The sequence below is a fragment of the Phoenix dactylifera genome, chromosome 6, assembly GCF_051530095.1.
Source record: "Phoenix dactylifera cultivar Ajwa chromosome 6, Ajwa_hap1_PhDact_Kaust_v1.1, whole genome shotgun sequence".
Taxonomy (NCBI): domain Eukaryota; kingdom Viridiplantae; phylum Streptophyta; class Magnoliopsida; order Arecales; family Arecaceae; genus Phoenix; species Phoenix dactylifera.
Window position 1 is genome coordinate 18,694,092 of NC_143195.1, and position 144,179 is coordinate 18,838,270.

General features: G+C 41.8%; 1 protein-coding gene and 1 non-coding gene across 3 annotated transcripts; both read left to right on the forward strand.

Annotated features, from left to right (window-relative positions):
- Nucleotides 1-18,437: 18,437 nt before the first annotated feature.
- Nucleotides 18,438-18,543, forward strand: LOC120109315 (small nucleolar RNA R71). The gene has a single exon (XR_005510250.3). It is a non-coding gene; the product is annotated as a small nucleolar RNA R71 (small nucleolar RNA).
- A 27,969-nt stretch (nucleotides 18,544-46,512) lies between these two features.
- Nucleotides 46,513-108,413, forward strand: LOC103724269 (uncharacterized). 2 transcript variants are annotated; one of them, XR_016395721.1, is made up of 3 exons: nucleotides 46,513-47,016; nucleotides 70,270-70,342; nucleotides 83,753-108,413. XR_016395721.1 is itself a non-coding variant. In XM_089923881.1 (2 exons), the coding sequence occupies exon 1, from the start codon at nucleotides 46,628-46,630 to the stop codon at nucleotides 46,985-46,987; it is 360 nt and encodes a 119-aa protein (XP_089780007.1). In that variant the 5' UTR covers nucleotides 46,516-46,627; the 3' UTR covers nucleotides 46,988-47,016; nucleotides 83,753-108,413. The 2 variants fall into 2 exon arrangements, 1 of the variants encoding a protein (XP_089780007.1); XM_089923881.1 differs by lacking the exon at nucleotides 70,270-70,342 and having other exon boundaries at nucleotides 46,516-47,016.
- The last annotated feature ends 35,766 nt before the right edge of the window (nucleotides 108,414-144,179 follow it).

A 144,179-nucleotide genomic window follows, 5' to 3' on the forward strand; every position in this document is an offset into this window, starting at 1 on the left:
CTTCGATCTGATCGAGGAGGTGAATACCTTTCTAGTGAGTTTTTAAATCATCTTAAAGAAAAGGGCATTCTCTCTGAATGGACACCTCCGTATACGCCACAATTAAATGGTGTAGCTGAATGGAGGAATCGTACTCTATTAGATATGGTAAGAGTGTATCTTATGAAACATAAATTTGAAGCCTTTGATAAGCTTAAAGAGTATCAAAGTATGGTTGAAAAACAAACCGGAAAGTGTATTAAAATCCTTCGATCTGATCGAGGAGGTGAATACCTTTCTAGTGAGTTTTTAAATCATCTTAAAGAAAAGGGCATTCTCTCTGAATGGACACCTCCGTATACGCCACAATTAAATGGTGTAGCTGAATGGAGGAATCGTACTCTATTAGATATGGTAAGATCCATGATGTGCTTTACAGATCTTCCTATTTCCTTCTGGAGTTTTGCCTTAGAAACTGCCACATATGTGCTAAACAGGATACCTTCAAAATCTATATCTAGTACTCCATATGAGATATGGAGAGGTAGGAAGCCCAATCTTAAATATTTTAAAATATGGGGCTACCAAGCATATGTCAAAAGAAATTTTGGACATAAGCTAAGTGCTAGATCAGATAAATATACATTTGTAGGTTATTCCAAAGAAAGTATTGGATATCTCTTCTATCACCCTACTGAACAAAAGGTATTTGTTAGAAAGCATGCCACTTTCTTAGAAAAAGAGTTTATCTTAGAAAAGGGCAATGAAAGAAGAATTGAACTTAATGAAGTTCAAGACCTACAAATAGAAACACAAGAAATTCTTCAACCAGATGTACCCATAAATGAGGTACAACCACAACATACATCTCCTCTTCGAAGGTCAGATAGAGTGCGAAGAGCACCTGAAAGATATGGGTTCATCATTGAGAATGATGAAGCCCACATTGTTCAAAATAATGATCCTCTGACCTATTCGGAAGCTGTCATGAGTAGTGACTCTGACAAATGGCTAGAAGCCATGAAATCCGAAATAGAATCTATGTATACCAACCAAGTATGGACTTTGGTTGATGCACCAGAGGGTGTAAACCCTATAGGTTGCAAATGGGTCTATAAGAAAAAGATTGGAGCAGATTGTTAGATATATGCCCTAGAAGCCAATAAGGCTGACACATTATTAATTCTGGGACATAATTTTGTACTTGATCCTAATTTGTTCTAGGATCTTTTAGAACAAATGTACCTCCCACTATTTTCTCGAATTCCTCACACTCCCCTGGTAGAAAAACGGAAAACCTATACGACTAGAATTTCTAGTAGGTACTGCGGTTCCACCGATTTACATGCCACCTCACCTAACAGCTATTGGTGACACATAAATGGATGAGTGTACAACTCTTGTACAATGCTTCTCAAGCATGTTGCAGTGCTACTTGGTCTCTAAGTCATGAAGACCTCACCTAACAGTTATTAGTCCCATTCCTTAGTTAAGTCAGACCCACCATATAACCGTAGAAATAAAGTCGTCATTGGGTCCTTACCTAACAGTTATTGGTGCCCAACCCCACCTTTACCCCTACAACATCTCATGTCTATAGAGAGGTCCAGCCCTCCGATGCAATTTGCCCACTGTGTCCAGCCGAGACAAGTCAACATCATAAAGACCTTAGCAGCTCTACTACGGTGGAAGACCTATGGACTTAATATTGGTTAATCATGTCTTAGTGTTTGCAACTTGAGCTCTTCATAAGAGGTAATCGAACAATTGGCCAGGTAAGCAGGTGGGAGGCTCCCCTTACTCAGAGAGTAAGGTCCTAATTAAGTAACCACCTTTCATATTTTCCTAGACACCAATTATATCAATTAATCTAATATGACTCGCTCATGTTGGTTCACTCTCGACTTGATTGAGGAGGTTTTAGTTTAGGACTCATTTGGATTGGTCTATTAGTTTGCATCATATGTAAATCTATCTACCCCGCATACATTCGCATCACATGCAAACGGCACATCGCAGGCAGTTAAAATCGTAGCAACAAATAAAAGCTGAATTTTAAATAGGTGATGATCATGGATTCTAATTAGGTCATATTACAAGCACATGCACGTCAGTCGATCAGCTGGTCTTCAACTCTTGAATAGGTCCTAAGCCTCCTTGATTCGATCCTTGATCAACTCTTGATCCAATCACCATCAACCGCTCAGATCGCTGTTCATCTCATGTACTATCTTTGACTGATCATTGACGTACATTACATCACAGAAATACAACCAGATATAGAAATAAATTACATCCCTTTTAGGGGGCACGCAGGCCCCTCAAAACATCAAATAAGATGCATGCAAGCATCTGAAAATATTACATGACATTACAGATCACATCGCAGGTCTTTACATTTGATACCAAAAGGGTTTGAATCCTATGATCATCACCACATGCATCTTATGCATGATTTTATCTAATCTGATTTTAATTTTATTATGCAACCATCTGAGATCCAGATCATGCAATACCTTAATTTTAAACATCATAATCACATCATAATTTTAAAACTAACATCGCATGATCAATCTAACAAAATCAGCATGCTGAAAATTTCAGCATCACGAAATTTCAGCACGCAGAATTTTTTAGCATGCATAATAATTAAAAAATCAGAACTAATTCATAATCAATTAACTATTATCTTAATTGGATCCCCAAAATCTTGGCTCTGATATCACTGTTAGAACTCGCCCATACCGCAGAAAATTTTCAAAAAAATTCAGATGCAGCGGAAGAGGCATGCGTGGGATCAATCGTTCATCGCATGAACGTTGTTCAAAAACCGTTCGTAGTAAGATAAGGATTAAAAACTTTTTAAAACATTAGGAAGATCAGATCTTCACCTTTGTGCGGGTAGATGATCACCGCAAACTGATGATCGTGGTTTTGGAAGAAGGTTCGCTTGAAGCCGTTCAAGTGTCCGGCCTCTATGGGTATCCACACGAAGCAATAGGTCGATCCAAACGCTTCAATCTCCCCGGGGTGCTAGCTCCCTTGCAGAGAATGGTTTTGATGGCTGATCTCCTCCCTTTCTTTCAACTTTTGAATGTGCTTGGGAGGAGGAAGATGAAGGAGGACTCAAGGAAGAAGATCACCAAGCCTTGCAGCCTCTTTCCCTTGCATGCGTTGGAATGAGGAAGGGAGGAAGAGGATGCCGCCAACACCTTTTCTTTGCTTTTCCTTCCTTACGGCTGAAACAAGAGGAGGAGAAGGGAGGCCACGAGTTGGAGAGGAAGAGGGCTTCACCTGAATGCCCTAGATGCCGCCCAAGTCCCCTTTTATAGATATCTAGGGCTCCTACAAATTAGGAGCCCTTGACCCTTTTCAAGAGGGGCGCCGACCCCTCTTGTGTTGCCGCACCAATAAAGAAAAGGAGGAGGGGCGTGATCCCCTCCTTCTTGTGTTGCCTTAAGGCCCCTATTTGGTTTAGTCCTAATCCAATTAGGGTTTAACCAAATTATGAATCAATTGGGTTCAATCTATACTAGTCCTAATCCAATTAGAACTTGAATGAACCATGACTCAATTGAACTCTTCAATCCTAACCCAATTAGGAGTCATGGTGATTCATTAGATTAATAATTAATTAAGACTTAAGAAACCCTAATCGAATTAGGACTGATTTAATTTTAGTCCTAATCCAATTAGGACTCTAATTTGAATCCGAAGTCCTAATCCGATTAGGACTCTGGAAATCCTACTCCAAGTAGGAATCCAAATTTAATTCAAAACTCCTAATCTAATTAGGATTGTAGGAATCCTACTCCAAGTAGAAATCCCAGTCCTACTCCAAATAAGATTTTCAGTCCTAATCCAATTAGGACTCTAGAAATCCTACTTGAAGTAGGATTTGTGTTTAAGTCCAATTAATTAATTCCATTGTTCCTTCTTCAACTGATTATCAATCGAATTGATTACTTGTGATTCCTAATCATGATTCAACCATCGGATCGGTCAATGCCTCTAGTGTGTATGACCCCATAGGTTCTATTCTGACTGGTAGTGAGATATATTATGATCTCTATCATAATATCATTGAAAACTCCTTTCAATGGGTCGGAACGGTTCCAACTCTAGTCATTAGGGTTCTAACTAGAATCTTTACCCTCTGAGGATTATAAAGTCAGCTTCTAGACATTTAACTCATATCCTATAGAACAACCGTTTGACCAAACCTAATTATAAAGACTGGCTCAGCAAATTTCAAAATAGTTTTGAATTGTGAGAAATTAGGGTATGTGCTAGACCATGGAATCCCCGTGTTACCAATCTGTCCGATCACTGATCAGCGTAAGACGCATGCTAAGTGGATGAACAATGACAATAAAGTTAGGTGCTGCATAAGGTGCTGCACAATGGCATCCATGTCCAATGAATTACAATGCCAGCATGAGAACATGAGACTGCCAGGGACATATTAAATCACCTACAAGAGTTGTATGGTGATCAGAGTCGCGCAGCATATTTTGAAGTGTCCAAGAGGCTCTTCAAGGCAAAGATGCGTAAGGGACAGTCTGTCCATGATCACTGTTTGACTATGATCAAAGACCTAGAGGAGCTTGAGAAGCTCGGTATGACCATGCATAAGGAATTGCAAATAGATCTGATCCTGCAATCCCTTCTAGATTCATATGAACAGTTTATAGTAGACTACCATATGAACAAGATTGTATGCACCAAAAATAGAATTGTTAAATAAATTGGTAACTACCTTAGGAACCTTGAAGAGTTCAAGGGGCATCATTCTCGCTATCGAGTTGGTTTCTACTTCCAAGAGAGAGTCTATCTGGAAGAAAAAGAAGCCTGCAAAGAAGCAGAAAAAGGACAAGAAGCCAAGTAAGGAAGTTCCAAGAAAAAGATCAATTGTAAGGAAAAGTGTTTCCATTGCATAATGGACGGCCATTGGAAGAGGAACTGTCCTACATACATAGAAAGCATAAAGAACATGAAGGGTGACAGACCTTCAGAAGGTATGTCAAAAATGCTCAGGATACTTGGGTACTGTTACCTATTGCTAGCAGAAATTTGATTTCTGTATCTTGTTTAGCACAGAAAGATTTTTATAAGACTACTGTTCTATTTATTTGAGAAATAAATCGGTTCAACGTGGTTTTACGATTGACAGTCTCTATCACATACATATGGATATATCTGTGAATGTATTTGAACAAACAGTAAATACCATAGGATCTAATAGATCCAGAAATAAGATAAATCTAAAGTATTTGTGGCACCTCAGACTTGGCCACATAGGAGAAGATAGAATAAACAAATCGGAGAAACATGAGCTTTTGGGCTCATTGACTTTCGAGTCATATTCGATTTGTGAATTCTGCCTTCAAAGAAAGATGGCCAAATTATCCTTTGTAGGACACAGGAAGGTCTACTAAAATACTTACCCTAGTACACACTGATGTGTGTGGCCCATTCGATGTGCAGGCTAGGGGTTGTAATTTTTACTTTATTAACCGATGATTACTCATGGTATGGATATGTGTATGATACACAAATCTGCAACTTTTGAAAGCTTCAAAGAGTTAAGATATGAAGTAGAAAAATAAACAGAAAAACTCATTAAGGTTCTTCGATTAAATCGAGGAGGTGAATACCTTAGTGGAGAGTTTCGTGATTATCTCAAGGAGAATGGTATAGTTTCATAATGAACTCCTCCTAGTACACCTCAGATCAACGGAGTGTCAGAGAGGAGGAATCGGACTCTATTGGATATGGTCCGGTCCATGATGAACTTCACTGATGTACCCTTGTTTCTTTAGATAGATGCCCTATTTTCATCTATTTACATATTGAATAGTGTTTCCTCTAAGTCTGTTCCTACCACGCCGTAGGAGATATAGCATGGTAAGAATCCGAGTCTTGGTCATCTCAAGATTTGGGGATGTCTAGCCCACGTCAAGCGACAACAGGCGGACAAGTTAGAGGATAGGATAATTAATGCTTGTTTTATTAGATATCCTAAAAGAGTTATTAGGATACGATTTTTACGTCCCAAAGGATCACAAAGTGTTTGTGAGTCGACATGCTATCTTCATGAAAATAGTTTATCCTTGATAGAGGCAATGGGAGGAAAAATAAGCTCTAAGAGAAAGTCACTGAAAAGCAACGAGCCATTGTGCTTATGGAACCTATTCATATTAAGCCAGTACACGTAGTACCTCCTCCACCTCGTAAATCTAGTAGGATCTTCCGTCCGCCTGAAAGGTACTTAGGTATGCTTACAGAGGATGTAGAGGAAGTGTTCCTCATGGGAGATAGAGATCAAGGTAAGGATCCCAATACCTACAACGAGGCGATGTTAGACATCGATTTCGAGAGATGGCTGGAAGCAATGAAGTCAGAGTTGGACTCCATGCATTCCAACCAAGTCTGAACCTTAGTAGATTCACCAAAAGGTATAGTACCTATTGGGTGTAAATGGATCTACAAGAGAAAATTAAGTTTGGATGGCTAGGTAGAGACCTATAAGGCAAGGCTAATGGCAAAAGGTTATAGTCAGTGCGAAGGCACTGAATATCAGGATACTTTTTCACCTGTAGCCATGCTGAAGTCCATTCGAATATTGCTTGATATTGCAGCATAATATGATTATAAGATATTGTGATGGTGATCACAAGGTCTGCAAACTGCAAATGTCCTTCCATGGACTAAAGCAAGCATCTCGGAGTTGGAATACTCGTTTCAACGATGTAATCAAATCGTTTGATTTCATCAAGAATGAAGAGAAACCATGTGTTTATAAGAAGGGTTAGTGGGAGGGCTATTGTATTCCTCGTGTTGTACATGGATGATATTCTTCCAATTGGAAATGGTGTTCCCAAGCTAACTTAGGTCAAGGTATGGTTGTCTAAGGATTTCTCCATAAAAGACTTTGGAAAATCATCCTATATTTTGGGAATTAAGGTCTATAGAGATAGATCTAAAAGGATGCTTGTCCTGTCACAGAATATTACATAGAGGGAGTGCTGAAGAGGTTCGGCATGGAAACCTCTAAAAGGGGATTATTATCCCTTAGGCATGGGATAAATCTCTCCAAGAAGATATGCCCCAACACATCTGAAGAGATTCAGCGAATGAGCAAGATCTCTTATGCTTCGGCTATAGGGAGCCTCATGTATACCATGCTATGTACGTGATATGATATAGTATATGCTGTGAGTGTCACGAGCATATATCAGTCAAATCCAGGCAAGAAGCACTTGATAGATATGAAGAATAGTCTTAAGTACTTGAGAAGAACTAAAGGACATGTTCTTGGTCTTTGGAAGAATATCAGAGTTGAAGGTAGAAGGATGCACACATATTGATGATAGAAAGTCTACATCAGAATATGTGCAATGATGGTTCAGTAAGTTGGAAGAGTTCTAAACAACCGATCATTGTAGATTCTACCTTAGAAGCTGAATGTTAAGCCGTATCTAAGGGTGCAGAGAAAACCTTCTAGTTTAAGAAGTTCATTGCTGAGTTAGGTGTAATGTCATCAAATGCCATAACACTCAACTGCGATAATAAAGGCACCATAGCACTAGCTAAAGAGTCAAGGTCTCACCAGAAACCAAAACACATAGAGCGGCGGTTTAACCTAATAAGCGATTACCTCGAAAAGAAATAAGTAAAGGATCAGAGAGTAGACTCCACAGGAAATATGGTGGACCCATTGACTAAGCAGCTAAGCCGACAGAAAACTAAAGCGCATCTTGAAAAGATGGGGCTTTAGATTTATGGCTGATTGGCTTTAGTGCAAGTGGGAGATTGCTAGAAGTATGCCCTAGAAGCCAATTTGGCTGATGTATTATTTTATTCTGGGACATAAATTTGTACTTGACCTTATTATGAATTTATTAAGTTGGGCATTCTTCTCATTCATGTTCTTATGTGTCTATGAATCGTCCAAGGAATTAATAAGATGATGACGCATATTCTCAAGAGTTGAAAATTTGAGCCATGTGTCATTAGTGATTAATTTCTAAATGCTCCTGATCAATGGATCATCACGAGGACGGTGATCGATCCGATGAGATCAATGCACATATCGTTTTCCTTATGGATGGACGAGACTCGAGTCTACAGTGTAGGGACACTGAAGTGATAGTGCAGGTGCTTGTTAGAGAACAAGGGTACTGAGCGTGACCAAGATAAGAAGTCACTTGGATGTCTATTCACTCGTCAGTGACTTGCTTGATGTTGCAGTAGTGTGACTGGTCCTTTAACCTGCGGTGCTTCGGCTACTCACAGTGAGGTTATTGTAGTTTGACTGCACATATACATGGTCTCTAGACATATGGGTCCATGCAGTGTAGATTGGCTGCAGTAGGTTCACTGTAGGAGTAGGGTATGCACCTATATGGAATCTATCAACCTTGGTAGATAAGGAGAGATCCTATGTGATTTATAAGACTGAGTTCGTAAGACCTTGGCCGGGGCAGTAAAAATAGTGGAGAAAGAGTTTTTCACTCTCAAACTTAAGTCGAATAAATTTTGACATATGACAGACGATGGGGTTTGACGAGTTGTCCATGACCTCCGTCCTGTAGGGATCCACGATATTAGGACTGTATCATACGATAACTGCACCTAGAGATTCATTATTCTATTCTACTGGGTTGCCACTACATACTGCTAGGTGTCACTTGTGGATGTCGGAACTCACGGGCATTTACCTGATGATCGGTAAACCCTGATGAGTAGAACTGAAAGTGTTTTAGTCCACTGAAAGGTGTTTCAGTGATATTGAGATGGAGATCTCAATATGTCTCATTACCAGTTAGATTAGAACCTACGAGGTCACACACATTAGGGGTTCTGATTATTAGGATTGTCGAATTGTGATTTGGAATCACAATGTCAATGAGATTGATGTTTGAAATAACCCACTAAGAGTTAGTAAGTTAAATGGAAAAATTAAATAATTATAATTAGATTATAATTAAGTCGTTTATTGCTTATTAATTGAGTCAAATTATGTTGGGTCTGATCCAAAGAAATTTGACTCAAATCCTAGTCAAGAGTTGGCTAGATCGAGTCCCTGAAAACCCTGCCTAATTTAGCCTTTTTTTCTTGTATAGAGCCTCCCTCTTGATGCCTTATTTTGAGGAGTCAAAATAAGCAAGAGGGGGCAGCCAAGAGGGCAAGGAGGGGCGTGGCCCCCTCTCCTTCTTTGCTGGGAGCCAGCGCCCCTTGATTCTTTCAAGGGGCCCACCAATAAAGGAATGAAGCCAGGAATCATAGGATTCCTAGCGCCTAGGCTTTTAAAAACCCCTATTAATGAAGCCCCACCACAAGAGCATCCGTGAGACTTCTTCTCCCAGGCGTGGGGCAGCAAGGAAATTTTTTTTTGGTATTTTAAATCAGCAAGGAAAGGAAGAGAGAAAAGAATCAAGTTTCTTCTTCCTTTGAAGGCTGCACTAGGTGGGATCTTTGTGATTTCTTCTTCCTTCTTCTTCAACATCCAAGAGAGACTTTTGTAAGGAGCTAGCACCCCGGTAAAGCTCCATCTCTGATCTTCAGCAACCTCGTGTGGATACTTGTAGAGGCTGGATGTTTGTGCGGCTACAAAGGAACCAAACCACGATCATCGGTTGCGGTGTTCTTCTACCCGCACAAAGGTAAAGATGAGATCTTCATTTGAACTTTTATATTTCTAATTTGCTGGTAGTTTAATAATTCATAATTAATTATTAGATCTTAGTTTAGTCCCCATCTGAATTCAAAAGGGTTCTGAATCGTTCTGATTCAGAAAATTTTTGAAATCCACCCGTTCTTGTTCCGGCGTATGCGATGCACCGGGCCCGGCATGCGGATTCCGCTGCGATCGTTGCGCCGCTGCAGGGCAATCCAACACAGATGGCCAAGTAGAAACCTACAAGGCTAGATTGGTGGCAAAAGATTTCAGGTAAAAGTAAGAAATTGACTATGATGAAACTTTTTCACTAGTAGCTATGCTCAAATCTATTCGGACTTTGCTTGCAATAGCTGCATACTATGATTATGAAATCTGGCAGATGGATGTCAAAACCGTCTTCCTTAATGGTCATCTTGAGGAAGAGGTTTACATGACACAGCCAGAAGGATTTATCTCAAGTAAGAGAGCAAATTAAGTATGCAAGCTTAAGAGAACCATTTATGGATTAAAGCAAGCATTGAGGAGTTGGAACATCCATTTTGATACAACAGTCAAAGAGTTTGGTTTTATCAAAAATATGGATGAACCATGTGTGTACAAGAAGACTAGTGGGAGTGTCATTGTCTTCTTAATATTGTATGTAGATGACATACTGATCATTGGAAATGATATTCCAATGTTATAATCGGTCAAGACTTGGATATCAAAAAGCTTTTCCATGAAAAACTTGGGAGAAGCATCCTATATACTTGGTATAAAGATCTATAGGGATAGATCTAAAAGGATGCTAGGCTTGTTCCAGTCTAGGTACATAGATCATGTGCTGAAAAGATTCAGCATGGAAGGAAGTAAAAGAGGTTACTTGCCTATGAGTCATGGCATACGTCTCTCTAAGAAGATGTCTTCTAAGACATCTGAAGAGAGAAATAGAATGAATTCTATTCCCTATGCTTCGGCAGTAGGATCGATTATGTATGCTATGCTATGTACTAGGCCTGATGTTGCTTATGCCTTAGGCATAAACAAGCAGATTCCAGGCTGATCCAGGAGAGGATCATTGGATAGCTGTGAAAAATATTCTTAAGTACTTGAGAAAGACTAAAGATATTTTTCTAGTTTATGGAGGATCTGAGTTGAAACTAGAAGGATTTTCTGATTCTAGTTTTCAGTCAGACCTAGATGATAGCAAGTCCACTTTAGGATATGTTTTTACCCTAAATGGTGGTGCAGTGAGCTGGAAGAGTTCCAAACAGCAAACTGTAGCTGATTCAACTACTGAGGCGGAATACATTGCTGTAAGTGAAGCCGCTAAGGAAGCTGTCTGGATGAAGAAGTTTATCTCTGAGTTAGGAGTAGTTCCTGAGATTGCTGGACCAGATCCAGTTTATTGTGATAACACTGGAGCTGTCGCTCAAGCGAAGGAACTAAGGTCTCATCACAAATCCAAGCACATTCTAAGATGCTTCCATCTTGTTCGAGAGATTGTCGAGAGACAAGACATAGTCATTGAACAAGTAGATACAAAGAACAACCGAGCAGATCCGTTCACTAAAGCTCTACCACAACAGCAGTTCGATCGCCACTTTGATTGTATGGGGATGAAATATAAGAGCGATTGGTTTTAGTGCAAGTGGGAGATTGAAAGAGTAGATGTCCTACAAGTCAATCGCAATATATATTGCGAAAGGTTTTTCTTTTGATTTGTCCAAATCATGTACATGACATTTAAATATGAATAAAGGCATTGTGTTTTATCATATGCTGTTGATTATATTTGTGATAAACTCCTTAGATTAGGGCAATGGTTTTGAGGCTATGATGAGATCATACTAGTGAGACCTAAAACCCTAAAATCCTAATCTTAAATATTTCCAGTCATTGGTACATTGAGTCGGGGATCAATGATTACCGGAAATACCGGCACGTCTTATGTATGCTCGATGTAGAAGGTGATTGATCTCACAATCATTTGTGTGGAGACACTAATACAAAGATGTGGGTGCTCATTAGAAGAATGAGTTCACTGAATTGACCTACAAAGAGAAATCTTATGAAGTCTTACTTATATGTCAAAAGATGATTCTCTTAGTGAGAGTTGTGCAACTGATCCTATGACCTGAGATCACCATGGTATTTTATGCACATGAACCCATGTTTTGGTTTACACTCATTCATGACAATAAGTTGGGTACGAGGTCTTCTGGATATGGTGAATTGTGTACGAAGATTATGAGTAGGTCAACAAGAAATTAATCACTTCTAGTAAGAGAAGATAGCATCCTATTTATTCTAATTATATGATAATTCAGGAAGCCTTTGATCAAAGCAGAATGAAAATTAGAAAGAGTTTCTAATGTTTCATTATTTGAATTATTATTAAAAGATTGAGAAAAATATGAATATGAAATTGAGTTTAACATATATTCATACTCATATACATATTTGGGATGCAGTTTGATTAAAGGATTGAATTGCACGGTAACTTGCCACTGAAGGATATTTTTGGTATTTCCACCAAATTTCATATTTTTCGGGTACACATGATACATTGCTAGACGTCAATCTTGTCTTATAGGTTTGATCGAATTAATGAGTTTAATTCGATCACCAATTAGAAAAGATTCTAATTGTTAAGTTTGGATTCGCGTAGTTTGGACTTAAATCGATTAGAAGAGTTCTAATCAAGTTGGGTCAACTCGCACTCACACCTATTGCTGGCTAAGTATGGAACCCAATGGGTCACACACAAGGAAACTTATCAAGGGTCTAATTGGATTAGATCATGTTTGCAAGATAAACATCCTAGCAGGTGTTGCAAACCTTAGCTCCTGATTCGAATTGGATTCGAATCTGATTTGAATTAGATTTGAATCTGATTCTTAATTGATCTAATTTGATTAGATCATGTTCTAATATGGGTTAGCCAAAAGTTGGCACCTAATTGGCTTGTTTTGAGTCTAATTGGATTAGATTTGATAAATCATTTATTTTTGACCGTTAGATCTTCATCTACCGTTGGATGAAGACATAATGGTGAGTTGGTTTGAACCCAATTAGATTGGGTTAAGAAAGGCTTTTAATCATGACCATTTGATCTTCATCAGCAATTGGATGAAGACATAATATGATTATGATGAGGCGCCTTGCATTGGGACCATTGGATCATCTTAGAACCGTTGGATGATGACATAACTCCCCTTACTCATGGCGCCTTGCATTCTAGCCCTTGGATCTTCATCAAGAGATGATGGATGATCAAGATTCATGGCGTGATGGATCAGCATTTGATGTTGACTTGGTCAACATCAGATGGCGTGAAGATGGACTTATGATGGCGTGAAAAAGGAGAGTGCCGCATGAGGTGTTTTGGATAAGGATGCCATAACCACCTCTTCACATGATACGCCTCCCTATTTTGTTGGCGCCTCATCCTAGAGATGGCTCTTCATTTGATCACGCCTCCATCCACTTATCATGCCCCTTCATGTAGGGATGTATGATCGGTTCTTTCAATTTCAAATGTAAACCACGCAATAGCACGTATCCTGTAGAATAGTGATTACGGATGTCGGTCCACAGGGATTGGAGATAAGTTATTTTTTTTAGTAATAAATCAAAAAGAAGAGTTTGCTAACTTGAATTAACTAAATTGAACTATAAGTATGAATTAGAATTTATCAGATTAAATGGATCTAGGGTTTGGAATCCACCACGTAGCATTGCATTAGGGACTGTGTTCTAATTTTTTATCTTTTGGAGAGGCGTGCAAATTGGCTACAAGCCTTTTAAAATAAAAACATAAAGAGTTTTAGGAAGATCCATCTTCGGTATAGCATGAAGTGTCTACCTAAGTATGCTAATCTAGGGTGCAGCACACCTCATCTTCCTAGGCATGGATCATCTTAGACTACTTTAGCAAATATGAATAGTAACTGGCATGCTCAAGGTTTAAACAACATAAAAGAAATTTTCATTGAGAATGAGAATTTAAACAAACTCCAAAAAGATTAAAAGAGTAAGAACTACAATGCCCTAATACATTACTAGGGCTTCATCCAGCCCTAGATTGGACGTTTAGCTGCGCATAGCTTCCGGACGTCCTCCCATCTTCATAATAAAAAAAACTCTTCCCACGTTTGGCATCCCAGCGTCCCTTCAAAACTCCTCTATCCTTCCCGGTCCTCCTCCCCTGTTCGCAGAGTAATCTCCTCTTTTATAGCCCCCCCTTCTTCTCACGGTTTCATTCAAAATTTAAATTCAATTTCCGCAGAGCTGATTTGCTCCAGCTGGATGACTGGATCCGGGGGATTTGAAGTTAATTCATATGGGGAAAAGCTGGATCTTGGCTTTGCGGAGGGGAGGAATCCGGAAGCTGAAGTGTTGATCGCGGAGAAGAGTTGGAAGCGAAGGCTGGATCCTTGCGGGCAGTGGGCGTGATCCGATGCTTCTTCAACGCGGAAGATGATCTGGATTTGGTGGAAGGTGAATAACGATCGATCACGCTGAGATGCACAGAGGATGCGGATGAGAAGAAGGCTGCGGACGTGCTGGGATGCGATCTGATCTTGAAACAGGTGATTTTTTTGGACATGATCGGCTGGGAGGAAATCTTGGAAGATGGTGCTTGACTCGCGGACGCTGGGAAGATTGCATCACGGGAGGAAATCAAATCTGGAGCAAGAAATAAGAGCTGAATGATCTTTGCAATAGTTCGGATGTTGAAGACTGATCCGTTGGTGGTTGAAGGTCATTGCGGAGGGGAGGAATCCGAGTTTGATGATCTGAGAAATCCCCTGCTTCGGGTGCTGGATTGGAGCCAGCTGGGAGGGAGATGAACTGGGAGATGAACGAGATGTGAGCTGGGATGATCTCTGCTGATTTGGGAAGATTGCAATGCGGGAGGGACGCGGAGAAGGCTCGGATGCGATTGAATGCGAACGGGAGGAAGAAGAAGGAATGGATACAGCTGAGCTGGGAGATGGGCTCTGTTTTGGAGTTGGGGGAAAACATGTGGTTTTTAAGTCGTGAGCTGGGATTTATTCGAGGAAGGAGATGAAGATGTTGAGATTCAGAATCGGCTAGGAGGAGTTCTTTGAACGCGGAAGCGGGGGAGGATGCGGAGGATCATGCGGCTTGTTCTGAAACAGGGGAAGAGAAAAAAAAATAAAATAATGTGGAAGATGAATACGGGAATGAGGGAGGATATGTGAATTTTTTTATTATTTATATTTCTTCTTCTCTTTTTTTTTTAGAAAAGTGGTTGGCGTCCACTCGGATAGGTTGGAAGGGCTTTGTTCTGAATCTAAAATAAAGGAAGTTTGGATACATGGAGAAAATGGGAGAGGCCTCTATTTTGCTAAGTTGGGACGCTTGGTGCCCACGGGAAATATGACGTGGACAAAGGAATGGGTAGCTTCATGCACATGTGGGAGAAAATAGTCCACACATGGAACAGATTGGGACTAGTTCGTGAATGGGTTGACTCGACCTGCACACACATTAAACTAAATCAATATAGAAAATTAAACCAAACTTGAATTACCTCTAATAATTTATTAAAATGCAATGAAGAGGGGAAATACATTTTTTTATATTTAAATTTAAAATATGTGAATAACAATAATAATTAGTGCTATGTAAAATAGATAAATTTATACATTATTTAGCACTTATCACACCCCCAAACCTACATTTTGCTAGTCCTCGAGCAAAATAGAAAAGAAATTAACTCATTTTCGCAGGAATCGCGATTGCATTTATCGTATGCAATAAGGCTTTAAACCCCTAGATGGCCCTAGTGGACGAGTTTTGTCTCGTGAAGGTTTCCAGCTCAGATACCCACAAACTGCTGTCTCTACCCAAAGATTTTTTTTTTTATATAAAATCTAATTTCAAATGCATAAGTGCCAAGAATTTCAAAAGTACACAAAGTTTTAGTTACTAAGTCAGCCTAAATTCTAGGTAAAAATGCAATTTAAGTTGAGGTTATTAAGTTTCCGTTAGGGAGTTGTAAGACTTATTTATACTGGAGTGCTCGGTGAAATCTGGACCGCACACAAGCTAAGGGTTCAGATCTCCAAAATATTGCTAAGATCAGTAGTTTCCAAGGATTGGTCGAAAGGGACCTACTCACTGATTCAAAATCATCTTATCTGCAGAATTTCGAGAATTATGGATGTTTACTTTAGTACCTCACGGGCTTTATCTGTAATATTCCAGTTTACTCGAATTTTTACAACGACAGCTTTCACACTATTATGTTTTTCAAGGTCAATACAGAATTTTTTTTTTTTAAGAAAAGATGTATAAATTGTGCACTTTTACTCTTGTGGTGATTTCTCCGTGTAACGAGCAATCTGTCGACAGCTCTCACACCAGTTGGCATAAGATGTTGGGCATCAAGACTCCCCTACAGACTTATGCTCGGAGTCCTCATCACAAGCCCACTTGACCTTTGACAATAGGTAGCCCTTTTCGATGTTCCTAACTAAATCCATTTTTATTGATGATTTCCTTTTTTTTTGGATTAGATAAGTAAGATTCATCAAGGTCCAAGGTTGCTACTATATTTATCAACATAATGTTGAGCCTAGACCTTAGAAGGATCGGCCAGTGTGTAGTGAAATTCCAAAATATAAATTAGCATACAACTTCCTAAAAGAAACTTTAAAAAAAAAACTTAAATTTATATTACTTCCGACTAGTCATTGGGCTTTTTAGATTTTATATACCTTGCGTGTTTATCATTCTTGCATTAATGTATAGAAATTAGGTTTTAAAAGCTTTTTTTGTCATAAAAATCCAGATGAAGACCCCTAAACCTAAATCTGACATTGTGAAGTGAAAACGAATGCAAGAGATGCAAACAAAACAAAAATGCTTAAAAATACTTAAAAATATCTCCAAACCTAAATCTAACATTGTCCTCAATGTTAAAGAAATCTAAGAGAATTGGGTTGCCTCCCAATAAGCGCTAAGTTTATTGTCTTCAGCCAGACACAGTGAGGTAGTTTTTGCATCTCTTTCTATGAGTTCATCTATTTTGTCTATCATAAAATACTCAATTTTTCTCGCGGGTTGGTCGTCCGCATTGAACACATTTAATTTTACCTTCATGTTCCCAAATGATATGTTCATTACCCCTGTTCTACAATTGATGCATGCATTGGCTGTTGCTAAAAAGGGGTGCCCAAGGATCATGGAGATTTGTTTCTTAGGATTAGGTTCATGTTCCATATCAAGAACGATGAAATCTACTGAAAAATAAAATTTGTCTACCTTGACAAGAACATCTTCAATTATCCCACATGGTGTTTTTACAGATCGATCAGCCAATTGAAGGGATATCGAGGTTGGTTTTAACTCACCTAAACCAAGTTTCTCATAAACTGAATAAGGTAAAAGGTTGACACTTGCCCCTAGATCTAAGAGTGCTCGATCAATGAAATTATTTCCTAAGACACAGGAGATGGTGGGAGCACCAGGATCTTTGAATTTTGGAGGGGTGTTGTGTTGGAGAATAGAATTCACTTGCTCAGTTAGGAAGACCTTTCTACGCACATGTATCCTAGATTTTCGCTTTTGGGTACAAAGGTCTTTGAGAAATTTAGCATAGGAGGGAACTTGTCTAATAGCATCAAGAAGCGGAAGGTTGATTTTAACTTGTTTGAAAACCTCCATCATCTCCTCTAGTGAAGTTCCCTTTTTGTCAAAGGAAGAGGATGAATTAAGAGCTTCAGGAAATGGGGCCTTTGGAATGTGAGTTTTGGCAGAAGGTTGACTAGCTGAAGAAGAAGAAGAAGGTTTTAGATTTTCATTTGACACATTTCTATCCTCTTCTTCACTTTCCTTATTATTGTCCTCCCCAATCTTATTGTCTACTACACGTCCACTCCTTAGAGTAGTCAAAGCATTGGCTTGTTCATGATGAATTGCATTTAATTGATTTTCTCGAGCCATGTATTGTCTCCTAGGATTACTTAGTGGTTGGCTTGGAAGCTTTCCTTCCTCTCGCTTGTTCAGTGCATTAACTAGTTGCCCCATTTGGGATTCTAGCTTGGCGATGGATTGTGTGTGAGAGTGCACTAATTGTGTAATAGTTTCCAAACCTTGAAGGGCGTTCAACATTTTCTCCTCAAAGGTTGTGTTTCTTTGGGGTGGAGGAGGAGTGTGTTGAAATTGAGTCGAGGGACGGTAGGGATGAATGTTTTGTGGGGTTTGAAAATTCTGAGGATTTTGAAAATTTTGGGAATAAGGTTGGGCTGTATTCGAAGCTTGCTGCTTCCAAGAAAAGTTTGGATGATTCCGCCATCCTGGGTTATATGTATTGGAAAATGGGTCATTGCCCGGTCTAGGCTATGTTTGAGCAGCATTGATGTGTTCTTGCACGAGTTCGGGGAATTGGGGCGCTGAAGGGCACTCATGAATAGGGTGGGATGGGCTAGAACAGATAGTACACACTTGTGCTTGGAAAGAGTTAATGTAATGCCCACCTATCATCAGTTGGTCAATCTTATGGGACAATGCATCTACCTTGTTAGACAGGTCCATAGAATGACTTATTTCACAAATGGTCCCTTTTCTTTGAGAACTCAGGGATGCTTGACGAGAACAGGAAGCATGGTGGAGGGAGTTTTCATTTAGATTTTCAAATAATTGCCATGCTTCATGCTCATTTTGAAGCATGAATGTCCCCCCGCATGCGGCATCAATCATCTGACGGTTTCGTTCAGTCAATCCGTCATAGAAATATTGCACTAGCTGCCATTTAGGTATTTGATGATGTGGGCATTTACGGATTAGGTCCCGAAATCTCTCCCAAGTTTCATAAAATTTTTCTTCCTCAGTTTGGGAGAAGCTTGTGATGGCACGTCTAAACTGGTTCGTTCTTCATATGGAAAAGTATTTTTTTAGGAATTCTTGTTGCATTTGATCCCAAGAACGAATCGAGTTGGCTTCTAAAGAATTCAGCCATTGTTTGGCTCTATCTTTATAGGAGAAGGGGAATAATCTAAGTTTCAAAGCATCATCAGTGAAATTCTGAATCTTGACAATGGTGCAAATCTCAAGAAATTCATCCAAGTGTTTATATGGGTCTTCGTTGGTGAGCCCATAAAAAGATGGGAGCATTTGGATCACACTAGACTTTATTTCATATTGTACAGCTGCTACTTCAGGTAATCGAATGCAAGATGGGGAAGTGTAAATGGTGGGAGTAAATTACTCCCTCAGGAGTTTGGGTTGTTCTTCAGCCATCTCAGGAGGTGGGGATGATTCTATTGTTCTGATCTCAGCTCGAATATTTCTAAGGGTCCGTTCTATTTCAAGGTCAAAAGGTAATAGGTCACATAATCTAGAACGACTCCCTTGCATACACTAGTACTTGATCAATCAAGCATGCAATAAAAGAAAAACACATCAATCCTTGTATTTGTCCTAAAATCACTAGACAGCTCCTAACTGGTTTGAAGAGGGCACTTAAGCCTCCAATCCGATCTATGAACCGAGTTGACCAGGTAAGTTCCCAGGTAAGTGGAGGGGTCACGATGCGTTCGCAAAGGTCCCACTTAAAATCCACTTGCCTCGAACAGATGAACTATCTTCCTTATAGGGACAAAGCTTGCTTAGACATCAACTAAGCCACAGAGCGAAATTGGTGCAACTTTCGGTGATCTTCGTCCTATTGAGCTCGAATGTCCCTAGGAGCCAACGTCTAATTGATTTTAATTAAAGTGACACTATGTGAGATTGAGTTCACCTAAGTTGGGCAAGAATCCGGTGATGAAATCCGGCTCTTATCTTATTGGGGTGATTGCCCTTACTAAGTGCAGATTAATTGGTGTATGTGTATCTGGCATGCATTCACAATTTTGCTGAAATTAAAATTAAACAATCACCACAAAATGTTAAGCTAATAATAAATTTAAACAAGAAAGGTTTAGAGGTTACTAAAGAAAATTTCTCCAGCAATTAAAATTTTTAGGCAAACCTCTACAGCATTTCTTTTCCAGCAGTTCTCTTTTTGATCATCCCATATTTTTTTCTTCGATTCCTGATCGAATAATATAAAAAGAAAAATTAAAAATTAGTGAGAGAGAAAGAGGAGATAAGAAAAGTAACAATAATAGAAAATAATTTTTATTTTATTTTAGATATATATATATATATTTTTGAAAGTTTTTTTCAATTAATTTTTTTTTTAATGATAGGAAAAATAACTATGCTAGCAATTCCCGGCAACAGCGCCAAAAATTGATCGGTTATTTCAATTTCAAAAGTAAACCACGTAATAGCACGTATCCTGTAGGATAGTGATTACGGGTGTCGGTCCACAGGTATTGGAGATAAGTTATCTTTTTTAGTAATAAATCAAAAAGAAGAGTTTGCTAACTTGAATTAACTAAATTGAACTATAAGTACGAATTAAAATTTATCAGATTAAATGGATCTAGGGTTTGAAATCCACCGCGTAGCATTGCATTAGGGACTGTGTTCTAAATTTTTATCTTTTGGAGAGGCATGCAAATTGGCTACAAGCTTTTTAAAATAAAAACATAAAGAGTTTTAGGAAGATCCATCTTCGGTATAGCATGAAGTGTCTACCTAAGTATGCTAATCTAGGGTGCAGCACACCTCATCTTCCTATGCATGGATCATCTTAGACTACTTTAGCAAATATAAATAGCAACTGGCATGCTCAAGGTTTAAACAACATAAAAGAAATTTTCATTGAGAATGAGAATTTAAACAAACTCCAAAAAGATTAAAAGAGTAAGAACTACAATGCCCTGATACATTACTAGGGCTTCATCAAGCCCTAGATTGGACGTTTAGCCGCGTATGGCTTCCGGACGTCCTCCCATCTTCATAATAAAAAAAACTCTTCCCATGTTTGGCATCCCAGCATCCCTTCAAAACTCCTCTATCCTTCCCGGTCCTCCTCCCCTGTTCGCAGAGTAATCTCCTCTTTTATAGCCCCCCCTTCTTCTCACGGTTTCATTCAAAATTTAAATTCAATTCTCCGCAGAGCTAATTTGCTCCAGCTGGATGACTGGATCCGGGGGATTTGAAGATAATTCATATGGGGAAAAGCTGGATCTTGGCTTTGCGGAGGGGAGGAATCCGGAAGCTGAAGTGTTGATCGCGAAGAAGAGTTGGAAGCGAAGGCTGGATCCTTGCGGGCAGTGGGCGTGATCCGATGCTTCTTCTACGCGGAAGATGATCTGGATTTGGTGGAAGGTGAATAACGATCGATCACGCTGAGATGCACAGAGGATGCGGACGAGAAGAAGGCTGCGGATGTGCTTGAATGCGATCTGATCTTGAAACAGGGGATTTTTTTGGACGTGATCGGCTGGGAGGAAATCTTGGAAGATGGTGCTTGACTCGCGGACGCTGGGAAGATTGCATCATGGGAGGAAATCAAATCTGGAGCAAGAAATAAGGGCTAAATGATCTTTGCAATAGTTCGGATGTTGAAGACTGATCCATTGGTGGTTGAAGGTCATTGCGGAGGGGAGGAATCCGGGTTTGATGATCTGAGAAATCCCCTGCTTCGGGCGCCGGATTGGAGCCGGCTGGGAGGGAGATGAACGAGATGTGAGCTGGGACGATCTCTGCTGATTTGGGAAGATTGCATCACGGGAGGGACGCGGAGAAGGCTCGGATGCGATTGAATGCGAACAGGAGGAAGCGGAAGGAATGGATACGGCTGAGCTGGGGGATGGGCTCTGTTTTGGAGCTGGGGGAAAACATGTGGTTTTTAAGTCGTGAGCTGGGATTTATTCGGGGAAGGAGATGAAGATGTTGAGATTCAGAATCGGCTGGGAGGAGTTCTTTGAACGCGGAAGCGGGGGAGGATGCAGAGGATCATGCGGCTTGTTCTGAAACAGGGGAAGAGGAAAAAAAATAAAATAATGTGGAAGATGAATACGGGAATGAGGGAGGATATGTGAATTTTTTTATTATTTATATTTCTTCTTTTTTTTTTTTTTAGAAAAGTGGTTGAGGTCCACTCGGGTAGGTTGGAAGGGCTTTGTTCTGAATCTAAAATAAAGGAAGTTTGGATAGTGATTACGGGTATCGATCCACAGGGATTGGGGTATAATTGTTTTTCTTTAAAAATAAAAATATTTAAAGCGATGAATTTGTGAAGACTATTAAACTAAAAAATTTAATAAAAGAAAATACAATTAAAAGGATATCAGTTGGAGGAACCTAGGGCAAGGAATTCACCACTAACATCGGAACAAGGGTTATTTATATTTTAATTTATTCTTGGATTAACATGCAAATTGGCTACAAGCCTAATAAGCATTTAAATAAAAATTCACAAAAGTAATTTGGGCATAATCCATCTTCAGTTGGCATGAAATGTCTACCCTAATCTAAGGTGGTAGCACATCGCATCTTTCCTAAGCATGGACTATCTTATATTTACCTAGTGATCATGAAGAACAGTTATATGAACATCATACTTAAAATCACAGAAATTAAATATGATTCAAAAGAAGATATCCATTAAAAACAACAAGTTCATACAACTCCAAGAACATAAAATAAAATATAAAACCCATGTCCCTGTGTTAGGGCTGCATCCAGCCCTAGAGAAGAAATCAGCCTTCCATGAAGTTGTGGGCGGCAGCAGCAGCACAGCAGCGGGCTCCCATTTGCATCATGATCAGCTTCTTTTCTTCCTCCCTCAGCACTTCATTCTTATTTTTATATACATGGGAAGTTATTCCCAAAATATCCGAACCTCTCTCCCTCCTCTGTTTTTTTTATTTCTATGGGTCTCGGCTCCGAGAGATGATGATCCGAAGAAGGGAGGCCTCCCCCTTTTATAGCTGCAACCTCCCCCTCTCTCCTCTTCTGTTCCGAGTGCATGATAAGGATGAAAGGCTGGCAGATAACTCTTGATCGTGATCCTTGGACGCGGTGGAGACACGGAATGGAGCTGTGGCTGGATTCAGTTGATGGTGTGTGAGGAGATCTCGGAGGAAGAAAACGAACGTTGAAGGTTGGGAGGAATCCGTGGCGATGGAATGGATCTTGGCTTTGGGATAAGAATGAAGTCGGATTACGGAGGAATCGCTGGGATTCTGTTTCAACACAGGGGAATCCGGAAGAAGATCTTGGATGTTGGGAGGATGCGTTTGGTTATCGGTTGAAGCATAGATAAGCTGGAGCTTTGAACACGGAAGGGATAAGGATGTGAGATCGATCCGGTCGTTGGAACAGGGAGCTGATCGCGTTGAAGGAGTCGGTGCTATTCCTTGGATGCAGAAGATGATGTGGACGCTTGGCTTGATTCGCTGGATCTGCGGTCATGGAGCTCGCAAGGATGAAATGGATGTGGAGTTCGGGAGGATCTTGGTTCTGTTTTGAAACAGAGTTCTGTTTGTTGGACGCGGAAGGAACGGGATGAAGCCGATCTTTGGATTTGTTTGGAATGCTGGGATTTGTTCCGAAGAAGGGATAGGATGCAAGCAGCGGGCGTTTGAGAGGATGGAGCAGCTGGAAGCAAGGGATTTGGATAAATCACAGAGAACCGCTGTGATGGCGAATCCGGAAGGAGGTTAGGATACTCTGTTCTGTGATGCAGGGAATGTGGACACGGCTGGGAGTTTGGTTGGATTGATCTGTGAGCAGGGGATTCGGAAGAGATGAAGACGCGTGAAACAGGGGGGAGACGTTGGGATCTCGAAAAGATGAAGCTGGACGTTGGGAGATTGGGAAGACGTTGGAACTGCTGGGATACGAGTGAATCTGTGAAGAAGAACGGTTGGGATGCTGGGTTTATCCGTGGGAGAATGGGATGAACTCGATTGAAACCGGAGGAAGAGGATGAAGATGCTGTTCACGGTTGGGAACGGCTGTGAAGTGATCGTGATGCTCGGGAGAATTTGTTGAGAGCTGGGAAGAACGCGTGGACTCATTCATTGTTAGGCTGGGAGAGGATCTGGATTCGGCTGGATGGTTGAGGGGTTGACGAGCCGTGGATGTTATGCATTTGGTTGGGATCACGTGTGGAAGTTTGGGATGTTGGGAAGGAAATGGAATGAAGGAAAGAGATCACAGGATGCTTGATTCATGGAGAGGATGAATTTGTTCCGATGGGAAATCGAAGGAGTTTGTTCGTGGGATTCAACACGGAGCAAGGAGAAAATGCATGGATTCGGGACAAGAAAATCGCTGGGAAGGAGTGGTTCCGGAGGGAGGTTGAAGAGGTTGGCTTAAGGAGGATCTCGGTTGATCCTTTTAGATGCTCACGGGATGAAGTTTGGTAACAAAAGTTGGGAGATAGAGAGTCGCGGAATGGCTTGCTTGAGGTTGTGACAGTTGCGGCTCTAATCCGGAACAAGGCAAACTAAAAATGAATTTGGACATGAGGGAGAATGTGTGAATTAGAGGAGATAGGTTGAGCTTTGGGATCCGTGCGATGATAGATGGTATGCTTTGAGATCTGAGAGACAAATAACTGAAGGGATTTGAGGAATTGGATCATGTGGAAAAAGAGTTGGAACGAGTCAGAGGGTCTTGATTTGTGGGGTGCATGCGATTTGGGTTCAGAGATCATCCTAAATCAATTCGACTTGACCTGCATCCATTAGACTCAATCAGTAAATGACTAAGTAAAACTTGAATTACCTTTAATAATTTATTAAAATGCAATGATGAAGGTAACACAATTTTTAGTTAAATTTACAAAATATGTGAATTAAAATAATGATAAGTGCTATGAATAAGATATTAATTTATGCATTATTTAGCACTTATCACACCCCCCAACTTACATTTTGCTAGTCCTCGAGCAAAATAAAATAAATAATAATAAAAAACTAACTCACTTTCGCAGGAATCGCGATTGCATTTACCGTATGCAATAAGGCTTTAAACCCCTAGGTGGCCCTAGTGGACGAGTTTTGTCTCGTGAGGGTTTCCGGCTCAGATACCCACAAACTGCTGTCGAAAGAATTTATTTTATTATTTTATAAAATCTAATTTCAAATGCATTAATGCCAAGAATTTTAAAAGCACACAAAGTTTTAATTACTAAGTCAGCCCAAATCCTAGGTCAAGATGCAACTTAAGTTGAAGTCATTAAGTTTCCGTTAGAGAGTTGTAAGGCTAATTTATATTTGGGTGCTCGGTGATGTCTGGACCATACACAAGCTAAGGCTTTAGATTCTCCAAAATACTGCTAAAACTAGTAGTTTCCAAGAATTGGTCAGATAAGACTTAATCACTGATTCAAAATCATCCTATCTTGCAGGATTTCGAGAGTTGTGGATGTTTACTTTAATACCTCATGGGCTTTATCTGTAATATTCCAGTTTACTCGAATTTTTACAACGACGGCTTTCACACTATCGTCTTTTTCAAGGTCAATATTATATTATTATTTTTTTTCTTTTTCTCTTTTTTTTGTTTTTTTTTGTTTTTTTTTTGTTTTTTTTTTTGAGATTTATAAATTACGCACTTTTACTCTTGTAATGATTCCTCCATGTAGCGAGCACTCAGTCAACACTCCCACACCAGATGGCGTAAGGTGTTGGGCATCAAGACTCCCCTACGGACCTATGCTCGGATTCATCATTGCAAACCCGCTGACCTTTGACAATAGGTAGCCCTTTTCGATGTACCTGACTAAATTCACTTTTTTTTTTTTAATAGTGAATTAGATAGGTATGATTCATCAGGACTCAAGGTTGCTACCAGACTTAACAACATAATGTTGAACCTAACCCTTAGAAGTGCAGGCCATGTGTGTTGTGAAATTCCAAAGTAAAAATTATCTTACAACTCGCTAAAAGAATATTTAATAAAAAGAACTCAAATTGACTTACTCCTTGTTGCCCAAGGTGACAAGCCAAGAGGGGGGGTGAATTGGTTTCTTTTAAATTTTGGTGTTTTAAAAGTTTTCTTAATTAAGTGCGGTGGATGCTTTCTTAAATTATTTGAATGAGTTAAACTAGAACAAAGATGGAAGATAATGCAAGAATAAATGTAAGCACATGCACAACACAAACACAACAATATATAGTGGTTCGGTGCTCTCCTTAGCACCTACGTCCACTCCCCAAGCGACCCCTTGGGAATTCACTATAATCTCGCGGATTACAGTTGGATTGTTTTCCGGGCTCACAATCCAAAAACCTTTGTTGGTTTTACGGGCTCACCAACGAACCTATACACTTTGGTTTTCCGGGTTCACCAAAAACCTTTGTTGGTTTTGCGGGCTCACCAACGAACCTTTACACTTTGGTTTTCCGAGTTCACCAAAAACCTTTGTTGGTTTTGCGGGCTCACCAACGAACCTTTGCACTTTGGTTTTCCGGGTTCACCAAAAACCTTTGTTGGTTTTGCTGGCTTACCAACGAACCTTTACAAAGTGTTTAACAAATGAAAAGAAAAGATTCAAACTCCTAAATGAGCATATGAAACAATATAAACTACAAAGAAGAGTTAGAAAGTATTTATCGCTTTGAAGTGGCTTTGCTCTTCTTTGTCAAGGATGCTTCACTCTTCAAGGGAGGATGGAGCTCTTGATGCCTCTTTGAATCTGCTCAATCCCTTTCTTTGATTCTTGAATGAAGCACTTGGATGAAGCTTGCCTTGCTAGGGTTCTCTCTTGAATGCACTTAATGTATTTTCCCAAAAGCTTGCTTCCTCTAATGAATACTCCCTCTTAAATACTTCTCCAACCTCCAAATAGTCCTTTCTGACCGTTGGATTGAAGAAACTAGCCGTTTATAGCCGTTGGGAGTCCAAAAAGCATTTCTGCACAACTAGCCGTTATGTTCAGCCCGTGTTTGGGTCGGCTCAACCTGTCCTTGGGTCGACCCAACCTTCACTTGGGTCGACTCAAACATTCCTTGGGTCGACCCTCTCAGAAAACACAGAAACTTGAAATTCAACCTTTCTTCCCTTGGGTCGACCCAACCTTTCTTTGGGTCGACTCAACCTTGGGTCAGCTCAAACTTTTCTTGGGTCGACTCAAGCTTGGGTCAGCTCAAACTTTTCTTGGGTCGACCCAACTTTCAGAAAATTCAGAATCTTGAATTTCAGCCTTTCTTCATTTGGGTCGACTCAACCTTTCTTTGGGTCGACTCAAGGCTTACTTGGGTCGACTCAACTTCTTCTTGGGTCGACCCTCTCAGTAAATCCAGAGAACCATTTTCTGAGTTGTTTGAGGATCTTGATGTTTGGGTCGACTCATGTTTTCCTTGGGTCGACCCAACTCACTGTTCATCTGTGCCATTTTTGCAGAAGTGTGCTAAATGATTTCTTGATGTGCCGGGGTCGACCTAATCATCCTTTGGGTCGACTCAATCCACACTTTGCTGCATCTCAAGGTTAGATTCATTCAAATGAACAAAGACATGTCTCTATATCAATTCATACAAATATACTGAGAGTAATGAACTTATAAATGAAGTATCAATTTAACTTATAGCATACTCTAGATAATTGCTTGTTAATCATCAAAATAACACTATCATCCTCAATCTCCCCCTTTTTGATGATTACAAAATAAAGAGTATAAGCCTATTGATACTTGTCTTTAAAATCAGTTTATAAAAGGGATTAAATTGCTGAATTTCAGCTTTTCATATATACTTGTGAAATCTCCCCCTATATCATTCAAAAGTTGCCAATTTGACTTTTTGAATGGCTCCCCCTTTCATTTATAATTCATTAACAATGAAACTTCAAAAATTTGAGATAAAATATGAGTTTCAGGTTATGTATCGGGGTGCGAGAGGTGCGTGCCAAATTCTGAATTTGTATGTGCCAAATTCTGAATTGTGATAGAAATTTTTTGATTTAAACAGTTTCATTGTTACAAATTGCTCCCCCTTAGATGTATAAGCTTTCTTATATGATTTTCAATTTGTTTGCCCATTTATTTCTCTTTTCTTTACATAACTTCTTTATTCACTTTCTTTACATACTCTAAACACTATCTTTACTTCTCCCCTTATTGTTATACGTATCTTTACTTCTCCCAAAATTAATACTCTTTCTTTACTTCTCAAATAAAATACTTTTTCTTTTCTTAAATTGATATACTCTTTCTTTTCTTCTCCCCCTTTTTGTTATCATCAAAAATATATATATGGGAAAAGATGCAATAAAGAACAAACTGCAGACTACATTGATCAAAATAGGAACATTTTCATACATTAATGCCCAAAATAAAGATAAGTACAATGTTCCTCAATCAAGATTTAAAGATGCATGATAACCACCAAATACATATGAGAACTAGATACATATCCTAGTCTCTAAACAAGATCGTGAGACTCTCTCGGATCGCTTGGCTACGGCTCTCTCGGGTCCCATTTCTCCAAGATCTTGAAGTAATCTACTGTTTGGAGATGATTGGAGAAGATTTGAGAGTGGGAAATAGGGTTTTCGGAAGAGGACAAAGGGTAAACAGTGCCCTAGATAGCTCACGGGTCCCCCTTTTAACAGTGGGGTCCCGACGTTGGGTCGACTCAAGAATTTTCTTGGGTCGACTCAACGTTGGGTCGACCCTATTCTGGGTTGGGTCGACCCAAGTGCAGAATTTTTCTTTTCTCTTCCTTTTTGCTTCTAAAAATTTTTCTTGCTTCCAATCCTTATAAATTCTTTCTGGGACAATGATACATGAGTAAGGAATCTATAGATTACAAGTTTGACTCATGTTTCATAGGTTTTTAGAAATGGGAGGAATGTATCATGAGACTGCTTGCTTCCTTTTATATCTCTTCAATAAAACGGATCACATATGCCTAATTTCCTCCTTAGCGTGCAGAATCTATCTTCACTCAAAGGTTTTGTGAATATGTCGGCTAATTGTTTTTCAGTGCATATATGCTCATATGTTTCCATTTTGCACATGATCCCTAATAAAATGATATCTTATTTCTATGTGTTTGGCTTTAGGAATGAGATATTTAGAATGTAAGCCAGAAGTGATCTCTAAATGTAGATTCCAAAGATAGTTTTGAAATCAAGTGTAGATGGAATTTTTTTCAAGTTATTTCAAGGAGTATCAAGAATAATATTCAAAGAAAGCACGAATGAAAATCCAATATCCTCCTTTTTTTTTTTTTAATATATTAAGTATATAGCAACATGAGAGCAATCTAATTAATTTTTAGAGTATAGTATAAGAGCAGATAAAGATCAAAACTTATATACTCAAAAAATATAAGATTATGTTGAATCCTTAATTCTTAATGACTTCAAAGTTCTTTCATGATATAAAAGTATTGGAGCATAGATACCAAGACATGAATTTATGCAATGTAGGATATATAAAATTCAGGGCTTTGAAAGTTCTTTTAAACCTCTCTTAAAGACTTTCTTTTACTCCTTTAAAGATCATAGCATCAAAATCAATTAAAATGAATTGGCTCATGATTGAAACACTAAAGTGCAAGCCAATAAGAGCTCATTAGTAGATTCCAAAGTAAATTTCCAATACTAAGACAAATGGAATCCTTTTCACTTAGTTTTCAAAACAAGTGATTTACGAATTAAGTACAGATAAAAATCCAACTTTCAAAAGATATTCAATGAAGCACAAAGTTTAATACCACTTTACATTTAGTATTCTTTCTCTTATCTTTAGTTGAATTTCAGATTTTAATGATAAACGTGAATAAAACTGAACCTTTATGATATCAAGAATGTAGAGTGATCTAGAATTATTCAAAATTTATAGCAATCACTCTTTTTAATCTTTTAAGAACAAGTTATGCTTCCTCTTAATCTTTGAGAAAATGTACTGAAATATTAATCAGAAAATGATTCATTTGAAGCTCAAATTCTTTCAAAAGCATTTACATTTTCTTTCTTTTAAGAATCATTTGAGTGAGCTGAAATATTTCTAGACTTGAGATCATTCACTCTTTTAATAATATATATACATATATATTTTGATGAAAGTCTTTAACAATGTAGGAGAGAAAAAAAAATATATAGATGATCATTGAAGTATATGTATTTATAGAACTCAATTTCTTAATCAAGGTTTTTCAGCAATGTATATATGAAGCACAATAAATCTTTTCAATATCAAAATAAAATCATATATTAAAAATATTTGTTTGCAATCAAGATCATCAAAAGACACATCATTCAGACCAATATTAGTACACTTTGAAGATAAGAAATGATATGTTTCAGATGCGTATCGGGGCAAGCAATCAAGGCATCAGAATTATTCTATTTTTCTTAAGCTGTAATTTTATCTAGAAATTCATATTGAGTTTAAGCTTTTATATAAAATCAGATTCTGAATTTCATAAAGATTCTCAAGGAGGCTTTCAAAGTTGTAATTTGAGATATGTATCTTCTCATTGTAGCTCATCTTAAATCATTACGATTGAAAATACATATTTCAAGAACATTAGAGCACATCCAGAATCTTTGTAATTCATATTGAATTTTGGTACAAATTGGAGGACATGATGTTCTAATGTTAGGCAAGATAAAAGATAAATCAGAATCAATTCATTTTGCCTAATTTGCAAATTCAAATTATGCTTTTCTTTTATTTTTCAAAATATATTCATTAAAACAGAATGATGTTGTTGTTGGTAATACCATGTTTCAATCAAATTTTATAGGCCTGAAGTATTACAAGTTATATTTAGGAAAGATCTTTGTTATTTGAATATTGAAGACACATAATTCAAAATATCATGTCACATGCAAAACCTAATATGCATTGAGTCATAACATCATGTATTAAAACATTAAGAGCAAGCATGTCAAAGATCAAAATTTATTCTTTTCAAATAAACTCTCCCTATTTATATATAATTCTACACTGATTTTATCCTTAAGGTGTGTTTTCAAGTGATCGAAACTTCATTTGGCTTTTCACAAGCTTTTTATATACTTTCATTTATCTTGTCATTCATTTCCTTATTTTTGAATTTCTTCCTTTAACCATTTAGTGAACATTCTAATCTTCATTTCTTTTGGTATTACTTTTCTATGCTCTATACTCTATTTGCTCCCTATCCGGTGGAGTTGGAAGGGGCACGAGGTACTACCACTATCCTCCCTCTTGTGCCGTCCCTAATATGCCCTACACCGAATAGTTGGGTCAAATAGTGTCGGGTACTACCACTAGCCTCCCCATTGACGCCATCCCTATGATGAGCAATATAGAAGGTTTAAAATATTCACTTCAAACTTTTTTCTGTAATTAATTACGGATTTTATCTCTTCCAAAGGAATGTTCATATTAGTCTCACAATTGTGCCGAATGTATTATGCTTGTTTTGCTTTTTCTTAAGATTGAAGTATTTGTCTTTACTTAGATTTTACTTCTCTTGAATAATATCCATTCTCTTTTCTTTATCTCTCTCTCTTTTTGTTATTCTCAAGTAATTTACATGAAAGAGCAGAATAAAGAAATAATCTTATATGCTGCATATGCATGTATATCATGCAAACAGCATTTTCATTATGCCCAATGATTCATAGCTTATCACAAGTTATTTTGAATTAGAGATTTGAGGCATAAACTTGTGTATTTCATGGTTATGCATTATATAGGAAAAAGTAAACTTCAATTTAATCACACCATGAAACAATCATCACTAGCATGAGAATGAAGCATGATATCAAGATGATCAGCAATTAAAGGTTTAATCATGCTACCATATAATTTCAGACTATTGATTTTGCTCAACTAACTCACAAGAGAAGAGTTTAGATTACCCGTGCATTTAGCATTCTTCAAGCCAAATACCTTTTAGATTCTTTACACCCTTGGCTGAAGAAAATCTTTCTCTTTTTTTTTGTTTTCCAAGAGAATGTTTATTGTATCTTTCATCGAGGTGTCCTTCAAGTTGAAATTTCTTGCTCACAAATCCTGTATCATTAGCAAAATCTTTTTCTTTTCTTGAAGGCAATTCATTAGGTTCTCTAGGATACAAAAACATTCATACAACATATTTCTTAACTAGATGACTCAACATAAGATATGACAATAATTGAATATTAAGTCACTTCACTCAAGAGATTGTCTAAATATAAGCAAGCACAAGTCACTTGAACTAAAGAGATAACTTCATTAAGTAAAATGGTTCAAGGACAAGCATGTGAGGTAATAGAAGGATTCATCAAGGTCAAATCAATTTTTTTTTTATTTTCAGAATTAATTTAGCTTAGATTCTATTTGCTTAAGATAATTATCAATAAGATATACAAGTTGAGTTTTAATCAAATTATCTTAAACAATTGTTTCTATCAAAATTCAGATTGTTACATAGAATCAAAGTGATAAACTATATTCTCAATAAAAGATCTAGTTTTAATAAGAATAATATAAATTGATCTTTCTACAACTAGTATCTTTTCATTGAATATTCTATATGCATTGTTCAAAGAGTAATATCCAAAGAAATACTTGTTTTATCAGATTTGGCATATATTTCATTCTTGAGAACATAATATGTATAACTGAAAAACATGAAGGTATGCAACATTTGATTCTCTGTTTTTCATGAGTTCACATGGGGTTTTCTTTAAAAATAGATTTAATAGAAACCTTATAATATGACAAGCTGTGATGATAGTATTAATCAACTGCTATCACAAAGCATTGTCCTTACACCAAAGGTTCTATATTTTTTTTTTATATATATTTTTATAACCCCTATATGCAATAGTGTTCTTGGTGCAAGCACAATTGTATTCAATACCATTTTATCAACAATTGGTTTTCAAGGCTGTGCCATGAATTTTCACAGTTTGCAAACCTTTTTCATTTGAAACCTTTTGTAAATTTGTGCCAAAGCAGAAAATATTTCAATTTAAGTGCCAAGAATAAAACCAACATTAGCTTTGAGAAATCATCCATAATTACAAAATTAGAGAGCTTATCTCCTAGGTTCACAATCCTAGAGCTCCAAATAAGTTCTTATGAAGAGTTTTCAAAGGCTAAAAGGTGAAAACAATATTTTCAGATTTAGAAATGATTGTAGTTTGTTTTTCTAGATGACATACATAGCAAACTTTGACCTTGCAAAGAATAATCTAAGTGAACCAATGACAAGGTCTTTTGAGATCAAGTCCATACTAGTATGAGTTGATTTTATATGCCAAAACTAGACTCTTTAATCTTGGTATTCTTAATGCATATATTTAAAAAAAAAATTATACCAAGTAGACATTTTTATGTTTGTGATCAATAGAAGATAATGTCATGGATAAGACCTCTCAATCAAGCATATAGAGAATTTAAAGAGTTATTCTAAGAGTATTGATTAAGCAAGTTATCCATCAATAACTGAAGCATAATATAGAAAGATGGAGTGATTTGGATATATTTTCTTTTCATGCCAAAAGTATCACTTATATCACAGAAATGATTAATACCTGCAATTTATGTTTTAATTGGATACTAAGGCAAAGAGAATGATGATATGCAAGGATTACTAATTTCATTATTCTTTTCATTTCAATTACTTTTCTTAAGTATATTTTAAGTTTCATTCTTTAATATATGTCTAGAGCACCCAATGTCTAAATTAACATCTTTTGGTTGGAGCCTTGAGTGCTAGATACACTTACAGAAAATATTCAGATTTTCAACTTAGGAACCCAAGCTCTTTTGGGTCCTTGTAGGTTAGCTATTATTGTTCCTTTTGGAACCCATATTTTCTTAATAGCTATTTTGTCCATAGACTTGCAAATTTTAGGATTACAAGGAGTGAATTTCTGCATCATCTTATTAAATTTAACAAACATAGATTTAACATGAGTAGTAGATAAACTTACAATTTTCTGTTTTTGCCTATTAGGTTCATCAGATAAATTAGAATCTGTTTTAGGACAGATAGTAGAGGATTTAACACACATGTCATTAAGGGATTTTTGTGTGTACCAAGATTGATATCCTAATCTATCCTTTTCAAATTCAGCTCTTTGATTATTTATCATTAAGTTCAGCTTTTCAGAGCTAATAGTAAATTTTTCAACTATAGGCTTAAATTTGTTAACTTCTTTAGTTAACCTTTCATTGTCTTCTGAAAGCAATTTGTTATTTTTCTTAAGTTTATCATAGCTTTCAGTGAGAAGTTGGTTTTTCTGATTTAGTTCTTTATTTTTCTCAATTAAGATTTTAGTTTCATTAGTATGTTTATTAATTAGTGTTTCATAATGATTAGACAGTTTCATTTTTTCATTTACTAGGATTTTTTTTTCATTCTTCAGGTTCTTATTTTTACAAATGAGTTTCTTATGTTCTTTCATTAGATCAAGAAATGCATCATGTAACTCATTAAGTGTAAAATCATCTTCAGTTTTATCATATACTTCATATTCAGAAGAGGAGACACTTTGTGTTTCAACACATACCTCGTTCTTGTGTGCCACAAGGCATAGGTTTTCAATATCTGCTTGCCTCTCATCTTCTTCAAAGCTAATTTTTGATTTGCTAAAAATGTTAGTGCTTTCATATTTAACCTCAAGCATATTCCATATGTCTTTAGCAGTTATGCAAGAAGATATGTAATTAAATTCACTATCATCTAATGCACAAAATAGAATATTCATGGCTTTTGCATTTTGCTGAGCCCTTTCTTTATCATGATTAGTGTTTGTGTGTAGCCCATTGACTATGATACTCCATAAATCGTAGTCATGTGCTTGAATGAAAATGCGCATGCGTGCTTTCCAATATGTGTAGTTTATACCATCAAATAGTGGAGGTCTATCAATTAATTGTCCCTCACTCATAGAACATCCCACTTGGGTTGTCATGATCTTTAACTCTTGATTGTGAGATCAATGAGTACTATTAGAGCACCTTGCTCTGATACCACTTGTTGCCCAAGGTGACAAGCCAAGAGGGGAGGGTGAATTGGTTTCTTTTAAATTTTGGTGTTTTAAAAGTTTTCTTAATTAAGTGCGGTGGATGCTTTCTTAAATTATTTGAATGAGTTAAACTAGAACAAAGATGGAAGATAATGCAAGAATAAATGTAAGCACATGCACAACACAAACACAACAATATATAGTGGTTCGGTGCTCTCCTTAGTACCTACGTCCACTCCCCAAGCGACCCCTTGGGAATTCATTATAATCTCGCGGATTACAGTTGGATTGTTTTCCGGGCTCACAATCCAAAAATCTTTGTTGGTTTTACGGGCTCACCAACGAACCTATACACTTTGGTTTTCCGGGTTCACCAAAAACCTTTGTTGGTTTTGCGGGCTCACCAATGAACCTTTACACTTTGGTTTTCCGGGTTCACAAAAAACCTTTGTTGGTTTTGCGGGCTCACCAACGAACCTTTGCACTTTGGTTTTCCGGGTTCACCAAAAACCTTTGTTGGTTTTGCGGGCTTACCAACGAACCTTTACAAAGTGTTTAACAAATGAAAAGAAAAGATTCAAACTCCTAAATGAGCATATGAAACAATATAAACTACAAAGAAGAGTTAGAAAGTATTTATCGCTTTGAAGTGGCTTTGCTCTTCTTTGTCAAGGATGCTTCACTCTTCAAGGGAGGATGGAGCTCTTGATGCTTCTTTGAATCTGCTCAATCCCTTTCTTTGATTCTTGAATGAAGCACTTGGATGAAGCTTGCCTTGCTAGGGTTCTCTCTTGAATGCACTTAATGTATTTTCCTAAAAGCTTGCTTCCTCTAATGAATACTCCCTCTTAAATACTTCTCCAACCTCCAAATAGTCCTTTCTGACCGTTGGATTGAAGAAACTAGCTGTTTATAGCCGTTGGAAGTCCAAAAAGCATTTCTGCACAACTAGCCGTTATGTTCAGCCCGTGTTTGGGTCGGCTCAACCTGTCCTTGGGTCGACCCAACCTTCACTTGGGTCGACTCAAACATTCCTTGGGTCGACCCTCTCAGAAAACACAGAAACTTGAAATTCAGCCTTCCTTCCCTTGGGTCGACCCAACCTTTCTTTGGGTCGACTCAACCTTGGGTTAGCTCAAACTTTTCTTGGGTCGACTCAACCTTGGGTCAGCTCAAACTTTTCTTGGGTCGACCCAACTTTCAGAAAATTCAGAATCTTGAATTTCAGCCTTTCTTCATTTGGGTCGACTCAACCTTTCTTTGGGTCGACTCAAGGCTTACTTGGGTCGACTCAACTTCTTCTTGGGTCGACCCTCTCAGTAAATCCAGAGAACCATTTTCTGAGTTGTTTGAGGATCTTGATGTTTGGGTCGACTCATGTTTTTCTTGGGTCGACCCAACTCACTGTTCATCTGTGCCATTTTTGCAGAAGTGTGCCAAATGATTTCTTGATGTGCCGGGGTCGACCTAATCATCCTTTGGGTCGACTCAATCCACACTTTGCTGCATCTCAAGGTTAGATTCATTCAAATAAACAAAGACATGTCTCTATATCAATTCATACAAATATACTGAGAGTAATGAACTTATAAATGAAGTATCAATTTAACTTATAGCATACTCTAGATAATTGCTTGTTAATCATCAAAATAACACTATCATCCTCACTCCTGACTAGTTATTGGGCTTTTTAGATTTTATATACTTTGTGTGATTATCATTTCAGCACTAAGGCATAGAAATTAGGTTTTTTTTTTTTTGAAATTCATTTTTTTTTTGAAATTCACTTAAAAATGTGAAAATGCGAAAAAATTTTCAAAAATTCGAATCCTATACCCCCCAACCTAGACCAGACATTGTCCTCAATGTTTTTTTTTTTTGATGAATTTTTTTTTTGAATATTATATTATTATTTTTATTGTTTTATATATTTTTTTTTTATTTTGGACGAAAATATGATGCATATGGAGGATAGAAGCATTTTACCGTAGTTGCATCAGTAATATGAGGGATCCTGTTAAGAAAATAAAAAAATGCGACAAGAAAATATGCAAAAATTAACCTACGAGAATTGGGTTGCCTCCCAACAAGCGCTAAGTTTAACGTCTTCAGCCAGACGCAGTGCATTCTTATCAAATCATACCGGGTTCATGCCGAGTTCTCCAAGGAAGAAAATTTGTGGAAAACTGATTGTCGGGCACAAAGTTAACTGCTTCTATGGCCTTGTCTATATCAAAGTCAGAATGGGCCAAGTATGTTTTCAGAGGGTCATCTGCTAAAATATAAGGAAAGGCTTCTTCTGCAAGATCGTCCATTTTATCTATTAGGAAGCACTCAACTTCCTTTGCGGGTTGATCAGAGGCACGAAATATATTTAACCTGACCTTCATATTCCCAAAGGATATATTCATCACCCCAGTTCTACAATTTATATTCGCATTGGCTGTAGCTAAAAAGGGACGACCTAGAATCATAGGGATCTGTTTCTTAAGATTAGGCACAGGTTCCATATCAAGGACGATAAAATCGACTGGGAAATAGAATTTGTCTACCTTGACTAGGACGTCTTCAATTGTTCCTCGTGGTATTTTTACAGATCGATCAGCCAATTGAAGGGATACCGAGATTGGTTTTAACTCACCTAACCCAAGTTTCTCATAAACTGAGTAAGGTAAAATGTTGACACTTGCCCCTAGATCTAAGAGTGCTCGATCAATAAAATTATTTCCTAAGACACAGGAGATGGTGGGAGCACCAGGATCTTTGAATTTTGGAGGGGTGTTGTGTTGGAGAATAGAACTCACTTGCTCAGTTAGGAAGACCTTTTTAGGCACATATGTCCTAGATTTTCGTTTTTGGGTACAAAGGTCTTTGAGAAATTTGGCATAGGAGGGAACTTGTCTAATAGCATCAAGGAGTGGGAGGTTGATTTTAACTTGTTTGAAAATCTCCATCATCTCCTCTAGTGAAGTTTCCTTTTTGCCAAAGGGAGAGGGTGAATTAAGAGCTTTAGGAAATGGGACTTTTGGAATACGAGTTTGGGCCGAAGCTGGAAGAGCTGAAGAAGAAGAAGGTTTTGGATTTTCATGTGATACATTTTGCTCTTCCTTTTTACCTTCCTTATTGTTATCCTCCCCAATCTCATTGTCTACTACACGTCCACTCCTTAGGGTAGTCAGAGCATTGGCCTGTTCATGATGAATTGTATTCGGTTGATTTTCTTGAGCCATGTATTGTCCCCTAGGATTACTCACTGGTTGGCTTGGAAGCTTTCCTTCCTCTCGCTTGTTTAGTGCATTAGCTAGTTGCCCCATTTGGGATTCTAGCTTGGCGATAGATTGCATGTGAGAGTGCACCAATTGTGTAATGGTTTCCAAACCTTGAAGGGAGGTCAACACTTTCTCCTCAAAGGCTGTGTTTCTTTGGGGTGCTGGAGGAGTGTGTTGAAATTGAGTCGAAGGACGGTAGGGATTAACATTCTGGAATGGTTGAAAGTTTTGGGAATAAGGCTGGGAAGTATTGGAAGTCTGCTGCTTCCAAGAGAAATTTGGATGGTTGCGCCACCCCGGATTATAAGTGTTAGAATATGGATCATTACCCGGTCGGGACTGTGTTTGGGCAGCATTTACTTGTTCTTGCAAAAATTCGGGGAATTGTGCTGCCGAAGGACACTCAAAGACAGTGTGAGATGGACTAGAACAGAGAGTACATACTTGTGCTTGATGAAAGTTTACAAGTTGTTCTCTAGACATTAGCTGGTCCAATTTGTGGAATAATGCACTTTCTCAGATAGACCTATGGACTGGCTAACTTCAAATATGGTTCCTTTTCTTTGAGAACTCGGGGGTGCTTGACGAGCGGAGGAGGCATGGTGAAGGGAATTTTCATTAAGGTTCTCAAACAATTGCCATGCCTCATGTTCACTTTTGAGCATGAAAGTACCCGCACAAGAAGCATCAACCATTTGACGGTTTCGTTCAGACAATCCGTCATAAAAACATTGCACTAATTGCCACTTGGGTATTTGATGATGCGGGCATTTCCGGAGTAAGTCTCTAAATTTTTCCCAGGTTTCATGAAATTCTTCTCCGTCAGATTGGGAGAAGCTCGTGATCGCACGCCTAAATTGGTTCGTTCTTCCTATGGGAAAATATTTCTTCAGAAATTCATGTTGCATTTGAGCCCATGAAAGAATTGAATTGGCTTCTAATGAGTGGAGCCATTGTTTAGCTCTATCCTTAAGGGAAAAAGGAAACAGCCTAAGTTTCAGAGCATCATCAGTGAAGTTCTGAATTTTGACAGTAGTGCAGATCTCAAGGAACTCATCCAAATATTTGTATGGGTCTTCATTATTGAGTCCATAAAAAGAGGGAAGCATTTGGATGACACTAGACTTAATTTCAAATTGCGTAGCAGCAGTGGTATCAGGTAGTCGAATACAAGATGGAGAGGTATAAATGGAAGGAGCGAAGTACTCCTTTAGGAGTTTGGGTTGTTCTTCAGCCATCTCTATAAGTGGTGTAGATCCTATGGTTCTATAGGTCCGGATTTCGGCTCGAAGGGTCCTAATAGAACGCTCTATTTCAGGGTCAAAAGGTGCTAATTCGGGAGCTTTGGAACGACACCCTAGCATACACTGAGACTCCTCTGATTAGTCAAATTCAGTCAAGCATGCACAAAAAAGAAAAACACATCAATTCCTTAAGTTCACCCTAAAATCACTAGACAGCTCCTAACTGGTTCGAAGAGGGCACCTAAGCCTCCAATCCGGTCTAATGACTGAGCTGACCAGGTAAGCTGCCAGGTAAGTGGGGGGGTCACGATGCGTTGCAAAGGTCCCACTTAAAAACCACTTGCCTCGAACAGATGAACTGTCTCCCTTAAAGGGACAAAGCTTGCCTAGACATCAACTAAGCCACAGAGCGAAATTGGTACAACTTTTGGTGATCTTCATCCTATTGAGCTCGAATGTCCCTAGGGGCCAACGTCTAATTGATTTTAATTAATGTGATAGCTATGTGAGAATTGATTCACCTAATTTGGGCAAGAATCTGGTGATGAAATCCAGTTCTTATCTTGTTGGGGTGATTGCCCTTACTATGTGCAGATTAATTGGTGTATGTGTATCAAGCATGCATTCACACTTTTGCTGAATTTAAAATCAAACAATCACCACACAAGAAAATTTAAATAAGAAAGGTTTAGATGTTACCAAAAGAAATTTCCCCAGCAATTTTTTTAAAGCAAACCTCTACAGCCTCTTTTTTTTCCAGCAGTTCTCTTTCTGATTGTTCCAAACTTCCTCTTCGATTCCTGATCAAATGATACCAAGAAAAATCAAAAATTAGTAAGAGAGAAGAAGGGGATAAAGAAAGTAAAAATAGAAACTATTTTTATTTTTTTTATTTTTTTTATTTTTTTTAATAAAAAGAAAAACAACTATGCTACCAATCCCCGGCAACGGCGCCAAAAATTGATAGTCAACTTTAAAGACCACGCAATAGCACGTATCTGGTAGGATAGTGATTACGGGTATCGATCCACAGGGATTGGGGTATAATTGTTTTTCTTTAAAAATAAAAATATTTAAAGCGATGAATTTGTGAAGACTATTAAACTAAAAAATTTAATAAAAGAAAATACAATTAAAAGGATATCAGTTGGAGGAACCTAGGGCAAGGAATTCACCACTAACATCGGAACAAGGGTTATTTATATTTTAATTTATTCTTGGATTAACATGCAAATTGGCTACAAGCCTAATAAGCATTTAAATAAAAATTCACAAAAGTAATTTGGGCATAATCCATCTTCAGTTGGCATGAAATGTCTACCCTAATCTAAGGTGGTAGCACATCGCATCTTTCCTAAGCATGGACTATCTTATATTTACCTAGTGATCATGAAGAACAGTTGTATGAACATCATACTTAAAATCACAGAAATTAAATATGATTCAAAAGAAGATATCCATTAAAAACAACAAGTTCATACAACTCCAAGAACATAAAATAAAATATAAAACCCATGTCCCTGTGTTAGGGCTGCATCCAGCCCTAGAGAAGAAATCAGCCTTCCATGAAGTTGTGGGCGGCAGCAGCAGCACAGCAGCGGGCTCCCATTTGCATCATGATCAGCTTCTTTTCTTCCTCCCTCAGCACTTCATTCTTATTTTTATATACATGGGAAGTTATTCCCAAAATATCCGAACCTCTCTCCCTCCTCTGTTTTTTTTATTTCTATGGGTCTCGGCTCCGAGAGATGATGATCCGAAGAAGGGAGGCCTCCCCCTTTTATAGCTGCAACCTCCCCCTCTCTCCTCTTCTGTTCCGAGTGCATGATAAGGATGAAAGGCTGGCAGATAACTCTTGATCGTGATCCTTGGACGCGGTGGAGACACGGAATGGAGCTGTGGCTGGATTCAGTTGATGGTGTGTGAGGAGATCTCGGAGGAAGAAAACGAACGTTGAAGGTTGGGAGGAATCCGTGGCGATGGAATGGATCTTGGCTTTGGGATAAGAATGAAGTCGGATTACGGAGGAATCGCTGGGATTCTGTTTCAACACAGGGGAATCCGGAAGAAGATCTTGGATGTTGGGAGGATGCGTTTGGTTATCGGTTGAAGCATAGATAAGCTGGAGCTTTGAACACGAAAGGGATAAGGATGTGAGATCGATCCGGTCGTTGGAACAGGGAGCTGATCGCGTTGAAGGAGTCGGTGCTATTCCTTGGATGCAGAAGATGATGTGGACGCTTGGCTTGATTCGCTGGATCCGCGGTCATGGAGCTCGCAAGGATGAAATGGATGTGGAGTTCGGGAGGATCTTGGTTCTGTTTTGAAACAGAGTTCTGTTTGTTGGACGCGGAAGGAACGGGATGAAGCCGATCTTTGGATTTGTTTGGAATGCTGGGATTTGTTCCGAAGAAGGGATAGGATGCAAGCAGCGGGCGTTTGAGAGGATGGAGCAGCTGGAAGCAAGGGATTTGGATAAATCACAGAGAACCGCTGTGATGGCGAATCCGGAAGGAGGTTAGGATACTCTGTTCTGTGATGCAGGGAATGTGGACACGGCTGGGAGTTTGGTTGGATTGATCTGTGAGCAGGGGATTCGGAAGAGATGAAGACGCGTGAAACAGGGGGGAGACGTTGGGATCTCGAAAAGATGAAGCTGGACATTGGGAGATTGGGAAGACGTTGGAACTGCTGGGATACGAGTGAATCTGTGAAGAAGAACGGTTGGGATGCTGGGTTTATCCGTGGGAGAATGGGATGAACTCGATTGAAACCGGAGGAAGAGGATGAAGATGCTGTTCACGGTTGGGAACGGCTGTGAAGTGATCGTGATGCTCGGGAGAATTTGTTGAGAGCTGGGAAGAACGCGTGGACTCATTCATTGTTAGGCTGGGAGAGGATCTGGATTCGGCTGGATGGTTGAGGGGTTGACGAGCCGTGGATGTTATGCATTTGGTTGGGATCACGTGTGGAAGTTTGGGATGTTGGGAAGGAAATGGAATGAAGGAAAGAGATCACAGGATGCTTGATTCATGGAGAGGATGAATCTGTTCCGATGGGAAATCGAAGGAGTTTGTTCGTGGGATTCAACACGGAGCAAGGAGAAAATGCATGGATTCGAGACAAGAAAATCGCTGGGAAGGAGTGGTTCCGGAGGGAGGTTGAAGAGGTTGGCTTAAGGAGGATCTCGGTTGATCCTTTTAGATGCTCACGGGATGAAGTTTGGTAACAAAAGTTGGGAGATAGAGAGTCGCGGAATGGCTTGCTTGAGGTTGTGACAGTTGCGGCTCTAATCCGGAACAAGGCAAACTAAAAATGAATTTGGACATGAGGGAGAATGTGTGAATTAGAGGAGATAGGTTGAGCTTTGGGATCCGTGCGATGATAGATGGTATGCTTTGAGATCTGAGAGACAAATAACTGAAGGGATTTGAGGAATTGGATCATGTGGAAAAAGAGTTGGAACGAGTCAGAGGGTCTTGATTTGTGGGGTGCATGCGATTTGGGTTCAGAGATCATCCTAAATCAATTCGACTTGACCTGCATCCATTAGACTCAATCAGTAAATGACTAAGTAAAACTTGAATTACCTTTAATAATTTATTAAAATGCAATGATGAAGGTAACACAATTTTTAGTTAAATTTACAAAATATGTGAATTAAAATAATGATAAGTGCTATGAATAAGATATTAATTTATGCATTATTTAGCACTTATCAAGTAGTCCACACATGGAACAGATTGGGACTAGTTCGTGAATGGGTTGACTCGACCTGCACACACATTAAACTAAATCAATATAGAAAATTAAACCAAACTTGAATTACCTCTAATAATTTATTAAAATGCAATGAAGAGGAAAAACACATTTTCTTATGTTTAAATTTAAAATATGTGAATAACAATAATAATAAGTGCTATGTAAAATAGATAAATTTATACATTATTTAGCACTTATCAATGTATGGATAGGATGCATCTCTTGGAAAAGCATCCGTACGCCATCTATAAAAGAGAGTTGCTCCCGGTGATTTTTATCATCCCGATTCCAATCCAACTCTCTCTCTCTCTTATCCCTTCTTTCTTACAAGCCTTCTTTCTTTCTAACATCCCTCTTAGGTTGTCCTAATCCAAGATAAGGAGGTCTTCTTTAGGACAAATAGCTTAGAAGGAGATTTAGAAAAAGAAAGAAAATTAGAAAGGAAGGAAAAACAAGCCATTAGAGTTCTTTAGTAGAATTCTGCATTAAGGATCAAAAGTCTTTGGAGCTAAAGTCTAGATCAAGTTTTCGTGTGGATCACCATTGGAGGGCGGACATTTGGACGTCTCGTGAAGATTGTGCACTTTGGATTAGCGTTTGAGGTATTCTACTAATTCTGCATTTATATTATTGTTAGCATCCCTCATATACCATGAAAATTTCGAAATAATTTTCAGATTGCAGCGAAAAAACATATGCGGGATCCGTTCATCGCATGAACGTATTTTAAAAACCTTTCGTTTGTAGATAGATTAGAATTAAATTATTTTAAACCATTTTAAAATCATTAAGAAGATCAGATCTTCACCTTGTGTGGGTAGATGGTCTCCGCAAATCTGATTTATGTGGATTTGTAGAAGGTTCGATGGAAGCCGCACACGCATCCGGCCTCTACGGGTATCCACACGAGGTAGTGAGTTGATCGAAGCCTTTGGATCTCCCCGAGGTGCTAGCTCCCTTGCAGAGATGGCTTTAGATGGCTGATATCCTCCCTTTTGAATCAATCTTTGATTGCCTTGAGAGGAGGAAGAAGAAGGAAAGATCTAGGAAGAAGAAACAAAGACTCTTCGCAGCCTTTTACTTTCCCTTGCGCTGGAACCAAAAGAAGAGAGGGAGGAGGCCACGCCTTGATCTCCTTTTTTCCTTGTTCCTTGCGGCTGAAGAGAGAAAGAAGAGAGGGATATTTGCTGCCATGAACCACCAGAAATTTGCATCAATAGAAGGGCCAAAACCCCTCTCCTTTTAATGCCATAATAGATAAGGATGAGCTCCTACTTTTTAGGAGCTCATCATTATCATATTATTTTCCAAGAGAGGAGGGGCGTAGCCCCTCCTTTTCATCTCACGCAAGCAAGGGAGGGGCGTGGGCCCCTCCCTCTTCTTCCTTCTATTCTCACACCCCACTTAATCACATTAAGTGGGGTGGGTTTAGCCACATTCATAGGGACTCAATCCTTTTCTAAAAAGGATTAGATGAACCCAATTCAATTCCTCCAAATACTAATCCAATTAGGATTTAATTGAACCATGACCCTATTGAACTCTTCAATCCTAATCCAATTAGGAGTCATGAAATTAATTAGATTAAATTTAAAATTAATTAGGACTTAAGAAAATCCTAATCTAATCAGAACTTGTTCAAATTTCAGCCCTAAGACAATTAGAACTTTAGAAATCCTATTCCAAGTAGAACTTTAATTGGATTTGAAATCCTAATCCAATTAGGACTTCATGAATCCCACTCCAAGTAGGATTCATAATCAAGTCCAATTAATTAAATTCAATTAATTAAATTAAATTGCAATCCGATTGCAATTATTTCTTCTTCTAACCACTAACTCTTAGCGGGTTTTCATTTATCAATCTAATTGATTATTTGTGATTCCTAATCACATTCAACCATCGGATCGGTCATTACCACTAATGTGTGTGACCCCATAGGTTCTATTCTGACTGGTAGTGAGAAATATTGCAATCTCTATTACAATATCATTGAAAACTCCTTTCAATGGGTTGAAACAATTCCAACTCAACTCACCAGGGATTATCGACCATCAGTATGATCTCTGTGAGTCTCACCATCCACCAGTGATCCCTAGCAGTATGTAGTGGCCACCCAGCAAAATAGAATGATGAACCTCTAGGTGCAGTTATCGTATGATACAGTCCTTCTATCGTGGATCCCTACAGACCAGAGGTCATGAATAACTCGTCAAACCCCATCGTCTGTCATATGTCTAGATTTATTCGACTTGAGTTCGAGAGTAGAAAACTCTTTTCCACTATATATTCTGCCCTGGCCAAGGTCTTAGAACTCAGTCTAATAAATCACATAGGATCACTCCTCATCTATCAAGGTCGATAGATTCCATGTAAGTGCTCACCCTACTCCTACAGTGAATTTACTGCAGCCAATCTACACAACAAGGACCCATATGACTAGAGACCATGTATATGTGCTGTCAAACTACAATAACCTCACTGTGAATAGCCGAAGCACCGCAGGTCAAAGGACCAGTCACATTACTGCAACATTAAGCAAGTCACTGACGAGTGGATAGACATCCAAGTGACTTCTTGTCTTGGTCACGCTCAGTACCCTTGTTCTCTAACAAGCATCTGCACTCTCACTTCAGTGTCCCTACACTGTGGACTCGAGTCTCGTCTATCCATAAGGAAAACAATCTGTGCACTGATCGGATCGATCACCGTCCTCGTGATGATCCATTGATCAGGAGCATTTAGAAATTAATCACCAATGATACATGGCTCAAATTCTCAACTATTGAGAATATGTATCATCATCTTATTAATTTCTTGGACGATTCATAGACACATAAACAATATGAATGAAAAGAATGCCCATTTATTATTCAATAATAATAAAGTCAAGTACAAATTTATGTCCCAGAATTAATAATGTGTCCGCCAGATTGGCTTCTAGGGCATATATCTAACAATTATATCATTTGATTGTAATCATTAAGGTGATCTAGGCTTAAAAGGGTTTCATGCATAGGAACTTTATTAAGAAATTTTTTTAAAATCCCTAGCTTCCGCTGCCCATTAAGACATGCTAGAACTCTACACTTCGTGCGTCTCTATAACCTCTTTTTCCTTCTCCCTCCCTTGTTTTTCCTCCTTCTCCTCTTTTTCTGCACTTGTGCTACATCAATTGTCCAGCATCTGGTGGATGTATTGCACCAACAATCGGACCCCAACCTAAGAAACACCCTTTAGCCATGCTTTTTGAGTCAAGGTTGTGACACCCATGCAGGTTGGAATGCCAACTCTCCGAGTGGAGCACTACGATGAGCAACAAAAGTGAGATAATTTGAGAGACGAGCTCGATCTCATCTAGGAAGTCTCAGAACAAGTAGAGCAGCTCATTCGTCAGTTCGTTTATATGTTGGATTGGATTTTGAGTGACGACATAGATTATACTTAATAGCTTGAATCATTGATATGGAATTCCTATTTTATATCCATTCAAGAAAAGATGTAACTTCTTAGCATAACTTGATCATTCATATATATATAATCAAGAGCATTTGGTTTCATATTATATGTTTTTTTTAACTAAATGCTGTTTGAGTGAGTGCTCAAAATTTTCAAATTATGTCTAAATTAAAATTGATGAGTTTGCTTATTTCTTGAGTCCTCTTAACCCACGTGCGAGGGGACTAGCTTTTGTAAAGCTTGTGGGTGGGCCGGGTGGGGAAGGTCGGGCTCTCTGTGTGGGTCATGACGCGGAACCCAAGCAACGGCCACCTTCTTCGACTGATATCCAGCTGCACTATATACATACAGAGGCCGCGATCGAAGCGCAGGACGAGAGGAAGTGCGATTCTACGACGATGTCGGATGCGTACAAGAACGTAAAGGCGGGGAGGCTGACCTTCAAGGGCGGCGACCTCGCCCCCGTCAAGGCCATCGACAAGAAGAAACACAAGAAGAAAAATAAGAAGGCAGCGGCGGAGGTGGACGAGAACCCCACAGACGGCGCCCCCGCCAGCGGCGAGGACGCGGCGGCGGCGTCCGGCGGAGGGGTGTACACGATCGACGCGGCGAAGCGGATGAAGTACGAGGAGCTCTTCCCCGTGGAGACAAAGAAGTTCGGCTATGACCCTGCCAACAAGTCCCGCACCGGCGCCCGCTCCGTCGAAGAGGCCCTCGATGACCGCGTCCGCAAGAAGGCTGACCGCTACTGCAAGTGATCCATCCGCCGCTGGATCCTCTATTCCAGGTAGCATTTGGGCTAGGGTTAGGGTTTTCTTGATGAAATTAGGTTAATTTCGTGACGAACTGTTATTATTAGTTTAGTTGCCATGCCTTTGCTTGCTTTTCATTAAGAAATATCTTAAATTAAGTTGGATAGTTACCGATTTATTTAGATTTTTTTAAAAAAGGAATTTGTTCTTTGGGTTCTCTCTGATCTAATGCCTAACTAGCAAGATACTCTAAGCAGAGTGCGCCTATTATTTCGTGAATCTTAACAAGTTAAAATAGATGATAAGACATTGCGATGATGATATGCTTGCACTGAGACTTCAGATTATAGGAGCTCCTTTTCTGAGAATTATGTAACTTTGTTGGCGGAATTGAATAAATCTCTAATTGGATGGAGAGATTGTCAACCTCAGTTTTGTTGGAGTAGACTACTTCCGGAAGGAATGGTGTGAAACTAAGTAGATCACAAACCAGTCAATTATGGAACGATGTCTTTCTTTCCTTTTTTTCCCTTTTTCTGATATTCAAAATTTAAGCTTCACATGTGATTTTTAGCTCGATATTTTGAGATATTGTTTGAGAATACACATGTTGGATTTGAAGGATGTCGATCACTTCCTTTTGAGCTGTCAAATCAAAACTTTTAGCTATATTTAAAATCATTATATGGTATGAGTTAGCTCAAATTGTTGTTTTGCAAAAGTAAGAGACGTTTGTTTTACTAAAAGTGATAATTGATAATTGTTACAATCCTTAGACAAAGTGGAAGATGAATCATCTGTTTTTTTTTTTTTTAATTTCGAATTATGGGTCATAGTAATTTCTTCATTGAACTGGCTGGAAGTGTAGAGGAAATCAGTGCCATATAGAGGACAAAAATGTGAGAGTTTGAGAAAGATGGTGGCTTACACTTCAGCAAAAGGGAACAACACACAATAGGTAATTCATTTGGTTAACTGTGATGAACTTGCGCACATAAATGAGAGGGAGGATCAAATTGATAACTTTGAAAGTCTTGGACACCAACCTCCAGGGTAGAAATATAAAGAATAAACACTTTAAGAACATGCTGGATTTGGCTGCCAAAAGAAAGCAATTGTGGTAAAAAGTATGACATGGATCCATGGAGGGTTTATTTTCATCTGGTAGATGATTTAGGCATGCTACTTATGATTTTAAATCATTGTCCATTTTTGTATCTGGCTCAGAATCATAGAGTTACTGCTTGCAATTAGGATGATGAATAACTGCTCCATAATTAATTTTTGGTTGCAGTTTGTTGGATGTTGGCACATCCGTAATTAAGATTAGATTTGATTGTTATTTTATCTATAAAACTTAAATAGTAGCAAAAAATCTACAAAACTTTCACCGTATTTTCTTGGAGATAAGAGGACTTCAGCTGATGTTATCTTTTGTAAATTTAATAAATGTCTAAGAAGCAACATTATCCATTTAAAATCAAGAATAGAATAATGTATATAAAGAAGAGCCTTCAACTATCCCTGCCAAGACAATAAGGAAGTAGATGCCATGCCCACACACACTTAGAGAGAAAGTATGTTGGGGGGAGGTAATTCTTTTGACATAAATATTTTCTTCTTCATTCCATAAGTGGATGATCAACCTTATGAAATTCCAAGAAAACACAATTTCCAGTATTCTTTCTTCTATAGAAAAGACAGGCCTCATTCTTTCCATCTTTCTCAATGAACACATCTAGGTAGATGCTCCAATTTCTTTTGAGCCATAGGATCTTATAATAAGGTGTTATTTGCAAGAATTGATCGCTCCCCTTTCCATGTTCCCAGCTCACAAATTAGTAAAATCAAACCAGGCATCTTGGTGAAGCTATGGTAGAGTAATAAAATAGGAATTAGATCATCCACCATAAGAGGGAATTCCCTTCTTTTTGATGTTACACTTCTTTGGCAAAGTCGTCTCCAACAAGAATCCTTCCTAAGTTAGCTGTCCTGATAACAGTTTTGACTTTATGTGGTGCATGAGGATTAAAAAGCTGCAAGAAAGCAAAAAGTTCCATGGCGGTCTTGTGGTAATTTGTCAGAAAATTTGTTTGAGTAGATAATAGTTTCAATTGGCTGGATGCTGACATCCATCTATTTGGTTTTGCTTTTCAAGTCTGGTTGGTGTTTCCATTTTGTTTGCTGATTTTTATTTATTCTAGGACCTGTTAATTGCCTGGTTACCATTGCGACTGTTGTTACTGATTTCTGATACTTTTTTTTCCTATTCTAGTTCTGCTTGAATGTGTTATATTTAGTGAATTTTGTTTTTTCTTGAAGTCCTACTCTGTGCTGCTTCATGGTTAGTCATTCCGCTGTCCTTCAGTTTTCCTCTTAGCTGTCGTTCTTTCGATTATCTGTATTCTTGTCATTGCTTTCCATTTTTATTATTTTATATATGTGAATGCAGTAATATCTTTTATAGTGTTTACAATGTGGGAAGAAACCATTAGACTAAATATTTCAAACATTGGTCTCCTTAAGTATGTGGATTTTTCTCCGAAGTTTGCTTACTTGAATGAAAGATGAGAGAAAACACATGACTGTGTATCTGAGTCTGTTGATGCTTTCATGGACCTTGAATTTAGATAAGGCCTCAAATAATTATTCATTTTGGTAGATGTTGTTCAGATTGAGAGACCAGAAGCATACAATTTATGATGAAAATTGGAATGATTTTTCTATTAGCCAAGTGTTGGCACTCTTTTCTTCCTTCTCCTTGGGATGGGGACGGGAAGGAGAGCAGGCCGTGGAGTCTTGTTGGATAGATGCATAGGCATGGCACCTATGTCCAAACCAGAAAGAGGCATAGATGGCAGTAGGTCTTACTTTCTTGACCTTCAAGGATTTTTGCTACTAAGACGCCACTTGCTCGTCGAAGGGAGCACTGACTAAGACATATGAGCTACAAACTATGGGCTAAGGTTAATGATAAAGACAAATTGAAAGATAAATTGACAAAGGTAAATTGGTAATTGATTCAGTGATTGACTGAAGGGCCTCATTCTAGCATTACAATTTTATATTTGTACATGCTTTGTCTAATTGCTGGATAGCTATTTTCTCTCAATGCTACTACTTACTTGACGTAGTCGGAAGGTAAGATGGATGCTCTGATACCAATTGACGCAGTCGGAAGGTGGGATGGATGCTCTGATACCAATTGACACAGAACGAAGGTGGGATGGTTGCTCTGATACCAATTGATGCAGTCGGGGGTGGGGTGGTCATTCTGATACCAATTGATGCAGAACAGAGGTGGGATGGTCGCTCTGATACCAATTGACGCAGTACGGTGGTGGAGTTTATGTGGTAGACTCGGATGGAAGGGCTGATCTTTGCTTTCTTTTTTGTTATTCTCAAGTTGCGGTTAGGGTTTTGATTGATGGAAGGATGAAGGAAGAAGAAAATGATGATGATGAAGAGATTGGGTTCTATGTATGTCGGCCAAGTTAAGGAAGTGGCGAATAATTGGACTAGGGCTAGAGTTAGGGCGTGGTGATGATCGATGCAAGAAAGATGTAAGAAAGATAACTAGGTCTTGATTGAAAGAGTCTTACCTTCGCTCAAGAATCCGGGGTTGGCATGAAGGAGTCTCACCTTTCTAGCTTCTACCAATGAAGAATCTCCAAAGGTTTTCAAGGTGTCTCACCTGGGAAGAAGGAACCTTTGGAGTCTCACCAAAGGAGGAAGAAGAAGCCTCACGTCTCTTAATTTCAAGAGCAATTGAAAGCCAAAATTTATTCTCTAATTTTATTCTTCAATCTCTCCTTTATATAGAGTAAGAGGTTGGAAAAATATGGACTCTTACAATCAGAATTTTAGGACTCCAACTAAACATGGACTCTTTTAAATCAAATCAACTCACGAAATCAGTTACGAAATCGGCTGAGAAAATCGGCCGACGAAATCGGCCGAGGAAATCGGCCGACGAAATCGGCCGACGAAATCGACCAACGAAATCGATCGACCAAATCGACTGATCAAATCGACCGACGAAATCCACTAAACCAACTAAGACTTCCAAATAACTAGGACTCTTTAAAGACACAAGGACTAAGAATCTAAATAAGCTAGGACTCTTTCAAACGACACATGGACTCAATAAATAAGATTTTAAACAATCTAGGACTCTTGGACTCCAAATAAACTAGGACTTCTAGGACAACTCGATTTTGACCAAGTCAATTGCTCTTCTCATGCTTACATGACGTGAACGCTTTGATGCCACTTGGCATTCAATTACATGGACATAATTATCAAACACAAATCAGCAAATTACAACCCAAATTAAGGATCAGTGTAACTAGGTGCTGAAAATATTGGACCCACTGTAATTCGGGTACACCCAAGCGACAATCCAAACACGACGCATATCTAGGATGCTTCGGGTTTTTGCTCCTGCATCAATTCTCTCCGGCTGAGAAGAACTTGACTCTGTCGAGTTGGGGCTGAGAAGCTCATGCAAATCAAGCGATCGAGGTGGACCCCTAGGTAGTCGGTAAGTAAAACAAAGCTGCATGGAAAAGCACCATGTGTGCTGATCTGCTGCGCACCCTGCTGTGGGTGCATGCGCACGGCTGGTGCACGCGAGGCTGATGTGCACAAATTGATCCGGGCTGCCAACTGAAGAGGCATGCTGATATGGGCTAATGCGTGCCGTAATTCGTTGATCGCCTTGATCTGAATTTATGAATTCTAGGAAGAGATCTTAGAAATCAATAAACAAATACCTTTTCAGACTTACATAAAACTCTTCCGATCGAAGAACCTGAAGATCATGCTTGTGCTCCTCTCGGCTTTTGACTAAAAATTAGATTATTCACCTCAAAATCTGTTGGCATCTTTTCTGAAATTTCAGAACCATCGAATGCGAATACAGTTCCATCTTCATGTTTGATCTCCGCTGAATTTTTTGAACTGTTTTCCTTGGGCAATTCTTCTAGAGTTACATCAGAAACAATAACTAAAATAGGCTCAGATTCAGATAGTATCACCTTTGAAATTTGTTTTTCCACGTTGTCTTTCTCCTTGTCCACAACCTCAGCGGGCTTAGGAGAGACTTCAGGAGAAGGGGAAGGGATCTTAGTGGCGGGGACATCATCAGACGATGCTTCTGAATTTTCAAGACTAGCGCTAAGATCTTCTTTGAAATTCTGCTGATCTTTAGTGGGACAAATGTCGGTGAGGTGCCCTCGGCCACCGCACTTAGAGCAATCGGGTTTGCCTCTTCTTTGCGACATGGGACTTATTGTTTTTCTGCATAATTTTGTTGTTCCTCGCTCCAAATATGTACCCATATTTGCAAAAATTTCAGATTTTATGGATAAAAAAATATCTCGAGGAGAAGGGGTACCTTTGTTGCTGCGTTCTGAAGGTCGTCGTCCAACTTGTGGTTTGACATAGCTACGACGTCGTAGTTCTGCCTCCACAACATCCATCTTCTATGCTAGTGCAGCCATTTGATTTTGAACTTCACTCATCATATTATCTTGTTGCCGTTCGATGTTGTAGGGATAGTATTGATTGTTATAGTAGGGATCATCGTAGTAGGGATCATAATAGTAAGAATCATCATAGTAGGAATCATAATAGTAAAGACGACTTCTTCTTGTACTTATGTGGATCGATTTGCTCTAATAGCAATTGACACAGTTGGAAGGTGGGATGGATGCTCTGAAACCAATTGACGTAGTCGGGAGGTGGGATGGATGCTTTGATACCACTTGACGCAGAACAGAGGTAGGATGGTCGCTCTGATCCTAATTGACGCAGTACGGGGATGGGGTTTATGTGGTGGACTCGGACGGAAGGGCTGACTTTGCTTTTTCTTTTGTTTTTCTTAAGTTGCGATTAGGGTTTTTGATTGATGGAAGGATGAAGGAAGAAGAAGATGATGATGATGAAGAGATTGGGTTCTATGTATGGCTGCGAAGTTAAGAAAGTGGCGAATAATTGGACTAGGGCTAGAGTTAGGGCGTGGTAATGATAGATGTAAGGAAGATGTAAGAAAGATAACTAGGTCTTGATTGAATGAGTCTCACCTTCGCTCAAGAATCCGGGGTTGGCATGAAGAAGGAGGAGTCTCATCTTTCCAGCTTTTACCAATGAAGAATCTCGGCGTCTCACTAAGGATTTTCAAGGCGTCTCACCTAGGAAGGAACCTTTGGAGTCTCACCAAAGGATGAAAAAAATGCGTCACGCCTCTTAATTTCAAGAGCAATTGAAAACCAAAATTAATTATTTAATTTTATTCTTCAACCTTCTTTTTATATAGAGTAAGAGGTTGGAAAAATATGGACTCTTACAATCAGAATTTTAGGATTCCAACTAAACATTGACTCTTTTAAATTAAATCAACTAACGAAATCAACTGACGAAATCAGCTAAGAAATCAGCTGACGAAATCGACTGACCAAATCGATTGACGAAATCCACTAAACTAGCTAAGACTCCCAAATAAGTAGGATTCTTTAAAGACACATGGACTAAGAGTTCAAATAAGCTAGGACTCTTTCAAACAACACATGGACTCAATAAATAAGAGTCCAAACAATCTAGGACTCTTGGACTCCAAATAAACTAGGAATCGGCTGACGTCAACTGACGAAATCAACTGACGAGATCAACTAATGAAATCAACTGACGAAATCAGCTGACCAAATCGGCTGACGAAATCCACTAAACCAGCTAAGACTTCCAAATAAGTAGGAACTCTTTAAAGACATATGGACTAAGAGTTCAAATAAGCTAGGACTCTTTCAAATGACACATGGATTCAATAAATAAGACTCCAAACAATCTAGAACTCTTGGACTCCAAATAAACTAGGACTTCTAAGACAACTCGACTTTGACCAAGTCAATTCCTCTTCTCACGCTTACATGACTTGGGCGCTTTGATGCCACTTGGCATTCAATTATATGGACACAATTATCAAACACAAATAAGCAAATTACAAACCTAAATTAAGGATTATAACTAGGTGCTGAAAATATTGAACCCAATGTAATTCGGGCACACCCAAGTGACGATTCAAACACGACACATATCTAGGATGACTCGGGCTCTTGCTCCTGCATCACTACCCAACTGATAACTGCTACTTTTCCTCCTTTTGGTGGTTATAGTAATCAGGTTCGCCCATTTATCCCACTTTCCATGATCAGTCATACCAGGGACCACTCCACGTTCTACTTGCAACCCCTGCCTTGTACTTGGCCGATGGCCTGATGTTGTCAAACTTGATTGATATCTATCCTTCCTATAGGCAATTGGCCTGTACTTGTGACTTCTATTAGTTGGCCTATGCCTTAGATGACCACTCAACCGGATTTATTTAATTATTGTTCTGTGAGACCTGCGTGGTACCTTTTGGTAGTTTGACCTGCCTATTACTGACAGCATGTCGCCATGTTAGCTGAGTACCGACCCTCACTGGGTGACATGGCTGCTCCATAGACTCCTTAGCCTACTTTCCATTGCTGGGGTTTCCTATCATTCTCCGGCCTTTGACTGCGTCAGGTGGCCGTCAATCAGCTGACCTACTACCATCAGTTGGGATGTGTTGTAAACACCAATATTCATCAAACATAAACAATTTTTTGAAGATGGTTGGATTGATTATTGATGTCACACGGACTTCTTGAATTGGGAAATATTTTGTCAATGTTACATGACATTGTATCCACCTTTTATCATAATTGTTCAAGCATGGTTTGAGATTCCTTCATCTCTAGACACATGCATCCACCTTTAGTCGATGCTATCACACCTTATAATGTTTATGCAATTTTTTGACTTCTCCATTGGCTAGCAAATCTACCTGACTTCCAATATGTTGGATAAAAGATGGTCAATCTGGATTTGGTTGTATATCTAATTTGAATTTACATGCAAAGATCAATTAATCTCTCTCCTCCCCCTTCTCTCTATCTCTCTCTCTATAGATATAAGTAATCAGATGAGTTATTTAGGACTTAAAGTGAGAAATTGATGCACTTAAAAATTTAGGGTTATAGTAGAATTTATTTTCAATTTTTCATAGGATTTTATTATCTAATTTTATGCTATTTTTATGTTACTTTGTAAGTTTATTTATAGGCTTTTGGCATCCTATTGTTGGTCAAAGTGCGATTTCCATAAATTGTTGTGATTATTAGGTATCCTTCTCCAATTTAGGAGTCTTGAAAAGTGACATAATTATAGTTAGTTTATGATCCAATTAGGGAGAAGAAAGAATTTTCTTCAACTTGCTTAACTTGAATCTATCAGAAAATAAAGTAATAGAATACTTTCAAAATTGTTATTCTATGCTCTCTACTTTCATTAAAAATAAATAAAGTTATACATAGGTCTTTTATTTATGCAGCCAAATTTCTTTTTTAGTTAACAGAGAAATTGGACGAAAAGCAGGGTAGAGCTCTTTTTATCTTTTTCTAGTCAATGTGTAATACCCCTATTAACTCATTCTTAGACTTGCCCGGCTTAGCTTGACTCACTCGAGTTGACCTAGTGGCAAAACTTGTTAGTTGGTGAGGGATTGAGGGACTCAGTGACTTATTGAGCTATTAGCTTACTTTTTGTTTCTCTTATTCTTTTTACATGCTGACAATTAGAGTGGATCGGACTAAGGGACTAAGGGCAGGAGAATTAAGATCTAGCCGCTGCCCTCTTCTATTTCAAAAAAAATGATATTTGATTGAGTCCATAATAAATATTGGTTTTGTAATTTGAAAAAGTAGTTCGGAACAAATATCCTTTGCCAAGCTTTGATGATCATTTTGATCAGCTTCAAGGTGCCCAATTTTTTTGCAAGATTGATCTTTGGTTTGGTTATCGTCAATTAAAGAGCAAAGCTGAAGATGCCCTTAAAATAGCCTTCCTAACTAGATATGGGCATTATGAATTTTTGGTGACTCTTCAGTTTGACAAATGCCCCAGCAACTTTCTTGACCTAATGAATGAGGTATTCAAATCTAGTGACCACTGAAGCCCGTAAAGCTTCGGGATTCGAGAGAGGATTGAGGTCAGAGATTATGGCTAGCGTACGACCAATAGGGCTGATCACTTAAGGAGAAATAGCCAACAAGACAAAAGTAGTAGAATAGCAAGTGGAAAATATGGAGTAGGAAAGGGGTCATAACCCTAGAAAGAGGCTTAGGCCTGGTAGATAATAGGGATGTCAACCCTCAATTGATTGTCTTAAGTGGTAGGCTCCTTTAAAAAAAACTGTAAAACCCAACAGGAGAAAGGGCCTTGGTGTATTAGGTTCTATGCTGGGAAGAATTGGTGTTGGTTCTTAGAGGCTTACTTCGAGTATGGTTAGTAGGGCCATAAAGCAGTGGATTGCCTTGCTATCAGAATATCAGGTATTGACAACCCTCTTAGAATGCACCGAGACCACCACACACTCAAACGCCTCCAAGTGGATAAACTTTCCGTCAGGGTCAAGCTGCCCTTGATAGGCTGACTTGACTAAGTTAATGCTGAGTCGAGCTAAGCAGGTGAGTCCGAGGACCGTAGGGGCTTAGCAATCTGGTCTTAGGGCCCAAGTTAATCGGGTTAGAGGCACTACTTTGTAAGAAAGCATTTCAATAGATCTTCTGTAATATTCAGCTAGCCGAAGGAAGCCATAGACCTCGGGCACATTGGTCGGTCCGCTCTAATCCACAATTACCTTCAATTTCCCTGGATCCACAAAGATGCCTTCTTTATAGATTATGTATTCTAGAAAATGGATGCTTTCAAGCTAGAATTGACACTTTTTAGCTTGGCATATAGTCTCTACTCTCTTAGTGTTTGCAACATTATTCTCAAATGTTTTTTATACTCCTCATGTCTTTTAGGATAAACCAGAATACCATCTATAAAAAATACCACATATTGATCTAAATAAGGTTTGAATACTTTGTTTATATGAAAGCTAATGGGGCATTTCTTAGTCTGGCACCAAAAATTCATAGTGCCCATATCTAGTCCGGAGGGCTGTTTTAAGTGAAAGAATAGATGCCCTACGAGCCAATCACAATTTGTATTGCGAAGGATTTTCTTTTGATTTTGCAAATCATGTATGTGACATTTGATTATAAATAAAGGCATTGTGTTTCATCATATGCTGTTTCTTATATTTGTGATGAACCCGTTAGATTAGGGCAATTGTTTTAGAGCTATGATGAGATCATACTAGTGAGACCTAAAATCCTAATCTTAAGTATTCCCAATCATTGGTACATTGAGTCGGGGATCAATGCTACCGGCAAGACTGGCACATTTTATGTATGCTCGATGCAGAGGGTGATTGATCTTACAATCACTTGTGTGGAGACATTAATACAAAGATGTGGGTGCTCATTAGAGGAATGAGTTCACTGAATTGACCTGTCAGGAGAATATCTTATGGAGTCTTACTTACATGTCTAAAGATGATTCTCTTAGCGGGACCTGAGATCACCATGGTATCTTGTGCACATGAATCTATGTTTTGGTTTACTCTTATTCATGACAATATGTTGTGCACGGGATCTTTCGGATATGGTGAATTGTGTACGAAGGTTATGAGTAGGTTGACAAGGAATCAATCACTTTTAGTAAGAGAAGACCGTATCTTATTTATTCTAATCATATGATAATTCAGAAAATCTTTGATCAAAGTAGAATGAAAATTAGAAAGAGTTTCTAATATTTCATTATTCGAATTATTATTAAAAGATTGAGAGAAACATGAATATGTAATTGAGTTTGACATAGATCCATACTCATATACATATTCAGGATGCAGTTTGATTAAAGGATTGAATTGCACGGTAACTTGCCACTGAAGGGTATTTTTGGTATTTTTACCAAATTCCATATTTTCTGGGTAGACATGACACGTTGCAAGACGTCAATCTTGTCTTGTAGGTTTGATCGAATTAAAGAGTTTAATTCGATCACCAATTAGAAAGAGTTCTAATTGTTAAGATCGGATTTGCGCTGTTTGGACCTAAATTAATTAGAAGAGTTCTAATCAAATTAGGTCAACTCGAACCCACACCTATTGCTGGCTAAGTATGGAACCCAATGGGTCACACAAGAAAACTGATCAAGGGTCTAATTAGATTAGATCATGTTTGCAAGATGAACATGCTAGCACGTGTTGCAAACCTTAGTTCCTGATTCGAATTGGATTCAAATCTGATTCTTGATTGATCTAATTTGATTAGATCATATCCTTATATGGGTTAGCCAAGAGTTGGCACCTAATTAGCTTGTTTTGAGTCTAATTAGATTAGATTTGATAAATCATTCATTTTTGACTGTTGGATCATCATTAGATGATGAGATGGATAAAGATGATGACGCATGCATTCCTAGCCATTAGATCACATAATCTTGTGATGAAAGATTGCATGGCGTGATCAAGGGGCTTTCATTGGAGGCGTGATGGGCTTCATTGGGGCGTGAGATATGAAGGGAGAGAGAATACGTGAAGATTATAAGTGGATAAGGATGAAACATCCTTTCGATCTTATCCACTTAAATCTCTCTCTCATCCTCACGCCTAAGGGGATTATGGCGCCACTAATTATGGCCTTTGGATCATCATCAAGCATTGATGAATGGATGAGGTTGGCTCCTACTTTTCATGCGTGAGAAGAAAAGAAAATAGGGAGGAGTACGGCACATGAATGAAGAGACATATCATGAAAGCATCTCTTGGTTGGATAAGGATGAAACAATACTAACTCCTTATCACAACCCTTCATTTGATATGTCCCTTGATTCATGATTGGATGGCACCCCTTGATGAGGCGCCTCTTGCCTCATGAAGCGCCAAGCCCTCACATCCGTAGGCCATCTATAAAAGGGAGTTGCTCCCGGTGTTTTCATCCATCTCGATTCCAATCCAACTCTCTCTCTCTCTCTTATCCCTTCTTTCTTACATAGCTTCTTCTCTTTTCTACATTGCTTCTAGTGTGTCCTAAGCCAAGACAAGGTGGTCTTCTTTAGGACAAAAGGATTAGAAGTGATTTTAGAAGGTAGAAGAAAATTAGAAAGGAAGGAAAGCAAGCCATTAGAGTTCTTTGGAAGAATTCTGCATCAAGGATCAAAGTCTTTAAAGCTAAAGTCTCAAATCAATTTTTCCGTGTGGATCAATGTTGGAGGGTGAACATTTGGGCATCTAGTGAAAATTCTGCACATTGGATTAGCGTTAGAGGTATTTTTTAATTTCTGCATTTATATTATATTATTTGATTGTTACCATTAAGGTGATTTTGGCTTAATAGGGTTTCATGTAAAGGGATTTTATTAAGAAAAATTTAAAATTTCTAGCTTCCGCTGCCCCCACATGACATGTTAGAACCGTACATTAAGGGCATCTTCAGTCTTGCTCTTTAATTGAAAATGGCCAAACCAAAAATCAATCTTGGAAAAGACTTGGTCACCTTGAGGTTGATAAAAAAGCATTGATCCTTGGCAGAGGATATTTGTTCCGAACTATCACTTTATTTGGCACCCTATACTCTATTTAATAGTTGTATACTCCCATCATTTTGATAAAATGTATATAAATACACTATGAAGAGACTAGATTTGATAAAGCCTTATCAAGTAGCTACTTGAATCGTTGTTTTAGTTCCTTTAGTTCGGCTGGAGCCATTCAGTAGGGAGCCTTGAAAAATTTTCCAACGCTAGGCACTAGATCTTTGGAGAATTCTGTATTCCTGTTTGGTGACAGTTCCAGTAGATTCTCTAGAAAAATATTACGAAACTCTCTTACTATAGGGATGTTTTCCAACTTTGATTCTTCTTGTTGAGTGTTGATTACAGCAGCCGGATATCTTGTACATCCTTTTCACAGCAGCCAAAAAGCATGCATAAGAAATATCACCCGAATAGGGTTATTTACTCCACTACATATGAAACTGATTTCTGGTTGCCCTGAGATCTGAAAAGTTATCTTCTTCCCAAAACAATCCACTTTCATGTGGTAAGCAGCCAACAAATCTATTTATAAGATGATATCAAGGTTCTTCATATCCAAGAGTCCAAGACCATTAAATTAGCTAATAGCTCATGATCTTAGATGCTCACTGTGCAAGACTTGCATACTATGTCAACTATGATGACACTCTCGTTCAGGGTAGACATGTATAACTTAGAGTTTAGGAGCGCGAGTACAATGCCATCCGTTTTAGTAAAATTGATAGAGATGGAATAGGTAGCTCCAGGGTCAAACATAAGTATATGCAAAAGATACTCTAATCATACCTATGACAAATTAAAATTTTACTATTACTAATAATTTTTACTAAATTAGTAAACATGATTCACAAGAATGCAAAATTATATAGACTTAATTTCATTAAGTACAAGAAAAAATTAGAGTACCAGTTACCACATCGTTGGATGCTTAGGCATCTTGCTGGGTTTGAGCATAAATTCAAGCTTGGTTCATTGGCTTCTGACTCTTTCCTTATTATGCTCGAAGATGCTACCTGACCCTGATAGGAAGCTTGTCTAGCTGGAGGAGTACAAGTGGGTGGCGGTCTTGGTGCATTTTGAGAGGGATATCTATACTTGATATTCTAGCGGCAGGGTAATTCGCTGCTTTATGGCTCTATTGACCCCGCTCAAAGTAAGCTCCTAAGAACCATCCTTCTCAGCATAGAAGCCTCTGCACCTGGTACGCTGAGGCCTTTTCTCTTGTTGGATCCTATAGTTTTTTTTGAAAGGTGCCCGCCTTTTGAGACAATCATTTGAGGTTGACCACCCTGTGGTCCATTTGGCTTGGGACTCTTCCAAGTTACGACCCCCTTGCCTGTGCCATATTTTTCACTTCCTGTTCTACACCTTTGACTTGTTGGCCACTTCTCTATTAGTGGTTAGCCCCATTGGCTTACACCAGCCTTGATCTTTGGCCTCAATCCTCTTTCAAATCTTCGAACTTCGTGAGCTTTAGTTATCACCAAGTCTAGGGAAAAACGGGACAGTTCTATGAACTTAGCTTCATCATGGGTTAGTATCATGTTGCCTTGGATCAACTTGATAAACTTTTCCTCTTGGTATCGAACGTTCTCAGCGTAGTGCATCTAAGAACTCCTGATAAAATATGCTCTAAGTGATAGGCTGTGGGTCATTCTCATGTTGCCTCTTTACAACCTCCCACCACTCCTAGGCTTCACCTTGTTGTTGGTAGGTGGCAAAACAAACCTTTTCCTAGTCTGTGCAATTCATGGCTGTAAAAGCCTTCTTTATCTCTTTCAGCCATTTTAGGATCCCAGGAGAGGGTGGTGCCATTTTCTTAATTTTGACAATCCCTTTTCTGCCCCTAATGGTTGGCCAACCTTGGTTTTTTTGCTGCCCTATCTGCTGCAAAAAGCCAGTCTGCACCAAAATATAATTAGCAATCTAGCCTTGATTCCTCGAAACTCCACCAATGCCTTGAGTGCTAGTGATTTTGGGAGTATCACCTTGATGGTGGGTAGAACTAATATACCGTCTAGTTGTCCCACCTTCTGACAAGCTATCAACTATCCGAGAGGTAGAAGAAGAGTGGAGGTTGTTTCCTACTCGGGAGGTGCCTACTATGTGGCAAGTGCTGGTCGCTCGGGATCCCTCAGCAAGGTTGGCTAGGGTCATGGTTTTGGCCATTTCAACCTATGTCCACAGGAATAAGATTCAATGTTATTAATGATTTAGACAATTTTTAGTAATAATGGATTTTTTTAGGCAAAATTATTTGAAGGCATTCCATCATGTCCTAAATTTCTACCCACTCTCGACTAGCTAGTCTAAACTCTAAGGATCTAAAGCTTAAGCTCTGAGACCATTAAATCTGTCACGTCTTGTCCTACAGGCACGAGCGGGCATGTGATAGATCGCCATATATCCTTCAAGGTTTGACCCTCAAGACATGCAAGGCCTCTCGGAATTATTGTACAAAATCATGGTATGCCGTATTAGCCTGAATCGGGCGGTAAGGAGCGTACCGTACCGTATCAGTTCGATACTGGTAGCCGATACGGGTGGCGTATCGATACTTGGTATGCCGAAAAAAATTCTGTATCATACTGTACAGACACTGTGCTAGTGTTGCACCGGTACGTGGTCTGGTACTAAGACGGCGAATCTTGTAAAAAATATTTCCTTCATAATATCATTCAAGGTCAAAGTAAAGTACTTAGAAAAAGTTTTAAAGTAATAAAAGTTCACATTACAAACATATATGATGGACCTGATAAAAATATCAGTCCCATAATCCCATCTAAGTTAATCATTGACATTTGAAAAGAGCAATAAAAATAAAAAGAGAGCTAATAGCCTAGTAAGTTAGCTTTACTTCTAGTTGGATCAAGCATAATTTGATAAAAATATCAGTCCCATAATCCCATAATCCCACATGTTTCTCATAGGATAATTTGCAATTGTGAATAAAATATTTTGATAAATATATGATAACATTCATAAAGCATATTTAGTAGCATTACTTATAAAATATATGATGCATTAGAGCAAAAAATCAATTTCTAGATCAATATATATAAACCATCTGGTCTCTCTTATCCTTTTAATTGTGGCAATGATCCCACGTTGGTATGGCCTGGAAGAAACTTGCTCATGAGAAACATGCTATTTATCAACATGTGCTACTGATTGCCCCACTAGTGTGGCCCGAAAGGAAAGTAGATCTAGTTCACTCAAAAAACATGCCCACAAAATAGCATGTGCTAGTGATTTCTCCACCGGCTAGGTCCTAAACCCGTATGATCATAATAAGACTTGAGAACAAACATCATATTCGACTAAATAAACATATGCTATGATGCATAATTTATGTCATCTTGATTCAATTTTTTTAATTATTTTCCAAAGCAGACGAGGATATCATTTTAAAGTCTTAGGCATATGAAGGGCCCCCTGCTTTGTAGAAGTCAACCTAGGGCTCCACAACCCACGATCCTTCCATATCAAGGGTTATGACATTAGATCTACCCACTAGCAGCCAAGATTTGGGTGCACGGTAGCCCAAACTAGCCCCCAATGGGAAGCATCTATCCCTTGAACTAAGGCAAAGGGTTCATGATACCTTGGGTGTGGGGTCTGTCCCTAGAGTCAGAGGTGCCTTGAAGATTAGTTATTTCAATCTCTCTTTGATTTGTGAGAATCACAAAATAGGTTAGAGAGAGATAAGAAGAGAGAAATAGCAGGAGAGAGAGAAAGGGAAAGAAGGATAGGGTTCACGGGTGAGGGGGGGAAGACCGGAAGATCTGTGCTTGACTCGGATCCACTAACAGGTGGTGCGGGGTGCTTGTCTGCGGCAGCGGCCTCTTGGATAGGGTGATTCAAGATGGGGAGGCAGTGAAGAGGAGGAGAGAGGATTAGTTTCAGTAATAGGGGAGACAACATCCACTGCAGCAGGGTGGAGGGAAAAAGGTGAAAGAAGAGGGGTTCGAGCCTCTCAAGATAGGGAAAAGAATTGATCAAGAATAGAGGATTCGGTGCTAGTGTGTTCGGGTTAATAGGGGTTCAAATGGCTTGTATTTCCAAGACAAGTGAGATTAATTCCAACTCTGTTGGGCTTGATTTCTTGGTTGGACGCCAAGCCCAGCCACCATGCCGATGATTCGGGTGGTAGCGGGAAGGGGATTGGAGGCTAGAGGAAAAGTGGATCTGAGGGGCTTAGGCCGTAGAGACAGGGGATGCCTTGTCTCAAAATAGTGCTGTCCCTTAATTGAGCTCAATATTGACTGTTGGCGTAGCGGCGAGATTCGGCTAGCAAGTTAGCCCTTTGGGCCTCCGTCAGGAACGAAAAAGGAGCAAAAGAGGAGGGATTTTGGCAATATATGAGGGGATCGATGAAGTCCTTACCTTGGCTTGAAATAGGAGAGAAGAAACCGATCACCGTTTAGTCGATGGAATCGGCGACGAGAGGGCTCTGATGATTGGTTGAAGGCACAGAAAATATGGAAGGTGCTAAGAGATGAAGGCGATGGTAGAGAGGATTTGAGGAGAGATTAGCTAAAAAAAGGGGCGAGGGTTTTAGGCATTATTGCCCACTCTGTCTGGTTGTTTCATGCAAATAACGACTGGCCCAAGATCCTCTCGAAGGTCACACTAGGTTTTTACAAGCAAAAGTGAGGGCTTCGGCCTCTCCAAGAAGTTGAGCGGAGATCTCACTCGGTAGGCCTTCAGTTACCAGCTAGTGAGTTTTGGTGCTTGGTTGACTCGGCCGACTCGATTGAGTCGAGGCCGAGTCAGAATGAGCTGCCTGATTCTAAGGACGAGTTAGGGGCGGTATTACACAATGTGTATAAAAATATGGTACTCGACCTACTAATGAGTTTGCCCTTTTAAAAATTTGGGTCGGATTTCTGTCCTAGTTAGGGCCAAATTTTTTTAAAACAGAAACATATTGCAAAAATTTTCAAATTTAGTTACGAGTTATCTTGACTCCTACATCAATTCGTCATATATCGCATCACCAAATTCCTTTTGGATCAGAAGCTATGGCTTTCCAAAGTTTCGATATGTAGCCGTGTCCTAGATCTGGTAGATCTTGCTTTTATATCCTATCCAGATCTACCTGGAGTGGCAAATTGGTCCATAATAGGTCTGCTGATCCTCCTGGATCATTGCTCCCCTTGTTTTGGGTATTTAGCTCCTACTAAATCACAAGTAAATATTGATCCTGCCCTTTGCCGTAGGATTTATTATTAGTACTAGACATTGGAGATGGCTTCACAATAGGTACTAGGTGTGGGAGCTGAAGGCTTCAGTTGAGTTAGAAGCTTTGTTGGTTGCACAATCTTTTCCTCCAATTAGGTGAGACAAGCCCTCACGCCATCATCTTCTAAGATAGAGACCATCATCTTTGCCTCCGTCCTTCAATGTACTTCGAGTACTGAAAGTTTTCTTGTCTATTTGTATTGTGCATAAGTTTGGATTGTACACTAGGGCTCCCACTAATTAGAGTATCGAAGCTATGCTACCAACTTGATCCAATTAGGGAGAAGGAAGAATTTTCTCCAACCTACTCAGCTCGAATGTCTTAGAAAATAAAGTATTAGGATATTAAGAATTTTGAAAGTATGGTTTTATGCCTTTTACTTCTATTAAAAATGAATAAAATTGTTAAACATGTCACTTATTCATATTATTGAGGCTTGAGCTCCCAAATTCAGGTTAAACTAGCATGTTACCTGTGCAATGCGCTATACACTAAGATTACCTGCGACTTTATACACTTTTGATACATTACTTGAGACTTTATCTCTAAGATTAGGAGCTGCTATTGCAAGGAGCAACAAATCCGTCTTCTTTATTACCATTCTTAAAATGCTTTCGTCTGAGACCTATCTACCTATAATCATGTATTGGTAAATAAACCTGCCTCTTCCAAATCTCTCAGTTAATCGAAACGTGTGTCAATCATTAATTGGCTAATACCTCCCTGTTAAATAAATTTAATTTCTCTTAGTAACTTGCTAAATTAAGTGTAATTTTTTGTGCTTCTATGTTATTAAAATTAATTTGACCTTTAGATTTTCAATATTTGGATTAAACTTATTATGTTTCCTATCCAGAAGATGATGGAGTTCATTGACTCACCGTTAAATGTTTACACCTCTCACCTTAGCCTTCCTTCTTATTTCCTTTTTAGTTCTCATGGTTTGAGCTCCCTTGCTGGAATAGAGAAGAAAAGAGAAAAAAGGGAAAATAAAATATTAGATAAAAAGTAAAAAGAGGATTAGGTCAAGGTACACGTACATTAATGGGTTTTTCCTTCTTCCCCATGTTAATGAGTTTTTGACGGACAATTAAAAATGGCCAGGCCAAGGAATCACTTATATTATCCCTTGGTAGCTTTTATGTAAAGAGGGCAATTTACCGATCCGTAGTATTTGGTTGGTGGGGGATATTAACGTTGGAATAAACACGTGGATGACTTCATGGACACAGAATTTCATGCTTAGGAGTCAGTGTTTTTTTCTCTCTTCCTCTTTGAATAATGTGCGCTCCTCTTGATCTCCGCCATGTCGACTTTTATCACACAGGAGATGGCCCATTTAATGTGGAAAGCATTGAATGGCTCATTAAGGGTGTAAGCTAAGGAATCGTGGTGTGTTGCTGAATGGATAGCTTGTCTTGTAGTTATGACTTTTTTTTTGTTGGGGTGACTTCGCAGCGAAGTAAAAAGTATTTGTAGTAGGCACATGAGAAACAGGTTTTAGCGCTTAGACCAAGATTCGTAAGTTATTGGGACACATGGTGAAATAGTATTAATACAAATGGCATGTTTTGGCGGATGGATAGCTTGCCTTGGGAGTTGACTCTTTATCTTGATGCAGTGTCTTCGCTGCAAAGTAAAAAGTCTCCCATAATAGGCATGTGAGAAGCAGGTTTTACTGCTTAGGCCAAAGTCTGTAAGTTATTTGAACACGTGGTAGAATAGTATTAATACAAATGGCGAACAGAGAGCTCTGCCAATGCAGAGCCTCTGTTTTAATATATATGTATATATATAATGTATATATACTAGCATATAACTTGCTCAATGCGTGGGGTGCAGTTTTTTCTTTTTTCTCTAACTATTCCTAAATGAAATACAAAATAGATATAATAGAGTAGATAATAGATATACCAACACAAATGTTTCAAAGGACATTCATATTTTCGTGCTATCCAAGGTTTGCTGTATTGATCGGTATTGGCATGTACTGACCGCACCATACTATTTTGGTACTGAACTGATACGCAGTATGGATGGTATGGAGGGTTTACCAATACTGGGTACGTAGAACTGGCCTCCATATTGAGCGTACCGACACTGTAATAGGCAAGTACCGGTATAAAGTCCGGTACTAAGACGGTGAATCTTAGTGCTGTCTACTTAATCCTCTCAAACAAGTAGTCTGACTTTGTCTTCCTCCTTTGGAAGTCTACTAAGAATGATGAATGCTTAGGACAGAGGGGCTATTTGGTTAGATTTTCTATAAAACAGCTTTTATGAAAAACAGGAAACCTGTTTATGACGGAACTCATATTTTAGATTTTACGACTTCCAAGATATGATAAAGCAGATTTTATGGCAAACAGCCAAACAACTAAGTTTGTAAAACTCATTCATTTTGAGTCTTTTGCATGTCTGTTTTAGTAGACCTTCCCAACCAAACAGCCCATCAAAGTTTGTTGCTATTTGAAGGTCCTATGATAGGGTGATCTAATCCATGAGCTCCTCTCAAAATGGTTCCATAATCTGCCTAGAAATCAATTTGAATATAGTTTATAGACATGTCATTTTTGGCTTATATACTTTAAACTAAAGGAACTTTGGAAAGTTTGCCTAAATTTTCTCTTTACGTGAGGAGATGAGAAGCTCTCTCTCTCTCTCTCTCTCTCACTCACTCTCGATCTCTCTCTGTGTGTAAATGGGGAATTATATCTCTAAGACGGCGATATGTTGATAGGGTAATGTTCTCAATTTTCCCTCCTGCAGAAAAGTTAAATCACTTGCTTATTGAAAATATATTTTCAAATCTGATTTTGTTTGTACTTTCCAGTGGTAAGAAATGAAACATCGTTATGAAAGCAATACCTTTCTAACCAGCTTTGAGTTGGAGAAGATTTACCAACATTAAAGAAGATTGGAAGATGAGAGTGAAAGATGAATACTATTAGATTTCTTTTTCTTAATCAATGTATAACTATCCCTCTGGTTCCTTTTAAAATCCTTAAAAATGAGACTTGATCTACTCAGTTGATTTAACTGAACAACTCATGATTGCTTATGTATGTAGAAAAATGATATCTATATCTCTAATCTGGTTTTAGACCTACCAGGCCATGATAAATTGGTCAATATGTTTCTATTTGCTGTTCAAAAAAGTTGTGTTTCCTTGTACACCTTGAAATGTGTTTAGTTAGCTACAATGAACTTCTTAATCACAAGTTGTAGGCCTGAATAGTTAGGGCTGTAATTATACTCAAAATGTGGCAAATGTTAAAACTTTTCTAAAAACTTAAATAAAACTTATCTAAAACCTTAGCAAGCCTTTAACAACCACTATTTCTAAAACTTAAATAAAACTCACTTAGAAGTTAACAAACCTCTAAAATAGCTAAAGGCTAAAACTAACTCCCTAGAACTCAATAAAAAATACAATAGAAAAAATAAAGTCAGGACCAGCAGTTGGCTTTCCAACATCCAATTCCACCATCTGCTTACTTCATAAGCTCAATCTTTCACTCATGCTGCATCAACTTTCCCTGGATAAAAAGAATTTGGCTTCAAAAAGACTTGGCCAAACTATTTTTATTACATACTTCTATCTATAGCTGTCTTTCTACTTCCATCTGAGTTTGCTCATGCCTCTAGAATTAGGTATAAATACTCTCTCTTACAGAATCCATGCCTCTGTTTTGGAAAATCCATGGTGAACTAAGATTTGTGTAGTCATCATTAATACATGATACCATGCCAATTGTCTACCAGGTCTCCAACAGTGACCGCAGTTAACATAACAATCATACCATCACACTACTATTGTCGCTTGGCCACAAGATTGAGTATAGCCGTAGAGTCTTGGGTCAATGATTATCTAATTTCTACATAAATTGTGGGAAATGATATTTATGGTGCCTCTCCTTGATGCCAAGTGTTTAACATTCACAACAAATATTCCTAATTCAAAACTTGTCCCACATTGCTAATCTTTATCTGACTGTTATTGTTAAGATTTTGATATCTATGAGAAGGCGTGTCTGCCTGCTGCCCTCTACGAGTGATCTTCAGCACCACATTATCTTTCGTAGGGACATCATCATATACCTCAACCACTTTCTTCCATCCTCTCCAACCATGTAGCCATTCACAGGGTATGACACAATTGTAAGAAGAAAGTAATTTCAAGGTGTTAGAAGCCTCAAAGAACATATATTTTTACATTTTGTTCTGGTGAGGACATTACAAGCCCGAAAAAGGTGCCTTTTGGGTCTCAACAACGTGGCATAGATTCTTTTCTATCCGGCAGGCTTCTTGGTGATGTTGCAAAGGTGAGACCATATCGTCCCATTTTTCGAAGAAAAGACCTGCATGGTATCATCTTAGCCATCACTTCCTCAACGCACACATCCCATCTTTCTATCGCTGGTCATAAAATTCAGCAGACAGTTGTTCTTGCTTCATCAAATCAGCATGTGACTTAACTAGGTTATAGGTGGACTGCCAATTTGATCATTTTAGGGATTTCTAGGGTTTCCTTTCCCAAAAACTATGGAAGAAGATGATAGATTGACCCTTCTACCTTTGACTTGCCTTCCTTCCTATTATGGTCATTCAATATGTCCGTGATTTTATTCTTGATATGGTCAAACTAAGCATCATCTTAAAATTGATGATCTTGCTGCTGCTTTTTAATGGAATACAATCACTCTGCCATTGTTGTTAGATGTTCCAGTACATTCAGGGAAGGAAATTGGCGCGATGATTGGTTGGCTAGTTGAGGAAGCAATATTTGTTCTATTGAGGACTTTGGAGATGAGCTGCCTGTTGAGGGACCTAACCTTCAAAGATGAATGCTTGTGTATATACTCGTACATACTGGTGCTTAGCTCCTCCCTCTTATCTAAATAAAAAACTGAAAGAAGGAAAAAGAACTGCAACCATAAAGCCATTTAACAAAATGCTATCTGATTCATCTTCTTCCATATATGTTGATTAGAAGGACCTTAAAACTTAGATAGAATGATTAAAATGACAACCCATCTATAACTAAGATCAGCAATGACATGATGGAAAATCCAGGATTGGAGGAAACACCCATTCTTACCCTTGATCAAAAATTTAGCAAACCATTGTTCTTGATTCATAAAATCTGCCCAAGGCTGATCTTACTTTTAGGTAGACTGCCAGTTCAATCATTTTGGGAAGTTTTGGCTACTTATTTTTCCAATGTTTATGGAAGAAAATGGATTTGTTAGTATGAATTTTAATGTAGTGTCTAATTGCAATCATGTTGCCTTTATTGTCACAATCAACTTTTGAAGTTGGTTTTCAAGACCGTCGGACTGAGTATATTCTCAGCTTGATGATCTTGTAATTGTTTCTCGACAATATCCAACACTGCTTTATTTTACAATAGATGTTTTCTCTTGCAAATGTGTAGAAGTTGTTTCTTGTACAGTATGGGGCTTTTGCAATAAGTTATTCTTAGTCAGTCAACTCGTAGAAAACCTATGATTTTATAATATTTTGTTTTCAGCATTAAGGAGCACAATCACGTTTGGAGACACTGAAAGGGGTTGAAGAGATCGACCAAAATTAGAGATCAATGAGTAAGAAGAATTCAAATTTCTATGTAGTTGTTTGTATTTCGCTTTTACACCAATTTTTTCTTTTCTTAACTCCGAATTACCTAGACTTAATCTAGCCCACTATTTGAACTAAACCAGGAGTGACCTTGAACCATACTTATGACTACAGAAAAGAAAAAGGAAAAAGAAAAGGATGTCTGTATTTTGAATGCTGCTCTGGTCTTTAAGCCCTTCAAAGGCATGATAACCTGGTCAATACAAGCCTTTTTCTATAACAAGTGATGTCTTACTGTAGCACCTAAAAAATCATGTATGCATTAACTAGAAAAATTTCTCAAGTTATATTTGGGCTAAGTTATACTTGAAATACCAAAATAACTAAGAACTAATATAAACACCTTCATGTGAAGCCTCTAGAGTTATATAAAATTAGAGTAACGAGTACTTAAAACCATAGTTGTCGAATCTCGAGCAGTTGCAAGAGCATGTAGTGTGCTAGTACGATGAAGCAAATATTTTAAGAACATTGAAGGAAACAAGTGCTTAGGAATTGGGTGGGGATTTAGGCTTCTAGAGAGTTTCCAAAGCAAGTATAATACCCTAAGATAGGGCTAGCATTTGGCTTTTAGGTTTCAACTCACTCTCCTTTCATTCCATGGTGATCCTCCTTGTTAGTTGCTCATTTGTCTTATATCTACATGATCTGATGGGGGAGAAGGAAGAATTACCTCAATCCGCTTAACACGAATCTCTCAAATTTTTTTTGGAAAAGATGAAAAAAATGGTGAAATTAGGGTTTAGGTCTCCTTTTCATTCATTGGTTATTGATTAAAAAATTGAAGTGCATAACCTTTATTTATAATAGTAAGGTTCACCCTTGCACCATTCGGGTCGAATTTCTCTCCTAGTGTGAACGGGACTAGTTTGCTATAAATAAACACGAAAAAAAAGCTAAAATCCTACAAGGGGTAGATCTCGACTCCTACATTAACTGTCTTTTATCGCTCTAACTAATACTCTCTGGATTAGGAGATAGGCCCCGATTAAAATCTTTCCGAAAAGAAAATTTTCCGTTTGATCGGCCCGTTTCAAGGACCAAATGATGGAATTTTGGCCCATTTCAAACACCAAAGGGGTTGACGCTACATCGAGGATCTTGGAAGGCTTCCCAATTTTGGAAAAAATAAAAAATCTTAATCGGGTATCATATGACCAAATTATGAGCTTCGAAAATTTGGTGCACGGTTCAGCTTCCTAATGTGGAAAATCTCACTTTTGGATCCTGTCTTGCCTTACTTGCAGTAATCAAAGTGGTTCATATCAAATCCGATGATCCTCCTAGATCTCTATAAGTTTTCTTATTGGTTTTAGAAAATATGATGGGGACATCTAATACATAGTCTCTCGCAACTAGCTGTCCAAATAAGCCCAATGGACCACCATCACCACCACCCTAAAGAAAAGAATCCAACTCTCTCTAAAAGGACTGGCATATGGCAGTAGCAAATTTCTAGGTTGCTTGAGGGAATATAAATATTTGTCATTAGATTTTTTCCCGATAAGATTTGACTGAAGATAAGTACCTTGAACTTATCGGTGGTCATCCTTTTATTTTAGGAAAAAAACTTGGGAAACCAGTATGTTCCTTTGAAAGTGGAAGTCAGCCTCACTAAAACTGTTTATGCATAAATGGCATTTCATCTTGCTATAAATCAAGTACAAATGCCAGATGAAAGCATATTATATGGCCTAGGAACTTTAGTCAGTAATAGTCTAGGAAGATACTATTTTTTTTATTTTACCATGGTTCGACAAAAAACTATTTTATAACCCAGAAGCTTCTTCATTGTCATCCCTATAACAAAGCCTCCAAATGAAAGGAAATGGGATATACTATGCTCTTGGAAGTGGAAAAGCAAGCTATTGGACTGGCCGGCTTCCTGTAATAAAAGTGAAGGTACTTATTGTAGCTTGTTTCCCTCTAGACCTTTGTTACCTTAACAGAGAGCATGGAGGTTGAGTTGTCAGCTTTTAGGAAGCGGTTGCGGAAGCAATATTCCAAAGAGATTCTAAAATGGGGCTGGCACCATAAGAACTTTTCGGATACAAAGTTATAGATCTATCTTTGTTTCTCAAAGATTACTCGAGTCATATTTTTTATGTATTGTTTTGATTACATCATATACTAAACTAACTAGTAGGGTATATGACAAATTATGACTCTTCAAAAGATCAAGCTGATTAAAAAAAGATACTTAATGTTCCATAACCTATATTGTCAATGATAAGATGAAAATGTTACCATAAGATATTTTCAACTATATTAATTTGTTTCCAAGTGTAATATCCATAATAATTTTAAAAAACATTTAAATTTTGGTTAAATGATTTTAGTTAATTGTTGCTGGTGGTCCAAACCGAGAACGATTGGCACTGCGGTGTGAACGGGGTTCCGTCTGAGTTGTCTTGGTTGGTGTTGGTTGCGCTCCACCTTCCGCCAAGAAACCTGCAAACAAGCCTTGCACCACCACCAGGGTGGTGATGGCCCTCCGACGGTCAAGTCAGAGGAGATTGGAGGAGGAGGAGAGGTGATAATCGCAAGTAAGAGAGTGCTCTGGGAGATATTGCTCACCTCCCCCCTTTCTCCCCCCAGCCGCATATATACCTGGCTGGGGGGTCTCTCAGGAGGGTTCGTTATCGTGGGGCACGATGGTGTGGCCACTGACATGGCCGTTACAGGGCGTCGTGGAGCAGCACCGGGTACGGCCACGTCAGGGCATAGTGGGGCTCCGCTTTGTACGGCTGATGCAGGAGATCGTGGAGCAGCATCGGATACAGCCGTTGCAGGGAGTAGTGGAGCAGGAGGCCGCGGCGTGCCTCTGGGGAATAGCCTGTCGTTATCAAGAGATCTCCGACTCGGGGTCGGAGCGCTGGATCAAGGGGCAGCCGACTCGGGGTCGGGCTGCGGAGCCGAGGATATCCGACTCGGGGTCGGAGCGCTGGATCAAGGGGCAGCCGACTCGGGGTCGGGCTGCGGAGCCGAGGATATCCGACTCGGGGTCGGATTGCTGGATCAAAGGGCAGCCGTAGTCTTCCTGGGCGCGCGTGCCGGTCACGTGGGGCATGGCGGCTTAGTTCCCCCGTAACAGTAGCCCCCCACTTCCGAGCCTGGAACCAGAAGGGGAACAGGTGAAGGGAGTGATGTTTCGGAATTGCCGCCGTTCCTCGGAGAGGCGCGCGCGCTTCGAGCTCCCCGCCCTTTTTATGGCGTATGGCGGTTATTGCTGACCTGGCAGTCTGAGGATTTCGGCGGACATCCTTCCTTAATGGTGTCGATTCGCCTTTGGGGCGCGGCGACCCTTCGGCAGCCAGGCGTCCTCTGGCGTCATCGAGGCGTCACTTGCCTTTCCGCCTATTTAATCGGGGGCCTTTTCCCGTCCGTCTTCTTCTTTACAGATATTTTCAAGTTTCCCCTTTGCGCTGCTGTTGCTGCCGTCGGACTGTTCACTTGTTTCTCCTTTGGCGCTCTCAGAGCCGTTCTTACCTCTTTTCAGGTGAGTTTTCCCCATTCTTCTACTTAGGGCTCTCCATACTTTCCCCTCTTATACTAGTGTACTCCAGTCGCTCCGGTCTTTCCCCCCTTCCTGTCCCCGTCCTGACCGTAGGTTTATTGGCCATTAGGAATGGGCGAAGTGAGAGCAGACCAAATTAAGTCGGAGCTGGTCGCCACAGACTTAGACAGACTCGTGGCTCGGTACCACCTTCCCGAGGCCTGCAACGCCACGCTCCCGGGGCCTGAGGAGAGGATGTCCCATCCTCCTCCAGGGAAGATCGCCATCAATGAGGGCATTCTCCAGGCCGGGTTCTGCTTTCCCCCTTCGGACTTGGTCATGCAGGTGCTACGGGGTTTAAGAGTGGCACCGACGCAACTGGTGCCGAACTCGTGGCGGGCCCTGACAGTCTTCCAGGTTCTCTGCCGTATGCACGAGATCCCCGCCACCCTGAATGTTTTTTGGGAGTTCTACAGCCTGAGCGGCCACCCCCAGGACAAAGGGTGGTGGTGCTTCGCAGCGCGGCGAGGATGCGGCCTTGTCAAGGAGGCTCCTACCTCCATTCACAAATGGAAGGAGCGCTTCTTTTTTGTTGATGCAGATCCCTCTTGGGAAATCAGGGCGACCTGGGAGACCCCGATGAAGTCTCCGATCGGCCTATCGAGACTGTCAAGGGAGGAGTCCGATGGCTTGGCCGCCTTGAAGGGGTTGGTTGCCGAGGGCCAGCTCCCCCCGGTGGCCCGCCTTATTTCCGAGGATACTTTGGTGAATGTCGGTCTGAGCTCGGTCCCCACCGACCGTGAGTCCGCCACCGATTCTTTCTTGACTTTTTCCCTTCTTTCGTCCCGTTCTTTTTCTTTTAACTCTCGGTAGCGTCTTGCTGACTCCTGGCTCCCGAAATTCTTCCGGCGCTAGGCCAGGCATCCGAGGGTTAGGCCTCAGAAAACTCTTCCGGCGCTAAGCCAGGCATCCGAGGGTTGGGCCTCGGGAAATTCTTCCGGCGCTAAGCCAGGCATCCGAGGGTTGGGCCTCGGGAAATTCTTCCGGCGCTAAGCCAGGCATCCGAGGGTTAGGCCTCAGGAAATTCTTCCGGCGCCAAGCCAGGCATCCGAGGGTTAGGCCTCGGGAAATTCTTCCGGCGCTAAGCCAGGCATCCGAGGGTTAGGCCTCGGAAAATTCTTCCGGCGCCAAGCCGGGCATCCGAGGGTTAGGCCTCAGGAAATTCCACTCGTTGGTCGACCAAGGCTGGCGCATGCCGAGGCAACTGGTCGGGGCTTCAGGCTAGTCTGCTCCCGGGATGGTCATCGGGTTAGCCTGGCATCCGAGGGCCGAGCCTCGGGACCTTCCACTCGTTGGTCGGCCAAGGCTGGCGCAAGCCGAGGCGACCGGTCGGGGCTTCAGGCTAGTCTGCTCCCGGGATGGTCATCGGGTTAGCCTGGCATCCGAGGGCTGAGCCTCGGGACCTTCCACTCGTTGGTCGGCCAAGGCTGGCGCAAGCCGAGGCGACCGGTCGGGGCTTCCGGCTAGTCTGCTCCCGGGATGATCATCGGGCTAGCCAGGCATCCGAGGGCCGTCAAGCCTCAGGAAATTCCGCTCGTTGGTCGGCCAAGGCTGGCGCAAGCCGAGGCGACCGGTCGGGGCTTCAGGCTAGTCTGCTCCCGGGATGATCGTCGGGTTAGCCTGGCATCCGAGGGTTGTCAAGCCTCAGAAAATTCCGCTCGTTGGTCGGCCAAGGCTGGCGCAAGCCGAGGCGACCGGTCGGGGCTTCAGGCTAGTCTGCTCCCGGGATGATCGTCGGGTTAGCCTGGCATCCGAGGGTTGTCAAGCCTCAGGAAATTCCGCTCGTTGGTCGGCCAAGGCTGGCGCAAGCCGAGGCGACCGGTCGGGGCTTCAGGCTAGTCTGCTCCCGGGATGATCGTCGGGTTAGCCTGGCATCCGAGGGTTGTCAAGCCTCAGGACATTCCGCTCGTTGGTCGGCCAAGGCTGGCGCAAGCCGAGGCGACCGGTCGGGGCTTCAGGCTAGTCTGCTCCCGGGATGATCGTCGGGTTAGCCTGGCATCCGAGGGTTGTCAAGCCTCAGGAAATTCCGCTCGTTGGTCGGCCAAGGCTGGCGCAAGCCGAGGCGACCGGTCGGGGCTTCAGGCTAGTCTGCTCCCGGGATGATCGTCGGGTTAGCCTGGCATCCGAGGGCCGAGCCTCGGGACATTCCGCTCGTTGGTCGGCCAAGGCTGGCGCGAGCCGAGGCGACCGGTCGGGGCTTCAGGCTAGTCTGCTCCCGGGATGATCATCGGGTTAGCCTGGCATCCGAGGGCCGAGCCTCGGGACATTCCGCTCGTTGGTCGGCCAAGGCTGGCGCGAGCCGAGGCGACCGGTCGGGGCTTCAGGCTAGTCTGCTCCCGGGATGATCATCGGGTTAGCCTGGCATCCGAGGGCCGAGCCTCAGGACATTCCACTCGTTGGTCGGCCAAGGCTGGCGCAAGCCGAGGCGACCGGTCGGGGCTTCAGGCTAGTCTGCTCCCGGGATGATCATCGGGTTAGCCTGGCATCCGAGGGCCGAGCCTCGGGACATTCCACTCGTTGGTCGGCCAAGGCTGGCGCAAGCCGAGGCGACCGGTCGGGGCTTCCGGCTAGTCTGCTCCCGGGATGATCATCGGGCTAGCCAGGCATCCGAGGGCCGAGCCTCGGGACATTCCACTCGTTGGTCGGCCAAGGCTGGCGCAAGCCGAGGCGACCGGTCGGGGCTTCAGGCTAGTCTGCTCCCGGGATGATCATCGGGTTAGCCTGGCATCCGAGGGCCGAGCCTCGGGACATTCCACTCGTTGGTCGGCCAAGGCTGGCGCAAGCCGAGGCGACCGGTCGGGGCTTCCGGCTAGTCTGCTCCCGGGATGATCATCGGGCTAGCCAGGCATCCGAGGGCCGAGCCTCGGGAAATTCCGCTCGCTGGTCGTGCGCTTGTCGCTCGCTGCCCGACGGGGTTTCTCCGTGGCCAGCCGCGATCATGTTTCTCCTTTTCTCTAAGCGTTGCCTGGGGGAACACGAGAAGGGCATTAAACGCTAATTAATGCGTTACCTGGGAAATCGGATCGCCAGCTGCTGCTTGCGAGGAGTGTTAGTTGAGCGGCCGCGATACGCGGGTTCTTCGAGGAGGATACGGCCTGGGCGCGAGCGGAGATATGTGGACCTAGGGGTACATGACACCCGGATTGTCCTGCACAAAGAATGCGGTTTAAGGAGAATGACGCTTAGAAAATCGCGGGGAGATACGCCTCGGGAGCCGGAACGGCTCCGGTTTCAATGCGCCTGCATTTATTGGAGCCACCCACATCGGAACGACCAGGGGGCCGCAGTTTGGCTATAAATACAGGTGCAGGTACGATGGAGTTTGCCAAGCCGGAGCTGTTCAGGTTGCCATGGATCGCGGACCTCCTCCTTGGCATATGACTGAGAGACTCCTGTTGAAGGAAAGGGGAGGCGCTCCCCTTGCGACTCCAGCCAACTAGCCGTTTCATCTGGGATCAACAAGGAGGGTCTTCCCGGCGGAACTCCGCTCTAGGCGTTTCATCCGGGATCACATCTCCCCTCCTTGAAGTTCAGCCTCCCGATTGAGCTCTGCACCAGACGCTCAGTCCGGGACCGCGCCTCCATATGCTCTTCCCCCTCGTATTCCTTCTCTTTCCTACCACTGGGGAGGATGGGAATATCCTTTGGAGGCGGCGTTCCCCTGGGGGCAGCGGGAGCTTCTTCTGCGGCGGCTCCTCGTCTTTTTGGTGAGGTGCTGGATGGCGCCTCCGGTTAGAAGCACCCACTTCCGGTGGGATTGCAGCTGCTTTGGGTTGAGGGTTTGGGATCCTCGGTCCTCAGCTCCACGGATTCTCCACCTCTTCTTTGCTTTCTTTACTCCCTAATTCCCCTCTGGAAATTCCTTGTAATCACACGAGCACGCCATTGTAACCAGAAATTATTGAAATGAAAAGTGCACCTTTTCAAATTGTCTTTCTGGCCTTGTTGTTCTACTGGTAATACATCCGCAGGTTAGCGGAATTCCAGCCCCTTGGAATTTCTCGGCCATCTAGGGCTTCCAACTGGTAGGAGCCAGGTCGGTTTACCCAGCGAACTTTATACGGGCCTTCCCAATTCGGCGCTAGCTTCCCACCTTCCGTAGGTTGAGATGCCTTAGCTCGCCTCAGCACCAGATCTCCAATTCTGAAAAGCTTCGGTCGGACTTTGGAGTTGTAATATCGGGCCACCCTCCGCTGATACATTGCCATCCGAACCTGCGCCATTTTCCTTGCTTCTTCCAAGAGTTTGTCTACCTCCTGGTCGACCACCCGGATCCGATCCGGGGCACAGTGTCTCTTCTTTTGCTTTACTGGTCGGTGGGTCGGGTCGACGTTGAGGGCGTGAGAAATGACCTCCGGGTCGATCCCAGGTACATCGGCCGCCGACCAGGCAAACACATCAGCATTGGCTCGGAGGAATTCCACTAACCGGAGCCGAGCTTCCAAGTCGAGGTTGGCACCGACCCGGACCGTGCGGTCCGGGCGGCCTTCTTCGAGGGGAACTTCGATTACGCCCTCGGCCGGCTCCCCGTGCCGCAAGGCCACTTCGTCTCTGGCGTCAAGGGAATCGACGCTTAGGGCCTCCATGGGCTTCTTCCCTTTGAGAGTTGCTAGGAAACACTGCCGTGCGGTTGGTTGGTCACCTCGGACCTCTCCAATCCCGGCCGCCGTGGGGAACCGCATGAGCAAATGGTAGGTAGAAACCACCGCGCGAAGGGCGTTCAGTCCGGGTCGTCCGAGGATAGCGTTGTAGGCCGAGGGGACACGGACGACCAAGAACCCGAGTCGCACCGTGGCTTCTGCGGGTGCAACGCCCGCAGTCACAGGCAGCTCAATGACACCTTCGGCCGAGATAGCGTCTCCAGTGAATCCTATGAGGGGGGTGGATGTTTTGTGCAACAATTGTCGGGACAAGCTCATCTTTTGGAAGGCCTCGTAATACAAAATATCAGCTGAGCTTCCACTATCCACAAGAACACGCCTTACATCATAGTTCGCCATAATGAGAGAGATCACCATGGCGTCATCGTGGGGAGTCTGAACCCCTTTTACATCTTCATCACAAAAAGTGATTACATTTCCGACCCGCTGCCTCTTCGCGACGGCCACTCCTGATGCTTCCGCCGAGCCCCCTGCGTTCCTCACGGGCCGAGAGCAGCCCCCAGTGATGGTGTGGATCACTCCCGCAACGGGTCGATTCTGCTCCCGAGGCTCCTGAGGGGCCGGGTCGACCGGACGCGGGTCTGCCGGGGGACGTCGGTCGTTTACATATCGACCGAGACGCCCTCGGCGAATGAGAGCCTCGATCTCGTCCCGAAGCTGGAAGCAGTCTTCGGTATCGTGGCCGTGGTCTCGGTGGTACTCACAGTACGCCCGAGAAGGCCTCCTCCCAGGGATCTTCTTCATCTGCCTCGGGACCGGGAGGTCCTCCCGCCCCTTGACCTCCATGAGGATCTGGGCCCGGGGGGCCAGGAGTGGGGTGTACCGGTTGAAGCGTCGGTACGGAGAACGAGGGCGTGTGGCGCCGTGGTTCCTTGCTGGTGACGGGCTTCTGCGCCGGCGTTGAGGCGTCGGGCTCCTCCTCTGGGGTGCCTCTTTTCGCCTTTTCTTCCCGGGCTTTAGAGGGGCCTCGGCGGCCTCCTTGTTCCGGTGGGATGCTGCCTCCTCGGCGTCTGCATACTGGTTTGCCCGAGATAACAGCTCCGGGAAGCTCCGCGGCAGGCGTTTGTCCAGGGAGAAGGTGAGTCTGCCCTTCCGGAAGCCACGCTTCAGGGCTGAGAGAGCCACTTCCTGGCTCAGGTTCCGGACCTCCAGTGTAGCCTTGTTGAAGCGGGTGAGATAATCCCGCAGGCTTTCTCCCTCGTTTTGCCGGACATCAAAGAGGGAGTCGGAGACCAGTCGCCGCCTGCTACTGACGGCGAAATGGCTGATGAAGAAGCGGGTGAACTGGTCGAAGGACTGGATGGAGTTAGCCTCCAGGCCGGCGAACCATGCCCTTGCCGGGCCACGGAGGGTCGCCGGGAAGGCCTTGCAGAGGAGCGGATCCGATGCTCCATGGAGGAGCATAAGAGTCCTGAAACTCTCCACGTGGTCCCGCGGGTCCGCCGCCCCGTCGTAGGGTTCGATCGCCGGCATTTTGAACCCCGGCGGGTTCGGGGTCCGCAGGATCCTCGAGGCAAGCGCCGGCTGGGAGGAGATCTCCAAGTCAGCAAAGGGATCTTTGGAGTGGCCCTTCAGGACCTGGAGCTGTCTGTGGAGATCGTCCACCCGCCGGTCCAGGGAGCGCGACCGGTGGGTGGGGGACAAGGAGCGGCGCGAGGGGGACCGACTGGAGTGCGGGCCCCTCGAGGACTGGGGTGTCTGAGAACGCGCCCGGGTCCGCCTCTCGTACCCCGCACAGCTCCGATGAGAAGGTCCTGGCAGAATGGACCGCACTCGAGAATCCTCCTCGCGCCGGCGCTCCTCTCCATGGGAGAGGAAGGAGCGCGGGTTGTGAGGAAGAGGCGAGTGCTCGGGGGGCAGCGGCTCCTGAGCCCGTTGCGGCACCCGAGAGATCACACCCTGCAGATTCTGCACTGCCTCCGCGAGGGTGCGAACCTGCTGGGCTAGCTGGTCGAACTGAGCAGCTTCGACCGTCTGAATGGGAGAAGGGGCGGTGGAGTGCTGCTGAGAGTGCGTTGGGGACGCAGCAGCCTCTCGGCCGGAGGCGCGAGAGGCTCCGCGACCGGAAGCATTGGAAGCTCCACGACCACCTCGCCGTGCCATTACGATCGTTCGGAGGTTCGGGCCCTTCCTCTAGCGCCAACTGTTGCTGGTGGTCCAAACCGAGAACGATTGGCACTGCGGTGTGAACGGGGTTCCGTCTGAGTTGTCTTGGTTGGTGTTGGTTGCGCTCCACCTTCCGCCAAGAAACCTGCAAACAAGCCTTGCACCACCACCAGGGTGGTGATGGCCCTCCGACGGTCAAGTCAGAGGAGATTGGAGGAGGAGGAGAGGTGATAATCGCAAGTAAGAGAGTGCTCTGGGAGATATTGCTCACCTCCCCCCTTTCTCCCCCCAGCCGCATATATACCTGGCTGGGGGGTCTCTCAGGGGGGTTCGTTATCGTGGGGCACGATGGTGTGGCCACTGACATGGCCGTTACAGGGCGTCGTGGAGCAGCACCGGGTACGGCCACGTCAGGGCATAGTGGGGCTCCGCTTTGTACGGCTGATGCAGGAGATCGTGGAGCAGCATCGGATACAGCCGTTGCAGGGAGTAGTGGAGCAGGAGGCCGCGGCGTGCCTCTGGGGAATAGCCTGTCGTTATCAAGAGATCTCCGACTCGGGGTCGGAGCGCTGGATCAAGGGGCAGCCGACTCGGGGTCGGGCTGCGGAGCCGAGGATATCCGACTCGGGGTCGGAGCGCTGGATCAAGGGGCAGCCGACTCGGGGTCGGGCTGCGGAGCCGAGGATATCCGACTCGGGGTCGGATTGCTGGATCAAAGGGCAGCCGTAGTCTTCCTGGGCGCGCGTGCCGGTCACGTGGGGCATGGCGGCTTAGTTCCCCCGTAACATTAATAATTTATATTTGTTTGAGAGATTTAAATCTCTTCACCTGACATCCAAAAACTCTATAGATTGTCCTTGTTGAACCCACAGTAACCCAAATCTGATAAAATGATGCTAAGTCATGCATTGGGGTGATAGACAATCAAAATAAAAAATCATAAAGAATAAAAGAGAAAAAAAAGCTACTGTCTTATTCAAAATCATCATGCACTGTGAATCTTAATTTATGCTCTTATATAGAGCGTAACGACCTATAATCCATATTATTGAGTAAATTATGTAAGGTTGACAATTGAAAATGCATAAAAAGATCCGCAGATAATTCTGTGAAACCCCAATGTTTTCTTCACCTTTGATCATTATAAATCATATAATGTTGACCATTAAATATGTGTTAACGAGCTTGTTCAAAATTTTAGCATTGACAGGCATCTGTAGAACCAATGTTTCTCATGCTGACTCGTTGGGGTGATTCCAGAATCAGCCTTTCATCAAGGAAATTTCTGTTTTCAGTTTTACATATTGTTTGTTTCGTGTTCTAGTAGTTGCTGTATGTTGAATTAGATGTATAGCAAATTATGTGAATCTAACGTATGCAAGAGAGGAGAAATATGATGAATGATACTACCCTTATAAAGTTAGAAATGAGACAAGTTCAGAAATTTACAATGTCAGGAGTGTTCACTGATTTGTTGTTTCCCCAAACTCGGCCCATATCCTCTTTTTATATAACATACAACATTCCAATGGGAATTGAATATTCTCTCGAAAGAGAATTTATCATAGTTGTATCTTTGAATGTTTTAAACTATTTAAATTTTTGGTGTCAGAAAAAGTCAGGGTGTTCCATATTTGTCGAGGGTCATGGTTTCATCCAACCTTGAGTGAAATTATTTGGTGGCTTTTACAATGTTATAACTAGTAATTCAAGGTTGTTATATGATTAATCTTTAGGATTCAATATAAGCGTAACAGACATTGGAAAAATAATGAAACCTTAAAGCATTTACAGACTGAAGCTGTACAAGTTGTTCAGGTGGCAGAGCAGATTTCATTAAGGAGAGGTGCTCATATTTGTATTCGAAGGATCTACAATGTGGAGAAGACAACCTAAAATAACATACATAAGTCATGAGAAAGAATTCAGAAGTGCTTGTAGCAATGACAGAAATGTACATTAATGGGAGTGACTGGTTAACAATTTTTCTTGAAGCCGACTTCATCAGTAGGGGAAATTCTTGACAGTTATGATTTATGGGGGTGGGTGGATCCGTGGGGTTTCCAAACTGAAGGAAACCTTTCACATAGTTTCTATTATATAAACATTTGAGAAATTCTTGGACAGCAAATTCTTAAAGAATGTATGTTTCTAATATATTCTTCTAGGAATGAGTCTCCTTGATCTATACCCATATGTAATATTTGATTTTCACTTTGATTTGCCTGTAGGTGGGTATCCATTCTCTCTACCTAGGAATTTCTTTCAATTGTCTCATGACAGACTTGACGTTAAAGGGCTCATAATTTGTAACAAGTGTCGTCTTTATCAAGCCAGTGGCTAGGACATGGTTTACTTCAGCATAATGTTGCTCAAGCCCCTGGCTTCCTGTTCGTTGTTAGCTTGTCTCTTGCTGCTGCGACTTCAGTTTATGAGTTCATTTTTTTCCCAACCTTCTGCAGATCATGATTACAATACAACACTTAGAATGTGATCAGACTCTTTTTTTAAAAAAATGAAGTTCAAGCTTTTGGGATAAACCAAGCATATTTAGTAGTTACTGTCGCATGTTAGTATTGCGGATATTTGTTATTTCTTGGCTTTGGTATGCACCAATGGTCATGTAAGACTTATGGCTGGTATATAACATCTGTCAGCCTAGCAATCGACCTACAAAGAAAGTTCAGGATTGTTACTTCGAAAGAAGACATTTCACTAGCTGCCTTGTATGTGTTTTTCTTTTCAATGCAATCTTTGTGCAGTGTCGGTTCTTGCATGTGCATAATCTATATATATAACATGCTCTTGGTCTGCTTTTATTTTTGTTTTTTTTTCTGAACTCGTGTAAACTGCAGCTTTCGGTATGAAGTCTCTTGTTAGCAGGCAAGTGGTGGCCCTTTTGATTTTTATAACCTTTTTACCATGACGAAGAGATTTCTGTGCTTTTCATTAACAGAGAAAATATTATCTTTCTTTTGTGCTTGTATTATGGGCTGACATTACAAGCTCTAACTTTTTTTTTTTTGGTTCTTTTGTTCATGTATTTCTTGTAGGTGGCTGTATTCTGTTTCCTTTGGTGATTGCAGGAGTATCTAGATGGCTGATGGTTAGAAAGAGTTACTGGTGAAAATTTGCCTGAAGCACATGGTAGGCCTTGGAAATTCATGGTTGTATAAAAAGTAGTCAACATTTTGGTCATGCCTTGATTGTTAAGCACCTTAACATGGTATGTAGCTCACATCTTTTTCCCAGGCTGCAAATGGAAAATTGAAATCCTAATCCATTGTTGAGGATGAATCCTTTCCCCAAGTTGGTAATCCTACTCTAGTTGATGATACTTTCGTATCTACTTTTGAATATTGTGGCCTTGCATGCAACAAAAAGTATCAGGGGTTAGAGCCTATGCGTCTACTTACCCTTTTCAAAATAACCTCTTTTTCAAAATAATGTATTTTACCCTTAAATAAAAATTAGTTGTGTTATCCATTCCTGAATCTGACACTCCAGATTTCTGAAACTCAAATGTTTGTTAAAAAAAATATATATAGTTTTTTTTGTTTGGTACAAGAAAAAAAAATATATGTCCAATCAAGTCTTTCGACAGAAACAGGAGTTTAAGCAAACCCAACATACCATTGTCATGGGAAAGGAAAAGCATTTAAGTATTTAAAATAGCCGTATCACAAATCTTTTGGTAGCATTGAGTGAGAAGAAAATCAGTCTCCGTGGACGGTTGTATAGTTCTCTGGGTCTGCCCGGTGTCATCAGACCAAGCTTTACCGGAATTTCATGTGGAAATTTAAATGCCAGAGACTTCTTTTTCCTTTTTGTTCATGAAGTGCTAGCATAGGCTGATATTCTTCTCCATTAAGAGCTGTTAGGATGTTTTGATAAAAACTATCAAGAGAATCAAAAAATTGCAGGCTTAACCAGGGTTTCATTTAGTATCTGTTGTTAGGTTGGTTATCTTTTGTAAGATTTATTTTTTCTGTTTGAGATAATCCTTGGGTTTGTAATCAAGAGGGTAAAGTATATATTATGTTACATTTTTTTTTTGTGAGATGGAAGCCATGTTATTTGGATACTTGCATCCAACTCCAAAAATCCGCATCAAATATGTATTTGAATTGGATATATATTGCATACTTGAATACTTATATAGTTCTTCAGTAGCTATTTTTAAAAATTTGAGGACAGTCGAACTATTTGAGCAATAACTTTGATCTTCTATTTTTGTGGTAGTAAGTACTTGTTCTTTTGTTCTTTTAAAGTTTGATTAAGGATGAGGTATTTAAATAATTTTATAAGATATTAATTTTCATATAGTTAAGTTAATTGGGTAGTTTTGAATAAAAATATGTACACTGAATGATCTTAACAAATAATATTTCTTAATATTTTTTTATATTTAAGCAAATAATATTTAAATACATAGATATGTAATTTACTTGAAATTGTATCTATTCTACAAATACGTGTAGCTTTAGTGTTTTCAACCTCGGATACTTGGCTTGGATTTTTAGCGATCGGAGTGGATTATAACTCGTGTGATGGTGGAAAATAAGCTTGATGACATGGTGCAACCAGATTAGTCCGGCTCAAAACTAATGTGGTGTCTCATGTAATTGGACCAAGTCTACTTCGATCAAGCCAAAAAATAGGATGAGCAGACCGGAAGATCTTTTAGATCACGTCATTCAATGAGAAGCACTATAATTAAGGTGGACATTCCTTAGTTGACTTGAACCCTCTAACCTTAACAACTGGTTTGTCCGCCTTGGATGGAACGGTTATCCATCCATCAAGCCTAAAATGAATTACCATAACAGACTCCAAAGGTTACATGAAATCTTCGTATAGTTACAGTGCAATCCCAAATGGTTATAAGCGTAATTTGAGGCTGTTGAGATACGATTTGCAAGAGATTAGAAATCTTGCAGTTATAAATAAACTCGGAGATCCTCCACAGAAGCTAATCATTCAACAACAGTTAAATCTCAATCGAATGGCCCGACATAAGCCAATCCGACGAGCTCTTTGATCTTATATTTATTGCTTTGTAGATCCATAGGAGCAGCCTAAATCGGTGGTAACAGATTGGTGCTATTTGTTGGAAGAAGAAAGAGAAGCCATAAAACTCAAAAGGAGCAACCATGTAGGAGCTGCTCAACTAGAGCCTAATGACTCATTGCATAGCCTCCCGAGACCTCAGCCCCATCAACTAATCTTGGACGCTATTGATGTTGGGCATTTCAACTTGCTTGTCTAGCAAGTGCAAGATGTCATGACTGTAATGCAGGATCTGTAGTAATGGCTCATCAATCGCCCTTCTAGCTAGCTGAACCACCAAGATGGCCTGGTGCAAAGAAGCAACCATCTTCACCACGAGAGCCTTGAGAGGGGTTGGAGAAGCGTTCACTTCAATTTGCCCTCCAAAACAAGTTCTAGTTCTAGACACTCTTCTCCCTGGCCGCTAGAAAAAGTCTTTAGATGAGAGGCTGACCTTGATTGCAAGATTGAGGAGATGCACAATGAGATTAGGTCCTACAACGGAAGAAAGATGAACCCAGACATGATCTAGAGATGATGAGCGAGCCTCCCTTTACCAAACAATTGTGGAGGAGCCCTTGTCGAAGAGGTTTAAGATGCTACAGTTCGAGCACTACGATGGCATTACAAATCTGATGGACCATCTCAAGAGATTCAAAGCTCTTAAGCTACACAAGGAGCCAATGACACTTTGTTGTGTTGGGCTTTCCCAGCCACTCTTAAGAAGGTTGCTCACTTTGGTACTCAAGCCTTCGGCTAGTCTCAATCAGCTACTTCGATTAGCTCAGCTACTAATTCATCCGCAATTGAAGGTAGAAAAAGATTTCAACTAGTCTATTCCCTGTCAAGCAGATGGAAGATGAGCCCCCGCTAAGGATTTAGCTAAACTTTTGTCTCAAATGGAGACATACATTTTCACTGAGGAAGACATAGCTACCATGAAAGAGGCAACTGGAGGATGGAATGTCAAAAAGCACCAAGCTGCAAGGAAGGGACCAACTGAGGAGAAAGCATGGCTGAGAAGAAAGGAGTGCTATATGACCTAAAGGTTTACCTTGGAATTTCGAGTGGTATACCCCTCTCAACGCTCTAAGAGCTCAGATCTTGATGGAGATCCATGACAAAGGATACCTCAGTCAGCCTTAGAAGATGAGGGTTCCTACTAATAAGAGGGACCCAAATAGATACTGTTGGTTCCATAGAGACCACGGACATGACATCGAGGAATGCCTCCAGCTAAAGGACGAAACTGAAGCCCTTATCCAATGAAGGCCTCTTCACCATTGCATTGATGACTAGAGAGAGAGTAGCAGGAACAATAGATGAACGCTAGATAGGCAGGACAATAGCAAGCCACTTGCTAGGGTGATCGCCTCTATTTGTGGAGGAATTGCAGCAAGAGAAGGTCGATGATCAGGAGTTCTGAGCAGAAGGACCAGATCCAAAAATATCGCGATCACCGGATGAGAAGAGTGCTGAACAGTCGAGCTCTGATAATCTAAAGGCAGGCCATAGTAAGAACTGTGATATTGAATTTTGTTCCTTTTGTTACTAACCATTAATAACATTGTATTTCGGCTTTCATTTTTTTCTAATACTGAGGATCCTAGTGTGATTTTGATGTTTACAAAGCCATTGAGGTCAAATGGAAATACTAATGCTTTCAATTTAATTGATGTAATACATAAGTAAGTAAGGAAGAAAGATTTAATACATCCTTGATATGTCTTGCTTGATATATTTAAAAGAACTTTCAAGAACACATCTAAAACAAATTATATTGGAAGAACTTGGGGAAAGAACTAATTTAGAGTTTAATATACCTTAGAGTCAAGTTCTTTTGATTGAAGCTTAACTCTGTCATTTACATGCTTAATGAGCTTAAACTTTAATATGCCAAGCATCCTAAGGAGAAAGAAATGATTTACAATGTTGTTACTTCTTTTATATGTTTAATGTGCAAATCTAACCTAAAGATGCAGAAAAACAGGGTTAGAGTCGACCCCAGAAGAGATGGAGTCGATCCTGGCACAATTTGGCACACTTTGGCACATTGTGGCACAAATGGCACAGATCTCGGGTTGACCCCAGAAAAGCTCGGGCCGACCCCAGCTCGGATCGACCTCAAAAAAGCTTGGGCCGACCCCAGCTTCAGCCGCTGCAAAAATAGCTTTCTGGAATTTACTGAGAGGGCCGACCCTAGAAAAGCTTGAGCCGACCCTAACCTGATGAACAATAACTTGAGCCGACCCCAGAAAACCTTGAGCCGACCCCAGCCTGATGAACAGTAACTTGAGCCGACCTCAGATTTGCTCGGGTCGACCCTAGCATGGCTGACAGCATAATGGCTAGTACTGCAGAAGTACTTTTTGAGCTTCCAACGGCTATAAACGGCTAGTTTCTCCATTCCAACGGCTAGGAAGTCATCTTTGGAGGTTGGAGAAGTATTTAAGAGCCACTATTCATCAAAGGAAGGGATCTTGGTGGGAATCTAAGTGTGCATTCAAGAGAAAGAGGAAATCCAAGAAAGTTAAGGTTATTGCTTCAAGTTCAAACCCAAAAGAAGTGTGTTGAGCTGAATTCAAGTGCCTTCAAGACCTCAACCAATTCATTGAAGAGTGAAGCAACCTTGGAAAAGAAGAGAAGAGTGAAAGTGTATCCTAGGTTCTTCGGTGTTTAGCATGCTGAATTTTTTTTTGTTTTTGAAAACCAAGGCTGAACCTGATCGGGTTGCCTACGTACCCCTTCACAAGGGGGATCAAGCCACACGTAGTTCTTTTTAAGTTTCAAAAATGCAGCGGAAGAATGAATCAAACAATTTAATTCATGCATGCTTACAAGATCAAATCTAGAAATCAGTACATTAAGAACACATAGGATTATGCCGGAATCATTTAAACAATTATGCTAAAACTTTTATGTATGATTAACTATCAGATCTGAAACTTAAGAACTCTATTCCAATTAATCTCCGAATATCCATCGAATGGATTCTGGAGATATCTTTGTGAGGAGCTCCAAAAGAGGGTAAAACCTCGGAAAATCGGACCTAGACTTTGACACCATAATAAATGATTAATGCTAGATTAATACCTTTTATGATGGATGAAAGTTGTGGATCTGATCCTTGACTTCGCAGCCACGCACACGAACGGCCTCTACGAGAAGTACACGCGAAGCCCTGAAGGATCTTCTTCCGCAACAGTGCTAGCAGCTGCAGAACACTTGAAAGCTGAAATCTACTTGCCGGGATTCAATCAACTCTTGATCAATCGTCTTGAAGCAGATGGAGATGAGGTTTGTAAGGAAAGTAGAGGACTCAGATCTGATCTTGAATCTTCTAGATATTCACCATGAAAACAATATCTAAAATGGAGAAGAAGAGGAGGAGGAGGCGTGTGAGGAAGAAGGCTGCAATGGATGTGTTTTCGGTGCCCATGTTTGACCCCTTTTAATGGCCTCCGAATTTTCATTCAACATTTAAAATTTATTTTCAGAAAATCTTCTTTAGTTGGCGCATGCAAAGAAATACGAACAACCCAAATCAGATCTCAACCAAATCTGATTTAAATTCAAATTTTAAACACATGTGCAAGAGGGGAGGAATTTGAAATCCATGCAGCAGAATTTTCCTTCCTCTTGTCGCATATATTTCATTTGAAATTCAAATTTAAATGATTCAGAGGTTCACACGCCAGCTAGGAAAGTTATTTGATGTATTAAATCATTTAATATATTGCTTAATGTTTGAATTCAAATTCAAACAACAAACAATGTCGCCATGTGTCAAGCAATGGGTTCATGCGCCATGCAATAATTTTGGTTTATTTAAAATTCATGAAATCCAATTCCATGTCACCACTAATTGCCACATCATCTGAGCCTAATCCTCTTGGGTTGCACCTAATCAAATTTGGTCAAACCCGGATTAAAACAAAGCAATTTGGTTAAACCCAATCTAATCAGGTCAGACCCTGATTGAGCTCAAATTGAATCCAATTCAATTTTTGGATCATCCAAACTCAATCAAATTGAATTAATTACTTTGTGTTGGACCTAATCCAATTAGGTCAATCCCCAATTAAGAACAAATTAATTTAAAATTAATTTGATCAGCTTAAGTCCTTTTGGTTCTCACCTAATCCAATCAGGTCAAAACCCTGATTGAGCCCAAAGTTGAATCCAATTCAATTTGGCGCATCCTTAGCACAATTACTCAATCAAATTGGGTTTATTAGTAATTTAATTACTAATTAATTCTTCAATAATTACTTTAATTATTTTATAAGATAATTTGCCAATCAAACTGACCAAATTATCCCTAAATGATTCTTAATCATTTATCAGGCTTCCTGATCAATCAGGAATCTTCTATGCGTGTGACCTCATAGGTTCGAACCTAGGCCGGTAGTATAGGAACGACTTCCTACACTAATTGACATGACCATCTAGCAATGGTACCCGACGTCTGGATAGGCCGAATATATGCGAAGCAAATATTCTGGAATCCTGGACTATGGTTACTGTATAATTCAATCCCTTTGACTCCTAATGCCAGGATGACTTAGAGCTCACTGTCAACCCTATAATTAGTATATCCATTATGTGATTAACTTTAGATATCTCGTGACTCCTCACTGGGATTACCCTGGCCAAGATTTTGCTAAATTAATCGCAAGACATCATCTCCTGTTTTTAAGAGGGGTCAATTCCATCTTGACTCACAACTGACTACGCAAGTACTTGACTGCACCTAGTGACCTTCCGTCACTGAATTAGAAATTTAGGTAGTCCGGTACCAAAGTACAGTGAGTTGCTTGCTAATCACAGGTTGCAATCTCAGGTCAGAGGGCCAAACTTATACCCATATCCACTCAGAACATCTCTCGACAGTAGAGCATTCCGGAATTGGTCACGTTCAGTGAAATGTACTCCTACACTTCACCTGTGTGGCATGCCAGTGTCTCCACACTCCTTAGTTAAGAGGACAACCAACGTATATATCACACAACGACCTAATCTCGATAATGCTGTCGTCCTAGTAACAACATATCATTTGGTCGCGAACAAGTTTAAGGACTCAAAGATAAATCCTCCTTTATCATAACATAAGTCCTAAGGACTTCATCATATAAGAGTTCATTTGAAGATGAAATGATGAATAATTCCAAATAACACTTTGTTGCCCAGATAGACAACCCAAGAGGGGGGGTGAATTGGGTTTTAAAATAATTTTGCAATTAAAACGTTGTGGATGACTAATTAATGCTTTACCAAGATGATTAATTAATTGCTATGTGCTGTGAATGAAATGAGAGTAAAAGAAAGAGACAAACAATCACAAACACAAGGCTTTTATAGTGGTTCGGAGCTAACCCTTGCTCCTACGTCCACTCCCCAAGTCTCACTTGAAAATTCACTATAACCCCTTGGATTACAGCCGGTTGTTTTACGAGCTCACAACCAAACTTGTTGTTTTACGAGCTCACAACGAACTCGGTCGGTTTTCTCTGGCTCACCGACTAGAACCACCCCGATTGTTTTTCCGGGATCACAATCGAACCCTTACCCGTTGGTTTTACACTCGGCTCACCAACCAACCTCTACACCCTTGATCCAATCCCCCGATAGAACCAAGCAAAGACAAGATGGAAATAATGACAACAAACAGAAAAACAGAGCTTCTCAAAAGCAGATAAATAATAATATAAACTAGAGAGAAGTTAAGAGCCCTCAAACACGTTTGAGTTGGAGTAGAGTAGGGCTTCTTGAACTTCAGGTCTCCTCTTGAATGTCTGGTCGACTTGAATGCAGGAGATCTCTTTCAATGTTTGGGAAGAGGTAGTTGGATGGAGTTATGGCGCTCTTCCCTCTTTTCGTTGAAAAACCACTTGCAGAGAATGAATGCTTGATTACTTTGAATGGAATGGTGCGTTTCTACCTTGCTACAGTCCTCTGTGGCTATTTAAGCCATCCCCCACGGAAACTAGCCGTTAGACACCTTTTTCTGCCCGTTCTGCACACTCTGCACAACCTGACAATATGTCCGTTGGGGGTCGGAGTCGACTCGCGCGATCAGGAGTCGACTCGGCTGTAGCGGAAGTCGACTCATGCTGTTCTGGAGTCGACTCGGCAACTGTTCCGGATTTGAATTAAAGTGGCCTCTTCGACTGGGAGTCGACTCGACTTGACCCGGAGTCGACTCGCCAACTTCTGGAGCTGACTTGGCATTTTCGGAGTCGGCTCATCTCATGAAATCCATGGAGCTAATTTTCAACTTGGCCCACTCGAGTCGACTCGACAATCCTGGGAGTCGACTCGGCGCTCAGAGCCCGAACTCCCGATCTTCTGTCTTTTGGCTCGTCCAGTCTTGGAGTCGACTCGAACTTCTCCGGAGTTGACTCGGCTCTCAGTTTCCGAAACATAGCCTTCTGCCTTTTTGGTGTAGCGCTGCCTTGGAGTCGACTCGAGCTGTCTGGGAGTCGACTCGGCTCTCAGAGACAGTAAATCGGTCTTCTGTCTTTTTGGGGTCGCGCTGTCTCGGAGTCGACTCGCGTATTGCGGGAGTCGACTCGAATCTCAGAGTCCGAAAACTCCTCTCTGACTTTTGCCTTGTGTACCACTGAGAGTCGACTCTCGCTTTCTTTGGAGTCGACCTGCCAACCATCGGAGTCGACTCGCGTTCCACAGGAGTCGACTCGAATCTCAGGGTCGAAATTCGCTCTATGACTTTTCTGTCTGTAACTCCTTGGAGTCGACTCATACTACTCCGGAGTCGACTCGGTAAACATCGGAGTCGACTCGCGCACTTCAGGAGTCGACTCGCTGACAGGTTTTGAGTTGATGCTTTCTGCTTGTCTATCTGTTCTCAATCGGAGTCGACTCGTAATGATTCGGAGTCGACTCGAGCCCGTGCCAGTGATTCTGATACGCTTGGAGTCGACTCGTAATACTCTGGAGTCGACTCGAGTCTCAGACTTTGGTTCAAATTGACTTCTTAACTTATCCAAAATATTATGAACCAAGTCTAGAAACATTTTAGACAAGATTTTCACTGAAACACTTAATTGAATTCATTAGTAAACAAGAGATATACTCAGATGCTTTGAGCTCATCAAAATCAAATAGGGTTATGATCAATCACTCCACAATCTCCCCCTTTTTGATGATGACAAAACATTGAGTATATGTAAAGTGAATTGCTCAATAAACAAGGAAATAAAATCCATAAATGAATTCAAGTGTCTGGTTATTTGATTTATCCAATCTTGAAAGGTGTGAAACAATAAATTTTGGAGTTAAAGCTCCCCCTTTCATTTGGAATTATATAAGCCTTCATATCATGCAATCAATTGTTTGGCTTATATATATTTAATGATTTAGCTTTCTTAAAAATTCAGATTCTCCCCCTCAACATATGCATTCAACTTTGTTTTGATTCTCTGAATTTCCTTTTAATGCATTGAAGTTTTTGAACTGAAATTTTTGGTTTTTAGAGGGAAAATCTGACAATTTGTTCTTGAGTTGGATTCAACTAATCTCCGAATATCCCTTGAATAGATTCTGAAGATTACTCCATTAGGAGCCCCAACAGAGAGATAATGAGCCTCGAGGTACCAAATCCACTAAGAACAAATTATGTTTTAATTTTTGATTCTCATTTACATAACTACTAAATATTTCTCCCCCTTTTTGTCATCATATCAAAAAGGAGGTAAGCAGAACAAACAATCACTTAGAGATCAAATTGCACACCATTGAAGAGAATATGTCTACTCATTGTATTGATGTGTATGTAAATACATTTTAGAATACAATAAGTAAAGCAAAAAAAGTACATGTCAAAATAACACAAAATGATCTAAGGCTTCCTCGAGGAGGATGCGGGTCCCCGGGGCATGCGCTCTGCAAGTAGTGTGACTGCATTGGTGACGTGCTCGAGCTGTCGGATAATGGCCGAGGTGGCCCTGCTATGTGTCGTATCGAGCTCGGTCACCGACTTCTGAAGTGTGTCCAGCTTATCGATGAGCACATTCGCCAAGCGCTCGGCCCCCTGAGTAGTGGTGCTCATGTCCTTCCGGATGTCATCGCGCATCTTCCGAGTGATGCCCGTGACCTCACTCATACTGGAGAATTGAGCCTGGATCAGGCTCCGGACGTTGTAAATCTCTTCCCGCACATGGGCCGTCATCTCAGTCACGGCTGTCAAGGAAGGGACCAATGCTGACGAAGGTGCAGGAGTGGGAGCAGGCACTGAACCCCGGAGCTCCCGAAGTAGATCATCTCGCAGATCTCGGACAATCTCCTGCCGCAACTCCCGGAGCTGCTCAGGAGCGATCCGGACCTCCATGGGCTGAGGAGCTGAGGAGGAGGGTCCGGCTGAGGTGGTAGGAGCAGAAGTGGAGGGAAAGTCAGGATAATCTGAGTCTGGCTCAGGACTAGGGGAATGTCTGGTGGTATGTGTGGAGGTGGAAGACTTCCTAACCCAGTTCCCCTCTACCTTCCGAAACCTCATCCTGTGTAGGGTCCCCGGACGCATGCGATCTGTCCATCGCAATGCGCGAGAGGGTTCCCCCTCAGGAATAGGGATCTCGGCCTCCCTAAAGATAAGGGTGAACATCATGCCATAGGGGAGGGTGAGCCTAGGTCTATCTAGTGGCTCACATAGGTATCTATATATCATCTTGGGAAAGTTTATGGGGGTATCCTGAAGAATGTAGTACATGAGGGCTAGGTCCCTCTCAGACACAAAATCAAACCGTCCGGTCTTTGGGAACAAAGACCGAGAAATGATGCTCAAGAGGAGCCGCATCTCAACTGAAAGTGAGCTGGCGGACACCTCATCTAAAGGGGACTGGGGTGGATGCCCTAGAATGGCCGTAAGGGCCTCAGTCCTATCTTCGGGGTGTGTGGGAGCCACCCCTAACTGTGGAAGGTGGAGGATTTGGGCTATGAAATCCTCGGAAATAAACAATGGGACACCGGCTACGGTTCCCTCTATTCCCCCATTCCCCCTATGGACAGTACCATAGAACTCTCTAATTAGGCCAGGGTATGTGGGGAGGTCTAGGGAACAAAAGTACTCTAAACCCTGGGCCCTAAGTCTATCTCCTATAGTGAAGCCCTCCCGGGAGAGATAGTCGAAATCGACGTATCTCCCGGTGGAGACTGCCTTCCCGGCACATGGCCTCGAGGGAACGGCCCTCGGCGGGGAACGAGCCGGAGGTTGTGGCCTCACGGGGTCGTTCCGAGCCTTGGAATGCCGCTCGGCACCGGTCGCGGAATGGGGCCTCTTCCGGCTTGGGACAGTGGCTTTGCGAGGCATGGTTGACCTATAATGGTATGAAATCCTAATGGACGATGAAGGATCAACGGAAAAAGGACCTAGGGGCGGCCGGAGACGTTCTAGGAGTCGGCTCTAGGGTTTTGAACAGTGGCGGCGGTGAAAATAAGTGTTTTCTAAACGATGGAGTTAGGGTTAAAAAGTCGGATCCCGACTGCGAGTCGACTCCACTGAGTCGCGAGTCGACTCGACTCCAAAATATGCGCGAGTCGACTCTCCTTAGGCGCCTGTTGACCTCGAGTCGACTCCTTACTGTATGCGAGTCGACTCCCCCTCTGCTGCCATTGTTTTCGAGTCGACTTCCGTAAATGTGCGAGTCGACTCCCCCTTACGAGCCGACTCTGAGACTTGCTCGAGTCGTCTCGAACTCTGGCACGCACCTAAAAATCATGCTATGTTCGTGCCGAATGAGGGAAAATCACTAAATTATGATCTGATTTGATGATCATTGAAACGAAACTCTATATTAATCACAATCTAATCATCAAAATCAAATGAATCTAGGGGAAAATACCACTAGGATGGATCAATCACTCCTAATCCCCTCCTAAGCACACTAAATCTCTCTTCACTTAGGGGTTTTGTAAAAATGTCAGCTAATTGATCATCAGTACAAACAAATTGTAGTGTCACATCACCATTCAGTACATGATCTCTTATGAAGTGATGTTTAATCTCAATATGTTTAGTTCTTGAATGCTGAATTGGATTCTTAGTTAGATTAATGGCACTTGTATTATCACAATTAATGGGTATTTTATCTTGTTTAATGCCATAATCTTCTAATTGTTGTTTGATCCATAAGATTTGAGCACAACAACTCCTGGCTGCAACATATTCAGCTTCAGCAGTAGATAATGCAACCGAGTTTTGTTTCTTGCTAGACCATGAGATTAAGTTTTCTCCTAGAAATTGACAAGACCCGCTGGTACTTTTTCTATCAAGTTTACATCCAGCAAAGTCTGAATCTGTGTATCCTATTAATTTTAGGCTAGATTCTTTAGAATACAATAAACCTATATTCTTAGTTCCTATTAGGTATTTAAAGATTCTCTTAACTGCAATTAGATGTGATTCCTTAGGATTAGACTGATATCTAGCACACATGCAAACACTAAACATGATATCAGGTCTACTTGCAGTAAGATACAATAAAGATCCTATCATACCTCTATATAGTTTCTGATCTACAGATTTATCTGATTCATCTTGGTCTAATTTGCATGATGAGCTCATGGGGGTGCTGATTGACTTGTTTCCCTCCATATCAAACTTTTTAAGCATCTCCTTGATATATTTGGCTTGATTGATGAAGATGCCTCCTTCAGACTGTTTGATTTGAAGCCCGAGAAAGTAGTTCAGCTCTCCCATCATGCTCATCTCAAATTCACTCTGCATCAAATCAGCAAATTCTTCGCAGAGGCGATTGTTAGTAGCACCGAAAATAATATCATCAACGTAAATCTGCACTAATAACATATCTTTGTTTTGCTTTTTCAGAAATAGTGTTGTATCTACATTACCCCTAGAGAACTCATGTTCTAATAGGAATTTGCTAAGCCTCTCATACCATGCTCTAGGTGCTTGTTTCAAACCATAAAGTGCTTTGTTCAATTTATATACATGATTAGGGTATTGATGATTTTCAAAACCAGGAGGTTGTTCTACATATACCTCCTCATTAATATACCCATTTAAAAATGCACTTTTTACATCCATTTGAAATAGTTTGAAGTCCTTAGAGCATGCATATGCTAATAATAATCTAATAGCCTCAAGTCTAGCTACAGGAGCAAAGGTTTCATCAAAATCTATACCTTCTTCTTGATTATAGCCCTTTGCTACTAGTCTAGCCTTATTCCTTATGACAATTCCATTTTCATCAAGTTTATTTTTATAAATCTATTTGGTACCTATATTGGATATTCAGAAGGTCTTTCAACTAGATTCCATACTTTGTTTCTAGTAAATTGGTTTAATTCTTCTTGCATTGCATTTATCCAATTTACATCGATTTCAGCTTCTTCTATGCGTTTAGGCTCAAAATGCGAAACGAAAGCTAGATGATTGTTTAAGTTCCTAAGGGATGCTCTAGTCCTAATAGGTTGAGACGGATCATCTAGAATTAATTCCTTAGGATGCCCGTGAGCATACCTCCAAGCTTTAGTTAGCCCATGATCTACTATAGTCTCTTGGCTTGATGATGCATCTTTAATTAATTTTTGACTGTTATCTTGTAATGTCATCTCGTCAATCTTTTCTTCAAGAATTTCCGTATCATCATCAAAATTAACTCTCTTGCTAGAAGAGATATCACTAGAATCATCGAAGACAACATGTATGGATTCTTCTATTACTAGGGTTCTTTTATTAAAGACTCTATATGCTTTACTAGTTGTAGAGTACCCTAAGAATATGCCCTCATCAGATTTAGAATCAAATTTTCCTAAATTATCTTTCCCATTATTATGAACAAAACACCTACATCCAAAGATATGAAAATAGTTTACCTTTGGTTTTCTATTTTTCCAAAGTTCATAAGGTGTTTTCTTTATAATAGGTCTCAATAAAACTCTATTTAATATATGACAAGAAGTATTAATGGCTTCTCCCCAAAAGTACTTAGGGAGGTTACTTTCACATAACATAGTTCTAGCCATTTCCTTTAGAGTTCTGTTTTTCCTCTCCACAACTCCATTTTGTTGTGGTGTCCTAGGTGCAGAAAAATTGTGTTATCCCCTTTTTACTACAAAACTCATCAAATAAATGATTTTCGAATTCGGTACCATGGTCACTTCTAATAGCTATTACTGAAGTATCTCTAGCATTGGTTACTTCTTTATGAAATTTCTTGAAAACTGAAAAAGCTTGATCCTTATGGGCTAAGAACATGACCCAAGTGTATCTAGAATAATCATCTACAATAACTAGACTATATTTATTTCCACCTAGGCTTGTGGTTCTAGTTGGTCCGAATAGGTCCATGTATAGTAGTTCTAGAGGTCTAGAGGTTGAGACACAATTTATAGATTTAAAGGAGTTCTTTGATTGTTTGCCAAATTGACATGCTTCACATATTTTATTCTTTTCAAACTTTAATTTTGGCAAACCTATCACCGAATCTCTTTTAACTAGTTTAGATATTGTGTCCATGCTTGCATGACCTAACTTACGGTGCCATAACCAACTAGCATCATTGTCCTTAGTTTCATTAACAACTAAGTATGGGTTGTGTTTGGCAAGATCCTCAAGGTCTACAACATACACATTTCCACGTCTTATTCCTTTAAAAACTAAACTATTGTCATTTGGGTTTGTTACGATGCATAGTGATGGTTTAAACATAACATCATAACCTTTATCACATAATTGACTAATGCTTAATAAATTATGCTTAAGACCGTCAACATATCTAACATTATCAATAAAAGTAGAAGGGGTAATTTGTACTTTACCTATACCAATGATGTGACCTTGGTTGTTGTCTCCAAAAGTCACAGCACCTCCCTTCTTAGCTTCAAGGGTGAAGAATTGATCCTTGTCACCCGTCATGTGTCTTGAACAGCCACTATCCAAGTACCAGCAATTTTTGTTGACCTTGGCTGCAAGACACTCCTACACAAGCAGATCATATAATCTTAGGTACCCAAGTTTTCTTGGGTCCTTCATGGTTAGTCATATTGGTTCCTTTTGGAACCCATACCCTTTTAATTTTTCTTTTAGTTTTTCCTTTCCTATAGTCACATACATTTGCTTTATGTCCTACAGTTCCACAACAAAAGCAGGTTACTTTCTTAGTTTTGCTTTCTTCAGCTTTAACAAAGAAGTTACTCAGAAGTTTTTGCTTATTTTTAGGTTTATATCCTAAACCTGCTCTATTGAATACTGCTCGTTGACTATTAAGTATCATATTCAGTTTTTCTGAACTATATGTAAATTTTTCAACCAAGGGTTTGTATTTTTCAAGTTCTTTAGTTAGTGTTTGTTTTTCTGCTTTTAAATCATTCAGTTCTTTTGTGATACTCTCATTTATATGTTTATTGTTTTTGGGTTCTAATGTTTCTTTGTTCAGCCTTTCATTTTCTTTAGTTAAGGTATTATTCTTTTGTATCAAGATTTGGTTGCTTGTTTTAAGTTCTGCATTTTCTTTGGTGATACAGTCCTTATCCTTAACTAACTTATCGTATTTATGTAGGTAAGATTGATTAGCTATTTTTAGTTCTTTATTCTTAAGATTTATGGCCTTATATTCAATCATTAATTCATTAAATGCATCATACAATTCATCAAAGGTAAAATCGAGATGCGTGTTGGATGTTACCTCATTTTCATTGGCCATGAAACAGAAATTGGCCTTTTCTTCTTGTTCCTCATCCGATGATGAAGATGATGCGTCGGAGTCCGATAAGGTGGTGACAAGGGCTTTCTTCTTCTTGTACTTGCTGCCCATCTTTAGTAAGGGACACTCAGCTCTGATGTGCCCCGGCTTCTTGCACTCATAACACCCAATCCCCTCATTTTCCCTTTCCTTACCTTTATCCTTGCGATAGGAATTTGAGGGGCCTCTCGTTTGATGATAGGACTTCTTGTGGTTGATGAATTTTCTGAACTTGCGCACAAGAAGAGCCTCATCATCATCTCCCTCATGATCTTCTTCTTCACTGCTGCTACTGCAAGACAAATCTTTGTTAGATGATGTAGATTTGAGAGCTATTATCTTTTTCTTATGGGAGGACTCTTCTTCGCTGTGCTGCTTCATTGTTAGCTCGTGAGTCATTAGGGATCCAAGGAGCTCTTCAAGTGGAAGCTTGTTCAAGTCCTTAGCTTCTTGGATTGCCGTCACCTTGGCTTCCCATGACCTTGGTAGACAGCGAAGAATTTTCGTGACAAGATCACTGTTAGTATAGTTTTTGCCAAGGCTTTTTAGGCCATTGACAATGTCAGTAAACCTAGTGAACATGCTAGTGATTGTCTCATTAGAATCCATCTTAAATAGTTCATACTTATGAACTAATATATTTATTTTGGATTCTTTGACTTGATTCGTGCCCTCATGGGTCACTTCAAGTCTGTCCCAAATCTCTTTTGCAGAATTGCAAGTAGAGACTCTATTGAATTCATTCCTATCTAATGCACAGTAAAGCACATTCATTGCTTTAGAATTGAGTTGTGCCTTTCTCATGTCATGTTCATTCCAATCCTTTTCTAGTTTAGGTACAGTGACACCCTCTACATAGATGGATGGGATGTATGGTCCATTTACTACAATGGTCCACATCTCATAGTCTTGGGCTTGGATGAATATTCTCATCCTAGCCTTCCAATATGAGTAGTCGGATCCATTAAAGAATGGGGGTCTTTGGGTGGACTGACCCTCAATGTGGGAAGATCCAAATGGGGTTGTCATTTTGATCTTTTACTCTTAGGGTAGAAGAGTTTAGGCTCTGATACCACTTGTTGCCCAGATAGACAACCCAAGAGGGGGGGTGAATTGGGTTTTAAAATAATTTTGCAATTAAAACGTTGTGGATGACTAATTAATGCTTTACCAAGATGATTAATTAATTGCTATGTGCTGTGAATGAAATGAGAGTAAAAGAAAGAGACAAACAATCACAAACACAAGGCTTTTATAGTGGTTCGGAGCTAACCCTTGCTCCTACGTCCACTCCCCAAGTCTCACTTGGGAATTCACTATAACCCCTTGGATTACAGCCGGTTGTTTTACGAGCTCACAACCAAACTTGTTGTTTGACGAGCTCACAACGAACTCGGTCGGTTTTCCCTGGCTCACCGACTAGAACCACCCCGATTGTTTTCTCGGGATCACAATCGAACCCTTACCCGTTGGTTTTACACTCGGCTCACCAACCAACCTCTACACCCTTGATCCAATCCTCCGATTGAACCAAACAAAGACAAGATAGAAATAATGACAACAAACAGAAAAACAGAGCTTCTCAAAAGCAGATAAATAACAATATAAACTAGAGAGAAGTTAAGAGCCCTCAAACACGTTTGAGTTGGAGTAGAGTAGGGCTTCTTGAACTTCAGGTCTCCTCTTGAATGTCTGGTCGACTTGAATGCAGGAGGAGATCTCTTTCAATGTTTGGGAAGAGGTAGTTGGATGGAGTTATGGCGCTCTTCCCTCTCTTCGTTGAAAAACCACTTGCAGAGAATGAATGCTTGATTACTTTGAATGGAATGGTGCGTTTCTACCTTGCTACAGTCCTCTGTGGCTATTTAAGCCATCCCCCACGGAAACTAGCCGTTAGACACCTTTTTCTGCCCGTTCTGCACACTCTGCATAACCTGACAATATGTCCGTTGGGGGTTGGAGTCGACTCGCGCGATCAGGAGTCGACTCGGCTGTAGCGGGAGTCGACTCATGCTTTTCTGGAGTCGACTCGGCAACTGTTCCGGATTTGAATTAAAGTGGCCTCTTCGACTGGGAGTCGACTCGACTTGACCCGGAGTCGACTCGCCAACTTCTGGAGCTGATTTGGCATTTTGGGAGTCGGCTCATCTCATGAAATCCATGGAGCTAATTTTCAACTTGGCCCACTCGAGTCGACTCGACAATCCTGGGAGTCGACTCGGCGCTCAGAGCCCGAACTCCCGATCTTCTGTCTTTTGGCTCGTCCAGTCTTGGAGTCGACTCGAACTTCCCCGGAGTCGACTCGGCTCTCAGTTTTCGAAACATAGCCTTCTGCCTTTTTGGTGTAGCGCTGCCTTGGAGTCGACTCGAGCTGTCTGGGAGTCGACTCGGCTCTCAGAGACAGTAAATCGGTCTTTTGTCTTTTTGGGGTCGCGCTGTCTCGGAGTCGACTCGCGTATTGCGGGAGTCGACTCGAATCTCAGAGTCCGAAAACTCCTCTCTGACTTTTGCCTTGTGTACCACTGAGAGTCGACTCTCGCTTTCTTTGGAGTCGACCTGCCAACCATCGGAGTCGACTCGCGTTCCACAGGAGTCGACTCGAATCTCAGGGTCGAAATTCGCTCTCTGACTTTTCTGTCTGTAACTCCTTGGAGTCGACTCATACTTCTCCGGAGTCGACTCGGTAAACATCGGAGTCGACTCGCGCACTTCAGGAGTCGACTCGCTGACAGGTTTTGAGTTGATGCTTTCTGCTTGTCTGTCTGTTCTCAGTCGGAGTCGACTCGTAATGATCCGGAGTCGACTCGAGCCCGTGCCAGTGATTCTGATACGCTTGGAGTCGACTCGTAATACTCTGGAGTCGACTCGAGTCTCAGACTTTGGTTCAAACTGACTTCTTAACTTATCCAAAATATTATGAACCAAGTCTAGAAACACTTTAGACAAGATTTTCACTGAAACACTCAATTGAATTCATTAGTAAACAAGAGATATACTCAGATGCTTTGAGCTCATCAAAATCAAATAGGGTTATGATCAATCACTCCACACACTTTATTAATTTGTCAATTTATTTACAAAATTCAATCATCAATATGCTGACGATTAACATTTAGGATACAAATCCCAACAAGTTTTCTAGGAGAGGAACAATTAATTGATCGACCTCCACTATTTAATGGCATAAACTATACACATTGGAAAGCACGGATGCGCATTTTCATTCAAGCACATGACTATAATTTATGGAGTATCATAGTCAACGGGCTACACACAAATATTAATCATAATAAGAAAATGGCTCAGCAAAATACCAAAGCCATGAATATTCTATATTGTGCATTAGATGATAGTGAACTTAATAGCATATCTTTTTGCATAACTGCTAAGAAAATCTGGAATATGCTTGAAGATAAATATGAATGCACTAAAATTTTTAGTGAATCTGAAACTAGCTCTGAAGAAGAAGAGCAGCAAACTAAAATTAAAAATCTATGCTTTATGGCACATGAAGATAAGGTATGTACTGGAACACAAAGTGATTTCTCATTCCAAGATGAAGTACATGCTGAAACTCAATCTGATTTTACATTTGATGAACTTCATGATGCTTTTTCTGATCTATACTTAGAATATAAGAAGCTTAGTTTAAAGAATAAAACGCTAAATCAGAAAAATCTATCTCTTGCTGAAAGGTATGATATAATTCAGAAAAATAATAAATTGCTTTCAGAAGACAATGAAAGGTTAACTAAAGAAGTTAACAAATTTAAGTCTATAGTTGAAAAATTTACTATCAGCTCGGAAAAGCTGAACTTATTGATAAATAATCAAAGAGCTGAATTTGAAAAGGCTGGATTAGGATATCAATCTTGGTACACACAAAAATTCCTTAATGATATATGTGTTAAATCCTCCACTATCTATCCTAAAATAGACTCTAATATATCTGATGAACCTAATGAATAAAAACAGAAAATTAAAAATCCATCATCTACTTATGTTAAATCTATGTTTGTTAAATTTAATAAGAGTATGCAAAAATATATTCCTTATAATCCTAAAACCTGCAAACTAATAAATAAAATAGCTATTAAGAGAATATGGGTTCCAAAAGGAACAATTATAGCTAACCTGCAAGGACCCAAAAGAACTTGGGTTTCTAAGTTGAAAACCTGATCATTTTTTAGCAGGTGTGTCTAGCTACCCAAGATTCCAATGAAAGATGTTATCTGGACAATGGGTTCTCTAGACATGTGTTAAAGAATGGAACTTAAAATGTAATTAAGAAGAGTGATTAAAATTGAAGAAATAATGAAATTAGTAATCCTTGCATCCTCTCATATTGAAATTGTAACTAGTATTAATCATTTCTGTGATATAAGTGATACTTTTGGTATGAAAAGAAAATATATCCAAATTACTCCATCTTCCTATATTATGCTTCAGTTATTGATGGATAATTTGCTTAATCAATACTTTTAGAATAACTCTTTGAATTCTTTATATGCTTGATTGAGAGTTCTTATCCATGGCATTATCTTCTATTGATTATAAACATAAGAATGTCTACTTGGTATATTTTTAAATATATATATGCATTAAAAATACCAAAATTAAAGAGACTAGTTTTGGCATATAAAATCAACTCATACTAGTATCAACTTAATCTCAAAAGACCTTGTCATTGGTTCACTTAGATTAACTTTTGCAAGGTCAAAGTTTGTTATGTATGTCATCTAGAAAAACAAACTAGAATCATTTCTAAATATGAAAACATTGTTTTCACCTTTTAGCCTTTGAAAATTCTCCATAAGAACTTATTTGGATCTTTGTGAACCTAGGAGATAAGCTTTCTGATTTTATAATTGTGGATAATTTCTCAAAGCTAACATTAGTTTTGTTTTTGGCACTTAAATTGTAATATTTTCTGCATTAGCACAAACTTACAAAAGGTTTCAAATGAAAAAGATTTGCAAACTGTGAAAGTATCATGGCACAATTTTGAAAATCAATTTGTTAATAAGGTTTGCACAGAAAATGGTATTGAATACAATTATTTTTGCACCAAGAACACTATTGCATATAGGGGTTATAAAAAATATAAAAATAGAACCTTTGTTGTGTAAGGACAATACTTTGTGATAGCAGTTGATTAATGCTATCATCACAGCTTATCATATTATAAGGTTTCTATTAAATCTATTTTTGAAGAAAACCCCATGTGAACTCATGAAAAATAGAAAATCAAATGGTGCATACCTTCATGTTTTTCAATTATACATGCTATATTCTCAAGAATGAAATATATGCCAAATATGATAAAACAAGTATTTCTTTGAATATTACTCTTTAAGCAATGCATATAGAATATTCAATGAAAAGATACTAGTTGTATAAATATCAATTCATATTATTCTTATTAAAACTAGATCTTTTATTGAGAATATAGTTTGTCATTTTGCTTCTATTTAAAAGACATTAAGAAGAATAAACAAGATGATAATTGGTTAAGTTAAACTAAATCATTTTGAAAGGGATAAAATTTGAAATCTTGTTGAAGAATATGAAAACCTTTTATATTTGGAACAAATTGAGTTTTTCAGAAACACACTTAATTAAGAAGAATTGGTGATTACTAAAAGAATTAATCAGAAAAGATGAAATAGATCTTAATGAAATCTTTGCATGATTAGAAGCCAAAGATAACCACTTTCATTTGATTATTTTATGAGACTTGTATTTTGTCAAATGAATGTGTAGAATGAACTTCTGTGTGGTTATGTCATTAAAATTTTTATGTAAAAATAACCATCTATATTTGAAAAACATTCATTACAAACATGATAAAATACTATTTGATTTAGAACAAGCACCAAGAGCGTGATATGAAAGATTAAGTAACTTTTTGATAGAAAGTAATAGTGATAAAACTATGTATCAAAAAGAAAAAATTCTGATATCATAATTACTCAAATATATATTGATGACATTATTTGTGGTGCTACTAATGAAGCTTTATGTAAAGTTTTTACTAAGCTCATGCAGCGTGAGTTCGAAGTGAGTAAAATGGATGAACTAACCTTTCCTCTCGAACTCCAAACTAAGACAAATACGAAAGGAGATCTTCATTGGCCAAGTAAGTTCACAAGAATATTCTTACAGAAGTTTGGCATGAAGAAAGGTATATCTATGACCCCATATTGTAGAGTTTAAAAATGATGAGCAAGATAATTTTATTGTTTGAAGTTGTATTACTATTGTTGGAATTTGTATCCTAAATATCAATCGTCAGCATATTGATGATTGAATTTTATAAATAAATTGACAAATTAATAAAGTATTATTTGATATTATTCATCATTTCATCTTCAAATGAACTCTTATATGATGAAGTCCTTAGAACTTATGTTATGATAAAGGAGGATTTATCTTTGAGTCCTTAAACTTGTTCGCGACCAAATGATATGTTGTTACTAGGACGACAACATTACCGAGATTAGGTCGCTATGTGACATATACGTTGGTTGTCCTCTTAACCAAGGAGTGTGGAGACACTGGTATGCCACACAGGTGAAGTATAGGAGTACATTTCACCGAACGTGACCAATTCCGGAATGCTCTACTATCGAGAGATGTTCCGAGTAGATATGGGTATAAGTTTGGCCCATAATCCATATTATTGAGTAAATTATGTAAGGTTGACAATTGAAAATGCATAAAAAGATCCGCAGATAATTCTGTGAAACCCCAATGTTTTCTTCACCTTTGATCATTATGAATCATATAATGTTGACCATTAAATATGTGTTAACGAGCTTGTTCAAAATTTTAGCATTGACAGGCATCTGTAGAACCAATGTTTCTCATGCTGACTCGTTGGGGTGATTCCAGAATCAGCCTTTCATCAAGGAAATTTCTGTGTTCAGTTTTACATATTGTTTGTTTCGTGTTCTAGTAGTTGCTGTATGTTGAATTAGATGTATAGCAAATTATGTGAATCTAACGTATGCAAGAGAGGAGAAATATGATGAATGATACTACCCTTATAAAGTTAGAAATGAGACAAGTTCAGAAATTTACAATGTCAGGAGTGTTCACTGATTTGTTGTTTCCCCAAACTCGGCCCATATCCTCTTTTTATATAACATACAACATTCCAATGGGAATTGAATATTCTCTCGAAAGAGAATTTATCATAGTTGTATCTTTGAATGTTTTAAACTATTTAAATTTTTGGTGTCAGAAAAAGTCAGGGTGTTCCATATTTGTCGAGGGTCATGGTTTCATCCAATCTTGAGTGAAATTATTTGGTGGCTTTTACAATGTTATAACTAGTAATTCAAGGTTGTTATATGATTAATCTTTAGGATTCAATATAAGCGTAACAGACATTGGAAAAATAATGAAACCTTAAAGCATTTACAGACTGAAGCTGTACAAGTTGTTCAGGTGGCAGAGCAGATTTCATTAAGGAGAGGTGCTCATATTTGTATTCGAAGGATCTACAATGTGGAGAAGACAACCTAAAATAACATACATAAGTCATGAGAAAGAATTCAGAAGTGCTTGTAGCAATGACAGAAATGTACATTAATGGGAGTGACTGGTTAACAATTTTTCTTGAAGCCGACTTCATCAGTAGGGGAAATTCTTGACAGTTATGATTTATGGGGGTGGGTGGATCCGTGGGGTTTCCAAACTGAAGGAAACCTTTCACATAGTTTCTATTATATAAACATTTGAGAAATTCTTGGACAGCAAATTCTTAAAGAATGTATGTTTCTAATATATTCTTCTAGGAATGAGTCTCCTTGATCTATACCCATATGTAATATTTGATTTTCACTTTGATTTGCCTGTAGGTGGGTATCCATTCTCTCTACCTAGGAATTTCTTTCAATTGTCTCATGACAGACTTGACGTTAAAGGGCTCATAATTTGTAACAAGTGTCGTCTTTATCAAGCCAGTGGCTAGGACATGGTTTACTTCAGCATAATGTTGCTCAAGCCCCTGGCTTCCTGTTCGTTGTTAGCTTGTCTCTTGCTGCTGCGACTTCAGTTTATGAGTTCATTTTTTTCCCAACCTTCTGCAGATCATGATTACAATACAACACTTAGAATGTGATCAGACTCTTTTTTTAAAAAAATGAAGTTCAAGCTTTTGGGATAAACCAAGCATATTTAGTAGTTACTGTCGCATGTTAGTATTGCGGATATTTGTTATTTCTTGGCTTTGGTATGCACCAATGGTCATGTAAGACTTATGGCTGGTATATAACATCTGTCAGCCTAGCAATCGACCTACAAAGAAAGTTCAGGATTGTTACTTCGAAAGAAGACATTTCACTAGCTGCCTTGTATGTGTTTTTCTTTTCAATGCAATCTTTGTGCAGTGTCGGTTCTTGCATGTGCATAATCTATATATATAACATGCTCTTGGTCTGCTTTTATTTTTGTTTTTTTTTCTGAACTCGTGTAAACTGCAGCTTTCGGTATGAAGTCTCTTGTTAGCAGGCAAGTGGTGGCCCTTTTGATTTTTATAACCTTTTTACCATGACGAAGAGATTTCTGTGCTTTTCATTAACAGAGAAAATATTATCTTTCTTTTGTGCTTGTATTATGGGCTGACATTACAAGCTCTAACTTTTTTTTTTTTTGGTTCTTTTGTTCATGTATTTCTTGTAGGTGGCTGTATTCTGTTTCCTTTGGTGATTGCAGGAGTATCTAGATGGCTGATGGTTAGAAAGAGTTACTGGTGAAAATTTGCCTGAAGCACATGGTAGGCCTTGGAAATTCATGGTTGTATAAAAAGTAGTCAACATTTTGGTCATGCCTTGATTGTTAAGCACCTTAACATGGTATGTAGCTCACATCTTTTTCCCAGGCTGCAAATGGAAAATTGAAATCCTAATCCATTGTTGAGGATGAATCCTTTCCCCAAGTTGGTAATCCTACTCTAGTTGATGATACTTTCGTATCTACTTTTGAATATTGTGGCCTTGCATGCAACAAAAAGTATCAGGGGGTAGAGCCTATGCGTCTACTTACCCTTTTCAAAATAACCTCTTTTTCAAAATAATGTATTTTACCCTTAAATAAAAATTAGTTGTGTTATCCATTCCTGAATCTGACACTCCAGATTTCTGAAACTCAAATGTTTGTTAAAAAAAATATATATAGTTTTTTTTGTTTGGTACAAGAAAAAAAAATATAAATCCAATCAAGTCTTTCGACAGAAACAGGAGTTTAAGCAAACCCAACATACCATTGTCATGGGAAAGGAAAAGCATTTAAGTATTTAAAATAGCCGTATCACAAATCTTTTGGTAGTATTGAGTGAGAAGAAAATCAGTCTCCGTGGACGGTTGTATAGTTCTCTGGGTCTGCCCGGTGTCATCAGACCAAGCTTTACCGGAATTTCATGTGGAAATTTAAATGCCAGAGACTTCTTTTTCCTTTTTGTTCATGAAGTGCTAGCATAGGCTGATATTCTTCTCCATTAAGAGCTGTTAGGATGTTTTGATAAAAACTATCAAGAGAATCAAAAAATTGCAGGCTTAACCAGGGTTTCATTTAGTATCTGTTGTTAGGTTGGTTATCTTTTGTAAGATTTATTTTTTCTGTTTGAGATAATCCTTGGGTTTGTAATCAAGAGGGTAAAGTATATATTATGTTACATTTTTTTTTTTTGTGAGATGGAAGCCATGTTATTTGGATACTTGCATCCAACTCAAAAAATCCGCATCAAATATGTATTTGAATTGGATATATATTCCATACTTGAATACTTATATAGTTCTTCAGTAGCTATTTTTAAAAATTTGAGGACAGTCGAACTATTTGAGCAATAACTTTGATCTTCTATTTTTGTGGTAGTAAGTACTTGTTCTTTTGTTCTTTTAAAGTTTGATTAAGGATGAGGTATTTAAATAATTTTATAAGATATTATTTTTCATATAGTTAAGTTAATTGGGTAGTTTTGAATAAAAATATGTACACTGAATGATCTTAACAAATAATATTTCTTAATATTTTTTTATATTTAAGCAAATAATATTTAAATACATAGATATGTAATTTACTTGAAATTGTATCTATTCTACAAATACGTGTAGCTTTAGTGTTTTCAACCTCGGATACTTGGCTTGGATTTTTAGCGATCGGAGTGGATTATAACTCGTGTGATGGTGGAAAATAAGCTTGATGACATGGTGCAACCAGATTAGTCCGGCTCAAAACTAATGTGGTGTCTCATGTAATTGGACCAAGTCTACTTCGATCAAGCCAAAAAATAGGATGAGCAGACCGGAAGATCTTTTAGATCACGTCATTCAATGAGAAGCACTATAATTAAGGTGGACATTCCTTAGTTGACTTGAACCCTCTAACCTTAACAACTGGTTTGTCCGCCTTGGATGGAACGGTTATCCATCCATCAAGCCTAAAATGAATTACCATAACAGACTCCAAAGGTTACACGAAATCTTCGTATAGTTACAGTGCAATCCCAAATGGTTATAAGCGTAATTTGAGGCTGTTGAGATACGATTTGCAAGAGATTAGAAATCTTGCAGTTATAAATAAACTCGGAGATCCTCCACAGAAGCTAATCATTCAACAACAGTTAAATCTCAATCGAATGGCCCGACATAAGCCAATCCGACGAGCTCTTTGATCTTATATTTATTGCTTTGTAGATCCATAAGAGCAGCCTAAATCGGTGGTAACAGATTGGTGCTATTTGTTGGAAGAAGAAAGAGAAGCCATAAAACTCAAAAGGAGCAACCATGTAGGAGCTGCTCAACTAGAGCCTAATGACTCATTGCATAGCCTCCCGAGACCTCAGCCCCATCAACTAATCTTGGACGCTATTGATGTTGGGCATTTCAACTTGCTTGTCTAGCAAGTGCAAGATGTCATGACTGTAATGCAGGATCTGTAGTAATGGCTCATCAATCGCCCTCCTAGCTAGCTGAACCACCAAGATGGCCTGGTGCAAAGAAGCAACCATCTTCACCACGAGAGCCTTGAGAGGGGTTGGAGAAGCGTTCACTTCAATTTGCCCTCCAAAACAAGTTCTAGTTCTAGACACTCTTCTCCCTGGCCGCTAGAAAAAGTCTTTAGATGAGAGGCTGACCTTGATTGCAAGATTGAGGAGATGCACAATGAGATTAGGTCCTACAACGGAAGAAAGATGAACCCAGACATGATCTAGAGATGATGAGCGAGCCTCCCTTTACCAAACAATTGTGGAGAAGCCCTTGTCGAAGAGGTTTAAGATGCTACAGTTCGAGCACTACGATGGCATTACAAATCTGATGGACCATCTCAAGAGATTCAAAGCTCTTAAGCTACACAAGGAGCCAATGACACTTTGTTGTGTTGGGCTTTCCCGGCCACTCTTAAGAAGGTTGCTCACTTTGGTACTCAAGCCTTCGGCTAGTCTCAATCAGCTACTTCGATTAGCTCAGCTACTAATTCATCCGCAATTGAAGGTAGAAAAAGATTTCAACTAGTCTATTCCCTGTCAAGCAGATGGAAGATGAGCCCCCGCTAAGGATTTAGCTAAACTTTTGTCTCAAATGGAGACATACATTTTCACTGAGGAAGACATAGCTACCATGAAAGAGGCAACTGGAGGATGGAATGTCAAAAAGCACCAAGCTGCAAGGAAGGGACCAACTGAGGAGAAAGCATGGCTGAGAAGAAAGGAGTGCTATATGACCTAAAGGTTTACCTTGGAATTTCGAGTGGTATACCCCTCTCAACGCTCTAAGCGCTCAGATCTTGATGGAGATCCATGACAAAGGATACCTCAGTCAGCCTTAGAAGATGAGGGTTCCTACTAATAAGAGGGACCCAAATAGATACTGTTGGTTCCATAGAGACCACGGACATGACATCGAGGAATGCCTCCAGCTAAAGGACGAAACTGAAGCCCTTATCCAATGAAGGCCTCTTCACCATTGCATTGATGACTAGAGAGAGAGTAGCAGGAACAATAGATGAACGCTAGATAGGCAGGACAATAGCAAGCCACTTGCTAGGGTGATCGCCTCTATTTGTGGAGGAATTGCAGCAAGAGAAGGTCGATGATCAGGAGTTCTGAGCAGAAGGACCAGATCCAAAAATATCGCGATCACCGGATGAGAAGAGTGCTGAACAGTCGAGCTCTGATAATCTAAAGGCAGGCCATAGTAAGAACTGTGATATTGAATTTTGTTCCTTTTGTTACTAACCATTAATAACATTGTATTTCGGCTTTCATTTTTTTCTAATACTGAGGATCCTAGTGTGATTTTGATGTTTACAAAGCCATTGAGGTCAAATGGAAATACTAATGCTTTCAATTTAATTGATGTAATACATAAGTAAGTAAGGAAGAAAGATTTAATACATCCTTGATATGTCTTGCTTGATATATTTAAAAGAACTTTCAAGAACACATCTAAAACAAATTATATTGGAAGAACTTGAGGAAAGAACTAATTTAGAGTTTAATATACCTTAGAGTCAAGTTCTTTTGATTGAAGCTTAACTCTGTCATTTACATGCTTAATGAGCTTAAACTTTAATATGCCAAGCATCCTAAGGAGAAAGAAATGATTTACAATGTTGTTACTTCTTTTATATGTTTAATGTGCAAATCTAACCTAAAGATGCAGAAAAACAGGGTTAGAGTCGACCCCAGTAGAGATGGAGTCGATCCTGGCACAATTTGGCACACTTTGGCACATTGTGGCACAAATGGCACAGATCTCGGGTTGACCCCAGAAAAGCTCGGGCCGACCCCAGCTCGGATCGACCTCAAAAAAGCTTGGGCCGACCCCAGCTTCAGCCGCTGCAAAAATAGCTTTCTGGAATTTACTGAGAGGGCCGAGCCTAGCAAAGCTTGAGCCGACCCTAACTTGATGAACAATAACTTGAGCCGACCCCAGAAAACCTTGAGCCGACCTCAGCCTGATGAACAGTAACTTGAGCCGACCCCAGATTTGCTCGGGTCGACCCTAGCATGGCTGACAGCATAATGGCTAGTACTGCAGAAGTACTTTTTGAGCTTCCAACGGCTATAAACGGCTAGTTTCTCCATTCCAACGGCTAGGAAGTCATCTTTGGAGGTTGGAGAAGTATTTAAGAGCCACTATTCATCAAAGGAAGGGATCTTGGTGGGAATCTAAGTGTGCATTCAAGAGAAAGAGGAAATCCAAGAAAGTTAAGGTTATTGCTTCAAGTTCAAACCCAAAAGAAGTGTGTTGAGCTGAATTCAAGTGCCTTCAAGACCTCAACCAATTCATTGAAGAGTGAAGCAACCTTGGAAAAGAAGAGAAGAGTGAAAGTGTATCCTAGGTTCTTCGGTGTTTAGCATGCTGAATTTTTTTTTGTTTTTGAAAACCAAGGCTGAACCTGATCGGGTTGCCTACGTACCCCTTCACAAGGGGGATCAAGCCACACGTAGTTCTTTTTAAGTTTCAAAAATGCAGCGGAAGAATGAATCAAACAATTTAATTCATGCATGCTTACAAGATTAAATCTAGAAATCAGTACATTAAGAACACATAGGATTATGCCGGAATCATTTAAACAATTATGCTAAAACTTTTATGTATGATTAACTATCAGATCTGAAACTTAAGAACTCTATTCCAATTAATCTCCGAATATCCATCGAATGGATTCTGGAGATATCTTTGTGAGGAGCTCCAAAAGAGGGTAAAACCTCGGAAAATCGGACCTAGACTTTGACACCATAATAAATGATTAATGCTAGATTAATACCTTTTATGATGGATGAAAGTTGTGGATCTGATCCTTGACTTCGCAGCCACGCACACGAACGGCCTCTACGAGAAGTACACGCGAAGCCCTGAAGGATCTTCTTCCGCAACAGTGCTAGCAGCTGCAGAACACTTGAAAGCTGAAATCTACTTGCCGGGATTCAATCAACTCTTGATCAATCGTCTTGAAGCAGATGGAGATGAGGTTTGTAAGGAAAGTAGAGGACTCAGATCTGATCTTGAATCTTCTAGATATTCACCATGAAAATAATATCTAAAATGGAGAAGAAGAGGAGGAGGAGGCGTGTGAGGAAGAAGGCTGCAATGGATGTGTTTTCGGTGCCCATGTTTGACCCCTTTTAATGGCCTCCGAATTTTCATTCAACATTTAAAATTTATTTTCAGAAAATCTTCTTTAGTTGGCGCATGCAAAGAAATACGAACAACCCAAATCAGATCTCAACCAAATCTGATTTAAATTCAAATTTTAAACACATGTGCAAGAGGGGAGGAATTTGAAATCCATGCAGCAGAATTTTCCTTCCTCTTGTCGCATATATTTCATTTGAAATTCAAATTTAAATGATTCAGAGGTTCACACGCCAGCTAGGAAAGTTATTTGATGTATTAAATCATTTAATATATTGCTTAATGTTTGAATTCAAATTCAAACAACAAACAATGTCGCCATGTGTCAAGCAATGGGTTCATGCGCCATGCAATAATTTTGGTTTATTTAAAATTCATGAAATCCAATTCCATGTCACCACTAATTGCCACATCATCTGAGCCTAATCCTCTTGGGTTGCACCTAATCAAATTTGGTCAAACCCGGATTAAAACAAAGCAATTTGGTTAAACCCAATCTAATCAGGTCAGACCCTGATTGAGCTCAAATTGAATCCAATTCAATTTTTGGATCATCCAAACTCAATCAAATTGAATTAATTACTTTGTGTTGGACCTAATCCAATTAGGTCAATCCCCAATTAAGAACAAATTAATTTAAAATTAATTTGATCAGCTTAAGTCCTTTTGGTTCTCACCTAATCCAATCAGGTCAAAACCCTGATTGAGCCCAAAGTTGAATCCAATTCAATTTGGCTCATCCTTAGCACAATTACTCAATCAAATTGGGTTTATTAGTAATTTAATTACTAATTAATTCTTCAATAATTACTTTAATTATTTTATAAGATAATTTGCCAATCAAACTGACCAAATTATCCCTAAATGATTCTTAATCATTTATCAGGCTTCCTGATCAATCAGGAATCTTCTATGCGTGTGACCTCATAGGTTCGAACCTAGGCCGGTAGTATAGGAACGATTTCCTACACTAATTGACATGACCATCTAGCAATGGTACCCGACGTCCGGATAGGCCGAATATATGCGAAGCAAATATTCTGGAATCCTGGACTATGGTTACTGTATAATTCAATCCCTTTGACTCCTAATGCCAGGATGACTTAGAGCTCACTGTCAACCCTATAATTAGTATATCCATTATGTGATTAACTTTAGATATCTCGTGACTCCTCACTGGGATTACCCTGGCCAAGATTTTGCTAAATTAATCGCAAGACATTATCTCCTGTTTTTAAGAGGGTTCCATCTTGACTCACAACTGACTACGCAAGTACTTGACTGCACCTAGTGACCTTCCGTCACTGAATTAGAAATTTAGGTAGTCCGGTACCAAAGTACAGTGAGTTGCTTGCTAATCATAGGTTGCAATCTCAGGTCAGAGGGCCAAACTTATACCCATATCCACTCAGAACATCTCTCGACAGTAGAGCATTCCGGAATTGGTCACGTTCAGTGAAATGTACTCCTATACTTCACCTGTGTGGCATGCCAGTGTCTCCACACTCCTTAGTTAAGAGGACAACCAACGTATATATCACACAACGACCTAATCTCGATAATGCTGTCGTCCTAGTAACAACATATCATTTGGTCGCGAACAAGTTTAAGGACTCAAAGATAAATCCTCCTTTATCATAACATAAGTCCTAAGGACTTCATCATATAAGAGTTCATTTGAAGATGAAATGATGAATAATTCCAAATAACACTTTGTTGCCCAGATAGACAACCCAAGAGGGGGGGTGAATTGGGTTTTAAAATAATTTTGCAATTAAAACGTTGTGGATGACTAATTAATGCTTTACCAAGATGATTAATTAATTGCTATGTGCTGTGAATGAAATGAGAGTAAAAGAAAGAGACAAACAATCACAAACACAAGGCTTTTATAGTGGTTCGGAGCTAACCCTTGCTCCTACGTCCACTCCCCAAGTCTCACTTGGGAATTCACTATAACCCCTTGGATTACAGCCGGTTGTTTTACGAGCTCACAACCAAACTTGTTGTTTTACGAGCTCACAACGAACTCGGTCGGTTTTCTCTGGCTCACCGACTAGAACCACCCCGATTGTTTTCCCGAGATCACAATCGAACCCTTACCCGTTGGTTTTACACTCGGCTCACCAACCAACCTCTACACCCTTGATCCAATCCCCCGATTGAACCAAGCAAAGACAAGATGGAAATAATGACAACAAACAGAAAAACAGAGCTTCTCAAAAGCAGATAAATAATAATATAAACTAGAGAGAAGTTAAGAGCCCTCAAACACGTTTGAGTTGGAGTAGAGTAGGGCTTCTTGAACTTCAGGTCTCCTCTTGAATGTCTGGTCGACTTGAATGCAGGAGGAGATCTCTTTCAATGTTTGGGAAGAGGTAGTTGGATGGAGTTATGGCGCTCTTCCCTCTTTTCGTTGAAAAACCACTTGCAGAGAATGAATGCTTGATTACTTTGAATGGAATGGTGCGTTTCTACCTTGCTACAGTCCTCTGTGGCTATTTAAGCCATCCCCCACGGAAACTAGCCGTTAGACACCTGTTGCTGGTGGTCCAAACCGAGAACGATTGGCACTGCGGTGTGAACGGGGTTCCGTCTGAGTTGTCTTGGTTGGTGTTGGTTGCGCTCCACCTTCCGCCAAGAAACCTGCAAACAAGCCTTGCACCACCACCAGGGTGGTGATGGCCCTCCGACGGTCAAGTCAGAGGAGATTGGAGGAGGAGGAGAGGTGATAATCGCAAGTAAGAGAGTGCTCTGGGAGATATTGCTCACCTCCCCCCTTTCTCCCCCCAGCCGCATATATACCTGGCTGGGGGGTCTCTCAGGGGGGTTCGTTATCGTGGGGCACGATGGTGTGGCCACTGACATGGCCGTTACAGGGCGTCGTGGAGCAGCACCGGGTACGGCCACGTCAGGGCATAGTGGGGCTCCGCTTTGTACGGCTGATGCAGGAGATCGTGGAGCAGCATCGGATACAGCCGTTGCAGGGAGTAGTGGAGCAGGAGGCCGCGGCGTGCCTCTGGGGAATAGCCTGTCGTTATCAAGAGATCTCCGACTCGGGGTCGGAGCGCTGGATCAAGGGGCAGCCGACTCGGGGTCGGGCTGCGGAGCCGAGGATATCCGACTCGGGGTCGGAGCGCTGGATCAAGGGGCAGCCGACTCGGGGTCGGGCTGCGGAGCCGAGGATATCCGACTCGGGGTCGGATTGCTGGATCAAAGGGCAGCCGTAGTCTTCCTGGGCGCGCGTGCCGGTCACGTGGGGCATGGCGGCTTAGTTCCCCCGTAACAGTAGCCCCCCACTTCCGAGCCTGGAACCAGAAGGGGAACAGGTGAAGGGAGTGATGTTTCGGGATTGCCGCCGTTCCTCGGAGAGGCGCGCGCGCTTCGAGCTCCCCGCCCTTTTTATGGCGTATGGCGGTTATTGCTGACCTGGCAGTCTGAGGATTTCGGCGGACATCCTTCCTTAATGGTGTCGATTCGCCTTTGGGGCGCGAGCGACCCTTCGGCAGCCAGGCGTCCTCTGGCGTCATCGAGGCGTCACTTGCCTTTCCGCCTATTTAATCGGGGGCCTTTCCCCGTCCGTCTTCTTCTTTACAGATATTTTCAAGTTTCCCCTTTGCGCTGCTGTTGCTGCCGTCGGACTGTTCACTTGTTTCTCCTTTGGCGCTCTCGGAGCCGTTCTTACCTCTTTTCAGGTGAGTTTTCCCCATTCTTCTACTTAGGGCTCTCCATACTTTCCCCTCTTATACTAGTGTACTCCAGTCGCTCCGGTCTTTCCCCCCTTCCTGTCCCCGTCCTGACCGTAGGTTTATTGGCCATTAGGAATGGGCGAAGTGAGAGCAGACCAAATTAAGTCGGAGCTGGTCGCCACAGACTTAGACAGACTCGTGGCTCGGTACCACCTTCCCGAGGCCTGCAACGCCACGCTCCCGGGGCCTGAGGAGAGGATGTCCCATCCTCCTCCAGGGAAGATCGCCATCAATGAGGGCATTCTCCAGGCCGGGTTCCGCTTTTCCCCTTCGGACTTGGTCATGCAGGTGCTACGGGGTTTAAGAGTGGCACCGACGCAACTGGTGCCGAACTCGTGGCGGGCCCTGACGGTCTTCCAGGTTCTCTGCCGTATGCACGAGATCCCCGCCACCCTGAATGTTTTTTGGGAGTTCTACAGCCTGAGCGGCCACCCCCAGGACAAAGGGTGGTGGTGCTTCGCAGCGCGGCGAGGATGCGGCCTTGTCAAGGAGGCTCCTACCTCCATTCACAAATGGAAGGAGCGCTTCTTTTTTGTTGATGCAGATCCCTCTTGGGAAATCAGGGCGACTTGGGAGACCCCGATGAAGTCTCCGATCGGCCTATCGAGACTGTCAAGGGAGGAGTCCGATGGCTTGGCCGCCTTGAAGGGGTTGGTTGCCGAGGGCCAGCTCCCCCCGGTGGCCCGCCTTATTTCCGAGGATACTTTGGTGAATGTCGGTCTGAGCTCGGTCCCCACCGACCGTGAGTCCGCCACCGATTCTTTCTTGACTTTTTCCCTTCTTTCGTCCCGTTCTTTTTCTTTTAACTCTCGGTAGCGTCTTGCTGACTCCTGGCTCCCGAAATTCTTCCGGCGCTAGGCCAGGCATCCGAGGGTTAGGCCTCAGGAAACTCTTCCGGCGCTAAGCCAGGCATCCGAGGGTTGGGCCTCGGGAAATTCTTCCGGCGCTAAGCCAGGCATCCGAGGGTTAGGCCTCGGGAAATTCTTCCGGCGCTAAGCCAGGCATCCGAGGGTTAGGCCTCAGGAAATTCTTCCGGCGCTTAGCCAGGCATCCGAGGGTTAGGCCTCAGGAAATTCTTCCGGCGCTAAGCCAGGCATCCGAGGGTTAGGCCTCAGGAAATTCTTCCGGCGCTAAGCCAGGCATCTGAGGATTAGGCCTCGGGAAATTCTTCCGGCGCTAAGCCAGGCATCCGAGGGTTAGGCCTCAGGAAATTCTTCCGGCGCCAAGCCGGGCATCCGAGGGTTAGGCCTCAGGAAATTCCACTCGTTGGTCGACCAAGGCTGGCGCATGCCGAGGCAACTGGTCGGGGCTTCAGGCTAGTCTGCTCCCGGGATGGTCATCGGGTTAGCCTGGCATCCGAGGGCCGAGCCTCGGGACCTTCCACTCGTTGGTCGGCCAAGGCTGGCGCAAGCCGAGGCGACCGGTCGGGGCTTCAGGCTAGTCTGCTCCCGGGATGGTCATCGGGTTAGCCTGGCATCCGAGGGCCGAGCCTCGGGACCTTCCACTCGTTGGTCGGCCAAGGCTGGCGCAAGCCGAGGCGACCGGTCGGGGCTTCCGGCTAGTCTGCTCCCGGGATGATCATCGGGCTAGCCAGGCATCCGAGGGCCGTCAAGCCTCAGGAAATTCCGCTCGTTGGTCGGCCAAGGCTGGCGCAAGCCGAGGCGACCGGTCGGGGCTTCAGGCTAGTCTGCTCCCGGGATGATCGTCGGGTTAGCCTGGCATCCGAGGGTTGTCAAGCCTCAGAAAATTCCGCTCGTTGGTCGGCCAAGGCTGGCGCAAGCCGAGGCGACCGGTCGGGGCTTCAGGCTAGTCTGCTCCCGGGATGATCGTCGGGTTAGCCTGGCATCCGAGGGTTGTCAAGCCTCAGGACATTCCGCTCGTTGGTCGGCCAAGGCTGGCGCAAGCCGAGGCGACCGGTCGGGGCTTCAGGCTAGTCTGCTCCCGGGATGATCGTCGGGTTAGCCTGGCATCCGAGGGTTGTCAAGCCTCAGGAAATTCCACTCGTTGGTCGGCCAAGGCTGGCGCAAGCCGAGGCGACCGGTCGGGGCTTCAGGCTAGTCTGCTCCCGGGATGATCGTCGGGTTAGCCTGGCATCCGAGGGTTGTCAAGCCTCAGGACATTCCGCTCGTTGGTCGGCCAAGGCTGGCGCAAGCCGAGGCGACCGGTCGGGGCTTCAGGCTAGTCTGCTCCCGGGATGATCGTCGGGTTAGCCTGGCATCCGAGGGTTGTCAAGCCTCAGGAAATTCCACTCGTTGGTCGGCCAAGGCTGGCGCAAGCCGAGGCGACCGGTCGGGGCTTCAGGCTAGTCTGCTCCCGGGATGATCATCGGGTTAGCCTGGCATCCGAGGGCCGAGCCTCGGGACATTCCGCTCGTTGGTCGGCCAAGGCTGGCGCGAGCCGAGGCGACCGGTCGGGGCTTCAGGCTAGTCTGCTCCCGGGATGATCATCGGGTTAGCCTGGCATCCGAGGGCCGAGCCTCGGGACATTCCGCTCGTTGGTCGGCCAAGGCTGGCGCGAGCCGAGGCGACCGGTCGGGGCTTCAGGCTAGTCTGCTCCCGGGATGATCATCGGGTTAGCCTGGCATCCGAGGGCCGAGCCTCAGGACATTCCACTCGTTGGTCGGCCAAGGCTGGCGCAAGCCGAGGCGACCGGTCGGGGCTTCAGGCTAGTCTGCTCCCGGGATGATCATCGGGTTAGCCTGGCATCCGAGGGCCGAGCCTCGGGACATTCTACTCGTTGGTCGGCCAAGGCTGGCGCAAGCCGAGGCGACCGGTCGGGGCTTCCGGCTAGTCTGCTCCCGGGATGATCATCGGGCTAGCCAGGCATCCGAGGGCCGAGCCTCGGGACATTCCACTCGTTGGTCGGCCAAGGCTGGCGCAAGCCGAGGCGACCGGTCGGGGCTTCAGGCTAGTCTGCTCCCGGGATGATCATCGGGTTAGCCTGGCATCCGAGGGCCGAGCCTCGGGACATTCCACTCGTTGGTCGGCCAAGGCTGGCGCAAGCCGAGGCGACCGGTCGGGGCTTCCGGCTAGTCTGCTCCCGGGATGATCATCGGGCTAGCCAGGCATCCGAGGGCCGAGCCTCGGGAAATTCCGCTCGCTGGTCGTGCGCTTGTCGCTCGCTGCCCGACGGGGTTTCTCCGTGGCCAGCCGCGATCATGTTTCTCCTTTTCTCTAAGCGTTGCCTGGGGGAACACGAGAAGGGCATTAAACGCTAATTAATGCGTTACCTGGGAAATCGGATCGCCAGCTGCTGCTTGCGAGGAGTGTTAGTTGAGCGGCCGCGATACGCGGGTTCTTCGAGGAGGATACGGCCTGGGCGCGAGAGGAGATATGTGGACCTAGGGGTACATGACACCCGGATTGTCCTGCACAAAGAATGCGGTTTAAGGAGAATGACGCTTAGGAAATCGCGGGGAGATACGCCTCGGGAGCCGGAACGGCTCCGGTTTCAATGCGCCTGCATTTATTGGAGCCACCCACATCGGAACGACCAGGGGGCCGCAGTTTGGCTATAAATACAGGTGCAGGTACGATGGAGTTTGCCAAGCCGGAGCTGTTCAGGTTGCCATGGATCGCGGACCTCCTCCTTGGCATATGACTGAGAGACTCCTGTTGAAGGAAAGGGGAGGCGCTCCCCTTGCGACTCCAGCCAACTAGCCGTTTCATCTGGGATCAACAAGGAGGGTCTTCCCGGCGGAACTCCGCTCTAGGCGTTTCATCCGGGATCACATCTCCCCTCCTTGAAGTTCAGCCTCCCGATTGAGCTCTGCACCAGACGCTCAGTCCGGGACCGCGCCTCCATATGCTCTTCCCCCTCGTATTCCTTCTCTTTCCTACCACTGGGGAGGATGGGAATATCCTTTGGAGGCGGCGTTCCCCTGGGGGCAGCGGGAGCTTCTTCTGCGGCGGCTCCTCGTCTTTTTGGTGAGGTACTGGATGGCGCCTCCGGTTAGAAGCACCCACTTCCGGTGGGATTGCAGCTGCTTTGGGTTGAGGGTTTGGGATCCTCGGTCCTCAGCTCCACGGATTCTCCACCTCTTCTTTGCTTTCTTTACTCCCTAATTCCCCTCTGGGAATTCCTTGTAATCACACGAGCACGCCATTGTAACCAGAAATTATTGAAATGAAAAGTGTTGCACCTTTTCAAATTGTCTTTCTGGCCTTGTTGTTCTACTGGTAATACATCCGCAGGTTAGCGGAATTCCAGCCCCTTGGAATTTCTCGGCCATCTAGGGCTTCCAACTGGTAGGAGCCAGGTCGGTTTACCCAGCGAACTTTATACGGGCCTTCCCAATTCGGCGCTAGCTTCCCACCTTCCGTAGGTTGAGATGCCTTAGCTCGCCTCAGCACCAGATCTCCAATTCTGAAAAGCTTCGGTCGGACTTTGGAGTTGTAATATCGGGCCACCCTCCGCTGATACATTGCCATCCGAACCTGCGCCATTTCCCTTGCTTCTTCCAAGAGTTTGTCTACCTCCTGGTCGACCACCCGGATCCGATCCGGGGCACAGTGTCTCTTCTTTTGCTTTACTGGTCGGTGGGTCGGGTCGACGTTGAGGGCGTGAGAAATGACCTCCGGGTCGATCCCAGGTACATCGGCCGCCGACCAGGCAAACACATCAGCATTGGCTCGGAGGAATTCCACTAACCGGAGCCGAGCTTCCAAGTCGAGGTTGGCACCGACCCGGACCGTGCGGTCCGGGCGGCCTTCTTCGAGGGGAACTTCGATTACGCCCTCGGCCGGCTCCCCGTGCCGCAAGGCCACTTCGTCTCTGGCGTCAAGGGACTCGACGCTTAGGGCCTCCATGGGCTTCTTCCCTTTGAGAGTTGCTAGGAAACACTGCCGTGCGGTTGGTTGGTCACCTCGGACCTCTCCAATCCCGGCCGCCGTGGGGAACCGCATGAGCAAATGGTAGGTAGAAACCACCGCGCGAAGGGCGTTCAGTCCGGGTCGTCCGAGGATAGCGTTGTAGGCCGAGTGGACACGGACGACCAAGAACCCGAGTCGCACCGTGGCTTCTGCGGGTGCAACGCCCGCAGTCACAGGCAGCTCAATGACACCTTCGGCCGAGATAGCGTCTCCAGTGAATCCTATGAGGGGGGTGGATGTTTTGTGCAACAATTGTCGGGACAAGCTCATCTTTTGGAAGGCCTCGTAATACAAAATATCAGCTGAGCTTCCACTATCCACAAGAACACGCCTTACATCATAGTTCGCCATAATGAGAGAGATCACCATGGCGTCATCGTGGGGAGTCTGAACCCCTTTTACATCTTCATCACAAAAAGTGATTACATTTCCGACCCGCTGCCTCTTCGCGACGGCCACTCCTGATGCTTCCGCCGAGCCCCCTGCGTTCCTCACGGGCCGAGAGCAGCCCCCAGTGATGGTGTGGATCACTCCCGCAACGGGTCGATTCTGCTCCCGAGGCTCCTGAGGGGCCGGGTCGACCGGACGCGGGTCTGCCGGGGGACGTCGGTCGTTTACATATCGACCGAGACGCCCTCGGCGAATGAGAGCCTCGATCTCGTCCCGAAGCTGGAAGCAGTCTTCGGTATCGTGGCCGTGGTCTCGGTGGTACTCACAGTATGCCCGAGAAGGCCTCCTCCCAGGGATCTTCTTCATCTGCCTCGGGACCGGGAGGTCCTCCCGCCCCTTGACCTCCATGAGGATCTGGGCCCGGGGGGCCAGGAGTGGGGTGTACCGGTTGAAGCGTCGGTACGGAGAACGAGGGCGTGTGGCGCCGTGGTTCCTTGCTGGTGACGGGCTTCTGCGCCGGCGTTGAGGCGTCGGGCTCCTCCTCTGGGGTGCCTCTTTTCGCCTTTTCTTCCCGGGCTTTAGAGGGGCCTCGGCGGCCTCCTTGTTCCGGTGGGATGCTGCCTCCTCGGCGTCTGCATACTGGTTTGCCCGAGATAACAGCTCCGGGAAGCTCCGCGGCAGGCGTTTGTCCAGGGAGAAGGTGAGTCTGCCCTTCCGGAAGCCACGCTTCAGGGCTGAGAGAGCCACTTCCTGGCTCAGGTTCCGGACCTCCAGTGTAGCCTTGTTGAAGCGGGTGAGATAATCCCGCAGGCTTTCTCCCTCGTTTTGCCGGACATCAAAGAGGGAGTCGGAGACCAGTCGCCGCCTGCTACTGACGGCGAAATGGCTGATGAAGAAGCGGGTGAACTGGTCGAAGGACTGGATGGAGTTAGCCTCCAGGCCGGCGAACCATGCCCTTGCTGGGCCACGGAGGGTCGCCGGGAAGGCCTTGCAGAGGAGCGGATCCGATGCTCCATGGAGGAGCATAAGAGTCCTGAAACTCTCCACGTGGTCCCGCGGGTCCGCCGCCCCGTCGTAGGGTTCGATCGCCGGCATTTTGAACCCCGGCGGGTTCGGGGTCCGCAGGATCCTCGAGGCAAGCGCCGGCTGGGAGGAGATCTCCAAGTCAGCGAAGGGATCTTTGGAGTGGCCCTTCAGGACCTGGAGCTGTCTGTGGAGATCGTCCACCCGCCGGTCCAGGGAGCGCGACCGGTGGGTGGGGGACAAGGAGCGGCGCGAGGGGGACCGACTGGAGTGCGGGCCCCTCGAGGACTGGGGTGTCTGAGAACGCGCCCGGGTCCGCCTCTCGTACCCCGCACAGCTCCGATGAGAAGGTCCTGGCAGAATGGACCGCACTCGAGAATCCTCCTCGCGCCGGCGCTCCTCTCCATGGGAGAGGAAGGAGCGCGGGTTGTGAGGAAGAGGCGAGTGCTCGGGGGGCAGCGGCTCCTGAGCCCGTTGCGGCACCCGAGAGATCACACCCTGCAGATTCTGCACTGCCTCCGCGAGGGTGCGAACCTGCTGGGTTAGCTGGTCGAACTGAGCAGCTTCGACCGTATGAATGGGAGAAGGGGCGGTGGAGTGCTGCTGAGAGTGCGTTGGGGACGCAGCAGCCTCTCGGCCGGAGGCGCGAGAGGCTCCGCGACCGGAAGCATTGGAAGCTCCACGACCACCTCGCCGTGCCATTACGATCGTTCTAAGATTCGGGCCCTCCTTCTAGCGCCAACTGTTGCTGGTGGTCCAAACCGAGAACGATTGGCACTGCGGTGTGAACGGGGTTCCGTCTGAGTTGTCTTGGTTGGTGTTGGTTGCGCTCCACCTTCCGCTAAGAAACCTGCAAACAAGCCTTGCACCACCACCAGGGTGGTGATGGCCCTCCGACGGTCAAGTCAGAGGAGATTGGAGGAGGAGGAGAGGTGATAATCGCAAGTAAGAGAGTGCTCTGGGAGATATTGCTCACCTCCCCCCTTTCTCCCCCCAGCCGCATATATACCTGGCTGGGGGGTCTCTCAGGGGGGTTCGTTATCGTGGGGCACGATGGTGTGGCCACTGACATGGCCGTTACAGGGCGTCGTGGAGCAGCACCGGGTACGGCCACGTCAGGGCATAGTGGGGCTCCGCTTTGTACGGCTGATGCAGGAGATCGTGGAGCAGCATCGAATACAGCCGTTGCAGGGAGTAGTGGAGCAGGAGGCCGCGGCGTGCCTCTGGGGAATAGCCTGTCGTTATCAAGAGATCTCCGACTCGGGGTCGGAGCGCTGGATCAAGGGGCAGCCGACTCGGGGTCGGGCTGCGGAGCCGAGGATATCCGACTCGGGGTCGGAGCGCTGGATCAAGGGGCAGCCGACTCGGGGTCGGGCTGCGGAGCCGAGGATATCCGACTCGGGGTCGGATTGCTGGATCAAAGGGCAGCCGTAGTCTTCCTGGGCGCGCGTGCCGGTCACGTGGGGCATGGCTCTTCCCTCTTTTCGTTGAAAAACCACTTGCAGAGAATGAATGCTTGATTACTTTGAATGGAATGGTGCGTTTCTACCTTGCTACAGTCCTCTGTGGCTATTTAAGCCATCCCCCATGGAAACTAGCCGTTAGACACCTTTTTCTGCCCGTTCTGCACACTCTGCACAACCTGACAATATGTCCGTTGGGGGTCGGAGTCGACTCGCGCGATCAGGAGTCGACTCGGCTGTAGCGGAAGTCGACTCATGCTTTTCTGGAGTCGACTCGGCAACTGTTCCGAATTTGAATTAAAGTGGCCTCTTCGACTGGGAGTCGACTCGACTTGACCCGGAGTCGACTCGCCAACTTCTGGAGCTGACTTGGCATTTTCGGAGTCGGCTCATCTCATGAAATCCATGGAGTTAATTTTCAACTTGGCCCACTCGAGTCGACTCGACAATCCTGGGAGTCGACTCGGCGCTCAGAGCCCGAACTCCCGATCTTCTGTCTTTTGGCTCGTCCAGTCTTGGAGTCGACTCGAACTTCTCCGGAGTCGACTCGGCTCTCAGTTTTCGAAACATAGCCTTCTGCCTTTTTGGTGTAGCGCTGCCTTGGAGTCGACTCGAGCTGTCTGGGAGTCGACTCGGCTCTCAGAGACAGTAAATCGGTCTTCTGTCTTTTTGGGGTCGCGCTGTCTCGGAGTCGACTCGCGTATTGCGGGAGTCGACTCGAATCTCAGAGTCCGAAAACTCCTCTCTGACTTTTGCCTTGTGTACTACTGAGAGTCGACTCTCGCTTTCTTTGGAGTCGACCTGCCAACCATCGGAGTCGACTCGCGTTCCACAGGAGTCGACTCGAATCTCAGGGTCGAAATTCGCTCTATGACTTTTCTGTCTGTAACTCCTTGGAGTCGACTCATACTACTCCGGAGTCGACTCGGTAAACATCGGAGTCGACTCGCGCACTTCAGGAGTCGACTCGCTGACAGGTTTTGAGTTGATGCTTTCTGCTTGTCTATCTGTTCTCAATCGGAGTCGACTCGTAATGATCCGGAGTCGACTCGAGCCCGTGCCAGTGATTCTGATACGCTTGGAGTCGACTCGTAATACTCTGGAGTCGACTCGAGTCTCAGACTTTGGTTCAAATTGACTTCTTAACTTATCCAAAATATTATGAACCAAGTCTAGAAACATTTTAGACAAGATTTTCACTGAAACACTCAATTGAATTCATTAGTAAACAAGAGATATACTCAGATGCTTTGAGCTCATCAAAATCAAATAGGGTTACGATCAATCACTCCACAATCTCCCCCTTTTTGATGATGACAAAACATTGAGTATATGTAAAGTGAATTGCTCAATAAACAAGAAAATAAAATCCATAAATGAATTCAAGTGTCTGGTTATTTGATTTATCCAATCTTGAAAGGTGTGAAACAATAAATTCTGGAGTTAAAGCTCCCCCTTTCATTTGGAATTATATAAGCCTTCATATCATGCAATCAATTGTTTGGCTTATATATATTTAATGATTTAGCTTTCTTAAAAATTCAGATTCTCCCCCTCAACATATGCATTCAACTTTGTTTTGATTCTCTGAATTTTCTTTTAATGCATTGAAGTTTTTGAACTGAAATTTTTGGTTTTTAGAGGGAAAATCTGACAATTTGTTCTTGAGTTGGATTCAACTAATCTCCGAATATTCCTTGAATAGATTCTGAAGATTACTCCATTAGGAGCCCCAACAGAGAGATAATGAGCCTCGAGGTACCAAATCCACTAAGAACAAATTATGTTTTAATTTTTGATTCTCATTTACATAACTACTAAATATTTCTCCCCCTTTTTGTCATCATATCAAAAAGGAGGTAAGCAGAACAAACAATCACTTAGAGATCAAATTGCACACCATTGAAGAGAATATGTCTACTCATTGTATTGATGTGTATGTAAATACATTTTAGAATACAATAAGTAAAGCAAAAAAAGTACATGTCAAAATAACACAAAATGATCTAAGGCTTCCTCGAGGAGGATGCGGGTCCCCGGGGCATGCGCTCTGCAAGTAGTGTGACTGCATTGGTGACGTGCTCGAGCTGTCGGATAATGGCCGAGGTGGCCCTGCTATGTGTCGTATCGAGCTCGGTCACCGACTTCTGAAGTGTGTCCAGCTTGTCGATAAGCACATTCGCCAAGCGCTCGGCCCCCTGAGTAGTGGTGCTCATGTCCTTCCGGATGTCATCGCGCATCTTCCGAGTGATGCCCGTGACCTCACTCATACTGGAGAATTGAGCCTGGATCAGGCTCCGGACGTTGTAAATCTCTTCCCGCACATGGGCCGTCATCTCAGTCACGGCTGTCAAGGAAGGGACCAACGCTGACGAAGGTGCAGGAGTGGGAGCAGGCACTGAACCCCGGAGCTCCCGAAGTAGATCATCTCGCAGATCTCGGACAATCTCCTGCCGCAACTCCCGGAGCTGCTCAGGAGCGATCCGGACCTCCATGGGCTGAGGAGCTGAGGAGGAGGGTCCGGCTGAGGTGGTAGGAGCAGAAGTGGAGGGAAAGTCAGGATAATCTGAGTCTGGCTCAGGACTAGGGGAATGTCTGGTGGTATGTGTGGAGGTGGAAGACTTCCTAACCCAGGTCCCCTCTACCTTCCAAAACCTCATCCTGTGTAGGGTCCCCGGACGCATGCGATCTGTCCATCGCAATGCGCGAGAGGGTTCCCCCTCAGGAATAGGGATCTCGGCCTCCCTAAAGATAAGGGTGAACATCATGCCATAGGGGAGGGTGAGCCTAGGTCTATCTAGTGGCTCACATAGGTATCTATATATCATCTTGGGAAAGTTTATGGGGGTATCCTGAAGAATGTAGTACATGAGGGCTAGGTCCCTCTCAGACACAAAATCAAACCGTCCGGTCTTTGGGAACAAAGACCGAGAAATGATGCTCAAGAGGAGCCGCATCTCAACTGAAAGTGAGCTGGCGGACACCTCATCTAAAGGGGACTGGGGTGGATGCCCTAGAATGGCCGTAAGGGCCTCAGTCCTATCTTCGGGGTGTGTGGGAGCCACCCCTAACTGTGGAAGGTGGAGGATTTGGGCTATGAAATCCTCGGAAATAAACAATGGGACACCGGCTACGGTTCCCTCTATTCCCCCATTCCCCCTATGGACAGTACCATAGAACTCTCTAATTAGGCCAGGGTATGTGGGGAGGTCTAGGGAACAAAAGTACTCTAAACCCTGGGCCCTAAGTCTATCTCCTATAGTGAAGCCCTCCCGGGAGAGATAGTCGAAATCGACGTATCTCCCGGTGGAGACTGCCTTCCCGGCACACGGCCTCGAGGGAACGGCCCTCGGCGGGGAACGAGCCGGAGGTTGTGGCCTCACGGGGTCGTTCCGAGCCTTGGAATGCCGCTCGGCACCGGTCGCGGAATGGGGCCTCTTCCGGCTTGGGACAGTGGCTTTGCGAGGCATGGTTGACCTATAATGGTATGAAATCCTAATGGACGATGAAGGATCAACGAAAAAAGGACCTAGGGGCGGCCGGAGACGTTCTAGGAGTCGGCTCTAGGGTTTTGAACAGTGGCGGCGGTGAAAATAAGTGTTTTCTAAACGATGGAGTTAGGGTTAAAAAGTCGGATCCCGACTGCGAGTCGACTCCACTGAGTCGCGAGTCGACTTGACTCCAAAATATGCGCGAGTCGACTCTCCTTAGGCGCCTGTTGACCTCGAGTCGACTCCTTACTGTATGCGAGTCGACTCCCCCTCTGCTGCCATTGTTTTCGAGTCGACTTCCGTAAATGTGCGAGTCGACTCCCCCTTACGAGCCGACTCTGAGACTTGCTCGAGTCGTCTCGAACTCTGGCACGCACCTAAAAATCATGCTATGTTCGTGCCGAATGAGGGAAAATCACTAAATTATGATCTGATTTGATGATCATTGAAACGAAACTCTATATTAATCACAATCTAATCATCAAAATCAAATGAATCTAGGGGAAAATACCACTAGGATGGATCAATCACTCCTAATCCCCTCCTAAGCACACTAAATCTCTCTTCACCTAGGGGTTTTGTAAAAATGTCAGCTAATTGATCATCAGTACAAACAAATTGTAGTGTCACATCACCATTCAGTACATGATCTCTTATGAAGTGATGTTTAATCTCAATATGTTTAGTTCTTGAATGCTGAATTGGATTCTTAGTTAGATTAATGGCACTTGTATTATCACAATTAATGGGTATTTTATCTTGTTTAATGCCATAATCTTCTAATTGTTGTTTGATCCATAAGATTTGAGCACAACAACTCCTGGCTGCAACATATTCAGCTTCAGCAGTAGATAATGCAACCGAGTTTTGTTTCTTGCTAGACCATGAGATTAAGTTTTCTCCTAGAAATTGACAAGACGCGCTGGTACTTTTTCTATCAAGTTTACATCCAGCAAAGTCTGAATCTGTGTATCCTATTAATTTTAGGCTAGATTCTTTAGAATACAATAAACCTATATTCTTAGTTCCTATTAGGTATTTAAAGATTCTCTTAACTGCAATTAGATGTGATTCCTTAGGATTAGACTGATATCTAGCACACATGCAAACACTAAACATGATATCAGGTCTACTTGCAGTAAGATACAATAAAGATCCTATCATACCTCTATATAGTTTCTGATCTACAGATTTATCTGATTCATCTTGGTCTAATTTGCATGATGAGCTCATGGGGGTGCTGATTGACTTGTTTCCCTCCATATCAAACTTTTTAAGCATCTCCTTGATATATTTGGCTTGATTGATGAAGATGCCTCCTTCAGACTGTTTGATTTGAAGCCCGAGAAAGTAGTTCAGCTCTCCCATCATGCTCATCTCAAATTCACTCTGCATCAAATCAGCAAATTCTTCGCAGAGGCGATTGTTAGTAGCACCGAAAATAATATCATCAACGTAAATCTGCACTAATAACATATCTTTGTTTTGCTTTTTCAGAAATAGTGTTGTATCTACATTACCCCTAGAGAACTCATGTTCTAATAGGAATTTGCTAAGCCTCTCATACCATGCTCTAGGTGCTTGTTTCAAACCATAAAGTGCTTTGTTCAATTTATATACATGATTAGGGTATTGATGATTTTCAAAACCAGGAGGTTGTTCTACATATACCTCCTCATTAATATACCTATTTAAAAATGCACTTTTTACATCCATTTGAAATAGTTTGAAGTTCTTAGAGCATGCATATGCTAATAATAATCTAATAGCCTCAAGTCTAGCTACAGGAGTAAAGGTTTCATCAAAATCTATACCTTCTTCTTGATTATAGCCCTTTGCTACTAGTCTAGCCTTATTCCTTATGACAATTCCATTTTCATCAAGTTTATTTTTATAAATCCATTTGGTACCTATATTGGATATTCAGAAGGTCTTTCAACTAGATTCCATACTTTGTTTCTAGTAAATTGGTTTAATTCTTCTTGCATTGCATTTATCCAATTTACATCGATTTCAGCTTCTTCTATGCGTTTAGGCTCAAAATGCGAAACGAAAGCTAGATGATTGTTTAAGTTCCTAAGGGATGCTCTAGTCCTAATAGGTTGAGACGGATCATCTAGAATTAATTCCTTAGGATGCCCGTGAGCATACCTCCAAGCTTTAGTTAGCCCATGATCTACTATAGTCTCTTGGCTTGATGATGCATCTTCAATTAATTTTTGACTGTTATCTTGTAATGTCATCTCGTCAATCTTTTCTTCAAGAATTTCCGTATCATCATCAGAATTAACTCTCTTGCTAGAAGAGATATCACTAGAATCATCGAAGACAACATGTATGGATTCTTCTATAACTAGGGTTCTTTTATTAAAGACTCTATATGCTTTACTAGTTGTAGAGTACCCTAAGAATATGCCCTCATCAGATTTAGAATCAAATTTTCCTAGATTATCTTTCCCATTATTATGAACAAAACACCTACATCCAAAGATATGAAAATAGTTTACCTTTGGTTTTCTATTTTTCCAAAGTTCATAAGGTGTTTTCTTTATAATAGGTCTCAATAAAACTCTATTTAATATATGACAAGAAGTATTAATGGCTTCTCCCCAAAAGTACTTAGGGAGGTTACTTTCACATAACATAGTTCTAGCCATTTTCTTTAGAGTTCTGTTTTTCCTCTCCACAACTCCATTTTGTTGTGGTGTCCTAGGTGCAGAAAAATTGTGTTATCCCCTTTTTACTACAAAACTCATCAAATAAATGATTTTCGAATTCGGTACCATGGTCACTTCTAATAGCTATTACTGAAGTATCTCTAGCATTGGTTACTTCTTTATGAAATTTCTTGAAAACTGAAAAAGCTTGATCCTTATGAGCTAAGAACATGACCCAAGTGTATCTAGAATAATCATCTACAATAACTAGACTATATTTATTTCCACCTAGGCTTGTGGTTCTAGTTGGTCCGAATAGGTCCATGTGTAGTAGTTCTAGAGGTCTAGAGGTTGAGACACAATTTATAGATTTAAAGGAGTTCTTTGATTGTTTGCCAAATTGACATGCTTCACATATTTTATTCTTTTCAAACTTTAATTTTGGCAAACCTATCACCGAATCTCTTTTAACTAGTTTAGATATTGTGTCCATGCTTGCATGACCTAACTTACGGTGCCATAACCAACTAGCATCATTGTCCTTAGTTTCATTAACAACTAAGCATGGGTTGTGTTTGGCAAGATCCTCAAGGTCTACAACATACACATTTCCACGTCTTATTCCTTTAAAAACTAAACTATTGTCATTTGGGTTTGTTACGATGCATAGTGATGGTTTAAACATAACATCATAACCTTTATCACATAATTGACTAATGCTTAATAAATTATGCTTAAGACCGTCAACATATCTAACATTATCAATAAAAGTAGAAGGGGTAATTTGTACTTTACCTATACCAATGATGTGACCTTGGTTGTTGTCTCCAAAAGTCACAGCACCTCCCTTCTTAGCTTCAAGGGTGAAGAATTGATCCTTGTCACCCGTCATGTGTCTTGAACAGCCACTATCCAAGTACCAGCAATTTTTGTTGACCTTGGCTGTAAGACACTCCTACACAAGCAGATCATATAATCTTAGGTACCCAAGTTTTCTTGGGTCCTTCATGGTTAGTCATATTGGTTCCTTTTGGAACCCATACCCTTTTAATTTTTCTTTTAGTTTTTCCTTTCCTATAGTCACATACATTTGCTTTATGTCCTACAGTTCCACAACAAAAGCAGGTTACTTTCTTAGTTTTGCTTTCTTCAGCTTTAACAAAGAAGTTACTCAGAAGTTTTTGCTTATTTTTAGGTTTATATCCTAAACCTGCTCTATTGAATACTGCTCGTTGACTATTAAGTATCATATTCAGTTTTTCTGAACTATATGTAAATTTTTCAACCAAGGGTTTGTATTTTTCAAGTTCTTTAGTTAGTGTTTGTTTTTCTGCTTTTAAATCATTCAGTTCTTTTGTGATACTCTCATTTATATGTTTATTGTTTTAGGGTTCTAATGTTTCTTTGTTCAGCCTTTCATTTTCTTTAGTTAAGGTATTATTCTTTTGTATCAAGATTTGGTTGCTTGTTTTAAGTTCTGCATTTTCTTTGGTGATACAGTCCTTATCCTTAACTAACTTATCGTATTTATGTAGGTAAGATTGATTAGCTATTTTTAGTTCTTTATTCTTAAGATTTATGGCCTTATATTCAATCATTAATTCATTAAATGCATCATACAATTCATCAAAGGTAAAATCGAGATGCGTGTTGGATGTTACCTCATTTTCATTGGCCATGAAACAGAAATTGGCCTTTTCTTCTTGTTCCTCATCCGATGATGAAGATGATGCGTCGGAGTCCGATAAGGTGGTGACAAGGGCTTTCTTCTTCTTGTACTTGCTGCCCTTCTTTAGTAAGGGACACTCAGCTCTGATGTGCCCCGGCTTCTTGCACTCATAACACCCAATCCCCTCATTTTCCCTTTCCTTACCTTTATCCTTGCGATAGGAATTTGAGGGGCCTCTCCTTTGATGATAGGACTTCTTGTGGTTGATGAATTTTCTGAACTTGCGCACAAGAAGAGCCTCATCATCATCTCCCTCATGATCTTCTTCTTCACTGCTGCTACTGCAAGACAAATCTTTGTTAGATGATGTAGATTTGAGAGCTATTACCTTTTTCTTATGGGAGGACTCTTCTTCGCTGTGCTGCTTCATTGTTAGCTCGTGAGTCATTAGGGATCCAAGGAGCTCTTCAAGTGGAAGCTTGTTCAAGTCCTTAGCTTCTTGGATTGCCGTCACCTTGGCTTCCCATGACCTTGGTAGACAGCGAAGAATTTTCGTGACAAGATCACTGTTAGTATAGTTTTTGCCAAGGCTTTTTAGGCCATTGACAATGTCAGTAAACCTAGTGAACATGCTAGTGATTGTCTCATTAGAATCCATCTTAAATAGTTCATACTTATGAACTAATATATTTATTTTGGATTCTTTGACTTGATTCGTGCCCTCATGGGTCACTTCAAGTCTGTCCCAAATCTCTTTTGCAGAATTGCAAGTAGAGACTCTATTGAATTCATTCCTATCTAATGCACAGTAAAGCACATTCATTGCTTTAGAATTGAGTTGTGCCTTTCTCATGTCATGTTCATCCCAATCCTTTTCTAGTTTAGGTACAGTGACACCCTCTACATAGATGGATGGGATGTATGGTCCATTTACTACAATGGTCCACATCTCATAGTCTTGGGCTTGGATGAATATTCTCATCCTAGCCTTCCAATATGAGTAGTCGGATCCATTAAAGAATGGGGGTCTTTGGGTGGACTGACCCTCAATGTGAGAAGATCCAAATGGGGTTGTCATTTTGATCTTTTACTCTTAGGGTAGAAGAGTTTAGGCTCTGATACCACTTGTTGCCCAGATAGACAACCCAAGAGGGAGGGTGAATTGGGTTTTAAAATAATTTTGCAATTAAAACGTTGTGGATGACTAATTAATGCTTTACCAAGATGATTAATTAATTGCTATGTGCTGTGAATGAAATGAGAGTAAAAGAAAGAGACAAACAATCACAAACACAAGGCTTTTATAGTGGTTCGGAGCTAACCCTTGCTCCTACGTCCACTCCCCAAGTCTCACTTGGAAATTCACTATAACCCCTTGGATTACAGCCGGTTGTTTTACGAGCTCACAACCAAACTTGTTGTTTTACGAGCTCACAACGAACTCGGTCGGTTTTCCCTGGCTCACCGACTAGAACCACCCCGATTGTTTTCTCGGGATCACAATCGAACCCTTACCCGTTGGTTTTACACTCGGCTCACCAACCAACCTCTACACCCTTGATCCAATCCTCCGATTGAACCAAGCAAAGACAAGATGGAAATAATGACAACAAACAGAAAAACAGAGCTTCTCAAAAGCAGATAAATAACAATATAAACTAGAGAGAAGTTAAGAGCCCTCAAACACGTTTGAGTTGGAGTAGAGTAGGGCTTCTTGAACTTCAGGTCTCCTCTTGAATGTCTGGTCGACTTGAATGCAGGAGGAGATCTCTTTCAATGTTTGGGAAGAGGTAGTTGGATGGAGTTATGGCGCTCTTCCCTCTCTTCGTTGAAAAACCACTTGCAGAGAATGAATGCTTGATTACTTTGAATGGAATGGTGCGTTTCTACCTTGCTACAGTCCTCTGTGGCTATTTAAGCCATCCCCCACGGAAACTAGCCGTTAGACACATTTTTCTGCCCGTTCTGCACACTCTGCATAACCTGACAATATGTCTGTTGGGGGTTGGAGTCGACTCGCGCGATCAGGAGTCGACTCGGCTGTAGCGGGAGTCGACTCATGCTTTTCTGGAGTCGACTCGGCAACTGTTCCGGATTTGAATTAAAGTGGCCTCTTCGACTGGGAGTCGACTCGACTTGACCCGGAGTCGACTCGCCAACTTCTGGAGCTGACTTGGCATTTTCGGAGTCGGCTCATCTCATGAAATCCATGGAGCTAATTTTCAACTTGGCCCACTCGAGTCGACTCGACAATCCTGGGAGTCGACTCGGCGCTCAGAGCCCGAACTCCCGATCTTCTGTCTTTTGGCTCGTCCAGTCTTGGAGTCGACTCGAACTTCCCCGGAGTCGACTCGGCTCTCAGTTTTCGAAACATAGCCTTCTGCCTTTTTGGTGTAGCGCTGCCTTGGAGTCGACTCGAGCTGTCTGGGAGTCGACTCGGCTCTCAGAGACAGTAAATCGGTCTTTTGTCTTTTTGGGGTCGCGCTGTCTCGGAGTCGACTCGCGTATTGCGGGAGTCGACTCGAATCTCAGAGTCCGAAAACTCCTCTCTGACTTTTGCCTTGTGTACCACTGAGAGTCGACTCTCGCTTTCTTTGGAGTCGACCTGCCAACCATCGGAGTCGACTCGCGTTCCACAGGAGTCGACTCGAATCTCAGGGTCGAAATTCGCTCTCTGACTTTTCTGTCTGTAACTCCTTGGAGTCGACTCATACTTCTCCGGAGTCGACTCGATAAACATCGGAGTTGACTCGCGCACTTCAGGAGTCGACTCGCTGACAGGTTTTGAATTGATGCTTTCTGCTTGTCTGTCTGTTCTCAGTCGGAGTCGACTCGTAATGATCCGGAGTCGACTCGAGCCCGTGCCAGTGATTCTGATACGCTTGGAGTCGACTCGTAATACTCTGGAGTCGACTCGAGTCTCAGACTTTGGTTCAAACTGACTTCTTAACTTATCCAAAATATTATGAACCAAGTCTAGAAACACTTTAGACAAGATTTTCACTGAAACACTCAATTGAATTCATTAGTAAACAAGAGATATACTCAGATGCTTTGAGCTCATCAAAATCAAATAGGGTTATGATCAATCACTCCACACACTTTATTAATTTGTCAATTCATTTACAAAATTCAATCATCAATATGCTGACGATTAACATTTAGGATACAAATCCCAACAAGTTTCCTAGGAGAGGAACAATTAATTGATCGACCTCCACTATTTAATGGCATAAACTATACACATTGGAAAGCACGGATGCGCATTTTCATTCAAGCACATGACTATAATTTATGGAGTATCATAGTCAACGGGCTACACACAAATATTAATCATAATAAGAAAATGGCTCAGCAAAATACCAAAGCCATGAATATTCTATATTGTGCATTAGATGATAGTGAACTTAATAGCATATCTTTTTGCATAACTGCTAAGAAAATCTGGAATATGCTTGAAGATAAATATGAATGCACTAAAATTTTTAGTGAATCTGAAACTAGCTCTGAAGAAGAAGAGCAGCAAACTAAAATTAAAAATCTATGCTTTATGGCACATGAAGATAAGGTATGTACTGGAACACAAAGTGATTTCTCATTCCAAGATGAAGTACATGCTGAAACTCAATCTGATTTTACATTTGATGAACTTCATGATGCTTTTTCTGATCTATACTTAGAATATAAGAAGCTTAGTTTAAAGAATAAAACGCTAAATCAGAAAAATCTATCTCTTGCTGAAAGGTATGATATAATTCAGAAAAATAATAAATTGCTTTCAGAAGACAATGAAAGGTTAACTAAAGAAGTTAACAAATTTAAGTCTATAGTTGAAAAATTTACTATCAGCTCGGAAAAGCTGAACTTATTGATAAATAATCAAAGAGCTGAATTTGAAAAGGCTGGATTAGGATATCAATCTTGGTACACACAAAAATTCCTTAATGATATATGTGTTAAATCCTCCACTATCTATCCTAAAATAGACTCTAATATATCTGATGAACCTAATGAATAAAAACAGAAAATTAAAAATCCATCATCTACTTATGTTAAATCTATGTTTGTTAAATTTAATAAGAGTATGCAAAAATATATTCCTTATAATCCTAAAACCTGCAAACTAATAAATAAAATAGCTATTAAGAGAATATGGGTTCCAAAAGGAACAATTATAGCTAACCTGCAAGGACCCAAAAGAACTTGGGTTTCTAAGTTGAAAACCTGATCATTTTTTAGCAGGTGTGTCTAGCTACCCAAGATTCCAATGAAAGATGTTATCTGGACAATGGGTTCTCTAGACATGTGTTAAAGAATGGAACTTAAAATGTAATTAAGAAGAGTGATTAAAATTGAAGAAATAATGAAATTAGTAATCCTTGCATCCTCTCATATTGAAATTGTAACTAGTATTAATCATTTCTGTGATATAAGTGATACTTTTGGTATGAAAAGAAAATATATCCAAATTACTCCATCTTCCTATATTATGCTTCAGTTATTGATGGATAATTTGCTTAATCAATACTTTTAGAATAACTCTTTGAATTCTCTATATGCTTGATTGAGAGTTCTTATCCATGGCATTATCTTCTATTGATTATAAACATAAGAATGTCTACTTGGTATATTTTTAAATATATATATGCATTAAAAATACCAAAATTAAAGAGACTAGTTTTGGCATATAAAATCAACTCATACTAGTATCAACTTAATCTCAAAAGACCTTGTCATTGGTTCACTTAGATTAACTTTTGCAAGGTCAAAGTTTGTTATGTATGTCATCTAGAAAAATAAACTAGAATCATTTCTAAATATGAAAACATTGTTTTCACCTTTTAGCCTTTGAAAATTCTCCATAAGAACTTATTTGGATCTTTGTGAACCTAGGAGATAAGCTTTCTGATTTTATAATTGTGGATAATTTCTCAAAGCTAACATTAGTTTTGTTTTTGGCACTTAAATTGTAATATTTTCTGCATTAGCACAAACTTACAAAAGGTTTCAAATGAAAAAGATTTGCAAACTGTGAAAGTATCATGGCACAATTTTGAAAATCAATTTGTTAATAAGGTTTGCACAGAAAATGGTATTGAATACAATTATTTTTGCACCAAGAACACTATTGCATATAGGGGTTATAAAAAATATAAAAATAGAACCTTTGTTGTGTAAGGACAATACTTTGTGATAGCAGTTGATTAATGCTATCATCACAGCTTGTCATATTATAAGGTTTCTATTAAATCTATTTTTGAAGAAAACCCCATGTGAACTCATGAAAAATAGAAAATCAAATGGTGCATACCTTCATGTTTTTCAATTATACATGCTATATTCTCAAGAATGAAATATATGCCAAATATGATAAAACAAGTATTTCTTTGAATATTACTCTTTAAGCAATGCATATAGAATATTCAATGAAAAGATACTAGTTGTATAAATATCAATTCATATTATTCTTATTAAAACTAGATCTTTTATTGAGAATATAGTTTGTCATTTTGCTTCTATTTAAAAGACATTAAGAAGAATAAACAAGATGATAATTGGTTAAGTTAAACTAAATCATTTTGAAAGGGATAAAATTTGAAATCTTGTTGAAGAATATGAAAACCTTTTATATTTGGAACAAATTGAGTTTTTCAGAAACACACTTAATTAAGAAGAATTGGTGATTACTAAAAGAATTAATCAGAAAAGATGAAATAGATCTTAATGAAATCTTTGCATGATTAGAAGCCAAAGATAACCACTTTCATTTGATTATTTTATGAGACTTGTATTTTGTCAAATGAATGTGTAGAATGAACTTCTGTGTGGTTATGTCATTAAAATTTTTATGTAAAAATAACCATCTATATTTGAAAAACATTCATTACAAACATGATAAAATACTATTTGATTTAGAACAAGCACCAAGAGCGTGATATGAAAGATTAAGTAACTTTTTGATAGAAAGTAATAGTGATAAAACTATGTATCAAAAAGAAAAAATTCTGATATCATAATTACTCAAATATATATTGATGACATTATTTGTGGTGCTACTAATGAAGCTTTATGTAAAGTTTTTACTAAGCTCATGCAGCGTGAGTTCGAAGTGAGTAAAATGGATGAACTAACCTTTCCTCTCGAACTCCAAACTAAGACAAATACGAAAGGAGATCTTCATTGGCCAAGTAAGTTCACAAGAATATTCTTACAGAAGTTTGGCATGAAGAAAGGTATATCTATGACCCCATATTGTAGAGTTTAAAAATGATGAGCAAGATAATTTTATTGTTTGAAGTTGTATTATTATTGTTGGAATTTGTATCCTAAATATTAATCGTCAGCATATTGATGATTGAATTTTATAAATAAATTGACAAATTAATAAAGTATTATTTGATATTATTCATCATTTCATCTTCAAATGAACTCTTATATGATGAAGTCCTTAGAACTTATGTGATAAAGGAGGATTTATCTTTGAGTCCTTAAACTTGTTCGCGACCAAATGATATGTTGTTATTAGGACGACAACATTACCGAGATTAGGTCGCTATGTGACATATACGTTGGTTGTCCTCTTAACCAAGGAGTGTGGAGACACTGGTATGCCACACAGGTGAAGTATAGGAGTACATTTCACCGAACGTGACCAATTCCGGAATGCTCTACTATCGAGAGATGTTCCGAGTAGATATGGGTATAAGTTTGGCCCATAATCCATATTATTGAGTAAATTATGTAAGGTTGACAATTGAAAATGCATAAAAAGATCCGCAGATAATTCTGTGAAACCCCAATGTTTTCTTCACCTTTGATCATTATGAATCATATAATGTTGACCATTAAATATGTGTTAACGAGCTTGTTCAAAATTTTAGCATTGACAGGCATCTGTAGAACCAATGTTTCTCATGCTGACTCGTTGGGGTGATTCCAGAATCAGCCTTTCATCAAGGAAATTTCTGTGTTCAGTTTTACATATTGTTTGTTTTGTGTTCTAGTAGTTGCTGTATGTTGAATTAGATGTATAGCAAATTATGTGAATCTAACGTATGCAAGAGAGGAGAAATATGATGAATGATACTACCCTTATAAAGTTAGAAATGAGACAAGTTCAGAAATTTACAATGTCAGGAGTGTTCACTGATTTGTTGTTTCCCCAAACTCGGCCCATATCCTCTTTTTATATAACATACAACATTCCAATGGGAATTGAATATTCTCTCGAAAGAGAATTTATCATAGTTGTATCTTTGAATGTTTTAAACTATTTAAATTTTTGGTGTCAGAAAAAGTCAGGGTGTTCCATATTTGTCGAGGGTCATGGTTTCATCCAACCTTGAGTGAAATTATTTGGTGGCTTTTACAATGTTATAACTAGTAATTCAAGGTTGTTATATGATTAATCTTTAGGATTCAATATAAGCGTAACAGACATTGGAAAAATAATGAAACCTTAAAGCATTTACAGACTGAAGCTGTACAAGTTGTTCAGGTGGCAGAGCAGATTTCATTAAGGAGAGGTGCTCATATTTGTATTCGAAGGATCTACAATGTGGAGAAGACAACCTAAAATAACATACATAAGTCATGAGAAAGAATTCAGAAGTGCTTGTAGCAATGACAGAAATGTACATTAATGGGAGTGACTGGTTAACAATTTTTCTTGAAGCCGACTTCATCAGTAGGGGAAATTCTTGACAGTTATGATTTATGGGGGTGGGTGGATCCGTGGGGTTTCCAAACTGAAGGAAACCTTTCACATAGTTTCTGTTGCTGGTGGTCCAAACCGAGAACGATTGGCACTGCGATGTGAACGGAGTTCCGTTTGAGTTGTCTTGGTTGGTGTTGGTTGCGCTCCACCTTCCGCCAAGAAACCTGCAAACAAGCCTTGCACCACCACCAGGGTGGTGATGGCCCTCCGACGGTCAAGTCAGAGGAGATTGGAGGAGGAGGAGAGGTGATAATCGCAAGTAAGAGAGTGCTCTGGGAGATATTGCTCACCTCCCCCCCTTTCTCCCCCCAGCCGCATATATACCTGGCTGGGGGGTCTCTCAGGGGGGTTCGTTATCGTGGGGCACGATGGTGTGGCCACTGACATGGCCGTTACAGGGCGTCGTGGAGCAGCACCGGGTACGGCCACGTCAGGGCATAGTGGGGCTCCGCTTTGTACGGCTGATGCAGGAGATCGTGGAGCAGCATCGGATACAGCCGTTGCAGGGAGTAGTGGAGCAGGAGGCCGCGGCGTGCCTCTGGGGAATAGCCTGTCGTTATCAAGAGATCTCCGACTCGGGGTCGGAGCGCTGGATCAAGGGGCAGCCGACTCGGGGTCGGGCTGCGGAGCCGAGGATATCCGACTCGGGGTCGGATTGCTGGATCAAAGGGCAGCCGACTCGGGGTCGGGCTGCGGAGCCGAGGATATCCGACTCGGGGTCGGATTGCTGGATCAAAGGGCAGCTGACTCGGGGTCGGGCTGCGGAGCCGAGGACGTCCGACTCGGGGTCGGAGCGCTGGATCAAAGGGCAGCCGACTCGGGGTCGGGCTGCGGAGCCGAGGACGTCCGACTCGGGGTCGGAGCGCTGGATCAAAGGGCAGCCGACTCGGGGTCGGGCTGCGGAGCCGAGGATATCCGACTCGGGGTCGGATTGCTGGATCAAAGGGCAGCCGTAGTCTTCCTGGGCGCGCGTGCCGGTCACGTGGGGCATGGCGGCTTATTTCCCCCGTAACAGTAGCCCCCCACTTCCGAGCCTGGAACCAGAAGGGGAACAGGTGAAGGGAGTGATGTTTCGGGATTGCCGCCGTTCCTCGGAGAGGCGCGCGCGCTTCGAGCTCCCCGCCCTTTTTATGGCGTATGGCGGTTATTGCTGACCTGGCAGTCTGAGGATTTCGGCGGACATCCTTCCTTAATGGTGTCGATTCGCCTTTGGGGCGCGAGCGACCCTTCGGCAGCCAGGCGTCCTCTGGCGTCATCGAGGCGTCACTTGCCTTTCCGCCTATTTAATCGGGGGCCTTTCCCTGTCCGTCTTCTTCTTTACAGATATTTTCAAGTTTCCCCTTTGCGCTGCTGTTGCTGCCGTCGGACTGTTCACTTGTTTCTCCTTTGGCGCTCTCGGAGCCGTTCTTACCTCTTTTCCGGTGAGTTTTCCCCATTCTTCTACTTAGGGCTCTCCATACTTTCCCCTCTTATACTAGTGTACTCCAGTCGCTCCGGTCTTTCCCCCCTTCCTGTCCCCGTCCTGACCGTAGGTTTATTGGCCATTAGGAATGGGCGAAGTGAGAGCAGACCAAATTAAGTCGGAGCTGGTCGCCACAGACTTAGACAGACTCGTGGCTCGGTACCACCTTCCCGAGGCCTGCAACGCCACGCTCCCGGGGCCTGAGGAGAGGATGTCCCATCCTCCTCCAGGGAAGATCGCCATCAATGAGGGCATTCTCCAGGCCGGGTTCCGCTTTCCCCCTTCGGACTTGGTCATGCAGGTGCTACGGGGTTTAAGAGTGGCACCGACGCAACTGGTGCCGAACTCGTGGCGGGCCCTGACGGTCTTCCAGGTTCTCTGCCGTATGCACGAGATCCCCGCCACCCTGAATGTTTTTTGGGAGTTCTACAGCCTGAGCGGCCACCCCCAGGACAAAGGGTGGTGGTGCTTCGCAGCGCGGCGAGGATGCGGCCTTGTCAAGGAGGCTCCTACCTCCATTCACAAATGGAAGGAGCGCTTCTTTTTTGTTGATGCAGATCCCTCTTGGGAAATCAGGGCGACCTGGGAGACCCCGATGAAGTCTCCGATCGGCCTATCGAGACTGTCAAGGGAGGAGTCCGATGGCTTGGCCGCCTTGAAGGGGTTGGTTGCCGAGGGCCAGCTCCCCCCGGTGGCCCGCCTTATTTCCGAGGATACTTTGGTGAATGTCGGTCTGAGCTCGGTCCCCACCGACCGTGAGTCCGCCACCGATTCTTCCTTGACTTTTTCCCTTCTTTCGTCCCGTTCTTTCCTTTGGTTTCTCCGTCTCCGACTATCCCGTCCTTTTTGCAGAGATCGACGACGTCATGCGGTCGGTGAAGACAAAGGCTGTTGGTAGGGCGTCCCTGCTGGAAGCAGCCCAGAGGAGGAAACGAGCTCTTCCGAGCGGGGCCCAACCGGCGAAGAAGTCCCGTAAGGAGGTGCCTCCGACGCCGACCGACGAGTCCGGGCCCACCGATCAGGGAGACGTCGTGGGCACGGACCGGCAGCTGACGCTGTATCAGCCCTCCGGTGGTAAGATTGCCGCTACTCCGGAGGTATCATCCGAGCCTGCCCGAGACGGACGGGTCGGACGTGATCGGTCCCCGACCCGGCCTTCGACTCGGTCGGCTCCTGATGACTCGAGGAGGGACGCGCCGAGGCCCCGACCGAGCGGGACCCTATCAATTCCTGGGGTGACCCCCGCCCCGAGCGCGATCGGCCGGACTCTTCCCCAGGCGATGGATAGGGGTAAGGCTGCAGAACCACCGTCCGGCTCTGGGGAGAAATCGGGGTCTGCCTTTACTACCGATGGCGCCCGAAATCTCATCGAAACAGTGCTGCTGGAGAAGGACCGTCGGCGGGTCCGGGAGTTGGAGGTCTCTGACGTTGGGGCTGCCAGCTGTGTCTGTCTCATGTCGGTGAGTGTTCTTCTGGCCGCTTTTCACCATTTATTGGCTCTGTTGTTCTCCGCCTGACTCCCTTATTTTTCCTATTTCTTAGCTCGCCCAGTACATGATCCGTCTGGAGGAGTGCTACAAGGAACAGGCGGGGCTTCTGGCGAAGGCCGAGGACCGGCTGAAAGCAGTGGAAAAGGGAGGCCAGGCTGTGGCAGGCAGGACGACCGGGGACTTCGAGGCGAGGCTCCGGGAGGCCGAAGAGCGGGCACTCGGCTTTGCTGCCCTCGAGAAGCAACTGTTGGAGGCTCAGGAGCAGCTCAAAGTTGCCTCGGGTCTCGAGGGCGAGGTCAAGAAGGCGGATGAGCGGGCCGAGAAGCAGTCCCGGAAGGCTGCCGACTACCGGGAGAGGTGGGAGAAGGCCCAGCGGTCAGCCGACAACGCCCGCAACCGAATACGGTCTCTTGAAGCTAAGCTGGGCGAATTGGAGTCGGCCTTGGAGAAGTCCCGTGCGAGCGATCAGGAGCTTCATTCGCGCCTGACGGAGGCTGAGGCTGCTCGCATTGCTGCCGAAGCGAAGCACAAGGAGGCTCGGGCTGAGCTGCTGAGGGTCTCCACCGAGGCGGAAGGCCGGA

Coding starts and splice junctions, on each gene's coding strand:
- LOC103724269 (XM_089923881.1), top strand. CDS start 46,628: ATGTCGGATGCGTACAAGAACGTAAAGGCGGGGAGGCTGACCTTCAAG.